This window comes from Rhea pennata, chromosome 25, assembly GCF_028389875.1.
Source record: "Rhea pennata isolate bPtePen1 chromosome 25, bPtePen1.pri, whole genome shotgun sequence".
NCBI lineage: Eukaryota > Metazoa > Chordata > Aves > Rheiformes > Rheidae > Rhea > Rhea pennata.
The window spans coordinates 883,677-1,024,046 of NC_084687.1; the positions used below are offsets into that span (position 1 = coordinate 883,677).

The window sequence follows — 140,370 nt, forward strand, 5'->3', positions numbered from 1 at the left end:
GTGAGGCTGAGACCAGAGGGGAGCATTTGGAGGAAACACTGCTGCTAGAGTTACAGATGGCACTGAAGAGCAAACCTGTGGGGCAGGAGAGATGTCAGGAGGAGCAGAGGCCCGGATCATCTCATCTCTGTTACCTGGTATGAGTTCTCCTGGCTTTCTTCTGTCCATCCAGTTCAACTCCCCTGCCATGGCATGGCACAGATCATGTTATGGACCCCTCTGGCAGAGAGGAAGAAGCTCCACAGGGGAGAGGAACCATGGGAGCTGCTCTGTGAGCAGCACCAGGGATTTGACTAAGGGCCCTAAAGGGGCATAAGGGTATGCCTCTAGCAGAACAGCATGAGGGTGACATTGCCCCAGGACCATGTCCACAGGGACACTGTGATCACTTGGGGCATGTCGGTGGTACCTTAACAGAGCAGTGGTGCTGTGTTGTGGGGTCAGTCCTGGGCTAGACTGAGGCCAAAGGTTGGATAATCATCTTGGGGTCTGCCTTGTCTTGTCTTCTGCCTTGGGGTCCCTGTCCCAACCATGCCCTCTGTTCCCAAGCCCTGAGAGATGTCAGGCATCTTCTCTGAGGTCGTGGAATATCCATTACAGTCTAATGTGGGAGAAGTAGGAGAGGTTTAGTCATTCAGGTTTGTGTGGGTCACTCCTGACAAGTGGCACATCAGAAGGGCCCACTCCCTCTGTGACACAAGGCTGACCTTCTGCAACAACCAGGCTAGTGGTCCCTGCAATGCTGGGGCTGCAGAATCTATGGAGAGAGTAGCTCAATTCTGGACTCAGGAGAGAATCTTCCTCTTCACCAGCTCTGCCCATACCAGCCCTGGGATAATTCTTCTCTGCCTGCCTCCTTCTACACCTCTGGTGAGGGCAGGGACTGTCCTGAGACAGCTCTGAAACGTGGATTGAGACTGGGTTTGTCTGCTGGGAGCAGAATGAGTCACATGCCTTCTTCTCCACAAGTCCCTTCCCTGTGGTCTCCCCTCTGCTCCTCCCTTCTCCAGGCTCCTATTCAGATGGTTTCATGACAAAGCTACAATCTGACATGGGGACAGCACCAGGTAACAGAGGGGCAGGTAGAGTAAGGGGATTGAACTTTCCTCCCATTAGATGTATGACAGACAGTGGTGTCATCATCTGCGCTGTGGAGGAAATCATCTTCTGCCTCCTTTCCTTATTTGGCTGGAGAGGGAAACTCTTTCCTAGCTGTGACCATGACTCTTTAATCATCCTCTTGAGTCAACCTTGACCAGGCAGTCACAATGACCATGTGTCACAGCAGGCAGCAGAAGACATCTGGGGCAGTGCTGTTGCCCGTGGGGCCTGGGAGCAGTGCTGGAAGAGCTGCTTAGGAAATCCTTGGACTCCACTTGCATCGCAGGCCTCCAGCACTCCCTGAGCAATCTGACCTTGCTGCCTCATTTCTGCAGATCCATGCAGCTGTGGGCATGGGAGACAGACACACTGCCAGGCTCCTGCAGGATCCTAGTTGCTCCACATTAAAGTAACTGAACAAGAGCACAAAGTAAGTTTGCTGTCCAGGGGAAACAATGTCTTTCTCCTTGCTGGAGATTACAGACAAATGTCAAGGCAGAGAGTGCTGAAATTTCCCCCTCTCTTGTCAGTGCGTGGAGAGCACTCCTTCCAAGCTGGTAGTTTTGTTGGTGGCAAAATTACTTTCTCCTCCTCCTATTTCTCAACAGAGATAGTACTTCTCCTATCCCTACCTTTTGGCATAATACCCTGAAATGTCTGTACAGGACACTTAGGATAATCTGCCTGTTCCCATCACATGGAAACTGGACATTTATTGTACACACTTCTTTCCTGTTTTCGTATCAAGATATCTTCCTTATGAACCCTGTTTTTTCCCTAGTATTACCTTTTTATAAGCCCACACTGGAGATTTCAGTCCACTACTCACGTGGTTGAACCTGCCCATGATCACTCAGCCTTGTGCTCCTTACTAGATCCATCTCTTGAGGACATTTGGGGACTTGAGAGCTATATGCAGCAGACAAAGGTAAGACATGCCCATCTGAGCTTGTGGATTGGACTCACTTTGTGCTCAGTGGAGCCAAAAGGAACTTCAAGGCAGATGTGTTTTGTTTGAGGACTGAATTGTCTCCGTAGTGCAGATGCAGCCACATACAGAAGAACCTGAAGGAGACACAGGATGTGTTAAAGTCCACCTGCCAATAAAGAAGAGTGAATTAATACCTTGTCAGTTGCATTCTTGTGATATTTAATGACATTATTGGATTAATCACAAACCTTGGGCAATATTACACGCATTAGGCATTAGGCACAGAATAAATACATTGATATTGTTGTAGAATTCATGATCTAAAGACAGGCACGTGCTGACCTGCTTAGCCAAAATACCCTGTGAAAAGCTTTTTTGATGGCATTTTCCAAGAAGATCTCTTGCACTTGAGTGAAAAATTCCAGCAATTATTTATCCAGGGTGAAAACAACAGGCAATGAGAAAATGGCAGTGCAGAGATCAGGAGCGCAAAACGAGTTCAGTTGCTGTGTATTTAATCCAGCTCATCTTTCAATATCTGATGTTTGTCACACACAAAGTGTTCAACTAGAATGAACAATGGCTGCAGTGTGTATTTCAGCCTTGGGACCTACAGGGAAGGTGGAGTCTATCTCCAGTTAGACAAGGAGCTTCTGTGAGGACACCTGTTTTGTGCATACCTAAGCTTAGGCAAGAAAAATCTCACATGCTATGTGTTTGTGGAGTGCATGGAAGGGAGCAGAATCCCTCCAACCCTCAGGCTTTTAATACTCAGGATTAAATACTCAGGAGACCCAGCTGAAACCGTGCTCTAAATAGAGAAAATGAGCCCCCTCCTTGTATTTGCTTAGGCATCCTGTGTAGTTACGAATCAGGAATGGGGATTTTCAGCAGGAAATATCTCTACTTCTCTTAGACACCCATGGTCTCATAGGACAAGTCACAGTGCTGATATTAGTCTTTCTTCACTGTTTTGAAAAGGAAAGTAGACAACTGCTTTAGTTCACTTCAAAGAACATTCTCCAGGGGTGACTGTGTTGTCTTTCAGGAACTGTCAGCTCTGGAGCCCCATGGAAATATTCAGGGTGCTTGGGGAGGTTGGGGTGATATCTGAATACTATGGGAGAAGCCACAGAAATGCTAAGGTCACAGAAATGCTTCTGGGCAGCTTTATCTGGGCAATTGTATGTCTTTAGCTGGAATGAGAGTACTGAGACCTCACTCATGACACAGAGCCAGGAGTGTCAGGAACCATGTCATGCCTTCTCCATCAGGCTTTCCAAGATAGGGTAACTTGTCAAAGTGATCATCCTCTAGCTGACAAAGCTACAAGCACAGGACAGCTGTGAACAAGACTGACATGCAGACCAGTTCTCCTGACTCTATAGTAAGCCACAGCACCGGCTGTCTCTCAGTGCTCATTCACATTCATACTGAAAGGAATGAAAATGCTGCCTTTCCAAGACTACTACTCAGCTGTGACAAGGGAACCAAAAGCTAAATACATACGCGATACCCTTCACTGAAGCTCATTTTTTGGAGAATGGAGTGAAAAGAGGCTGAAGAGCCCATCTACATTACGGGTGCATTTCATCCAAGGAAGGAGTGTATGTCAGAGCTAATCACTCTCGCTCCCAGTACAGTGACTGAAGAAATGCAGAGGGTAAGTTAATATGAAGACAGGAGTATAATGCTTTGGAACAAAGGCCTCTGGAATGGACTAGATGACCTTTGCCTTCAAATGCCTATTTTTATTCCTTGTCCAGCATGGGAAGTGATAACTGATTCAGATACAGACCCTTTTGTGAAAGGGGATACACTGGGGGGATGTAAATCCTTCCCAGGGTTCTTCTCTTCCAGTAGCAGTTGGCCTGGATACTATTTTCATCTCTGTGAAGTAAATGGAGAATATTCCCACTGAGTTACTAGACTAAATCCCCTTCATTCAGCCCACAGTATCTAGTCGCAGTAACCCACACCAAGTATCTGCTGTACAAGAGGATTAATGCTCAGAGGCCTTCTGTCCCTTATGACACACTCAACCAGCATAAACCAGAGTTCAGTCAAAGGAGCTGACCAAAGGTCCTCCCAATAAGGAGAAAAGAAATGTAGAGGGTGTCTATGAGAAATAGAATGGATTTTGCTCAGAGGAGCCTATTATAACTTGTTAATGCCTTTTCCTCCTTGGACAGTCCCCCCATGCCAAGAAAGAGTAAATGTCCAGCAGCAGATCCTTGACTGAGTTCCCCTTCCTGGTATTTCCAGATATATGGGAATACAGTTCTTAGAATCATAGAATCAGTAAGGTTGGAAGGGACCTCTGGAGATCATCTAGTCCAAACTCCCTGCTCAGCAGGGCCACCTACAGCATGTTACATAGGGTTGCACCCAGGCGGGCTTTGAATATCTCCAGAGAAGGAAACTCCACAACCTCTCTGGGCAACCTGTTCCAGTGCTTTGTCAATCTCACAGGGAAGAAATTCCCCCTCACATTCAGGTGGAACTTCCTGTGCTTCAATTTCTGCCCATTGCCTCTTGTCCTGTCACATGGGACAACTGAAAAGAGTTTGTCCCCATCCCCTTGACACCCTCCCTTCAGGTACTTAAACACATTGATAAGATCCCCCCTTCAGTCTTCTCTTCCCCAGGCTAAAGAGGCCCAGCTCTCACAGTCGTTCCTTATAGGGCAGATGCTCCAGCCCTCTGATCATCTTCGTAGCCCTACACTGGACTCTCTCCAGTAGCTCCATGTGTCTCTTGTACTGGGGAGCCCAGAACTGCACGCAGTACTCCAGATGAGGCCTCACCAGGGCTGACTGGAGAGGCAGGATCATCTGCATTGACCTGCTGGCAAAAATCTTTCTAATGCACTCCAGGATACCATTGGCCTTCTTAGCTACAAGGACACATTGCTGGCTCATGGTCAACTTGTCTACCAGCACTCCCAGGTCCTTCTCTGCAGAGCTGCTCTCCAGAAGGTCAGTCCCCAGCCTGTACTGGTGCCTAGGGTTATTCTTCCCTAGGTGCAGGACTCTGCACTTGCCCTTGTTGAACCTCAGGAAGTTCCTCTCTGCCCAGCTCTCCAGCCTGTCCAGGTCTCTCTGAAGGGCAGCACTGCCCTCAGGTGTACCAGCCACTCCTGCCAGCTTGGTATCATCAGCAAACTTGCTGAGGAGGCACTCTGTCCCCTCATCCAGGTCATTGATGAAGAAGTTGAACAAGACTGGACCCAGGACTGAGCTCTGGAAGACACCACTAGCCACAGGCCTCCAATTAGACTCCGCGCCACTGATGACAACCCTCTGAGCTCTGCCATTCAGCCAGTCCTCTAGCCACCTCACTGTGCACTCCTCTAACCCACACTTCCTGAGCTTCTCTAGGAGGATGTTATGGGAGACAGTGTGAAAAGCCTTCCTGAAGTCAAGGTACACAATGTCCACTGCTCTTCCCTCCTCTACCCAGCCACCAATTCCATCATAGAAGGCTATGAGATTGGTTAAGCAGGATTTCCCCTTGGTGAGTCCATGCTGGCCACTCCTGATCACCTTCTTTTCCTCCATATACTTGGAGATGACATCCAGGGTAAGTTATTCCATCACCTTTCCAGGGATGGAGGTAAGCCTGATCAGCTTTTAGTTGCATGGGTCCTCCTTCTTGCCCTTCCTGAAGACTGGAGTGACATTGGCTTTCTTCCAGTCCTCAGGCACCTCTCCAGTTTTCCAGGACCTTTCCAAGATGATGGAGAGCAGCCTAGCCATAGCATCTGCTAGCTCCCTCAGTACTCATGGGTACATCCCATCAGGTCCCATGGATCTGTGGGTGTCAAGTTTGCCTAACTTCCTTTCTCCAGACTTTCTTTCTTGTCTCCAGGCTCTGGGATTCCTGAGGGCTGCCCTTAGCAGTGAAGACTGAAGCAAAGAAACCATTCAGTAATTCTGCCTTCTCTGTATCCCTCGTCACCAGGGCCCCCACCCCATTCAGCAGCAGGCCCACATTTTCCCTAGTCCTCTTCTTGCTGCTGATGTATTTGAAGAAGCCCTTCCTGTTGTCCTTAATATCCCTTGCCAGACTCAATTCCAAATGGGCCTTAGCCTTCCTCGCAGCATCTCTACATCCTCTGACTGCATTCCTATAATTTTCTCAAGTAGCGATTCCCCTCTTCCACATTCTGTGTACTTTCTTCTTCTGTTTGAATTTGGCCAGGAGCTCCTTGCTCACCCATGCAGGTCTCCTGCCCCTTTTGCTGCACTTCTTACTCAGAGGGATGCACCGCTCTTGAGCTTGGATGATAGGGAACAGGGTAGTGCAGGAACAAACTGGGGGACAGGACAGAGCGAAAACAGTCTTGGAGACAATAAGGTTCAGCAGATATGGTCTGGAGGGGATGTATAGGGCCCAGTAGGTATAGTTTTGCAGGGAGAGAGTACCCAGTAGGAAAAGACTGGTGGTACAGGGACAGGCTAGAACAGTCAGGGATAGCTGAAGAAGGCCAAGCCAGCATAATCTTGGAGGAGGTAATAGGATCTCATGAGCATGTTTGACAGGGGAACAATGCTCAGTAAACACAATCTAGAGGGACCATGCACTACAGGCATGGCTGGGAAGAGGCACCCAGGACACATGATCTGAGGTGAGGAAACAGGGCCCACAGAACGATCTGTTGTGGGGGGAAGCAGAGCCCAGCAGGAACAGTCTCTGAGTGGGCCATGACAGGACCAGGAGACATGGTCTTGGGAGAACAGAGCCATGATCTTGGTGGAGAGGTGACCTGATATCTTGGCTCGGTCAAGGGAAGACCCAGCCCCACAGGAACAGTCTTGGGGGACAGGGCCCATCAGGCATGGTCTGGGCCCAGCAGGTATAACTGGGACAGACAAAGCCCATAGGCACAGTCAGGGGGACAGAATCTGCATGATCTGAATCTTGGAGATTCAATGACCCATACGCATGGCCTGGAAGAAGCTGACAGAGCCCCATAAGCATGGTCAGTGGTGGTGGAGGAAGGGGATCCTCCAGGTATCTTACAAGGAGAGCAAGGACCCATCAGGCACAATCAGGGGTGGGGGAGATAGGGAAAAGGGCTGGACAGACACAGTCTGGGGGACTCAGGGCCCAGGTAACATGATCTGAGGGAAGACAGGACCCAGGGCACACAATGTGTGTGGAAACCTTCACATTCATATGAGGACAGGGCCCTACAGGCATAATTTGGAGGGACAGGACTGGGGGAGGGCAGAGCCCACTTGGCATAGTGGGGAGAGGGCACAGCAGGTATGGTTTGGGTACAGTTTGGGGAGAGAGGGCCCCAAAAGTATGATCTGCAATGGGATTGTGTTCAGTAGGCATCATTTGGTCTGGGGACAGGGCCCCTGCAGCACAGTCTTGGGGTGGAGAAAGCCTCACAGGTATGATCTGGCAGGGACAGGGCCCACAGGCATGGGGACAAAGGATAGAGATTCAGTAGGGAAGGTCTCAGGGGTGACAAAGCCCAGTGGGCACAGTCTGGGGGGTGGAAGTGGGAGGCCAGGGTCTTCAAGTCATTGGCTCAGTGGAGAAAGAGCCCCACAGACACAGTTTTGGGGGCCATAAGTCCCACAGGCCTAGCCCACAGGTGGTGACTGCTCAGCAGGAAAAGTCTTTCGGGGTAGCAGAGCCTTCCTAGTAAGGTCTAGAGAGGCAGCTTGGCCAAGATGGCATCATCAAGGGAGATTATGGGATCCAATAGGCAAGGCCCACGGGTGGACAGAGCCCCACAGCCACAATTTTGATGGGGGTGCAGGATCGCAGGCACTTTCTGGTGGAGGGATAAGCTTCAGAAACACAGTTCGGGGCAGAAGTGGTGAGAGCCCCACAGGCTTGATTGGGCAAAGGACTCAGCCCCATGGGCACAGTCTTGGGGAGGCATGGCCCGTCATGCTTGGTCTTGGGGACACAGGGCCAAGCAGACATGATTGGGGGTGGACAGAAGGGGACACAGCTCAGTCAGCATAGTCTTGTGTGGACAGGGCCTCACAGGCTCAATCTGCAGGGGACAGGCCCCATCCCAAGGCCCTCTGTGCAGCCCATGGCTGGGCTGCAGCCAAAGAGGGGCCAGGGCAGGGCTGGGTCAGGAATGAGCGCAGGGCTTGATGCCCTCCAGCACTCTGCAGGCCCTGCGGCAGGTGGCAGCAGTAGCCAGGGGCATGGTGCTGCCAGAAGCCCACAGGGCAAAGGGACGGATGGCTGGGCTGGGCCCACTCCCAGCTCCAGATTGGGAGGGAGCAAGGTGGGGGCCAGGCAGGGGCTGGGGCATCCCAATCCCTGTCCTTGTCCCTCCCTGCAGTGGGCACTCCCTGCCCTCTCTACCAGCAGCACAGCTCCTCTGGGGCCATTGACAGGAGAGTCAGAGCCAGGGGGGAAGCTCTGGGCCCCACCTTCCCCAGGACATGACCCATCAGTTGGGCAGGGCAGTATCACCTCAGCCCTGTCTGCATCAGGTTGTGTGCTGGGGGTCTAGGGCCAGGGCCTGCTACATTGCCTGCTCTGCTGCCTGCCAGCAGTGGCTGGGTGCCAGCGATGGTGTGAGGTGGCCCCCATGCAGGGCTACACCCAGCAGGAAGCTGGTGGTGTGGTTCACGCCCCCTTTTGTAGTGAAATAGCTGGTTTGCTCTAACTGTAGGGAACGTGCCCCAAGAAAGACGTAGTCCCTTGCTAGGTTCCAGTTTAGTGTGCCAGCCCCACTCTTCAGTCTTCAAGGCCCTACAGTACATGGATGGCATTGAAAGACCCACTACAGGGACTCAGGCTACTGCTAAAGGTCCCCATGAGCTGCCATGGCCTTGCCTTTGGGTGTTGTGTGCAGGAAGGAAAAGTCTCAGTTGTCTTGGAGTAGGGCACACTGCACACCGCTTGCTGTGGTCTGGCCTCATGCTCAAACAACCCACAGGTCTAGGTCTCACAGGAGCTAGGTGGCAAAGCAAGGAGGTATCTGTTATTAGGCTGCAAGAAGCGGAAGCCTTTGCGGGGGATGGGGTGAGGGGCGCAGCATGGGGCATGCACATGTGTTTGTGCATGTCAGGAAATGTTTGTTTACATGGTCGTGTGCAAATATAGCTTGAGAATGGCCAGTGCGGGGAACATTTCTACCCCCTGCTCTTCAAGAAGGTGGGGAAACTCTTTCTGATTTGGTAGGCCTGGGCCAATCTGACTGAGCTCTCCCTACAGGAGTCCCTGTGGCTCTGCCCTGTGAAACATAGCCATTGCAAAGTGTTTGGCTTCAGCGGTGGAATGGCTCCACTGCAGTCCTTGCTCCCATGTTAGCCTTTTCTCCTTCCAAGCTGAGTGGGGCTCTGTCATGGACTCGCTGTGTTTGGGATTACAGACACTGACTCTTCCTAATGCCATGTCTTTGGGCAAGTGTGGTGAAGGAGCAGAAGTTGAGCCTGATGTGAAGACAGTGAGGAAGAAGAGCAGAGAGGCGAAGAAAACATACTAGCCTTGGCCCCTGGCCTGCTGATGGAGGCCTAAGTTTCATGAGCAAGCAGCCTTCCCTTGCCAGATAGATAGGAACATGTCTATTGAGTGGAGATCACAGTAAGAGTGATTTGCTACATAACGTGTGAGAGAGGGACTGGAGCAGGAAAGTTCTGCCCTCAGGCTAGCATCTTCCCCTCTGCTTCCCCTGCCTGATCTGTGGAAGAAGGTAAGTGTAGTTCCTGCAGGTGACTATGCAGTGCTCCCTACTCTGTCCCACTCCTCTTTTGTCATGCCTCAAAGTGTGAGCCTTCAGCTTTTCAGTCTAACTCTGAAGTTAGCTAAGGTCACATGGGAGACACAAAAGTGTATAGTCTTAGCACCAGCTGTGCCATGTCTGGATGATGTGGAGGGGAGTGAGCTCTGACGTTTTAAAGTCATGTCAAACTAGTGCTTGCCAGCACAGCCTTGTGCAAAACACAGGGCACAGAAAAGCAGCAAGTAGTTCCCAGCAGCTGCACGCAGGGGTGTATGTGAGAAAATGAATCAGGTGTATTGGAATGAAGTTCCAGAGGTCCCAAGTCCAACCCCTTGCTCAGAACAGGTCTGATTAAGTCAAGTTGCTTGGGATCTTATCCAGTTTAGTTCAGATTATCTCCAAGGATGGAGATACAGGGTTGAGAAGGGAGTAGATGGTGAATGAAGGGGTCCAGAGGGAATCAGAGAGACCTTGAATGTCCTTTCCAGATCCTTGGTTGCAGGAGATCTCCCACCATGCTGTCATCCTCTCAGACAGCTATTGTAGGATGAATCGAAGGGGAGATGTTTCTTCTCATCCCCTGCAGAGGGGAGTGCAACAGCCCTAGACAAGTTGGGGCAGACCTCATGCCAGGGAGCAGTGCCTGCTGCCAGCATGAGCATGCCAAGTGCATGTTGCAGTTCGCCACTAGGTGGACTCCAAATCCTAGTCTTGATAGGGAGGACACAGTTCAAGAACTGGCACTCCTGCACAGGCAGCAGCAGAAATACAGCTCATAGCAGTGCTTGGGGGTAGGGAAGAATGAGGACCAGATAAGAAACAGGGGCATGCTTGGACCTGTGTCAGTGACATGGAGACAAAGCTGGAGCCCTGAGCAGGAATAATTTGACTCTGATTTGCATAAAATGAAGCAGAGTGATATAGCAGGGGGCAGGTTACTGATTTTGCACCTTTGCAGTTTAGGCCTACTCCTCTCTAGGTGTGTAAAAATGGACTGGAGCAGCTGCAGCAGTTGCTCTCTTATGCTATCTTCCTGCCACGAGCCACAGAGGAGAGAAGGATTGACTTCAGCTAGCACCATGGCCCTCATGGTTCTCATCACAGTCTATTCCACAGCTGGCAAAATGACCCTGAAAACAAGAGAGGAAGAAGCTTTGAGCAAGGCAGCATGGTGCAGTGGGTAGAGCTTCACCCAGGATGCAGGGGTTGACTTTGACACGGTTGCCTGGTCACATTAGGCTGTAATATCTCTGTAGGACAGGAACAACATTTACTGAGAGGCATATGTATAAATAAGAAAATTTATGTAACTATTCTGCTGGCTCAGTCTGTGGTTTTCATGAAAATCCAAAGCACTGCTCTTCCTGATGCCTCTGTTTCCCTTGCTGTGAAAAGGTTGTGATAAGCTCCTTCTCTCCCTTTGTACCTTGACACCTCCAGCTTAGGAGTCCACAGCATTGTCCATATATCCAGCTGGGCTTTCCCAAGCCCAGCTGATCTTCCAAGACAGACCCTTGGAGAAGAACACAACCTACCCTAGACTTCTTGTATTCCTGCATGTCTCAGACATGCCCCTTGCCATACAAGCAGAATGTGAGAGGTGAGGTTGACCCAGGGCTGTCTGAGGTGAGCAGTGCCAGCCAAGGCATACTTTGGGCTCAGCCTCACTTCCAGGAGCTCTGAGCTTGCAGTCAAAGTCCCTGTCTGTGAGTCAGATCTAGCCCGAGAGGTACAGGACCCAGGGCTTGAGAGACCAGTTCATCTCTGAGGATCTCCACATGAAGGTAAAATCCTGCAGAGAGACAAGGCTGATCAGTTTGTGGGGTGACGTTCCTTGGGGAAGTGTCCCACTGGCCGGAGTCAGGTTCTCCACCTCACTCTAGAAATGCAATTCAGCAAATGGGGCCCATGTATTCCACCAGCCAGCCAGCCTCCCCACTTGGACATGGAAGGCCAAGGGAGATGGGGAAATAGGCGACCCAAGGTGAGGGCAATTTTGCTTTGGAGAGTGTGCACCTGACTCTGAGTGGCCCATCCCCGCCCCCGGCCTGGCTCAATGGCATGTGAAGCACTCACCCGCCTCAGGATAAGCTGGGTAAAGAAGCAACAGCTGCTGGAGTCTTTTTGCTGCCTCAGGAACTGTGACAGCACCCAGGAGTCAGGCTAGTGTCTAATTTTAAACTCATACTTTGTGCATTTGTGCATGCAAATGCAGTCTCCAGCCCCCACTCTCTCACCACCTCCTCCAGTGCACAGAGAGGACAGGCTTAGCAGGAGGGAAGATCCAGAGAGGCTCTGGCTGGCCAAGATCTGGGGAAAGGGGGCTTGGCTGTGGGGCAGGAAGAGGCAGCTAGGGGAGAAAGACCATGGAGCTTGCTTCTCCCCAAGATGATGTGAAGAAGAGGCAACAGAAGGAGAAGTCCAAGAAGCCAGTGCCACCAGCAGCCCCCCGGCCAGCCAGGGCTCTGTTCTGCTTAACGCTGCAAAATCCACTGCGGAAGGCATGCATCAGCATCGTGGAGTGGAAGTATCCTTTGGGCTGAGTGGGCTTGGAAGCACCTGTGTGTGCATGCCTGTGAGCATGGGTGCTAAGGAAGAGTGCTTGCTGGAGCAGGACCCCTTGGGGCTGCTAAACAGGCAAGTCCTCAGCACACTGGCTTTGTTTATGCTGTGGTGGGGCTGTTTGTGCTGGCTGTCTTATTGGGCCTGTGAAGGAGCAAGGAAAGGTAAGGAAGGGCTCAGGCAGCCCCAGCGGGTTGCACTGGCAAAAGTGATGGCTGTGCAATCTGGAGGCACAAAAAGGCTAGTAGGAAAGACAGGGTGGAGCAGACCAGGTCAGGGGGATCCTCAGCAAAGTATTGTGGGGACAGAAGGGGACAGCCCGGGTGGTGAGGGATGTGGGCATATACATGTTTTCTGTTGACTGTGGCTGGTAGGAGCCATGCTGGGGAGAAATAGGAGACGGTCTGTCAGGAGGGGAGAGTGGTGCCAGAGGAGGGGATGCAGGGCCTATCTCAGGGCAGGGATGGGGCTAGGCAGAAGAAGGCCAGGGTGGAGGAACAGGTGCTTAGGATGCAGCTTGGAGGACAGGCCAGCCTAAGGGAAGAGGGGGTAAGGAGTTAGGCAGGTAGGCAGGGAAAGCACAGAGAACTGCTTGGGATGGGTATGTGTATATGTGTCACTGCTTGCCTGCTCCTGCAGCTGCTGCCTGCTATTGCCATGGGCAGCTAGCCAGCATCCTCCAAATCCCTGCCAACACCATTACCATCTCAATCTCCTTATCTGTTTACTCCTCACCACTTTTGACTCAAGTGAAGGCTTTAATGGGTGAAGCAGTATCTCTGTGTGTCTCTGGTTTAACTTATGAATGGATTTGGGGTGGTTATTCTTTAGGTGGCCTTTCTTTGACTGGGGTGTTTTAGCTTTGAAGTGCCAAAATGTCATGTTTCTGTCACCCATCAAGAATAATTTTAGGCCATTGTTTGTTTAAAATAGCACTTGTATTTTGTGGAAGGGAAGAGGACATTTTTGCCTTAATGGGAAAGGAAACATTTCACTTGGTTTCAACAAAACATTTGGGCTCAACTGAAAGTGAAAGGACTTGGGCATTTCCAGCAAATCCAGTCTTCCCACCCCAATTTTTCTCATTTCAGTTGCTGAATGTATCTAGGTGTTCTCCCAGTCTGGGGTTCTCTCCTCTCCAGGGTAGCTTGGGCAATCCTGCCCCACCAGACCAAGCCTCCATCCTGTATCTGGGGGCTGCAGAGCCAGGTCTTGCTGGTTGGAAACACTGCCTACATTGTGTTATTATATGTGATGCTACAGGGGCACCAAAGCCATGCCCCAGCTCCACCAGCAATGCCATCCTGATCAAAGTCTGTATTGCCCATTTGCAGACACTCACAGCATGCTCACACCACCTGGCAGTGCTTTGGTGAGCATTGAGTCTGAGCCTTCTTCTTCCTACCTGGCACAAACAGGCTCTCTGACCTTTGAGTAGAGGGAGCAGAGCCAAAATTGGGGAAATTGCCATTTCTGCTTCTCTTCAGATGAGGAATGGGATGTTCTGCAAGTGCTTCCTTCCCAGAGCTGTGTCTTCATCTTACATGGGCATAGGAGATGGAGCTACTGGAGAGAGTCCAGCATAGGGCTACAAAGATGATCAGAGGGCTGGAGCACCTGCCCTCAGAGGAACAGCTGCAAGAGCTGGGCCTGTTTAGCCTGGGGAAGAGAAGACTGAGGGGGGATCTTATCAATGTGTTTAAGTACCTGAAGGGAGGGTGTCAAGGGGATGGGGACAAACTCTTTTCAGTTGTCCCATGCAACAGGAGAAGACGCAATGGGCACAAACTGAAACACAGGAAGCTCCACCTGAACGTGACGGGGAATTTCTTCCCTGTGAGAGTGACAGAGCCCTGGAACAGGTTGCCCAGGGAGGTTGTGGAGTCTCCTTCTCTGGAGATATTCAAAGCCCGCCTGGATGCAACCCTGTCTAACGTGCTCTAGGTGACCCTGCTGAGGTGACCCTGGTGACCCTCCTAGGCTGGACTAGATGATCTCCAGAGGTCCCTTCCAACCTTACCCATTCTATGATTCTATGAAAGAACTTGACCATAGACTCTAGTGTCAGGGTAGAGCTGAAAATAATGTATATATCTTCCAGCATGCTCAGACACCCTCTTACTAATGGGCCAACATATGCCAGAGAAACTGCATAGCACACTGACAGGAGCCTTTCCCATACTGGGGACTGTGCAAGGGGCATGGAGGAAAGAGGTAGATGTCTCATCAGGAAGATCAGAGGTGCAGATGGTCCTGACTTGTGGGAGATGAGTGATTCTAGGCATTGGGTTTCACTGGCACCACTCTTGTGCCTGGCTGTATTTATACACTAGTGCACCTGTCTCCCTTCACTCAGCAATCAGGGTTTGCAAGGCATGATGGGGTTGTTCCAGCTCCTGTGGGTTGTTACGGACTTCAAGGCAAGACCGATTGCCAGGTGGAGATTAGTGTGATTATTCTCTATGGGGATACCTGGTGAATGGGTTCAGGATGCTGTTACATATCTCTGTTCCTTGACCCCATCTCTACTGCATAGCATCTACACTGTCAGAGGCACAATGCAGAGGCACAGAGTTGGGACAGTCTTTTCCAGGCAAATGGAGAGTGCTGGTATTCCATGTCATTTTGTAACCAGAAGGACTTTAAGGCAGATGGGTGAGCAGTCTGGGGACCATGAACAAGGTACTGAGTGCCTAATACCTGTTGTGAAGCTACACTTTTTTCCCTTGGATGCCACATCACAGGAGGCTGCCAGGGAGCAGAATTGAGATTTTTCAAGTCAAGGGTGTGAGGAAGGTTTTGAGTCTCTGGAGATATCAATGACAAGAGGTAGAGAGACCTCTTGCTCCAGTGGCAGTACATGACTGTTGGTTAGCTGAATTGTCCCACTGCATATCTATCTGTTGACAGTACCAGACTCATGAACACTGTCAGGCAATGTGGGACTTGCAGGTAACACACTGTTGCCAGGAGAGCACTGAGTCCTGGCTTCACCTCCAATTGCAAGATAATTCTCCCTTCAAGGAGCAGAAGGAAATATGTATGTGGCTGTTTTCACTAGAGCAGAGGAACAAGCAAAGATTCTTTTACTTTTGTAGTTTAGTGGCTATTGGTCCATGATTTCTGCTCCTCTTTCTATTGCTTTCACCACTTCCTTCCTACACACCTGCATCACTGCAACTACATGGAAACTGGAATGAGTGCTTGCAAGGTGGACTGCTCATCTCACCCTGTCAGAGCAGGCAGGGGAGCTTCTAGCCCGTGGTCTGTGCTGTGTTACCTGGAGCACAGAAGGAGGCAGCTTTTCCAGCTGAGTATGGTTTTTAAAATATCAACAATTTGTTGGCCAGAAGAGTCCAGAAAAGGCAGAATAACCTGATTGACCAGCACAGAAGGACTCAACTGGCAGCACTCAGTCAACTTAGCAGGCTGAAATGGAAATGAAGAGAATACTCTTTAATGTCCCTCACCCCATCATGCTGGGTTAGATAGTAGTATAGCCAGGGCAGCCCAAGGCTGGCCTCAGCATGATTAGCTGGAAAACTGAGGTAGTTACTTTATTAACCAAGGTATGGGAAGGTGTCAATATGGCTGTGGGACCCCCTTTGGGGTACTGAATTTTGAGGGCTATGCTGAGGTTGTAGCAGAATCATTCTGGATGGCTGAGTTTTAGATGTTCCCACAGAGGGTGTTCCTGGGAGCTGAGTTCCTTCAGAGGCTTTGCTGAGAGTGAGGTGGAAATGCTGAGAAATCTCATCTTGTGCTACTGGAGCATCTGTACCCAGTGATGAGATTTATCAATTTGCAGGCAATAGAGATGAAACAGGCAGGTTGGTAGTTACAGATAGAGATGAGGATGAGAAAGCTCTCAAAACAGTTTGTTGGGGAAGCACTGGCTGTGGTCTAACTTCTTGCTCTTAATGTTGTCTGATAGGTCACTGGCGAGGAGAAGGGGCTGCAGGGGAGAGATGCTAGTTTACTGGATATGCTAATTGCTATTTGTTGATTTATGCTCTGGGCAGGTCTCGCCCAGTGGACACTTGGACATTTCCTCCACGTGCTTCTGGTTTCAGTGGTTTTCAGTGGTACTGATGGATGCAGACAAGACAAGTGAGTTAAAGAGAACTAAGATTTACTCATTAGGAAACATTATTTGTCAGGAAGCTTTGGGATGATCATTATGGTGGAAAATATTTGGTATACCTTTTTTGCCCCATGCTCTAGTGAGTATGAAGTCTTCTGACAGGACAAGGCCACTAGATGAATGACAAAGACCTCTTTGCTTTCAGGTACAAGCACAGCTGCAAGGTGCATTGAACAGAACACAAGCCTAGGACCCAGAAGCATTTCAGTTCTGAACAAGGCCTGGACGTGACCAGCTCCATGGGTTTATCAGTCACTAAGGATAGAAGAACATTGCATATGTATGCGAGTGTTTCTAGTGGTCAAAGTACTCCAAAATACTTTGGGTCAAGGACTCTGAACAGTCCTGAGCACTGCTTATTCTTTCTAACCAGTTCTTCTCACAGTTGGCAAGTATGCTATGCTTGTCCTGATCTCTTTGGATCTTTGAGCGAGGACTAAATTATGCAGAGTCAGGTAATAAGAGAGAGCAAAAGGTGATAGCTGTTCAATCACATGTCTGCTGCACTCACTGGATTTGAGGAACAGAGACTTGGGATCCCTGAGGTGAGAGCCCTTCCCTGAACAGGTTTCTGGGGCCAAAGTTTGAGCTCTGTCAGTGGTTCAGGAACATGGTAGCTAGAGTTTGACCTTGAAATTTCAGTGGCCCAGCGAAGTAGTGAAAGCGGGAAAAACACAGCTGTGACCAAGTGCCTGTTATAGGGCCTGCAGAGGGAACAGCTGATCAGACCATTTGTTTTGAGATGCCACAGGGCCCAGACAATACATTCCCCCCCCTTCAAAGAGGGGACAAAGCTCAGGATAACTGCCCTATTTATTCTCAGCCCATGGTGCTGCCTACACTGAGCCACTCCAGGCCACAGGATGGCAGCTGGATATTCTGCTAGAGGAGAAGGAGCTGTCTTTCCATTAGGTACTTCCTAGCTGGAGTGACATAGCCCACCTGAAATCTGCCTCTCAGCAGTGTCCCCCCAGTGCTATTGAATGAAGAGAGACCAAGAACTAGCACACTGCAAAGGGTGATGCTTTGGCTAAGTGCTTACATTTTGGAAGAAGATCCTGAACCTTCCAGACAACCTATCAAAGGATGACGAGAGGGAGACTGCCAGCTTTCCTATACCCTGATTATTCCTCAAAGGCAACCTTTTAATTTGTTTCCCCTCCTCATATATCCCATGTCAACGCTGCCTTTCTCCAGCAGCCGTGTCTCAAATATCCAAGCCCTGTATCTCATCCTGGTCCATCATTACCAAATCCCCTCCATCCCAAGGGATCCATGGAAGGGGAACAAGTGTGGATGTGCAGAGCATGAAGCCTGACTCTTTTCTCTGATTTTCTGCCCCAGTGGAAGGTTTCTCTACAGCCTGTGGAGTTTCCCCACATGTTCTTAGACAAGTCAGGACAGGGGCATAGGGTGTATTTGCTTTTCGGTTCCTTGCTGGTGTCTCTGTTCCTTAATACTTGCTGTCAGACCTTTTGAGATCATCATCCTTCTGACCATCTTTGCCAACTGTGTGGCCCTGGCCATCTACCTGCCCATGCCTGAGGATGACACCAATGTTGCAAACTCCAGCCTGGTAAGGCACAGCCCTTTCCTCAATCATAGCAGCTCTGAAAAGTTTTGCCTCATCACTTAAATCTATTGTCTTGACACTGAGAAGTAAAACTGCAGATTAATAGCACAATAATTCCCTATTCCTCATAGGTACATGGTGGTAATACCTGTGATGGTGGAATTTGCTGTACCAAATGCTTATGCTTCCCTGAAGGGTGAAATGGGGCCTTTTAGGTCCAGCAAGAGATGCTGCAAAGTCAGAGAGAGACAGGGTGTCCATAGTAATGGGGAAAACACTGAAAATGAGTTTTTAGAGAGACTAAAACCACCCCCAGGTTGAGACCAAAGCCAGCAGATGTGTGTGAAATACAGAGGGAGGAAGAATTAATACTGAAAGAAAGAACAAATCCACTCAAATTTTTATCATGACACTTCCAAAAGGGAACATCCTGTTCCCAAGAAGCTGAAATGTTTTGTTTCAGCATATCTGGCACAAAACTTTCTGATGTTTCATTTCAAAACTGTCTTTTAATTTTGGGACATTCTTTTAAAGGTGGGGGGATGCTGGAGACCCTGTTAAGCAGAGAGGTCACTCTACTGCAGTCAATTATTCCAGTTTATTCCAGACACTCCATTTGCTTGGAATGTTTTGGTATGATTCAGATCAAGAGTTTGCATCATTTTTGGTTCACTACTGCTTTCTGCTCTTCAGATCTCTTTTGTGGTTCAATCCACATTGACTTCCATTGAGTGTCTAAGGTTGGGTAGTGAATCAAAATATCCAAATGCATCTTTTTTTTAGTAAAATGTTCTTGCTGATCTTAGGACATCTCAGTGTTGTGGAGGGGGATGTATGCAAGTATTACTGGCATGTTGTTACTTAAAAAACACCTCTCATTTTTGCCTGTTCCTTAGAGACTCTGTAGTGAGAATATTAACGCAGTTAAAGCATTTGAAATATAAAATACAAAGTAAGGTTTTCATCTGAGCATTTTTTAAATTCCTTTAGCTACTTTTGGCTCTTTTCCTCTCAACAGACTTTCAGTGGCATTAAAATAGTGCTTACTTCTTATTTCCTTAGAATAAGAGGAAAAAGAGGCCACTGTTACCAATGTATTATTGTTTCTTTTAAGAACAAAATCAAGACAGATCCACAGAGGGGGATAATGAAACATACCTACACAGAGAAAATTCCTGGGGTCTTTGTTCAGCCACACAGCACACAGTTTGAGCAGCTTGTCTGCGACCTGGCAAGATCAGGACAGAGTTAAGCTTAAGACACTGAATTTGTTTTGCTTCCTTGGCCTTAGGGGCATATCAGGATTTGAAAGGTGCAGTTGTCTCAGCCAAAAGATAAGAGAAGCCAAGCAAAACAGGGATACATCAAGCATGGAAAGCTGGGGGGGGGGGGAATAGCAGAGATGGGGGCTCCCTGCTGGGATGTGGTTTGGCTGAAACCAGGAGGCCTGCAAGGACAGAGGCAGAGAAAACCCAGCAGCATGTTGTGGCAGTGTTGCATGACAGAGGAGATGGCCTGCCAGCAACCTGTCTCACAGTGCTCCGAGGTAGGAATGCTAGATTAACAGTGCCCAAGAAGAGCTGACAGCTTTTTCCACTAATGGGAGACAGGCAGGCATGTATTGGGTTATTTCATCTATAAATGAAATTTGAATTATTTATATTTATTGTATATTATGTTATTTATATTACATTCTACTTCAGGATTTTTCAGCCTGTTGCTATGCCAACAGCTCATTGTATCAGGAAACTTGCAGACCCAGTGCTCAGTTCTGTCAGCCTTGCTTAGCATATCCCTTTTTCTTCATATTCTGATGACTTCATATGAACAAGACCATCTAAGAGCTGAGCTGGACTCTCATTATCCTGGGTAAGGGCTATGCTCAACACGTGGAGATAATGGAACAAAGACCCATTGGAGGCTTTTCTTCCTGAAGTGGAGAGACGTGCTGCAATATGTTTAGTCTTTCCCTGTCACTTTTTTAATTACCCCTCTTTGTTACCTGATCCTCCCAGGAGAGGATTGGTTTCTCTGAAGACCAGGATATTCCCTCTTCTCCAAGGAAAAAAGAAAACTTGAAAGGAGCTGGTGAATATTACTCCTCATACTGTAGAATTTGCTAGTGATTCCATAAGAGATGAGATCACTTTACTAAACTCTATGTCCACCTGAAACTGGCCCTGTCCTCCAAACTTGCGCTTGAAATAGGTGATGAGGCTAAAAGTATGAGGGGAAAACTGAGTCAGAGCAGTGAGGATGCTTGTCCTGTATTGCCCATGGAGATTTTTCAAGCTCAAGAGCGGTCATAATCGTGTCTCTGTCTTTTCAGGACCACCTGTGAAGGAGTTGCAGACAGAATTTGCAGTAGGTGCAGAATTAGACTGTCATGCAAGCTTTGTGAACCAAAACTCATTTTAGAGGATGAAAAATGTACATTCGATGACCCATAAATGTTCTCTGAATCCATTTCCCCATATCCTGAAAGAAATACAGTTGTTTAATTTCAATATATTTCATTTTTAATCTTTTCTGGATTTTCTCTAATACAGAGCATTTTTTTGTAATGCTGTTTTTTCAAAGTCTATTTCTTTTATTCTATTAAAATCAAAATCTTTTCCTCAACTCTGATGAAATATTTTTGACTTTTCCACTCAATCAGAATTTTAAAACATTCATTTTCACTTTGACTTGAATTTTCAAAATTGTCAGTGAGCTCCAAATCAAATTATTTATCTTCCATTAGTAACCTTGCTCTAGGAGACCTGTGTGAACCAAGTTCAGAAATATGTGTTTAGCAGGGCAGGTTATTCTGGGGGATTCCTCCAAGAAAATACAGATGTCTGCATGTGAGGAGGTGATTTGACTCTTTACATAGTCATCAGAAAAATAAAGGCAAATTTAGAATGGGGTAAGAGAGGGCAGTTGGTGTCATCATGAGATTATGTTGATTGTTGCTTGACACACTTCAGACACTTAAAGTACCTATTTCTCCCAACTAATGGTACTCAAAGGTGACTGCTCAGATAGAGCCCTCCACAGCAGAGCAGCTAAAAGTAGCTGAGCTGAATCCTGTGTGCTATGTAAGCATATCAAATAGAGCTTAGTGCCTGGTAAACAGGGCAGAACTGGAATTTAAGCTGTGCAGAAGGCACTCTGCTAGTAACACTCATAATGTTTCTTTGTTTAGGTAGAACTAATGTTTAGTATAGACGAATATGTTTCAAAAAATCCCTCCATTTTGGGATTGAGTTGTGTCTCAACCATGGGTACCCCTGTGTTTTAAGTCTGTGAAGCCTGAGTACAGCTCAAGGCACAATTAAGTCATATAAATATGGGCATCTAATCCTGTCCAAGGTGTCCCTGGCCTTCAGTTGCTCCTCTGAAAGGACATGGGTCCTGTGTAACATCTGCCAGCTCCAAGGGTGTTTCAGATACCCCAGGTCACCTCCAGTAGCATGGAAATCAGCAAAGTTTAGGAAGATGACTTGAGCAATGCTTAAGCAGTGATCCTCAATGCGGTGCCTGTTTTTGAGAAGAAGTACCTGCTATCCAAGTGTCTATACCCTGGGACTAGCATAGGTCACTTGCTGCAGGAAGGTCCTGGTTACAAGCATCTTCCCTAGAGTTTGTGCTCACCTTTGAATTCTTGGAGTACTGTAACAGCTGTGAGAATAGACCATGCACTTGCGCATCTCCGTTCATAGCCTCAGTGCATGAAATTTCAGGAACTGCTTTTAGTCTTTAGCCAGAAGCCCAAGGGATGCACATAAAGAGGAAGCTGCATGTGCATCACTTCTCTCCTTCACCGTGGGATGTGGTTGTTAAGGGGCTGGCATCCTGTCCAGCTTGTGATTTGCCAGTCCTAGCAGCCTTGATGGCTGAGCCCAGAGTTTTGGGGAGGAAATGATGCAGACCCCTCTGCTCTTACTGCATGCTTGACCACCCAGGGAGCTTGATCATATACAACCTTACCATCACAAAACTGCTTCTTTTCAAAATCCTTCCCCTGGCAGCTGGCCAGAAGATTTCACTTCCCCTTTGCACCTATCCTGGCTATGATTTCTGCTGCTCACTCAGTGCTGGTGCACAGCCCTTGCCCTCCAGTTTGGCAGACAAGTGATGACCATTCAATCTGAATGCCATTTAAAATACAACAACTTCTAAATCTCATTCTATCAAGCAGGATGCCCATGGTCTCCAGTGCCACAGTAAAGTTATGGTCTGTGGGGATCTTGCTGACGATCTGCTTCCAGCCTTGGTGGGAGAGGGATTAGCTGCAGCTCCTATGGATTTCTGTGGCTATAGCTGGGCTCTTTGCCCAGTGTTCACCATGGTCTCTGCTTTCCCCAGATCTGATGTGTCAGCTGAGCCCTTGTCTGTACTGGCTCCAAATAGTCTTCCTGTTCCTGGTTATACTTGCCCAAGTGGTAGCACCCAGCAGAGTCTATGGAAACCAACTAGGCTTAGGGCATCAAGACCAAGGATGGCCCCACGAATGCCACCAAGGTGTCCCAAAGACATCTGGTCAGATAATGGAGCAACTGGAGTGAAAGGGAAGGGATAATAAGGGAGTAATAAGAAGTTCCATGAGAGTAAATGAGGGAACTGTAATGGAGAATGGCCTGCTGTAGCATCTCCACTCACATAGAGCTGCTGGAGAGATTTGTTACTTTTCTGGATCCTGTCTCTGCAACCCTAGGATTTGTCAAGCCCTGTCACTTTTGGGGAGACAGGGAGAGGAGGATCTGGGGATGGGGGAAGAGGACAGGAAAATCACAGAATCACAGAACAGTTGAAGTTGGAAGAGACTTCTGGAGATCATCTAGTCCAGTCCCCTTGCTCAAAAAAATGCAAATCATTCAGAAAACTCTTCCAAATGCTTTCCTGCACATCTCTCGCTCCCAAGTGCTCCCCATGCTCTGATAAAGACTGTTATGAGAAGCAGCATTTCAGGAGCTATTTGGAAATGTTTCTCCCAAGGTCTCTCCCTGGACATACCTTGTGGCAGCTCCCAAGGCTTGCCTGGCCTTCTGCTATGACCGTCCCTTGCTCGATACTGGGATTTCTCACTGCTTTTGCATGAGGCTTCCTCTGTTCTCAATGTCCTCCATTATTTTTATCTTGGTTTCCAAAGTAAAGGGAGCATATGAGATTGCTGTAACTGTGTGCCCATCTGTTTATTAGCTGTCCTATCCCCTTCTCCATTTCAATTCTACTGGGCTTATCGCAGCTACATTCAGGGGAAGAGGAGGAAGACACAAAGCTACTCTGTATTTTGTAAAGCATGGTTGCTGTGAGCCCCTGGAGAACACCTTTATGGTGGGAAAAGCTACCTGCCTGTATGTCCTGGCACATATAGTCCGCACATGCATAATGCACATAACTGACCCAGCTGTAGTAAGGTTTACCATTCAACCAGCCAGCAAAGGCAGCACAGGATAGTGGAGGTGAGGATGGTTAAGGATGTGAGAGGAAAGGAGAGTGAGGCACAACTGTGGTAAAGAGACTGCAAGAACATGGAGATGTTGATGTTGCAGGTGTAGGAGTGGAAATCAAGGGCTTAAAAGAGGGCAGGAGGCTGGGGATGGTTTGGAGAGATCAGAAGAGCAGCACTCATACTGGTAGGATCCAGCCTTCCAAAGTAGGGGAGGCAAGCTCTGTTGAGTTGCCTCAGCTAAAACATTGATGACCCAGCCCTGGTAGCACCAGTAATCACAGTAATCATAGGTCTCTGATCAGTCTCTTGCCCTCAGATCCAGTAAGGAAATGGCACTGGTGATGACAGTGATACAATGACACTTGGCATATTCACTGCTTTTGGACATGGCAATTGAGCAAGCAATGTTCCTGCCTGTTCCCTTGCCCTAGTTTCTCAAATGGACAGCATTTTAGGTTTGACAAGCCAGGTAGACTCTGGGAGTATACAGTATACAGTATATTGTGTGCTTTCACTAGGCTGAGCACTGCAGGCCTTCCCCAATGGAGAACTACACGTAGATTTGGTCCCAGAGACATTTTTGCCTTTCTATGTATAATTCCCTGCAGAGCCCAAGTAGGGATGCCTCCTGTCCTTCAGCAATTGCTAATCCCTGGGGTGCAGATGGAGGAGACGGGCTATGGAAGGCCAAAAATAAAAATACCCTCATCCATCTGTCTGCTTCAAAGGCATTTTAATCCCAGTCTGGAAATGGCCATCAGCAGCAAGGGCAGTGATCAGAGTGACAGACAGAGCCAAATGGGCACAGATAACTACACCCGCATAAAGGCAAGTTATTTTTGGCCTTGTGGCTGCCAACAGCTGTGCTGAACCCATGCAGTTGGGTGCTGGCCACAGTGTGGGAGCAGTCACAGTGTCTCTGCCCTGCAGAGCCTTGGGTCTCTCTTTTTCTCCCAAGGAGAGATAGGTCATGCCCCATCCTTTGGTGCCTGCAGGGGTGGTGAGGGGCATATTGGGAGTCTGTTTGGGAAGGATTTACCCATCAGGCAAGGAGAAAAAAAATTTTAACACTGTTCAACTGATCTGCCATTCAGACTCTCTGCAGAGTTGATGAGACATTTGCTAGGCCAGTTTCCCTCTAGCAGCTCACTCTGACAAGCATGTCTGCCATGTAGATTTGTGGCATTAGATAGCACGTTTCAAACCCAGGACCTCACTTCCCTGGAAGTGTAGGGCCCAAGGGAAGCCACAATGTGGCCATCTCACCTCTTGGGGACTGCACAGTGTCTCCAGGAAAGACCCAGCAAGCCCTGCCCTCAGAAGAGACGATGAGGAGAGGGTAGCAGTACAAGCAGTGTGAGGAAGGCCATGCAGGAATGGGAGGGTAGGGTAGGGGAAAGGAATTTGGAGATGTGCATTGCCCTGGACAAGGCATCTTTGGACACTGGGTTAGGAAATGGTGGATCTGCTGATGTGTTTTGTAAGAACTTGTATCTTTAGCCCAGGAGCCTATTCCTGGCTGCTTGATGTTGAAGGAATACAAGGAAACATACTGCAGGCCAGAGAGTAGCATATAGCGGCTCAGTGTCCCATCCCACTTTGCTTGGGGCAGCCAAGGCGCTGCTTAGTATGCATGGAAGATCACAGCATTGGTAATGGGGGCAGATCGAGAGACCCACCAAGTGCAGTTGTGCTGAGTGGTGATACAAAGGTGGTTGTAGTCTGCACTAACAGTATGTCCTCTCCTACTTCTCTTTGCAATCCCCAGGAGAAGATTGAAATCGCCTTCCTGATCTTCTTTGCCATTGAGGCGATGCTCAAGATAATTGCCTATGGGTTTCTTTTCCATACAGACGCCTACCTCCGAAATGGCTGGAATGTGCTTGACTTCTCCATCGTGTCCCTGGGGTAATGTGAGCGGGGGAAGCTGCCAATATTCAGCTTGCCCCAGGCCTCATCCATATCCCATCAGTTAGATGATTTTTTCTAGTGACCATAGTGGGGTTTGGGGCAGCTTCTAGAGTCGATTTATGCCCTTTTCCCATGTGGCCCTTTTTTCTTACCCTACCCTCTCTTCCTGGGTTCCTCTGTAACTCCTATTTCTTTTTGTCTGACCCCTTCATGCCTCTCAGATCTCCTTGCCCTGGAGAATGTGGATGGCATGAGGTCCTTTGGGGTTTGGCACACACGGAGTGGGTCCGCATGGCACCAGGGAGATGGGAGGGCTCCTAGTTGTCTGGCAGAGCAGATCAGATCCCAGCAGATGAGTGCCCAGCAGTGGGTGCACTCATGAACTGAGCTTAGCCAAGAGTCATTCTGCGTGTCAGCCTCAACTTGACTGTGGAGCTCTGACTCCATAGCACAGTTTTCTTAGTCTCCATCCTCACGCCCTTCTTTTCTGTTCTTCACCTCCTCCTCTGCCCTCTTTTAGGCTTTTCACTATGACCCTGGAGCAGATCAATGCCAAGCAAGGAGGGACTTCAGGTGGGAAAGGTGGCTTCGACGTGAAGGCCCTGCGAGCATTTCGTGTGCTGAGACCCCTACGCCTGGTGTCTGGAGTGCCAAGTGGGTACTGTTCACCCAGGGTGAAGGGCTGGTGGGTGGATATGAACCCCTGTCCCTGACTGGGATGGTGGGCTGCGGGACAGGTTTCACACTGGTGTTGGGCCATGCCTGACCAGAATTTGGGTGCAGAAGAGCTGCAAATTCTCACTCAAGCCTACAGCTTTCGGTTGTCAATATGAAGGCTTTGCAGGTAACAGCACACATAGCTCCACCCAGGGCTCAGCGTCAGCACCTTTTGGCAGACAGTGGAAAGGGGACCAGAATCTCATTCTAGTTTCCCTGGACATTAATCTCCTTCTCCCACAACTCATGTGAATACAGGGAGGAAGAGAGGAACAGAACAAATGAAGGGGTATGAACCACCCTCCAATAATGTCTGGCAACTGGATCTGCTGGGGTCTCCCAGCTGCTCAAATTTCATGCTCCAGGGCTTTCAGTCCCACCTCACCTGTGCCAGGTTTTGGTGTTACCCCTCTCTCTCCTTTTGACAAGGGGTATTTTGGGAAGGTCTGCAGGTCTGGAAAGGCCAGCAGAAATGTTCAAGGCATTCCCAAGACACACACAAGGTTGTTTGGAAGAGGTTGACCTCCTCTCCCTTCTCTCTGGTGTAGGCCTTCAGGTCGTCCTGAACTCCATCATCAAGGCCATGGTACCCCTGCTGCACATTGCCCTGTTGGTCCTCTTCATGATCATCATCTACGCCATTGTTGGGCAAGAGCTCTTCAAGGGCAAGATGCACAAGACCTGCTACTACACTGGGACAGGTGGGGCTGCAGCAGGCAGCAGCAGGACAGAGGTGTTTGTATGCAGCTGCTCTGGAGACCACAGAGCCTGTGGTCTAGCCCTACCAGCATCAGGCATGGGAGTATGGCAGGGAGGAAGGTTATTTGCTGGAGGGCACAGTTCTGGTGGCAGTACATGATATAAGAAGGTGGTGAATGAGGCCCCTTTTGGAAACCTTAACCTGGAGGTTGTGAGGTGCTAGGACCTGATCTCCTTATCCTAGCCTGCTGCTTACATCACAGCTTTTCCTCCTCAGATGTGATTGCCACAGTGGAGCCAGAGAAGCCAGCCCCATGCACCAGCTCTGGCCATGGGCGTCATTGTACCATCAATGGCACTGAATGTCGAAGTGGCTGGCCAGGGCCCAACAATGGCATTACTCACTTTGATAACTTCGGCTTCGCCATGCTGACTGTCTACCAGTGCATCACCATGGAGGGCTGGACTGAAGTTCTCTACTGGGTAGGCTCCAGCAGCCTGGGCATGGTACCCAGCTCAGTACACTGGTGACTCCTTGTCCTGCCTCACAAGGGGCAATTCCTCCCAGTACTCAGGACCCCTTAGCAGGGCTAAGGTCTCTCCCTCATTGAAAGACATCCTATGCCCACGAAGCCTCATACTGCAATCTCCATTACATCACACCAGGTGCATCTACATCTCTGCTGTGTAGGCATGGCCTGAGCTTCCCTCACTCTCCAGACAGGCAGAAGTATGCTCAAAGGATGCTTCCACCTTTGCCTCTGACCTGTCAGGGTATGCCCTGGTTCAGGGGAACCTTTCATTCATAGGAGCAGGGGCAGCTAGTTTGAACTCCAGGGTGTCTGGTGCTTTTACAGAAGCCTAGTGGTCTACTGATATTGTTGTTAAGTCAGTGAGGCTATAGGGAAGGGGTGTGGATTGGGCCCAGACATGGCTGACTGGTGGATGCTTCTTCAGGGCTGTGTCTTGCTGTGCTTGGGAGAATATCTTGATGAAGTTAGGCCTGAAGTGTGCTCCCCAAGCGCTTGGGTTTATCTCCCCTAATGCTAAGCACAGCATGGTGAAGATCCAGGGCTCAGAGAGGCAGGTTAATATACTAACAGCCCAAACCCTCCTTTCAGAGAGTAAAGCTCCCACAGGCTGTTGAGAGGCAACCAGGTGAGAGACATAGGGTAGACAGTACCTCCCCTTCAGGATGCTTCATCTGCTTTTCTCCTTGTGAGGTAAACGATGCTATTGGAAATGAATGGCCCTGGATCTACTTTGTCAGCCTTATCCTGCTTGGTTCCTTCTTTGTTCTCAACCTGGTGCTGGGGGTGCTCAGTGGGTAAGTGCTGTCCTGTCCTTTCTCTTTGCCAGAAGATGAATGAGCAAAGTATGAGTCTTAGTTGGTTTTAACTATACAAGAAAAAAAGCCTAGAAAAGTTTCTGTTCTATTTCCTTTCCCATTTCCCTTTCTCTTGCATATTTAGAAACATTTTCCCTTGAGTTACCTGTTGTATCAGCTGCCATGGCCTGGAGCTGTCTAAGACTTTAGTTGAACACTCAACAAAGAAATCTCTCTGTAGATGTCAGCAAACACAGACATTATGTGTTTGTACTGCAGTCTGCAAGCACTAGAGGTAAAAGGAGCTGAGCAAAGAGCTCAACCAGCAGTCCTTACCCTATGAGCATGTGCCACAAGACACTCATTCTCTCTTACTGAGTGCCTGTGATATTACCTGTTTTCATGAGCCCACATGTTTTTCAACAACCTAAGAACACACTTTTGACATGTGTGCAAGGGAACTAAAAGAATTTTTACTATTCTAATTAATGTTTCAGCAGTCTGATTGAAATACAACAATCAGTTATCATCAATCTGATTACAATGATCCTAACACTTACATGCTAAATTACCCAATTACTGCTAATTTGCATGATAACACAGTTAAAGTTGTTATGCACATGGTGCGTCACTCAGCTTGGCAGACGTACCTTCTCCCTGTTGCCATGAGAGAGGTGTCCTGATCACTTGCCATGTGGTGAGCTCACCTTTCCCACATTGAGAGCTTGGGCCAGCTTTTTATCCCTCCAGATGGGTGGGACCCTACTTGGTCTGGCATTTAGCAAGACTAGAGATCTCCTGCAGCCTCTGCACCGTCTAGTATTAGTTTGTCTAGCCACAGCCACTTACAGCAAGGAAATCCCAAAGAAGAGCCAATGACGGGGAAGAAACCCTGCCTAGCATCAATGAGATGATGATCTCCCATGTTCTTGCATTATGAGCCAAAAAAAAAGGAGAGTCAGTAGAACAGTCTCATAGGGTAGGATATTTCAAGCTTTCCTCTTTCTACAAGGACTGGCCTGCGCTCATTGGCTCTGGGACAGAGCTGTGACATGTGACCCAGGCTACAGCCTCCATGCTGTCTCCTCCTAAGTCTCATTCTATTACCTGCCTTGTCCCAGTGAGTTCACCAAAGAACGTGAGAAGGCCAAGTCACGGGGCACATTTCAGAAGCTGCGGGAGAAGCAGCAACTGGAGGAGGATCTGAAGGGCTACATGGACTGGATCACCCATGCTGAAGTCATGGACAGCGACCGGGCCAGGGGAGAAGGTACCAGCTCTACCTGGGCAAAGATTCTTGGCATGGAGGTTGGGTTCCTAACACTGGGCATCCTGGAGGAACAGCAAGGTGGGGAGCCATGCAGAAGTTATAGAGACTGGTTTCATTTGAAAACCTATGGAACAAAATGCTTTGACTTCTACAGAACAGTTTTCTTCCTCTTCTTTCCTTTCCTGAATCACTTTATTGAATCTGATCCAAACTAGCAGATAATTTGGCCCTTGTGCAAAACCTCTACCTCTACCCTATTTAATATTTGCAGAAAGTGACAGCACCCTGCTAACATGGCCTAGGTTATCTTTCTTTTGCAAAATATGCTTGAAATGATCATGAGAAACGATGTGTGTGTGCACTTGTGTGTGTAGGGGCAGCGTGTGGGGTTACCAGCTCACATGTTAAAAGATACATGAGTTTTCTGACATTGTCAATTTTGAAAGATTAGATGTGGTTCAGGGCAGGAGATGAAAAAACAGCCATTTAGTCAAGTGCGCATCAAGGCCTAGGGATCTCTGGCACTGAGTGGTCTGTTGGTCACTCATGTCCTCTGCCAGTGCTTTGCAGGCTAGCAAAAAGTGTAGTAATTTTTCATGCCTCAAGCTGAGCTTATATATGTGTGCAAAAGACCTTGGGAAGCAATGCGAAAGATCAAAGTTCACACCTGCAGCCAGTGTTCTTAAACACATCCTGTTATGCAGCACTAGTTTAGATCACTATTGATCCCAGTTTTTCTCTGTTCTGGAAGCATCTCATATGATGGAGGAATCTACCTATACACTACAGGCTGTCCAGCCTGCCCCACTGTGTTGCTGTTGCTCTTACTGCAATGCAGATATTTCCAGTTCCTCCTATTTATTTGGTTTGCATGAGACAGTTAAAATTACCTGTTAAAGCTCTCCCTGCTGTCTCCCTGGAACCATGTTTCTTATATTTACTTCAAGTAAGAAAGCTCTTTTGTGTGTGCTCCTGGGACAGGTCCCTTCCATGATGTTTTTCTCAAGGGCTCCGAGGAAAGCCTGCAATTTTGCTCTCCCTATAGGTATGATGCCGTTGGATGAAGGAGGGTCTGAGACAGAGAGCTTGTATGAAATTGAGGGCATGAACAAATGGATTGTCTACTTGTGAGTATGCACATGTTGAACCATCTGCTACCTTGCATGTGGGCTTGCATGGTTTCTGTCTTGCCATCCTGGCTGTGCCAGGCTGTATTGTCAACCACAATTCCTTGAGGAAAGCTAAGGACTATGTGTTAAGGAGGAGATACAAACATCCAGGTTATCAGACAGCGGGGAATTTTGCTCTGGTATGGGCAAGAAACCATTTCAGCGTAAATTACCCCTTCACTTTGGAACCAGGCTTGAGGCATCTTCTCCTGCCCTATGCAGCATGTCCTACAATTTAGGAGGTGTGCCCATGACAGGAAACTAGAAGTCACTGCAGGCCAAAAAGGACTCAGGAGGTGTTTGTATCAATGAACTGCAAACTTGAGTTAGTGTAGCCAAAGAGTATGTTCCCTGGTTATGTCCCCTTACCCCAGAGCCCGCAGTTGCTAGTGGAGGTTGCACCGTGTATTTCTCCAGCATTCACGTGGCCCACTGATGGCTGACCATCTCAGCCCCTCTCAGGGAAATGCCCTGGATAAGGAAGCAGGAGTAGTTCTACTCCATTGACCACAGGCACTGCCCTGGAGTCAGGGCTGAGCAGGACCTGCTGGCTGGCCTTTCATGATGCTTCTGGCCTGTCTCTCTAGCCGCCAGTGGAGGCGTTGGAACCGAATGTTTCGCAGGAAGTGCAGGGATGTGGTGAAATCCAAGTTCTTCTACTGGCTTGTCATCCTGCTTGTGGCACTGAATACCTTGTCCATCGCCTCTGAACACTACTTACAGCCCGACTGGCTAACCAGGGTACAAGGTGAGCAAAGAGCACCAGAGTGAGGGAGGGCTCTAGACACCCTGCAGTCATGCAAACATATGCACACGCTGATTTTACATGTCACGTTAGTATAGCACAGTCTCTTTTAGACACATTCAAACTTTCTCACACACACAAACACTGCTTGCACACAAGTGTGTGTGCACCATCGGCACAACACTGTCACACAAAGGCACATGGCATATGCACAGTGTATATGCTGATACATACAGAGTGTGCACATGGTCTTGCACAGTGCACACACACAGAGTGCTATACCTACCACTGAACACAGAGTACACACACTAGGACACTTGCACACAAAGTACAGCCACACACATACACACATGCAGTCACACTACATGTGCTCATGCGTGAACACATATATGCACAAACAGAATACAGCTGTGCACACATAAATTCGCAGTTTGGCCATGTGAAAACACACACACAGAGCCCAACACACACACACACTACATGCAGAGATACATAGGTGGACAAACTGCATGCACTGACATACATGGTACAAACACACACCCACAAATGCAAACACGTAGTTGTAGATGTGTCAGCCGTCTCCCCACCCTTCTCTCTTGGATGCTCCCTAAAAGAAGGATTTGTTGCAACTGCTACTCAGGGGTCAGTGGTGGGCAGAGAAGGGAGGTGGGCAGCACTGTCTTCGTGCAGTGCTATGTAGAGATGAAGAGTTCCAAGCTCTGATATGTTGGGTCTCCCATCCTAGACAATGCTAACAGGGTGCTGCTATCACTCTTTGCGGCTGAGATGCTGCTGAAGATGTATGCACTGGGTCTGCGCCAGTACTTCATGTCTCTTTTCAACCGCTTTGATTGCTTTGTGGTGTGTGCGGGAATCTTGGAGACTATCCTGGTGGAACTCAGTACCCTGTCACCTCTGGGCATCTCTGTGTTGCGTTGCATCCGGCTCCTCCGCATCTTCAAGATCACCAGGTTGGTGCAGGAACTCTGTGGGCTCTGTGGGCTTATTGACCACCCAACCTCACTGGCCTTTTCCCTTCGGAGGGCTGCAATGTGAGCAGAGCTAAGAGCTCCTGGAGAGAGAGGCAAGGCCAAAGTGGGGATTTATCCATCTGCAGGACAAGATCTGGGAGCAGGGAAGAGGATAGAGAAGGTGTTTGTGAAGGTCTCCCAGAGGCTTTTTGCTCTTGCTCTGGGTTCTGATGTGTTGTAAATGGGGGTTCTGTGGGCTAGCACTCTTGAGTTCTCCTTCTGACACCAACTCACTACATGTTCATCCCCTGCTCCTGTCTGGTGGAGCCCTGTGTAGGCAGTGAAATGTCTTGCACACTACACTTGGAGTTTAAGTTCCACCTCCTGGGGTCTGGCTGGAGAAATCTTAGTTTCCAGCCCTGTGAGTGGCACAGGGCCAGAACCCCCTTACTGGGCTGCTGGTGCAGCTCTCAGGGCAGAGCGACATGTTCCTGCTGCCCTGGTCCTGCAGCCTCTTCCAGTCATTCCCTTCCCATACACTCCTGTCTCCCCCCTGCCCAGGTACTGGACATCTCTGAGCAATCTGGTGGCCTCCCTACTCAACTCAGTCCGCTCTATTGCCTCTTTGCTCCTCCTCCTCTTCCTCTTCATTATTGTCTTTGCCCTGCTGGGAATGCAGCTCTTTGGAGGCAAGTATGACTTCGAAGACATGGAGGTGTGGCGCAGTACTTTTGACAACTTCCCCCAGGCCCTCATCAGTGTTTTCCAGGTATGGGCTGTGGCAAACAGAGCATAGGGGTGGGAGACAGGATGCCAAGGTTCTTGGCTGGCCTGTATTTCTCGTGGCAAGAGCCAAGGCCTAGGAGAGATGTATGGGTCTGTAGGGAGATGGTGTGGCTTTGAAGTTGGAGCACAGAGATGAGACTGGGGTCATGAGAGGCAATGCTGGTTCAGAGCTGGAGGAGAGATTCTGTCCTGCTTTGGTGCAGGTGCTCTATAATTCCCATTCCTGTCTCACATTATCCTTTCTCTGTTCCCAGATCCTGACAGGAGAGGACTGGAATTCAATCATGTATCATGGGATCATGGCCTATGGGGGCCCAGCCTTCCCTGGCATGCTGGTCTGCATCTACTTCATCATTCTCTTCGTCTGTGGAAACTGTATCCTCCACCTGTGAAGTCAGGTCCAGGCTTCCTGTCCCCTGGTGCAGTGACCTCATAGCATCAATTAAAGGTGCTGTGCAGGGGCAGACAGCAAGGGATGAGTATGTTGGGGGAGGGGGGGCTGCCTTAACCCCTTCAGTGCTGAACCGCAGTGGAACAAAACTCAGGCTTCAGGGCTTGCACTGGTGGTGTTTGGGGTCGAGAGGCTGGAGGAAAGCACACCACAGGGACTGACAAGCAAATCTTCAGGCATCAGTCAATGCAGAAACAAGACTGAGCTGGATGAACTGAGCCAAGAGAGGGATGGATCGGTCAACCAAAGGCTCAGTGCATGCAAGGAAGAGGTATGTGTGCAGGGTCAAGGATCACCAGCCAGGCATGTCTCAAGGGCTCAGCTCCAGGAATGTTTTTCAGGGCAACCTGGATATCAGGGACAGTTTGGCCATATCCTTCAAAGGGGAACTATCTCCTGTATGTCCTTAGCGCTTTACTTCCAGACATCCTCCTCAATGTTTTCCTGGCTATCGCAGTTGATAACCTGGCTGAAGCTGAGAGCCTGACCTCAGCCCAGAAAGCCAAAGCAGAGGAGCGCAAGCGTCGGAAGATGTCCAGGTAAGTGATGACCCTGGCAGTGGGAGCTCCAAAACCAGGAGCTTTGGAGCATGAGGACACATGGCATCAGTGATGCCTCTGCCTTGGGTTAAGTCTCCTCTCCTCTCCTCTTCTCTCCTGTCCTGCAGAGGTTACCCAGAGAAGTCTGAAGATGAGAAGCAGCTGTTGGCAAAGAAGCTTGAGCAGAAAGCAAAGGGAGAAGGGATTCCCACAACAGCCAAGGTTAGTGCTGGTAGGGCCAGGACTTGGGGAGATCCTGATGAAGGACCAGACACCTTCTGCCACCAGTCAGGACTGACAGTGCCTCAAAGGTTTGGAACCAACCTGAGTCTGGACACTGCTGGGGCAGAATGATCCTCATGTTAGCATCCTCCGGTAATGAGGCCTCTCTAGGACCCTGGCAGGACCTGCTGCCTGGTGGAGCCCTAGAGCTGGGTGTTCCCAGCCATAGCTGGGGAACCTCTCCTGTGATTCATTTTCCTGGGCGCAGCCAGTTGGCAGTAGTTGAAGCAGACTGGTGTATACCAGCATGGAGGGGAACAGGTGTATACCAGCATCCCAGACTCACATCCACACATTCTCACTGTTCACACCAGCACTTCTGTTGCACAGAGCCTTCTGCTTAGCTAGAATGATCATGTGCTAAGCTGCCTCTTATGAGTGTTTGGCCTGCAGCTCTTTTCCTCTCCCGAGATACTCCACAGGAATCACTCCATGTTTTGGTCCACCTGTTGCACAGGTACAAGGCCCAGAGCTCTTGACCAGCACCTATTTCCCTGTCCAATATTCTTGGTGTTGTTCTTTGCTCAGATTGTAGCATCCCTGAAATTTTTCCCCCACCCTGCTCCATCCCGGGCCAGGGAACCATGCACTGCATGCTGTATGTGCAGCACACAAAGAAACTGCTTGCACTACATGGCTTCCAGACTTCTGGAGTCTGTCTGACATGCAGTATTTAGCACCAATATTGTCACATTCAGCTGGCTGTCTTCTTCTTTGTCTCTCCCTTGTTTCAGTTAAAAGTGGATGAATTTGAATCCAATGTCAATGAGATCAAAGACCCCTACCCTTCTGCGGACTTCCCAGGTAAGATTTGTCCCTGGAAGGAGAACAGGAAGGCTGGGAGACACGGCAGGGGATGGTACTACCTCCCTGACTGTGTGAGGGGTGAAGGATGCTGTCACCTCCCATCAGCCTCAGGGCAGTGAGATCTTTCTAGCACAGGATCCAGATCAGTATCACAGGATCCACCGCAGGATCCCACTCCCTCTCCTTCTCTGGGTGACCTTTTCTGTTTCCCTCTCTGTCGCCACCCTGCAGGTGATGATGAAGAAGATGAGCCTGAAATCCCTCTGAGCCCTCGGCCACGTCCTCTGGCAGAGTTACAGCTGAAAGAGAAGGCTGTGCCTATGCCTGAAGCCAGCTCCTTCTTCATTTTCAGCCCCACTAACAAGTAGGCATCCTCTCTTCTCTTGGCGTGATGAAACCAGAGCTAACCTGGGTACCTCTGGCACCAACCCTTCCGCACAAAGACCTGTGCATAACAGCCATCCCTAGAGGTAGCCAGCTCACTGGGACAACGCAATCTTTTCTATGGAAGAGCTAGCACAGACATCCCTTCAAGTCCAGGGCCCTCCTGTTCTCAAGGTTTAGCCATAACCCTCCTTCAGGCTATTGCGGCCCCACCTAATACCCTTCTGGCCCCATGGCAATGTCTCGTACCATCTCTGTCCTCTGCAGATTTCGGATGCTGTGCCACAGAATTGTCAATGCCACCTGGTTCACCAACTTCATCCTGCTCTTCATCTTGCTCAGCAGCATCTCGCTGGCAGCTGAGGATCCCATCCGGGCTGAGTCCTTCCGCAACCAGGTGTCACATGGCTCCAGAGGGATGAAATGGGTGGGAAGACTGCATGGAGACACTCATTTCCCCAGTAAGCAGAGACCTGCTTGCCAGGCATTGTGTCCAGGCAGGTTTCGGTACCTGTGATTTTTTCTCCCTGTGAGACACTTCAATGCACAGAATAGGAGTCTCACTAAGAGCTCCGTTTGTCTTCTGGTCTTCAGGAAGAAAGTCTTCTAGTGTACCTTCTAACCCTATTCTTGTTTTATGTCCATGGAAGAAATAATCTGAGGGACTAAGACTCCTGGCTTCAGCCCTGAGTATGGGAGGGCAATGCCTTCTTCTCAGGGTGGGCCAAAATCTCACCAATTTCTGGTATTTCTGTCTCCAGATTCTTGGATATTTTGACATTGGCTTCACCTCTGTCTTCACAGTAGAAATTGTCTTGAAGGTGAGTCCCTCTGCCCCCATGGCCCTGGCCATGCACAGTCCCTCCAGCTGCTGACAAGGAAGGGATGACTATGCATAGGCAGATCCATACAGGCAGACCACAAAGAGTGAGTATGTCAAGACGTGGAGTGTGGGTCTAAACAGGGTTCTGGCTGTGGGAAGTCAATCTTTTTGGTGACAAGCTCCAGGCTTGGAGCTTTCCAGTTCCACAAGCTCCAGGACCCAGTGGGGAAAAGCTTCTGTCTGAGCCTCAAGTCTCTGCTGTTCCCACAGTCTAGGGTGTGTGTGACCAGCCCCAGGGCCATGGGTCCCCTTCAGTGAGTTCAGGCAGTAGAAACATTGCAAAAGAGAAAGCAGTGGAAAGTTGAGGAGGGAAACAATAATTCCAATAGCTATTGAGTCCTGCTCCCACTGCAGTCTCTTTGCTTTTCTCTTCTTTAATTTGCTGAATAATTAGAAAATGGTATATCTCCAGCCAGTGCAACACGGAGAATTTCTAACTCACCTGAAGTCAGCTCGCTGCCTGGCTCCAGAGCAACAAGTCTGAGCAAGATAGGGTCCCCAGCCCACAGGTCTGTGAGAAGCCCCTCTTGAGACATCTGTCCCAGGGCTGTAGAGTGACCATGTCCCTCAGCCTTGCCTGACCTTTCTACTAACTCCCTCTGCTCCCCAGATGACAGCATACGGTGCTTTCCTGCACAAAGGCTCCTTCTGTAGGAACTCATTCAACATCCTCGACCTTCTCGTTGTTGCTGTCTCTCTCATCTCCATGGGAATTGAGTAAGCACCTCCATACTACACAGGGGTCAGCACTGGTCTCTTTAGCCAAGCAGGCCAGCTGTAGCTTGAGTGCTACAGTTCTCCAGGTCAGATGGAGAAGGAATAGCCATCCCCTGGGGTATTAACTATGTGTTAGTGCCCATAGTTGCCACTACACTGAGAAGAATATGGATGGGAGGCAAGGAGAAAAAACTCTTTTAATGTCAAAGTCAAACATCCAGGCAGAAATTCATTTTGGAATCGCTTTCTCTAGCCACTGATGTGCTTTGGCCACATGTAACCTGATGGTTTAGTGATATCTGCATGTCTCAGCCATCCCTTGCTGCTCATCCATTATCTTGGCCTGGCCTACCTGGCAGATTTGCAGGTTCATACCAGCTGGCCTGGGCAGAAGAATTGCCCTTCTCAGCTCTTCTTTCCTCTCCAGGTCCAGCACCATCTCAGTGGTAAAGATCCTCCGGGTGCTGAGGGTACTGAGGCCTCTGCGAGCTATTAACAGGGCAAAGGGGCTGAAGGTAAGAGGGAGGACAGGAAAAGATGTCCTCAACCCATGGGAATCCCTATGTGAGGTTATGTGGCAGGCTCCACACTCTTTGGGGTTTGCCAGGCTGGGAACTGAATTTCACCTTCTTATGAGATGCAATACGTGGAAGGAGCTTACCTGATTCCACTGTCCTTGGTAGGATTCTGCTTTCATCTACCTTCTCTTCCTGGGTCCAGTCCCTACAGTGAGTGAGAAACAGGATGGAGAAACCTCCCCTAGACATGCTCATGTGTGCTCTGTCCTCACCTTCCACAGCATGTGGTCCAGTGTGTGTTTGTGGCCATCAAGACTATTGGCAACATTGTGATCGTCACAACATTGCTGCAGTTCATGTTTGCCTGCATTGGGGTCCAGCTCTTCAAGGTGAGAGATGTCTCCCACAGGCAGGGAGACCTCCCTGCTCTCTCTCCCCTGCTCAGAGATGCTCTGGACAGACTCTTTTAGCCGTAATCCTCAAAAGAAGCCATCTCCCAGTGTTGGGGTTAGCACAGGTCGTATTCTGAAAGGAGACCTGCTTGCCCCAGACAGCCAGGGAAAAGAGGCAGCTAGTGGGAGGGATGGCAGGAAACATCTAGGTAATTGTGGCATCCAGACTACACACATAAAGGGACTAGTTCCCTGTCCTCACATACTGCTTCAATTTCTCCTCTGTAAGATGACAAGTGCTTATGATTTCCATTACCACTTTGGACTTTTCTACAGGAGCACCCTTGCAGTCTGGTCCCTGGCTGCTCCCTGGGACTATTCTTAGAAAAAGCAGAGCCAGCCCTGGCTGAGCAAGCTTTGTTCTGATAACTGGGTTTAAATTCCCAGCCAATGTGAAGAGAGCTCTCAGAATTCCCTGCAAACTCAGCAGAGCTGTCAGCATACATTAGATTTTGGTTACTTCTATAGTTATTTCTTCATTCCCTGTTTTCCAAATAATTAGCTACCAGATGGCATGAGTCAGCTCTGGGCCTTGGAGAATTTGTTTTCACTACAGTACTAGGCATCTTCCGTGTGTCTCAACCTAGAATTGGCTACAAGGTCTACCATGGCCCCTGAGTTATCCCTTGAGCTCCAGACTGGGTTGTGTTGACAAGTGGAGTGGGAAGGCCTGCAGCACTCTGTGGCACATATCAGAACTAGCAGAGATGCAGAATGGGGATTAACTGTGGTCTATGAAAAAGTCAAACTTCCTCAGGGCTTCTGAAATCCCAACAAAATCATAGTCTTTCCTGATCTCTGTTCAATGCAGGGGAAGTTCTACAGCTGTACAGATCCGTCAAAGTTAACAGAGAAGGAATGCAGGTAAGAGCTCTGGGCAACACAGTCCAGCTGAGTACTCTGGTGCAGAGGCCAGGAAGGTGAAGGCTGAGGAGCAGTTTGCTCTGTGTTGCTGCAAGGGAATCTTGCAGTCAAAAGTGGGGTTTGGTGTCTCATGCTGCTTTCCCTTGCCCTGGTGTAAATTGGGAATAAGCACAGGGCCATCCTCCCCTATCAGGCTCCAAGCAGCCCTTGGCCTGTGCCGCACTGGCAGGTAGAAGGAGGCATGGCACTGTAAACATTGCATCCCTCCCATTGCAGGGGTCATTTCATCACCTATGTGGACGGAGACCCAACGCAGATTGTAATGCTTGAGCGCAACTGGTTGCACAATGACTTCCACTTTGACAACGTCCTGTCAGCCATGATGTCGCTTTTCACTGTCTCCACCTTCGAGGGCTGGCCACAGTGAGTCTGCAGGCAGGGATATAGGCCTAGTCAAGGGGCCAGACCTGTGCTGGAGGCAGGTCATTGCCACCTGGCTCAGACTAAATGCCATTTTCTGAGAGGGATTTTCCAAGGAAAGAAACATTGTTCAGGCCAAGGAGCAGGTCTAATCCTCCTGGTGGGGGCTGTGGGGCAGACAGGGCAGCCCTGGCAGCCCTATTCCACCTCTGCTGGATTTGGGATGTCCTGAGAGCTCTCTGACATCTTCAAGGAAACATGCTTTTTTGTTTTTTTTGTTTTTTTTTTCCTACTCCCAGTCAGGATCTCTCTTCCTTCCCTGTCCCTCCTCTAGGCTTCTATACAAGGCCATTGACACTAATGCTGAGGATACAGGCCCTATCTACAACTACCGGGTGGAGATTGCAATGTTCTTCATCATCTACATCATCCTTATTGCCTTCTTTATGATGAACATCTTTGTGGGCTTTGTCATTGTCACCTTCCAGGAGCAGGGGGAGAGCGAGTACAAGAACTGTGAGCTGGACAAGAACCAGGTACTGAGATTACTGGGGCAGGAGGAGGTGAACAAGCCCTGGGTCCTGCTGCTTCTGGATTAGGGTGAACTGGACCTGTTCTGAGTTCTGACACTTCGGAAGCAGCCTGAATCTGATCAGTCCTTATTGTTGGCACTGCTGGAGTAGGGTGAATTGAAGCTGTACCAATGCCCAGCATTCTGGGCCAGGTGAGCTGGCCTAGTGCCCAATACAAGGACTCCTAGCACAAGACAAGCCTGACAAGAACCAGGTAGTAGCTTTCCAAGGGCAGGGCAAAGTGGACCAGAATGAGGGACTGGGCTTTCTGGTTCAAGTGGGGTGCCCTGACTGACCTGGAACAGAGGGCTGAGGATAGGGGAAATAGAAGCAGCAGTGAGACCAGCATCAGCAGGGGACACAGCACATGCAGGTAAGGAGAAGTAGATACAGATGCCTCCAGGCTAAAAGGAGGTGCTGGGATACCCAGGTGCTGAGCAAGCCTACAGATGCAGCATGGACACTGAGCTAGGGGTGCCAGCACACTAACCCTGCAAGGATGACCTTAGCCAGCCAGGGAAGGAAGTGCCTGCTGAGCAACTCTGCAGTGTGGAGAGAAAATCTAATACTCCTTGCACTCATGGTATCCATGATGCCCTGAGGCTGCCCTCTGCCAATCCTGATGGACTCTGCAAAAGTGCCATGAAAACTAGACAGTTTGAGGGATCAAGGAAGGCAGTACGGTGGAACAGCATGACAAACTTTAGAGGGCAAGCAGTGGCTTTGGAAACTTAGTCATGTGTGGGTGCTTGTTAGGGGTCTCTGCAGAAAGCACAGCAGATACTTGAAACATCATTCACCCTAGCCCATGTCACTGAGCTAAAAAAAAAAAGTGAGAGACACAGCTTATGCCTATGGGGATGTGCAGCATTGTCACTGGTTCTGGCTGTGTGCCTGTGCCACTGGTGCTGCCCCATGCTCCTCTGTGTGCATCACATCTGTCTCCCTCTTCCCCAGCGCCAGTGTGTGCAGTATGCACTGAAAGCTCGCCCACTGAGACGCTACATCCCCAAGAACCCCTACCAGTATCAGATCTGGTATGTGGTCACCTCCTCTTATTTTGAGTACCTCATGTTCTTCCTGATTCTGCTGAACACCATCTGCCTGGGCATGCAGGTAAGGGGGCAGAGTGCTGACCACAAATGATGAATGGTGTCAACAGTGTGTGACCCACTGGCTCAACTCTATTACTTTCAGAGAGCCTCTGAAGAGAGCGTACAATATGGCAAAACTGGTGCTCTGTGCTCAGCATGCCTGGGACTAGAAGCTAGGTAGGACTGGCTGGATGTGGGAAGCTCAGAGGAGGGGCTGCACAAGAATGTGAGAAGCACTGAGGAGGGGCTGCAGGAAAAAAAATCCTTTTTTTTTTTTTTTTTTGCTAACCCTTTCTGAGCCATAGGTGTGTAAGAGAGGGTCTTAATCCAGCCCACACCTCTGGGCTCACAATGGAGGCTGTGCTTGACCTTTGGCTCACATGATTCTTCCTTCCATCTCCTCAGCATTACAATCAGTCTGCAGAGATGAACCACATCTCAGACATCCTCAATGTGGCCTTCACCATCCTCTTCACCTTGGAGATGATCCTCAAGCTCATGGCTTTTAAAGCCAAGGTGAGGGCAGGACAGGGTCCATAGGCTGGGGCATGGTCTCAGGCTAGGCCAAGGGCATGCATGCTGATGCACCTGAGGGCTGTGCTGCCCTTCAGAGAGACCTGGACTGGCTGGAGAGCTGGGTAGAGAGGAACCTTCTGAGGTTCAACAAGGGCAAGTGCAGAGTCCTGCACCTAGGGAAAAGTAACCCTAGGCACCAGTACAAGCTGGGGGCTGACCTTCTGGAGAGCAGCTCTGCAGAGAAGAACCTGGGAGTGCTCGTGGATGACAGATTGGCCGTGATCCAGCAATGTGCCCTTGTGGCCAAGAAGGCCAGTGGTATCCTGGGGTGCATTGGAAAGACTTGCCAGCGAGTTGAGGGAGGTGATCCTGCCCCTCTACTCAGCCCTGGGGAGGCCTCATCTGGAGTACTGCATCCAGTTCTGGGCTCCCCAGTACAAGAGACACATGGAGCTACTGGAGAGAGTCCAGCATAGGGCTACGAAGATGATCGTAGCCCTAGAAGGCTGGAGCATCTGCCCTATGAGGAACGGCTGCAAGAGCTGGGCCTTTTTAGCCTGGGGAAGAGAAAACTGAGGGGGGATCTTATCAATGTGTTTAAGTACCTGAAGGGAGGGTGTCAAGGGGATGGGGACAAACTCTTTTCAGTTGTCCCATGTGGCAGGAGAAGAGGCAATGGGCAGAAATTGAAGCACAGGAAGTTCCACCTGAATGTGAGGAGGAATTTCGTCCCTGTGAGAGTGACAGAGCACTGGAACAGGTTGCCCAGAGAGGTTGTGGAGTCTCCTTCTCTGGAGATATTCAAGGCCCACCTGGATGCAACCCTGTCTAACATGCTGTAGGTGACCCTGCTGAGCAGGGTGGTTGGACTAGATGATCTCCAAAGGTCCCTTCCAACCTTACTGATTCTATGATTCTACGATTTCCCTTGTATTTGGCATCTCTCCTCCACAAGCCCCAAGACCTGAGAGTCCAAAGAAATTCTCCTCATGTGACCCTTGGGAGCCCCAGTGAGCAGGACCTATGAGACTCTGGAAGGGCTATCAGTTGTTAGGGCTATCCTTGCTAGCCCCATCTAACCCAGTGCAACTAGCCATTGCTTCCATCTTTGAGGTCATCTTTATCTCTGGTGGGATTGGGGTCCAGAGACCTGCTATACCTCCAGCTACCTCTCTGTACCCTCCTCATTTGACACCATTGAAAGACAAAACCAAACACTTGATGATAGGGTCCCGAATCTGACTACAATCCCTACCTTTGGCTCTGCCTGAGACGTCAGAGGTTGCAGACAATCCTCCTCATCCTAATGTGCAACATTGTTGCTTGGGGTGGTGCTAGAGCACAGCTCTCCTCCTGCTCTCCCTTGCTGCCAGCGGAGCAGTGGCTTCTGCTCATCCTGTATCCAGTAGTGTGGGCACCACTGCCCTAGCTCCGAAAAAGGGGGCGTCCCTTCTGTAGAGAGTTTTGTCTGCTTGTCAGCCTCATCTTCTTTGGGGCACCAGCATCTGTCTCCTCTTCAACTTGACGCTTTGATATTCATTTCTGCTCTCTGGTTCACCCTGGCAGGGCTACTTCGGGGACCCCTGGAACGTCTTTGACTTCCTCATTGTGATTGGCAGCATCATCGATGTCATCCTCAGCGAGATTGATGTAAGTGTCATACTGCTCCAGCACTACAGTGTCCCCAGGGAGTATTGCTGCTCATACATGCTTTGGGCCGTTCTGTAGTGCTGTGCCAGGGAAGGACAGAGACACCAGTGCCGTGCCCAGCTCCACAGCCTGTTGGTGTCCCTCTCTTCTGTCCCTGCCCCGGGACATATAGTCCTTGTTCCTCGCATTTCTGAGAACAGACAGCCAGGATCAACTTGTGACATGGATGCATGGATACAGAGCCATGACACTGCAAACTTTAAAGCACTATATAAATGTAGGGGATTTCCCCCAGTCTGCCAACATGTCACACTGCCCTGTCCCCTTTGTCTCCAAAATCTATAGACAGTGACATCCTTTGGGAAACAGTCTACTTAGTCAGGACTGGACTATGAGAAGCATGATGGGTGCCATCCCCTGCCCACTCAGCCTGCCTTTCTTCCCCATGCACAAACCTGGACAGAGTTACTCATGTTCATTCTCAGATTGCTGCAGATAGGAATAAAAAGGGTTGCCCTCAACTCCCTGTCCCCTGCAGGGAGACACTTCTGTCACATGCCATGGGAGGATCAGACAGATCAAATCTCAAAGCATTTGCTTTACATGTGTCCCTATATACAGTGATCAGTGACCATACATATACATACGCAAGATCGTGTATGTGTGCATGTGTATATCCTGTACACTGCTTTCTGGAAGCTCTGTACCATATGCACTATGACACTGCTGGGTGGCTGCAGGCAGTGGCTATATGTGTAAATACTCTGCTGGAAGCATTTTCAAAGAGGTGTTCTAAGAAATCCATGTGCTGCCACCTTTTGCAGCACTGGGACTTTCACACCTGATGCCCAGTACTGAAAATGCCCCTGTGCACCTGGAGACTGTGTGCTGCATTTAGCAGATCTGTAGAAATAGCTGTGGGATCATGTAGATCGTACTAACCCTGCCTAGAGATTTAGCTTGCCATTTGCTCTCTAGAGCAGCGGCTTGCCAGCTCCAATGTCCTTCAGGGCTCTGTCAAGCAGAGCTACTGCCCTGGCCCAGCCTTGCATGGGGTGGCCTTCAGCCATTCTCCTCTGTGCTGGGGAGGAGAGAGTGTATGAAGGCCCTTTGCAGCAATAACATTCCTCTCTGGAGAATGAGGCCTTTCCAGGCTCCACAGAACTGAGATGAGAGGAACCATCCATTCCCTTTCTGGAACAGCAACACATTCCTCCCTACACAGACCCACACTTCAGTACTGCTGTCATTTGAACCTCTTGGCTTTTAAGCCTTGCTGAGCTCCCAGGTTTCTTGCCAGTCCTGGCAGCTTTCAGCTGTCCCTGGGTCCTCCAACTCTGAGCACACTCAGTGCTATTGGTCTGATTTTCCTTTGCTTGTGGGGCATCATCTCCTAGGATGTCACCTCTTTCCCCATCCTGAAGGTCCTATTTTCACTAAGAAATGAGATTCAAAGGGGCACTCAGGGCCCCGAGTTGGACAGTTTTCTGTCCATGTGGAGCAAGAAACTGGGTCAATTGGCATGAATGTCAAGGATGTGCTGTCTGTGGGACTGGTGCAAGTCAATACACTCAGGACACGTCACATGCCTCCAGAGGAGTCCAGTGCCCTGGCTAGGCTGACTTTGCTGACAGGGACTAACCCCAGCCAGAGTAGTGGCAGTGTCAGCTGTCACCTTGCTGTGCCAAGGCAGAGCCAGGTAATGCCAGTTCCCAGTTACAGTTCCGCCATGGAAAGTCTTGCTCTGCCCTGTGCCTTGGGGCACCTCCACAGCCCTTGACAGTAGGACAGTTCTCAGATACCTTAAAGCCTGTGTGCATGCTCTGCTGAGAGCAGAGCTTGGGCCCTTCTCTGTGCCCCTCACAGTGTCCCAGCCTCCCTCCATGGCCCTTTCTTCTCCATCCAGCCCTCATCCTTCCCTGCATTGTTGAGCTCTTGCCAGCCATCTGGTGACATGGAGGGGGATATTAGGATTAACAAAGATACACATCACTGGACAGCCTTACTTCTCCCTTCATAAATCTCCCCCTTACTTAGAGGTCAGTGCAAGGTGAGTCCTTCTCTGATCCTCAGGATCTGTTTGTAATTGCTGCACTTGCCACAGGTCACCTTGCCTGAGCAGGCAGACCTTAGGGCTGCAGCTTTTTCTGGAATGTGGCCCTCACAAAACAAGTCTGCACCCAGCACTACAGGGATGGAAGATTAAACCTTCTCAGGAACCAAAACCTTCTTGGGAGCACCCAAACATGTGACTCTAGTTTGCAAAATCTATCCTGTCTTTCTTTCTTCCTTCCATTATGCATCTCTCTCCTCTCTTATGTCTCAGTATGTGGCTGTTCGGGATGAAGAGGTGGGAACAACTGTGCTATTAGGAGCCTTCTACTAGCCACCAGAGACATATTCTCATGGCTGTTTAGTCATCTGGTTCCCACTGATTTCAGGGGTGTACTGAGGGGCCCTGGGCAGTTCTTATTTTAGTAACAGGAGAATATGGATTGGAGTCGCTGTGGTGGTGCCACCCCAAGCGATATGCACCCTAGACCGTATGGGGTTGGCAGTGTCCATGCTGCTGTCTTATTCAATCCTGCCACAACCTGCCCTGGAAGCTAAGGATCTTTGCAAAATCTGACCCTACCAACCTACCCAGTGTCCCCTGAAATCACTGCAAGAACACTCAGGCTCCAGATATGAGCCTTGTCTGTGTGCAGAGAGGAGCTGAGGCTGGCCCTATCCATTGAAGGTGGTGCGTTTGTACCCATCCTGGCTCTTGGGGTAAAGAGTGTCTGTGCCCCAGCATGGCACAAGTTCTCCTGAAGAATGGAGTGTGTCTCTGAGTACCTTTCAGGAGCTTCAAGTGTGTGTGTGTGAGTGAGTTCCCTTCTGCCTGTGAGTGTGTGTGCCTTGTTTGTGTATGAGTATGTCCATTTAGACCAGCATTTTCTGTTTTTCACCCTCTTGATTAGTGTGTGGACAGTGCTGGAAAATGAATTGTCCTGCTAGCAGTGTGTGGGACAGCCACTTTCAGAGTTCACTTCCCAATGAACTTGCACCAGTCACATGTAGTCAAGCTTCCAAGCAGACTTAATGAGAGCAGCACAGCTTGTTGGGGAGAGAAGCTGTGGTTTAGCTTGAGCATGTCAGCTTGGGTTCAAATCACACCTACTACAGCCCTGTGTCTGGCCTGGAAGGGAATCTGTGGAAGGCAGTTACACATTCCTGCATCTTTGGACCAGACATACTGGTCTATATTCTTGCCATGCCTTTGTCTCTGGTGTAAATATTACAGCAAATGAAATGCAGTAGGACACATAGTTGGGTAAGTCCATCATGACCAACTCTTTCCCCATCATCCCTCTGCTGCCTCTACCCCATAGGAGTCACATTTCCTTGTCCAAACAGGCCAAATGATGGTAGGTCTCTGTCTCTCCTTCCCCTTGTCTCCTCTCTTAGTCTCATTCTTTTGTCCCAGTTTTCATCTTACTCTGTCTCTGTCTTTCTCTTTTTCCTATCCATCCATCTGTCAATCTCTCTCTCTCTCTCTCTCTCACACACACACACACACACATTCACACACTTCTCTTGCTGACTGTCTTATTCTTTTGACAGACTGTTCTTGCTTCCAGTGGTGGATTATACTGCCTCGGCGGAGGCTGTGATAGCATTGTAAATATCAGCTGCATGTGCTTGCAGTGGGCCCTTTTTCCTTTTGATGCCCACAGTTTTGCTAGTGTGCCTATGGCTTGCATTTGCATGTGTTCTGCATGTTGTTAAGACACACACCAAACCCATGTGTTCTCTCCCACACATAGATCTCCCCTTGCTAAGAGGCGCCTGGAGCGAGATACTCCTCCACATAGACACAGCCCTTTTCTAGAGGAAATCCCTTCCCACCCTTGGATGACCCAAGCTTTTCTCCATCCATCAGTACATTCCGCTACTGATTCAGGCTTTCCCTACTTCCTTCCCACCCCCAGGCAATGAAATCAAGTATAACTGAGCTAACTAAAACAGAGTGTCTTGCAAAGGTGTCCTCTGGCTGCTGAAGGCTATAAGATCCTCTTTCCTCTAACCATCTTCTAGTTTGTGCAAGGCCTAACAGGATTTTTCTGTACAGTTTTTTACACTGTTAACCAGAGAAATTGCAGGGATTTGACCCTTTTGCCTTACTTTCCCCTTGGAAGATGGACTATATCCTATGGCTGGTGTTGCACAGGCCCCCAAATCTCACCCACCCAGACTCATGGCCTAATCTGTTTGTGATGGGGTAACTGGGTATAGAGAGGCCCAATACTGATGTCCAAGACCATCATGGGGGTTACTGAGTACTCTGGGGTGCAGTAGGCCAGGGGTGTCACTGCTACTCTGGGTTGGCTCAGAGGAAAGTCCAAGTACTGGGATGCAAAGATGGGAAAAGCTGGCTGACAGCACATCTCATGATAGGCAGTGATCGCCTTGTACTGTGCCTGATGCTAACTATGCTGGGGCGGGTAGAAATTCTTCTGATCAGCTCCAGTCTTTAGATCTTACTGGATTTCTTTACCTGAGGGCCTACTATCCTCTGCTCCTGCTGAGTAGGGGCAAGGAGCCTCCAGATGCCCCGGAAGGTAGGCTGCATCCTTTGAGCATGTCCCTGCTAAGCTGGGTTGTTGTGACTGTTTCCCATTCCCAGATGCTAGTCTCCAGGTTTTTGGTCCCCCTGAGAGGATTCTCACAGGTCTCTTGCTGTGGTTTTGTGACAGTACTGATCACTGTCTGATTAGGCTGCATGGGGAGAGAGGAAGCTCAAGGTCAAACACCAGTCTGGTGTATCTCCAGGCCCTGCTGGAGGCTGATTTCAGCATGTGACTCACATTCAGGGTTCACACACGTAGGGAGGCACAAGGCCATGGAAGGACCCAGCTCTGGCAAATATTTAGAACCTGTGCACTGCTGAGAATTGGTGAAGCAAATCCCACAGGCCAGCAATCCAAAATGCCTTTTCTCAGGGTTCCCTGAGCCCTGGTGCTGTTGACTCTATGGAGGGCACACTGGACCTCCCCTGAGCACCCTGAGGAACCTGAGGGGGTGCAGATGTTCCTGATCACCATTTTTGCTGGGAAGCTCTTGTATACTGGAAAAGAGAAAGTCAAAATAAGGAGATGTGTTGAGGGGAGACAGTGTTTTCCAGTGGGGCCCTGGGAACTCAGAAATGTTAAGCTGAGGAAGTTTGAGTTGCTAGTGGGAATGTTTAAGGTTGTGGTTTTGTTGCCCTGAAATAACCAGGAACCAGTGTGTTGGGGGTTAGGAATAATGTAGTTCAGACAGGCAGCACTGAAGTCTTGGAAGACTAGGGAGAGCAGTGGGAGAGGCAGCAACCATCCTGGGCACAGGGTACTTTTTGAGGGAGAGCTGGGAGGGGAGGGGGGACAGGGACATACTGGACCCATGCAGCACCAGGCAGGCATGGAGATCCTGAAACAGACAGCTGGGGTGGGAAGGTCCAAAATGGTACCTAGCTCACAAGAGCCAGGAGGGACCATGATCTATCTTTGGGTGGCCCTGTTTGGCATGTGGTGAACTGCACAGCTCTCCCTAACCTGCATTGCATCATGTCTTTCTACCTGAAGTGTCCCATCCCCCTAGCTAACAGGATTTCTCTAATATATGTAAATAGCTGGCCCCTGGGAAGTCCAGGGTGGGTTGAAATGTGAGATAGCAGAGCTGGCAAGGTGAACTTACGTGGAGGCTGGGGGGAAAATGTCAGCTCATCACCATCACTGTTTGGTCCTCCATACAGGCAAGGGTCTCGGGGAGCATGACTTGTACCTGGAGGAGGGTTCTTGCTGCCCCTTTGCCCCCAGGGCCTGCTCCCACCCTTATCTGCCTGAAGGCATCAGCACCCACTGCCCTCCAAGTGTTGTGGTCTGCCTGCAGGACTCTGATGACAACTCCCGCGTCTCCATCACTTTTTTTCGGCTTTTCCGGGTGATGCGGTTGGTGAAGCTGCTGAGCCGGGGAGAAGGTGTCAGGACTCTCCTGTGGACCTTCATCAAGTCATTCCAGGTGTGTAAAGGACAGCTCTCCCCTCCTAGACATGCATGTGCCATGGTCTGGCAGCAGGCTTTGATTCTGAGGTGAACTGGGCTAACAATCTCTCTAGACAGGCAGAGGAGCAAAGCTTGTTTAGTCACAGGCTGCTGGCTTCAAATTGGAGCAGGGGGTCTGCACCATGTACAACACCATTGTCTGCATGGCTGAGAGTATCTGAGTGGGTTTTCCCAGGCTGACATCAGCATGTTTCGGAGGATGAGACATCTCTGGGTGTCCCCTAATGGCTGACAAAACAGGCAGGGAAATACCATTGGGCATCAGCCCTGGGCCCAGCAAGGCTGGGACACTACATCAAATGGGCAGCTCAGGGACACACTGCACCAGTCCCTGAGTCTGGGCAGCTTCCTCAGCTCTGATCATCTCCCAGGCCTATTCAGCCTTCATCCCAGCTGCGGTGACCCAGTACTCCCTTGGAGCTTGACACAAGCCTTCCATGCATGAGAACCAGCGAATGGGACTGGCAGGGGGATGGTTAGAGGAATAGGCAGAAAGTAAACTGTAAACTCCCTCCCCACATGGAGGCCTGACTGCCAGCCCCAAGCAGTACCTCCAGACCCAATCAGACCAAATCTATTGTCTTCAGACTGCCTTGATATGGGACTGTTGTCTCACATGACCTGTGATCTTTTTATTACAGGCTCTGCCCTATGTTGCCCTGTTGATTGTGATGCTTTTCTTCATCTATGCTGTGATTGGGATGCAGGTAAGGAGAGGGGCAGAGTTGGGATTTGGTTTTGAACAGCCACTCTGAGCCTGGTAGCATCTGAAGAGGTGTGGGGAGGGGTGAGGAGGGCAGACACATAGAAACCAGGTACTCTGCCAGGCACTCCAGGGAATTTGCATGGGAAGGGTGCGGGGGACCTGACAGTGTGATTTTCAGATGTTTGGGAAGATTGCTATGGTGGATGGTACCCAGATCAACCGGAACAACAACTTCCAAACCTTCCCACAAGCTGTGTTGCTGCTCTTCAGGTTGGTCTTTTCTTGTCAAGCAGGCAACTTTGGATAAGAGCTGGTCTCAAACTCTCCCACAGCTGCACACCAGTTTGGAGTGAGGAGATCAGTATTTTTGTATTGGATTTGCTTTTTCCCCTGCAGAAAAATGTCATGTAGCAATGGAAGCACTTCAGGAATGGCTGTTGGTTTGTCTAGTGTGGCTGAGCTGGAGGAGAAAGGGGGCACTTTCAGTTTTCTGTTCTGAATGTTTCTTTCCCAAATTGGATTTTAATTTCAAGAAACTCAAGAAGAAGCAAGAGCTCAGCTCAAGGTTTCCCTTAGTCCCAAACAGATCACTTGAAAGCTTTCAACAGATGCTACTCAAACCCCCAAGCTAGAAAGTAAACCCTGGAATCCTGACTACTCCTTTCCCAGAAGCTCCCTGTGCACTGGCTAGCTGCAGACCTCCCGACAAGGCCAGTGCACATCCTGCACAGGGCAGAAACCAGCTAGCATCGCCTCTCCTCAGGTGCGCGACAGGGGAGGCCTGGCAGGAGATCCTACTGGCCTGCAGCTATGGGAAGCTGTGTGATCCTGAGTCAGACTTTGCTGAGGGAGAGGAGTATACCTGCGGCACGAGCTTCGCCTACTTCTATTTCATCAGCTTCTACATGCTCTGCGCCTTCCTGGTACACCTTTCTCCCTCTGGGCCCTGCATTATGACGGGGAACAGTCTCACACTCAACCTGGGGCATCCCTTGGCACCCCACTCTTAGTCCCAGGTAGCTCCTGGGTGCTCAGATGGCCAAGCATCTCACAGAGTTGACCCCATAGCACCTGCTTCCCAGAGACATCATCCCCCAGCCTACGGTGTAAACCTAGCACCCACACTCCCATGGGGCCCAAGACCTCCAGGTAGATCCTTGCCACAGCCCTCCAGTGTGCTGCTGTCCAGATGAATAGATCATTTGTTTAGTGCCTGATGTGAGGGTGTCTCCTGTAAGGGTGGGGAGGGAAGAGCTGCCCTGTGCTCACTGTAGCCAGGGCTAGGGCAGAAGGCCTTTCCATGCATGGGACATTCTACAGCATCCACAGACTCCAGGAGGCTCTCAAACCCCTTCTCACCCTTGAACTGACCCTTGTCTGCCTTCAGTTTCCCATTGCCCTGGTCAGCGCCACATGGGCAGTGCCGCCCTGCTCTGTGCTCTGAGTCACAAGGAGTATTGCTGCCCTTCTACGTGGAGACTCACTGCATGCATGATCTTGTCCTGATCTGATGTCCTTCACACCTGCTCATCTGCCCTCAGATCATTAATCTCTTTGTGGCTGTCATCATGGACAACTTTGACTACCTCACACGTGACTGGTCCATCCTTGGGCCTCATCACCTGGATGAGTTCAAACGGATCTGGGCTGAGTACGACCCTGAGGCCAAGTGAGTGATCCTGCATGGCATGGAGTGAGTGATGATCAAGGGACAGTCTGTGTGGGGTTAGTGTCAGAGAGGCCAGGGATGAGCTGTTCCCTCTGCTGCAATCCCTGAGACAGGTACCGCGGTGCTAGCTGTGGCAGTGTCTAAGAGTTAGGTCCCAGCCTCTGAGAAATGAATGCAGTTTGCCAGCTTGTCCAGCATGTCCCAGGGAAGATGCTAACCATCATCACGTTTGGAGCCATGAGATTTCCAACACTCTCCTCATCCAGCCTCAATGATGCTACCAACTCCTCCCACTCTACAGCACAATCTGCTGTCTAGTGCCATGGGAAACAGTTGCTCTCCCCAAGAAGTGCAGGAAAGCGAAGGGATTTCCCACTGAAGGAGCATGGGGCAGGCCAAAGAGACAAACTAACCCATCCCCTCCCACACAGCTGTGTCCCACTGTGTCTCCCATCCACACTACTGATGCAGTTTGTTGCCTCCCACAGAGGCAGGATCAAACACCTTGATGTGGTGACTCTGCTGAGACGTATCCAGCCTCCCTTGGGCTTTGGGAAGTTCTGCCCACATCGTGTAGCTTGTAAGGTAACAGCCAAGGGGATGGCTTGGTTAGTGGGCATAGGGGCACCTTTCCTAGGCTGTTTCTGCATCCTTTCTAGCCTCACCAGAGGGGCTGAAATCAAGAATCCAATCACATTTCCAGTTTCATAAATTATGCTCATGATCTGATCTCTAGTGTTTTATAGGGAGAAATCTTTGGGGAGCAAATAGAGATGCTTTAATTTGGCTGGAATTGATGCATTTCAGGGTCCTGAAGAGAAGCACCTGCCAGTTCTTACCTTAGCACCACAGGAGATAGCTATAGTGGCCTCGTCTCTGGCCCTCAGTGCAGAGGAATTTCTGAGCCACAATGCTCCAGATCTCTGCAGTGCTTTCAGCTTTCAGAGCAATGGTGCTCCAGATCCTGCCTGGGGCAGGAGGGCAATGCTGGGCCTGATTAACCTGGTACATTGCCTCGGCCATAGAGGATTGTCTCCAAAAGACAATAGCACCAAAGAAGCTGGAGACTCCTACTCCACAGGCTTGAGAATCTTTTTCCCAACTTAGCTCATACAGCACAAAGCCAGGGCCTGTCTGAAGCTCATATGAAAACCATATGAGCAGGACATAACTCAGGGTAACTTCACTGGTATGAACCCTTGTGGGTCTTGGGCAAACTTGTTAGGGGGCTTGATCCCCAAATCACAGCAGCCTGATGAAATTCTTGGAGGATGGAGTGTTACCTAGAACAACTCCCTTCTTGCTCTGAAAGCAATGCCAGGTACTCTCCTTCCAACTCATCCTGTAGCACTGAGGACCCATAGGTTGAGTTATTTCCATAGGTCTAATCTAAGCCTCCTCCATCTTGATCTGGTTTAGCTGATTAGGAGGAGTGATGTCTCTCTCTGGCCTGTGTGGTGCCAAGGAATGGTGCACAGTCCAGCTGGCCTGACTTTAGTGGCCAGAGCTGGGAGGGCTCTTTGGCTCACAGCTCAGTGAGACGCGTCACTCCATGCAGAGTCTCTCACACCCATGTGAGGGGCTGTAGCTGCACTCCTGCCAAGACAGGCTGCATGTTTGCATGGAGGTACCAGCCTGCTCCAGTCAACTGGGGACATGGTTGTCGATCTGTTGCACAGCGTCTGGTGTGTATGAACATGCCCCTGAACAGCGATGGCACTGTCACCTTCAACGCAACCCTCTTTGCACTGGTGAGGACGGCCCTCAAGATCAAGACAGAAGGTAAAGGATGCTTCTGTCTGCCTCTATTACCTGACCAGGAGAACCTTCTCCCTGTGACAGAGGGTGCTATTTATACCTTTTCTGCCAAGAACCACAGGGATCCTTCCCTGTTGGGTTAGAACCTTTACTGCAAACTTCCAGCACCCCCCTCAGCTTTGTACCATTATTTCCCTGGATCAGGAACTATGGTCACATGCATGACTTGCACTGCTCAAGTCAAGGCTGGAAGACATTTTTAAGTTGTGTGTGTATATATATATGTATGTCACATCCCCAAAAAGCAAACCAGCACCACCCCAGCTAGATAACTTCACCCTGAACAGCTCAGGAGATGTTCTGACCCAATTCCCATCCCTGCTGCAGTAACAGATGGCAGGCTCCCTTCCCACACTGATCTGATCCTCTTCCACACCCATCACAGTACTGCCTGCTCCAGATTTGCATCTCCATATGTATTTATTATCTCATACTGAAATGGAAGGGCTAGAGGGAGGATCCTCTTTGAATTTGCTTAGGAAAAGTTCACTCACTCCCTTCCTTGCCAGCAGTGGAGCTTGCAAAGCCCTTCTTTGGGAATGCACCATGCTAGCTTGTTTCCATGGTTCTGGGTTTGACAGCAATCACACAAGCAGCTCTGCAGCAGGGCTGGGGCAGCCATCTCTGGCAGGAGATGAGGCTGAGTAGTGGGGGTCCATCTGGATCTGACATCTTCCAGTGGCAGCGCATGTGTATCTTCCTTTTGGCTCAGGTGAGAAAGGACATTGGGAAACAGAGCCCTCAACAAAATGCAGACAGCATTGTGAGGAGCACAGGAAATTTCAGAGTATACCTGAGGATAGCCCAGGATTGCAAGCTGACAGAAATAATGAAGTCAAGGAGAGCACTGAAGGGAAAGTAGAGATTTGTTGTTGACCACCAGACCAGATAGAGAACTGAGAAGCTTGCACTAACATTCCACCCATTTGCTGTTCACTGGGACTCACCCTGTAGTTAATGTCATTTTGCTAAATTCAAAGTCACATTCTTAAAAAAACTAATTTTTGCCTGGGAGGGAGGTCGGGGAGGAGTGCACACCCTGCATGAGTCTGGACAGGTTCTCACATACTTTAGCTTTGTTCATGTCCACGGTCCACTGGGGAAAAGCTACTCCATCCCTGCTCCCTTTCCTCACAGGTAACTTTGAGCAGGCCAATGAGGAGCTCAGAGCCATTATCAAGAAAATCTGGAAGCGAACAAGTATGAAGCTTTTGGATCAGGTCATCCCTCCTATTGGAGGTATGTTCCCTGGTGGCATTTCCCTCCTCCCCCTCCTCCGCCCCTTACTGGGGGTCTCAGCTCTTCTGGGCTCTGCAGAGCTTTTTGTTAGGCCATGTTATCAGGTTGGCTTTCTCCCCTCCAGATGACGAGGTGACAGTGGGTAAATTCTATGCTACATTCCTCATCCAAGAGCATTTCAGGAAGTTCATGAAGCGTCAGGAGGAGTATTATGGTTACCGGCCCAAAAAGAACGCTGTGGAGATCCAGGTTGAGAGTTATGGAGTGGTGGTGGAGGGGTGACTCATCCTGGGGGCAGATGGTGCCTAGGGCTGTAGAGGGCATGGTGGAGTTCGTAAATATGAGAAGGGGCTTTCTTCAGCTCAGGAGAGTCCAGGGTGACATGGAGAGACAGGGCTGGGATGACACATGGCACCTTTGTCCCTTAGGCAAGCAGAAAAGTTTTCTGTCTCCCCCTCTGCTGACTCTTGTCATAGAGAAGACTCTATGAAGCAGTTGTAAGACCTGCAAACACTTAGCTCAGATCAAAGTTGAACTCTCTTCATCCATCTGCTTACCCACTAACTCTTCTCCAATGCCAAGTCCTTCTCCATTTCCTGATCTTGACCATGATACTGACAGTCTTGGGTGCCTAGTTCTCTACACATCTTAGTTGGTACATTAGTTGGAGAGGGGTTGGTGTGCATCATCTTGGACAGGAACTGCTGTAGAGTCAGAGAAGTCTGCACAGGCAACCGTGAAGGGTGCCATTAGGGTGGGATGGGAAAAGAGAACTGTATGTGTTCAGCCAAAGCTACAGAGATGTTCCCGGCCTCTTCTTACCTTCTTTTGGTGAGGAAATTACTTGTAGTAATAAAAGATGAGGCCCAAAGAGTGCAGAGTGGGGAAATGAACCACGGGCCCAGCTCAGATGCTGTCAAAGTAAGGACAAAGACATGACTAGTCTTGGGCAACATCAACCTGACCTTTCTTCAGACTGTCCTTAGCAAAACCCTTTGTGGGGCTGCATTTGCCCAGAAGCTGCTTCACCAAATACAGTGTCAGCTAGCTGCAGAGCAATACGTGGCCTGGCCCTGGTAAGGGATTTGTCATGGCAGCATGATCTGGGAACCAAGAGAGTGGGGTTCATTGTGTTTCCTTCTCCAAAGTCCAAAGAGAGAAGGGTGGTGGGGCCAAACCATACCCAACCATGCCTCCTTTTCCCTACCAGGCTGGGCTCAGGAGCATCGAAGAAGAAGCTGCCCCTGAAATCCGTCGGGCCATCTCTGGGGACCTGACAGCTGAGGAGGAGCTAGAGAGAGCAATGGTGGAGGCTGCCATGGAAGAAGGGATATATAGAGTGAGCACAGCCTTCAGGACACCTCAGATGCCCAGCAGGGCTGAGGGGTACTTGGTGTTAGTCATCCCTCATTTCCATGTGTTGGTGGTCCACCAGTGGGTCAGTTTGGCCACCAGCAGGTATAGCATAGTCCCCGTAGGCAAGCCTGGTCATGAAAAACCGCATGAGCCACCAAGGCTGGATCAACGCTTCCTTCCCCTACCTAGACGTCAGGACACTCTGGTTTAGTCATTGTATTACTACACTGGGCAACATGCTTCTTGCCTCTGTAAAATGGTTCTGCTTATGTAGGGCATGCATATGCTGGATATTGACCTGCAACTTTGTGTCACACCCATCCACACTTCCTTCCAGGCTGAGATAGGGTAGCTCAGGTGTCACCATTACCACAATGGAGACAGATTCTATCTGCACTCCTGAAAAGTGTGCGAGACAGCTTCAGCCACAGTGGTATCACAGAGGCTGCTACTGTGTACAAAGGTCTCACAAGTTCAGTGTCCCATAGAGATGGCAGAATTTGTCATCACATGGAGCTGGAGGCTCTCATCCCAACACTGCTGTGTGACATCATAGGGCTTATCATGTCACTTCTTAGTGCCTCAGTATCCCCACCCAGACAGAGAAGTTCTTGACACCATGCAATACAGAAGGCTCTGGCAGAGAGGTTATCAGAGAGAATGGTGTTCTTCTGAGCATCCAGATGTGTCTTTTCCCATGGCCTTATTCCTCATCGTAGAGCAGTCCAGAGCTTCATGCTTGATCTTATATGTTCTTTGTTGGTTGCAGAGGACAGGCGGCCTATTTGGCCAAGTTGACACCTTCCTGGAGCGGAGCAGTCCCCTGCAGCCCCATGTGGCCAGCCAGAGACCCCTGCAGTTCACCGAGGTGGGCAGCGAAGATCTCGACTCCCCTGTCTTTCTTGACGACTTTCCCCAGGAAGGCAACACGAATGTCAACAATGCCAACAACAACAATTCATTGGAAGGGTAAGGCTTGGTGAGCCTCAATGTGAGCATGGTGAGGCTGGAGGAAGGGCAAGATGCTGCACCCTGCCCTGCTCACAGCCCTGCTGTGCCAGTGATGGATTGTGTGTTGATCTTGCCCAGGTAAGATCTAGAGAAGTGGCTGATTCCACCAGTGAGGCAAATTGGGCCCTGAAGAGAGTAACTGAATGCTAGACACTAGCCTGAAAGTGGCTCCATGGACATGAGTCCTTTGTGAAGAAATTCAGCCCTCAAAGCATGAAGTAGGGTCCCAAGCAAGAAGGCAGTGAGGGCAGACACCTCTCTCCAATCCCAGCTCCAGCCTGGGACTCACAGAGACATCCTCAGGACACAGATGTCTCCATACATCTGTGTTTGTGGCTCCCCTAAGTGCCCTTCCCTTCCTTTGTCTTTTCCTTTGTCTTGGTGGCACTAGTATCTAGCTAGGCAAAGGAGCCCCAGAAAATGCAGGAAAGACTCTTTTCCCCTTCTTCCTGCAATCTCTGTGTGCCAAAACCCAGGCTGAGGTGGCAGAAGAGGTGATGTTCAGGAAGCTCTGTGCCCCCCAGCCACCAGTCCCTACCTGAGCATGGGGTACAGAAAGGCTGGAGCAGTCTGGGGTACAGACAAGGGTTACAAATGTAAAAGGACGTAATTCTTCCTACTTCTGTGGTCTCCACCCTGTTCGTCCAACTGAGACACTCCTCCTGGTCTGCCCCCCCCCCCAAGCTGTGTCCCCTCTGGGTGGAGAAGACAGGGAGGGCTGCATCCCTCAGACTAACCTGCTTCCCTGCCCCTGCCAGGGTGAAGTACGAGGATGAGTTGCTCAGGCAAAAGGTACTAACAGCACCCAGGCATCCATGCCTGTCTCCAGTGTCAGGTGAGTCTCAGCATTGTTTCTATTCTGGGGAAGATTTGTATTAGTCCCTGGGGGACAAGGCACCAGGAAGGGGCTGGCTCCTCAGCAGACAGCAGGAGGACACACAGCCCCCAGTAATATGCAGATAAATTCCCCATCTCTTCCATGCATTTCTACCCTCAAGAATGATAGAGTGTGGAGCCAGATGCCTCAGGTTGTGGGAGGGCTGGTGACCCCCAAGCCGGTAGAGCCACAAGGCTATGCTCATTTCCACAGACAGATATGACTTCTTCTTTGGCCGGTGTGAGGAGCAAGCATGGGGGAGTAGACAGGCAGGGGTCTTGCTCTGTCCCACTGCCCCTAAGCCCTTTCTTTCCTCCAGTCTAGTTAACCCTTTCCCAGCTGATACCCTCTGAAATGGCAGTGGTATCTTTGCTCTTGTGCCCACCTAATATCCTCCCTTTCCCTCCATTAGAGCATAACAACACCTTCTGCATGGAGAGGCTGCAGCAGAGACTGAGCAGGAGGCAAGTGGCCGCTTTTGGGGGCTGCCCATCATCAGGGCTGCATGTTCTACCCCAGGAGGTAACGGAGACAATGTGTTTCCAGAGACAGCAATGTAGGGGATGTGGGCTGAACCTGCCTCCCTCCCTAGGAAAGGCCAACACTGCCAAGCTGCAGAGGCACCCAGTCCCTGGTGCTCCCCAGCCAAGATCCCAGCTTAGCTGGGACTGCCATTTGTGATCAGCATGGGGAATGAGCCAGCCTCCTGACTCAGTTACTGCAGTGGGCTCAGGACATTCTTCCAAGCTGGGAAAACTTAAAGCTCTCTTTTCCCAGCAGTAACTTTCTGGCTTCCCCACTGCCTTCAGAGCCAGGACAGTAAGAAGTAGGGGTCAGGGTTACTCCTTCACTGCTCTAACTGACAGGCTGTAGATAGCCAGTCCCTTTTGTAGGGACAGCATGCCAGAGGAAACAGGTGCTTACATGCCCTCACTGTGCACTGAGATATCCCAGTAGGCAGATTCATTGAAGGAGCCCCAAGACTCTGCCAGTAGATGTGAGAAGGCTGAGCAGTGCCATATTCCTGTCCCTGGCTACACGCTGAGGACAGCCAGGCCCTTGCTCAGGGCAGGGTGCCCATCTCTAGCTCTCATCCCTCTTGGCTGGAGTGGGGAGCCCTAGAGTTCCCTCCACATTACCACTCTTCATCCTGGGGCTTCGAGCAGATTTCCTGCCTCAGTGCCTAAGCAAACTGGTGGATTGGGATTGGTTCTCCGCTCTCTCTGCCCCCATGACCCTGGTGGTTCCTTTGCTGGGCAGAGCACCAGGAGGATGGGAGTATTTGTCCAGGCTGGGGGATAGTACCTGCTGTCCCCATATTAACAAAGTAGGGCTTTCCCTTTAACATTGCTCAAGCTCTGGGTGCATCTTTTCACTCCTTTCACCCAGTTGCCTGGAGAGTTTGATTCTGTGGAGAGAACAGTGTCCAGCTCAGTGTGCCAGCAAGGTCAAAGCAGTGACCCAAATGCAATTTCCACCTCAGCCATCACCCTTCTCATCCAGGAGGTAAGGCAGGGGCAGGAGCCTGGCAGAGGGCAAGGAAGGGCTGCCAGAAAATGAAAGGGATTGGTGGTGGTGGTGGGGGGGGGGGGGGCTGCCATGCTCCTGTCAAGGAGGGGGCTGGAGGCCAAAGCTTAGCCACGAGCATGAACAGCATTTATGTGCCAGCACAGAGGGGAGAAAAGTAAAGGCAGAGGGGATGGGCAGCCTGCAGGCAGGGGCTCTTTGCTACAGACTGAGCACAATCTGAGCTGTGACCCCATCCTCCACTGCTGTCTCCAGGCTCTTATCTCTGGGGGCCTTGCAGCTCTGGCCCGTGACCCATCCTTTGTAGCACTGACCAGGGACGAGATGGTGGCTAGCAGCCAACTGGAGGTGAGCGAAGTGGAGAAGGCAGCTGTGGAGCTACTGAAGCAAAAAGAAAACCTTCAGGGCATGGAAATCTGCTCTGACCACCAGGACACCTTGGATGCATTACCACCTATCTCCCAGGGGCTCAGCGCAGCCACCTCCCAGGAGACCATCTCCATCACTTGCCTGTGAGCTGTCAGTGCTGCCCAATGGGCACAGCCTCTTTCAGATGCTTGTGAGGGGGTTTGCTGGGTAAATGTCATGCTTCTCCCTCTCTCTTGGGGCTGACTGTGTTCTGTCCCAGGGCAGGGGAGGGGCAGCTCTCTGCCCAGCAGCAGGAGGATATTTGGGCCAGGTCTCTGGGATATTGGTGACAACTCAGGACAACACCGTGCCAGCAAGGTCTTACAAGAGCTGAATGGGTCATTAAAATCCTCCTGTTATGTTACTGCATGGATGACCCTGTCATCTCTTTCCTTTGCCAACCTGGCCAGTGCCAAAGGCTGCTTGCCAGCTTACCCCAACCTGGGGAGGGAACTGCAAATGACAGACCATATTTAATCAGATCTGGCAATAATTCACATGACAGCCTCCACCCCCAGGTTGCTGACAGAGATCTGCCCCTGATTTGGGGAGCTCACACCCTAACCAACCATTTTGGGAGTGCCAAACTCTGGGTGGCTCATGGCATTCCAGGAGCCAGCACCCAGCAGATGGACCTAGAGCTCTACTTCTCTTGCTTACAGCTGACCGTTTCCTGTGGGGAGCTGGATGAGTGCTGTCAGAGGAACATGGCTTCGGGATATATCTGCCTTGGGCTGGTGCAGAGCAATTGGATATGAGCATTGCACTAGTTCTCCAAGTAGAGCTAGTTCTCCTGTGGGTTTCCTAGCTCATTCTCCCAGCTGGGTAACAAAGTGGGACAGGAACAGAGATCTGACAACATATCCAGGTCAATGTAACAACCTATGGCTTAACTGGGAGGGGAGAACCATAGGGAGCTAACCACAGGGAGAAGTTTCCAAAGGACCCAGTACAATTTCTGTCACTTCTATCTCTCGTCACCTGCTCTACAGCTTGGACACTGCATGCCCATCCTACTACTTAGCCCAGCCTACAGGAAGGTCTCATCCAGCCCACAGACACCACCACTTCTCAGTGGGTGACAGGTCTTCTATGTCACAGCCAGGTGACATTACCAGGTGGCTGCAGCTCTACCGTTTATGTCCTGCACTGCTTTGTGTGGTTCCGAATACCAAATAGCTGTGATTATTTCTCTCCAGGAAGAGGTCTGCCCAGGTTAGTGTTACAGACTTTGGTGCCCCAGGAGGGGTCTAGATGAAGTGAGGCTGTCTCTTTCTAATAATCTTGCTCCAAAGAGCCTGATCTTGGAGCTCTAGCTGGGTAATACAGGGCTCTTTTGTGCTAATACGTATTAAAATGCAGAGAACTGATTGGTCCCAGGGGAGGTTTTGAATCAATAGAGCTTGTCTGCTCTCCAGCAGGGTGTTTATTTGTTAACTTAATAAAAGGGAAATGGTTGTTGCTGAATTCCAGTTGCAGCCCAAGCCCTGCAAAATTAGTCTTGTATATGCGGCAATGCAGTGCAGAGTGCAGTGTAGTGAGGGGATGCAGATCATCAACAAGGATAGTGGCCCTTACATCCCTTGCTCCTTCTTCACTGCCATGGGGCAGGGCATATTCTACCTTACTCTCCAAACCACACACATACAAACATCTTGACCCATTCATGGAGAGGGGGATGTGGGGTGGTTGCTAATGAGTCTCTGGCATCTGTTGTCCTTGAGAGAGCCTCAAGGATATGTTTTATTAGACGAGAATGACGAGGAGGAAGGTGATGGTTTCCCAATCCCATTAGTGAAGAAACAGTAAAGGACTGTGTGTGCCCCTTTCCCAGACCAGAGGTGCAGGTAGGTGCTCCAAACAAGCAGGGTAACACAGTGGTGCCAAGCCATTTTGTAGTGACAGGGCAATCACTGCGAAAAGTCACTACCCCCTCTCCCTGGTGTCTGTGGCTGCATGGGGAGTCGATCTGCTCAGGACTATTATTTGGGAGGATTCTTCACTGAGTTAGTTCCCAGCTGAATCAGGGGACAGATCTGGCTTGTGACATGGCTGATACAAGGGCAGGGGGCAGAAATATGTGGCTAGCATCACCAGCAAGGTCACTGCCCCTCTCTGCCCCTGGCTTCGACGGCGAAGTGTCCAAAACCTTCTGTCTACCACTGATCCCAGAGGGACACTGCCATCCAGCACTGCCACATGAGATGGATCCAGCCTTAGAAGGCAGCCCCTGGCAGCTCAGAGGTGGAAGGTTCCCCCTACCCCAGGTGCTGCTTTCAAACAGAGCTCAAAGACTAAGAAAGAGAGATGCCAGCTCCCCAGATACCTCCAGGGCATCACAAAGGCTATATCCTGCTCATTCTCATCACAGTAGGCTAGAGTGAACTCCCCCGGAAATCACTCATCCCAGCAGGTGCTGAGTCCCTTCCTCAAGCGTGCAGAACCTCATATGCACATAACACATGGCCCTATTTGCTGGGCACCTCAGAAAGGGAGGGAGCACTGGGAGGTGAGGGGGAAGAGGCACTGCTGTTGAGGTGAACATGGTCCACATGCCAGACCAAATGACAGGAGGGTGCAGTGCTAGGCATGGCACTAGGCATGACACTGCCTTCATTAGATTTTGGGCATCAGAGCTGGGATATCTTGGCTATCCCAGAGCAGATGAGCAACCTCAACTAGGACACAGCCTAGGATCCTCGAAGTAAGCCTCTTTGAACCTCAGTTTCTCCTCACACTCTCTTGGCTGTTAATCCTGACATCAGCACCAACCTGCAGGGCAAGGGGTCTCCCCTGCGGGTCCCACATTAAGCTCAGGGCTGGAAGATACTTCCGGCCTGACCTTTCTTCTGCAGGGTCAGAGGCTCGCTTTGTCCTTTGCAACTGCTGGGCCACCATGGACTCTACCCCTGCTCCCGGCACAGGGACCTCCCTGGACGCCCTACAGCACAGCCACCTGGAAGCATCAGCCCTAATGACATCAAGGCAACTGATGAAAAGGCCAGTGCAGGATTTCCTTGGCTCCTTGTGGCCCAGAGGTTCCCATTTCCTGATCCACAATGGGCCTTAGCAAGGGCCCCTGTCTGCCTCACTACATTGCCAAGAGCAGCTCATGAATCAGAGCTCTGATCAAACTGTGAGTTCTGATTAATGGTAACTTCAAAGAACCCCTTCCTCTGAGTGTGGGGTGTCCAACACAGGAGATGTGCTCACTGCTTTGTCCCCTGCATAGCTGCTATTTATGGTGTGGGTACACTGGAGAGTGAGGAAGAGGAGAGAACTACTGAGAAGGTAGACGTAACCTGAGCAATAGGAATTTGCCCAGAGCGAAAGCTGTCCAGACTGACCAGATTTTTTCAGACCTGCCCCAGGACTCCCTGGGGCATCATCCCAGGCATCATCCAACCCCTTTACTCCATCTTCCTGGTTCTCTCTCCTCTGTGTCTAGGGCTACTCTCGCTTTGGCCCTGGGCAGCTCCCAGTATTACCAATCGTCCAGTGCCCAGTGTCTCTGTCTGGAGTATCCAGATCACTGTTACCCTAGGCCAGCTCCTTCTGCTTAACAGCATCATGGCCCCCACACCAGAGAGCACCAGGCAGGGACAAGAGTCAAGCAATGGAAGTGTCTGAGTGATGCCAAGTTTGTGGGGTGTATGAGCCCTAGAGATGGTTGTTTCAGAGAGTACCTGTCTTGCCTCCATCATCCTCCAATAGCTGCTGACCTCCCAGCAGGGCGGGGACCTGTACCATCCTGATCCCTCTCCCATCCTCTGGGCCGTTCAGCAGGTCAGCAGCTTCCTAGAGCAGGCTACATCAGGGTGGAAACGTTCTTCATTGGGACCAAGGGAGTGGCAGGTTTGGTCCTAGGATTATACTGCAATTAACCCTTTTGCAGGGATAGATGTTTCCCTTAATGGTGCCAGTTAACACTGGTGTGATGGCTGTCACTGCTGGAATAGCCCTAAAAAAGCAACACTGGGTGAAGCAGCTGCAGGACCAAACACAGTGCTCTTCTCCCTGAAACAGTTCAACCCTGGAGGAAGATGGCAACAGGGTGCAAAAGGTACTGGTGTGATCCATTTCCAAAAGCAAATCAAAACCCCTTCCCTGTCTTGCAGCTGAACAACCAGCCACTGCCACCAGATGTATGTACAGCCCAGATGCAGCTGCAGTCTTGTTTACACAAAGCTCTGAAGCAGTCCCTTTGTCCCTTCCTACCCCAGCTTGTATTTAGCTGTAAGAAACACAGTTAATTCTTGGGGCAAGGGAGAAGAGGGTGCCCATGGGAACCCTAGAGGTGGCATCCATTAGTATTGCCCTTTCTGTCCTCCCTCTGGGGTAAGAGGAGGAAGGCGGGTCAGGAGTAGGGTAGCAGCTCAGAACTGGGGTGGTCAATGTGGTAAGAGAGGTACTTTGATCCCTCCAGCTGCTGCTCATTCCCAGGATTGCAGGTATCCAGTGATGTTTTACTGGCATTGTTGGCACTGACAGCACAGAGCATGGGTTATTTTTCCATCTCAGCTGCAGCCTAGGATTCAGCAGCAGTAGATGGGTGGCCTGGCTTCAGATCAGGTGACTCTGTCCAGGGAGGGTGAGAAGGCAACTACTCTCCTCTGGGACACAGTAGCTCTGACAGGATCTGACCCCACTAGCCCAAGCATGGTCAGGAGAAAGACACCGAGGCCTAAGAGGAGGCAGGCAGGAGGGAGGGATATGGCTGGAATTTACCCCTCTCTGTTGCCCAGGGAAGCATGTACATGCCTCTGCCTGAAGGCAGCTGATTCCCCTTGGCACAGGGAGCTGGGGTTAAAAAAGACAGTATGGCCTGGCCCAGATGGGTCTGCAGACCCACATGCTGGCTGTATGGTGAGCAGCTAGGCCCTCTTGGGCTGGCTCCAGGACACTTTGGACTGGGAAACTGTAGCAGCAGATGCTACACAGCTCCTTCCACCTGAGTCTGGTACTGGATACCATCACACACTTTGGGGCTGGAGTAGGAAGGCAGAAATGGGAATATCGGATGATCAGTGGCTGGCAGAGCATCCATGAGAGAAGCAGCTGCCAGTAATCTCTGCCCAGACATCAGCTCTGATGAAGAGGGGCTTTTAGGGCTTTTACAGCTGCCATGAAGGAAAGGGGTCTTTGGTGGGTTGGTGGCCATACGGAGTGAGCCCAGGCCCCTATGCAGCCTCAGTAAGTCCATCACATTCACAGTTTCTCCAGGCTTTCTCTGGAGTATGAACCCATGAAGTCCCCTGCTCCTGGTAGGAGGGCAGCACTGCTGCAGGCTGGCAGGTCTTCCATGCTGGATAAGCAGAGCCTTGTGTGACCTCATGCACGACTCTGAAGACCTCTCCACTCTGCCTCTTAGGACAGCCCAGCTCTGAGTTTCTGTGGGAAAAGCAGCTTTGGCTGTGCACCGGTGGTCCTGCACTCTAGTAGAAGGCAGATAGGCTCAATCTCAGAAGCTGCACATCAACAACAGGTGGAATGGGTTTTTAGGAGGAGACCATGAGCTTTTCAAGATACAATTCTTGCTAAATGAAAGCCAGAAACTTCACTGCCACTGCACCAGTCTGGCCCAGCTGCACAGGTCACTACTGTGAAGTGGGGCTGGAACAGGGCTCCTGTCAGACCAACTGGTACTACTGAGCACCAGTGGTGGGGCTGAGTGTGTGTGTGAGAGAGAGTGCATATCTGTGTGAGTGCATGTGTGTGAGTGTGTCGTGTCTGTGTGTGTTTGAGTTTTATGCACAGGTTTAGTGCCCTCCAGGCTGAGGAAGAACTGGGCTGACAGACCCTGTGCCTTGCAGGAACACCTGGAAGAAGCAGCGAGTGACTGTTGTGGGTGACTCCCAGCTGCTGCCAACTTGAGCTCTTGCCTGGAGAGGTTTGCTGCCAGCCAGGGGCTTGAATATGACATGTCATGGAAAGGCTGTCAAGGCTTGTCCATGAGTTGGACTAGTACTCTACTGCTCTTCTATGTGGGTACTAATGATACCATGGGGAAACTGGAAACCATCAAATAGGATTTCAGAGCTCTGGAGATGCCAGCCAAGGATCTGGGAGCCCAGGTGATCTTCTCCACAATCCTGCCAGTGAGGGGGAAGGATGGGAGGAGGAGCAGATGGATCTTCCAAGTTAACAACTGACTGCATCTCTGGTGTTGGCAAGAGGTTTTTGGATTCTATGACCATTAGATCCTGTTTGAAGATGGATACCTAACGGGGAGACATGAGATACACATCACTAAGCGAGACAGGCTTGTCTTTGCCAACAGATTGGTCAGCCTGGTAGCAGGGCTTTAAACTAGGAAAGGTGGGAGAAGAGAAGAGGTATAGGGACAAGATAGTTAGCAAAACACAGCTCATGTTGGCATACCTCCAGCAGGTGCATGCAGCCAGGGAAGTGAGTGCAGGACATTACTGTGGAGGATCCTCTTGCACCCCTCCTGGAAAACCTACATGCTCCATTACCGCACTGAAACACCTGTACATCAATGCATGCAGCATGTGGAATAAACAGGAGGAACTGGAGATCTATATGTGTTTGCAAGGGCATAATCTTCTTGCAGTCACAGAGACATGGAACGTTGTCATGGATGGCTATGTGCTTTTTAGGAAAGAGAGGCCAGGAAGGTGAGGTAATGGAGTTGCTCTTTCTGTAACAGAGCAACTGGAACATATTGAGTGCCGCCTAGGGGTGGAAGAAGAGCCAGTCAAGAGCTTATGAGTAAGGATTAAAGGGCAGGCTAGCATGGGGGACACTGTTGTGGGTGTTTACTGCAGGCCACTTGATTAGGAAGAGGAGGTTGATGAGGCCTTGTACAGACAGCTGGAAGTAGCTTCACACTCACAGGCCCTGGTTCTCGTGGGGGACTTCAACCAGCCTGATATCTGCTGGAAGAACAACACAGCAAGGCACAAACAGTCCAGGAGGTTCCTACAGAGCGTTGAAGATAGATAACTTTTTGACACAGGTGATGGAGGAGCCAATGAGGAGAGGTGTGTTGCTGGACTTTGCACTAACCAACAAAGAAAGGCTCACTGGAGATGTGAAGGCTGGGTGTAGCCTTGGCTGCAGTGACCATGAGATGGTGGGGTTGAGGATCCTGTGTGGAAGAAGCAGGGCAAGAAGTATGATCGCAACCCTGGACTTCAGGAGAGGAAACTTTGGCCTCTTCAGGGACCCACTTGGATGAATCTCATGGGTTAGGACCCCAGAAGGAAGGGGATCCAGGATAGCTAGTTAATAGTCAAGCATCACTTCCTCCAGTCTCAAGATCAGTGTATCCCTATGAGTAAGAATTCTAGCAAAGGGGCAGGAGACCTGCATGGATGAGCAAGGAGCTCCTGGCAAAAATCAAACAGGAGAAGAAAGTAAACAGAATGTGGAAAAATGGACAGTCCATTTAGGGGGAGTATGGGAATGTAGTCAGAATATGTAGGGATGTGACAAGAAAGGCTAAGGCCCATTTAGAATTAAATCTGGCAAGGGATGTCAAGGACAACAAGAAGGGCTTCTTCAAATGCATCAGTAACAAGAGGAAGACTAGGGAAAATGTGGGCCCACTGCTGAATGGGGTGGGGACCCTGCTGATGAATGATATAGAGAAGGCAGAATTACTGAATGCCTTCTTTGCTTCAGTCTCACTGCTAAGGGCAGCCCTCAGGAATCCCAGAGCCTGGAGACAAGAAAGAAAGTCTGGAGAAAGGAAGACATTTCATCAAGGAGGATCAGGTTAGAGATCATTTAGGCAAATTTGACACCCACAGATCCATGGGACCTGATGGGATGCATCCACAGGTACTGAGGGAGCTGGTGGATGTTATTGCTAGGCTGCTCTCCATCATCTTGGAAAGGTCTTGGAGAACTGGAGAGGTGCCTGAGGACTGGAAGAAAGCCAGTGTCACTCCAGTCTTCCAAAAGGACAAGAAGGGGGACCCAGGCAACTATAGGCCGGCCAGCCTCACTTCTATCCCTGGAAAGGTGATAGAACAGTTCATTCTGTATGTCATCTCTACGCATGTGGGGGAAAAAAAGAGGATCAGGAGTAGTCGGCATGGATTCACCAAGAGGAAATCTTGCTTAAGCAATCTAATAGCCTTCTAGGATGGAATTGGTGGCTGGGTAGATGAGGGGAAAACAACGGATGTTGTGTACCTTGACTTCAGCAAGGCTTTTGACACTGTCTCCCCTAACATCCTCATACGCAAGCTCAGGAAGTGCAAGTTAGATAAGTGGACTGTGAGACCTGTGAGGATTGAGAACTATCTGAATGGTAGACCTCAGAGGGTTGTCATCAAAGGGGTAGAGTCTAGTTGGAGGCCTGTAACTAGCAGTGCGCCCCAGGATTCGATACTGGGTCCCATCCTGTTCGACTGATTCATCAGTGATCTGGATGAAGGGACAGAGTGCCTCCTCAGCAAATTTGCTGATGATACCAAACTGGGTGGAGCAGTTGATACACCAGAAGGCTGTGCTGCCACTCAGATAAACATGGACAGGCAGGTGAGTTGGGTGGAGAAGAACGTCATGAAGTTCAACAAGGGCAAGTGTTGGATCTTGCACCTAGGGAGGAATAACCCCATGAACCCTACAGGTTAGCAGCTGACCTGCTGGAGGAAAGCAGCTCTGCAGAGAAGGACCTGAGAGTGCTAGTGGACAAGCTGACCATGAGCCGGCAATGTGTCCTTGTAGCTAAGAAGGCCAACAGTATCCTGGAGTGCATTAGGAAGAGTGTTGCCAGCAAGTCGAGGGAGGTGATCCCGCCTCTCTGTTCAACCCTGGTGAGGCCACATCTCGAGTACTACACAGTCCAGGCTCCTCAGCACAAGAGAGACATGGAGCTACTAGAGAGAGTCCAGTGTAGGGCTACAAAAATGAAAAGAGGATTGGAGCATCTCTGTTCCGAGGAAAGGCTGTAAGAGCTAGGCCTATTTAGCCTGGAGAAGAGAAGACTGAGAAGGGATCTTATCAATGTTACAAATACCTTAATGGAGGATGTCAAGATGATGGGGCCAGACTCTTTTCAGTGGTGCCTAGTAACAGGACAAAAGGCAACGGGCACACACGGAAACACAGGAAGTTCCACCTGAATATGGAGGAAAATTTCTTTACTGTGAGAGTGACAGAGTACAAGTTGCCCAGAGAGATTGTGGAGTCTCCTTCTCTAAAGATATTCGAAAGCTGTCTGGACAGGGTTCTGGGCAATATGCTCTAGGTGACTCTGCTTGAGCAGGGAGGTCAGACAAGATGATCTCTAGAGTTCCCTTGCCACCTCAACCATTCTGTAATTCTATGATTCTGTATGTGAGTGAGAGTACATGAATGTGTGTATGAGTGTGTGTGTTTTTGAAAATGTGTGTGTGAACACATGTTTGTGAAAGCGTGAATGTGAGTGTGAGTGTGTGAGTGCATAAGAAAGTTTGTGTGTGAAAGTATATGTGTGTGTGTGTGAAAGTATGCATATGTGCACACATGTGTGTGTGAGTGGGAGTGAGTCTGCAATTGTGTGTGCATGTGTGTCTGTGTGTGAAAGTTTATGTGTGTGAGACAGTGACTGTGAGATTGTGTGTGCATGACTGTGAGTGTGTGTGTGTAAGTGTGTGGGAAAGTGTATGAGTATGTGTGAGAGTGCATATGTGATTGTATGTCCATGAGTGTTTGAGTATGAGTGTGTGTGAGCATGCGAGTGCATATCTGTGAGTGTGTGTGATGTGTCTACATGAATGTGAGGGCGTTTATGTGTGAGTTGGGAGGGTGATTTGACAGCGAGTGTTTTGTGGGGAAGTAGCAGTGTGTGTGTGGTGGAGGTATGGGAGCATGGTGAGTGGTAGGGAGAGTTGAGTCACTATGTGGGGTTATGTGTGGGAAGGGAATGCGTAAAAGTGTGTGGGGGGAGAGTGTATGTAAGGTGAGGCTGGGGGAGTTTTGTGTATATGCATAAGTGTGCTCTTGGGAGAGAAGGTGTGTGACGTGTAAGCATGCAGAGGAGGACATGCATTGCAGCTCTGCGTGTGTGTGTAGAGGAGAGGATGCACACGACAACAGTGTGTGTGAGAGTGTGTGTGTGAGTGTATGAGTGAGAGTGTGTGTGAGTGAGAATGTGTGTGCTTGAGAGTGTGTGTTTGTGTCTGCACAAGTAGGAGAGAGTTTGTGGGAGAGCAGGGGTGAGTGTGAGGGTATGAGTGTTTTGTGGGTAAGTGTATATGTGGTTATGTGCTGTTGGGGGGAAGGTATGTGGTGTGTGAGTGTGTATGCAGGGCATCAAGCACGTGACAGCTCGACAGTTCTGCATATGTGCGTGTGTACACACATGCCTGTGTGTGCATGTGTGTATGCATAGAGAGGATGCACACAACAGGGAAGGGTGTATGTGTGTGTGGAAGAGAGGATACACTTGACAGGGGTGTCTGTGTGTGCATATTTGTGTGTGTGTGTGTGTGCGTGTGCATCTGTATGTGTAGACAAGAGAATGCACACGATGGGTCGTGTGCATGTCTCTGTGCACATGTGCATGTATGTGTATGCGCAGAGGAGAGGATGCACATGACAGCAGTGTGTGTTTGTGTGTGTGTGCATCTGCATGTATGTGTAGAGGAGAGGACATATGACAGGGAGGGGGCTGTGTGTGTGTGTATATGTGTAGAGGAGAAGATGCACTTGACAGAGGGTGTGTGTGTATGTGTGCATATTTGTGCGTGTGCGTATGTGTGTGTGTATGTGTAGAGGAGATGACATGACAGGGTGTTTGTGTGTATATGTCTGTGCAGGTATGTGTGTGTATGCATGTGTAGAAGAGAGGATGCATGTAACAGAGGAGTGCCTGTGTGTGTGCGTGCATGCATGTCTGTGTGTGCATGTATGGGTAGAGAAGAGGGTGCATATGACAGAGGGGTGTACGTGTGTGTGCGTGCATGCGTGTGTGTGCGTGTATGTATAGAGGAGGAGATGCACATGACAGGGGTGTGTGTGTGCATGTGTGTGTGTGTGTATGTGTAGAGGAGAGGATGCACACAACAGTGGGGGGGGTGTACAGGAGAGGATGCAGATGACGGGGGGGCGCGTGTGCGCGTGCGCGTGTATATGTGTGTGTGTGTGTGCGCGCGCGCGCGCCCCACTCTGTGCGTGGGCGTGTCCCCCGCGGCCCCGCCCCGGCCCGGCCCCCGGTGCGGCGGCGGCGGCGGCGCGGCCGTGCCCGCTCGGCATGCGCGGCTTCGGGGCTGCGGCAGCGCGCCCCCGCTCCGCGCCAGCCTCCTCCTGCTCCTCCACCTCTTCCCCCCCCCCCTCCTCCTCCTCCTCCTCCTTCTCCTCCTTCTCCTCCTTCTCCTCCTTCTCCTCCTTCTCCTCCACCTCTTCCCCCCCCCCTCCTCCTCCTCCCCCTCCCCCTCCTCCTCCCTCCCCCTCCTCCTCCCTCCCCCGTCGCGGGCACCTGGAGCCTTCCTCCCCTGCCTCCTGCTTGCGGATGCGCTCAGGCCGGGGCGGCGGTGCGGTGCCCGAGCAGGGTGGGCATGGCGGCTCCGGACAGCTGTGTCAAGGTAGCGGTGAGGTGAGTCCCGGCCACGGCGTCCCGGCGGGGAAGATCATTGTACCCCCCCCCACCCAGTGCATCCCGGAGGGAGCACGGTGCACACGCCCAGGGCGGGGGGGGCGGGCTGGTGCCCAGCCGCGGGCTGGAGGTCGCAGTGTGTTTACCCGGCGGGGGGGGGGGGCGCTTGCCAGCAGCCGGGGAGCTGGACTCCGCCCCCTCCCCCCCCCTCCCCCGGCGTGAGTCCTGGCGTTTAGCGAACTCACGGAGAAACCGACGAGGGAGGCAAGCCCCTGGCTCAGTCTTGCCCTAGGCCTCCTCCTCGGTGTCGCCTTCTCCTCTGCCTTGGTTTGGGGCTGCCTCAGCCAAGCTCCCGCCTCCTCCATCACCTCAGACACTGCCCTGCTTTCCTCCCCTCCTAGTCCATCCAGGGCATGATTTCCTCCATTGTAGCCAGAGCCCTACAGTGATGGGCAAGGGGGGGGGGGCAACTAGGCTGGGGACCTCCTGTGTCCCTGCAGAGTTGTGGAGCCCATTCACCTTGAGATATTGCTGCTTTCCAGCCTTTGCATCTCAGCAGCTGCTGGCCATATTGTGCATGGGTTTGAACACCCAAGGGTGTCAAATACAGGCTGATGGAGGGGCAGAGGGATAGCTGCTTGCCTTCCCTGGCCCCCACCTCCAGGTATGTGGTAGTGGAGAACACGGCATCTTGATGTTGTTTGTGCTGTCTCTGGATTCAGAACAATAAGCCTGATCGGTCTTGCACTTAAATGAAGGAGGTGCCAGTGGCATCAAGTATGTGTGCTGTTCAGGGGGCTGCAAGGCGCATGGAGGGGGCTGGGAGGGGGTGCACTGGGCTGGGGCCCTGACATGGGTGTTGGCCAGCAGGACAGATCCTGCATTGCCTTCAAATCTTCACAGGGATGGATGAAACTCGGGGCCAGATTCGGAGGCCCTTTGTTCATGTAGCAGGCTGGATGTATTCTGAGTGCAGCCACTGGGGTCTTGAAGCCCAGAATTGTTTTCTTTGCTTCTCTCTGCTAAGAAGGGAGGAAGGTGGGCAAGGAGACTGCTGAGTCCCCAGCTGGAGGGGGTGTAGAAGGTGCTAGGGAGAAAGTGCCCTAGAGATGCTATGGAGCCAAAGCCCTGCAGGAAAGCAGGCCATCATGGCCAGACTCATTCTGTGTGGCAGGCAGCATGGAACAGGGGCTGGGGAAGCATGGCTTCCTCCAGCTCACGCCATGTGTGTACTGAGTCAGTCCAGCTTCTTCTGGAGAGACGTGAGCCTGGTGTGGCCCCCTGGTGCTCAAGGCTCCCTTGCAGGGTGTTAGAGGTGTGTGATAGAAGGATTAGCCCTCCATGAGCAGCCCAGGGAGGCACTACTTAGCAGCTTACGGGCAGGCTCAGCTGCTCCTTCCTTCTCCTCCTGCTGTGGGGTTTCAATGGGCCCCAGGCAGTGGTGGCCTTTCTGCAAGATCTGTGGGGTTACTCTGGGGAGCACAAGGGGTGTAGTGTCCTGCTGTCCACAGCCCGGAAAGGCTTTGACATAAGACAGGTGGGGAGGGCATTGGGGGTGCTTATAGCAATCTGTGGGGGGTCCACATTAGTCTTTGGAAGAAGATTTGCTGATGGCACTGTCTCTGCCTGTTTGAGTAGAGCAAGAGCACAAAAGATGCTCAGTACAGCGTCTGTGATAGAGGGGGAGTGGGTGGGTGGGGGCTGCGAGCACTGTTGCATGCATGTGTGTGTGCACTGAGACACCTCCCAGCATTGCCTGCCCTTTGAGCCTTCTCATCCTGGAAATGGGAGGTGATTTTCTGCCCTGCTCTCTTCAAGAGGCTGAAAAACAGGACCAGGTTCAGATTTTGCAAATTGGTGGATCTGCACAGACGACAAAGTTCCTCCTGTGCTGTGGACCCAGCAGGGTGACTGCGCAGGGGCAGAGCTGGGGCTGTGCCAGGGACAGGAGTATCCGTACCAGGACACTGACCTGGGAGCCTAGTGATGCCGGCGGGCTGGAGGTGGAGATTTCCTGCTGGCTAGACTCTTCCCGTCCTTCATCCTGCATTTCTTTCAGGATGAAGCCTTTTAACAAAAGACCCTATTCAGGTCTGTGGGTCCCTTTTCCCAGGGACCAGTGGGTGCTGTTGGGGAAGGCAGCAATGGAGCCCCTTTGCCCTAGGTCATTCCCACCTAATCCTTATGTCTGCAGTGGGGTCACTGATCATGAGTGGGAGGTGATTCAAACATGTAGGCTCCCCTCCATGGGACCATGTTTGCTGGTGTTGCCGTGGGGCTGGAGTATCCTGGTGAGGATCTGGGGTGCTCCATCTCTTTCCCACCTCCTCCTTGAAGGAGCAAGCTGTTGTCTGGCCTGGTATTTTTTTGCAGCTAGATAGGCAGGAGGGATGCTGTAGCAGAAGGTAAGCTTGCAGCACAAAGGAGGGGGATTTTGAGCAGTGCAATCCAGCGCGAGACAATGCAGGCAGGTTTGCAGCGTTGTGCTGGCAGCACAGAGCAGCTCCTGAGCACTGAGATGGGTGTGGAAGGGCTGAGCTGTTGTCCTTCAAGGACAATACAGCTAGAGGGCCCAGAGCCCAGCCAGTGTGTGCAGCTTTTCTGCCAAAGCAACCTCAGGGACAGGGTGATCTATGTCTTCCATGGGGCAGGAAGAGGAGTGAGCTTTCTCTTTGTGTGCACTGTGGGATCTCATAAAGCCTTGTTAGTGGAGCAGCCAGGCTGCAGGAGTCTCCCAGACCCCTGCACCCTCTCTGCAAGCAATGTGTTGAAACCTACCTTCAGATCCCACTTTCCACAGCTATCATGGTCTGCACAGAGCCTTTTAATACCTGAATCTGCCATCTGTGATGTTTCTTTGGGCTCTCTGTGTCCCAGCCCCTTACAGCTCTGCTGCTGAAAAAGAGCAAGATGTGACTACCAGCCAGGAACCTGAGGAGATGCAGAAATGCTGCAGGGTGATGGAGGCTTTGGAGGAAGTCACTGTCACTGTGATTAAATTGCTGGTGCTGGGAGTGATCCCCTTGATGCCAGAGGTGCAGCAGCCATCAGAGCTTGCCTTGGGGCTTTGCCTGAGTCCTCAGAGGCAGGAGGAAGAGGCATGGCAGGGCTGTGCCAGTCATGCTCCTTCCCATGTTTGAAAAGCCCAGCCTCAGGGATTTGGTCCAAAAAAAAAAAAAAAAAAAAAAAAAGACTCAAACAGTCCAGATCCTGGACACACCTGCATAAATGAAGCAAAATTTGCAGAAATGCCCACCTGGCACCAGCAGGAGCAGAACTGGGGCTATTAAATCAATCTTTCCTCATCAAAGCCAGTTCCAGCACAGCCTTCTTGACGGCTACCAGGTAAAGGCACAGATCTGTCTTGAAGGTACGTGAAAAGGACGACAGTCCATCCCTGTCCCCTGAGATGGTAGTGTAGCTGTCATTGCAAGGGGGTTGCACCTTGCTCCCTCCCCAGCTCCCTGCTTCTCCCATACGATAACAGGAGGGAGGAACCATGCTTTCCTAGTGCTGTGGCTTGACTCTGTCATGCAAGTGCAAACTGGGGAGTAGGTCTGTCCTGGAAATGCCAGGGCAAAAGCTGATCCTTGAAGACGACTCTTGATTCGCAGGTGGTTGTTCTGACCTCCTGGCAGAAGGAGTCTGGAAAGATGCTGTAATGTTTCACTTCTGACTTTATAATAAAGCTTCCCATCTTCTGCTTTCCTCTTTGGAGGCCCTCTGGGTGCCCAGGGAAGCATCCCTGGATTTTTGGCACTGGGAGTCCAAAGGGCCTGAAAGCCAAGCCACTGATCAAGGGCACATGGGTTGATTTAGGCTTTGCACACAGAGTGAAATGGCCAGTACTTGCTCTTTGTGAGCAGATAGAAATGCAGGCACATCAACTGGTTCTAGTTTAGGGATATATTTGAACCAGTTTTTGAAATCTGCAACTTGACTCAATGTTAAATGCTCGGCAGATACAGAAGAAAGTCTGTCCTTGTTCCACAAGGAACGCTACTATCTCAAGGAACAGTGCTGGATCCTCCCCTCCTGCACTCCCTGAAGGTCTCTTGCAGATGGCAGAGATCCAGTCTGCCTTCGCTTTTCAATTGATTTTAAACCTATCTTGTTGCACAAGTGATCCCTGTTGGTTCTTCTAGATTTGCCACCTTGAAGTGTTTGATACCGTAAGGAGGAAGTGAGGGGGACAGACCTGACCTGAGCAATGCTGCAGCGGAATTGTGTTCATGTTTTTTGCGCTGGTTTAATGGACCAGCCACCAACTTTGATGATGCCGTGCTGAGGTCAGCAGAAACAGGAGTCTTTGCACTCCACAGCCTTGCAATTTGGGGAGTAAGAGGGGAGAAACTGCTCCAGGGAAGAGGAAAGGCTTCAACTGCTTCTTCCTTCTGTAGGTAACCTTCAAACTCCAGCTGCTGCAATGCAACCAGCTCTGCAGGTTTCTTGTTCATATCCTTCATCTGTGGGGATAGTTGTTGTTTTGAGGCTTGTTTCCCTTTGAGCCTCATCTGTACGCCCTGCACACCATCTGAACTCACAGCTAGGTGCTGTCAGCCTCTTGCAGCCACAGCACACTCTGGGATGCTGCAGCAAGAGCATGACTCGCTAGGCTGGTGATAGGAAGTTGAGTCCTGCCCCCTCTCTGGCTGCAGGAGGTTTTACTGTGTCAAGAAGGGCCGATGGCACCTCTTGAACCAGGGACGCAGAGGCCATTAAACTCCTCCTTTAGCCTTGGCTAGGGGAGGTTTGAGAGACCAGGCTGGCTGCAGACATGTTCCCCCAAAGGATTTTCAGAGTGCTCAAATGCAATCAGAAAGAACAGCACACCCCACCCTAAGCTATCTGCAGCACCCAAGCACGTCTGGCGGGCTGTGAAGACTCAGGAAGTGGAGCTTGTGAAATTGGGGAAGGAAGCTGAGTCGGATTTCAAGTTTATTTAAACCATGCAATCTCCAGTCCTCTGCCGCTCTCATAAACACTCTTGCTGAGATACCCTCTGCCCCCGTTGCAGGCAGCCCGGATGCCGATTGTCTCCTGCTGTGAGGAGCTGCTCTCATCTCCATCCCTTCCTTCATTAGGAAGGAGGGAACGGACATACAGCTCAGCTTTGGGCAGAGATCTATACAGCCAGAATCGGTGTGAGCATGTGGTGATTGCAGCCTCCCCTGGCAGGTCTCTGCTTACTGGGACTGTAGTGGTCCCAGTAGGGCTGGTGTCTCATCGCGGGGAGCCAGGAACCGGGGAGCAGCAGGGTTAACTGGGCTCCAGGTTCTGCCTGTGCTCTGACATTTTTGCTACCACGTGGCTGGAGCTCTTGTATCTAGCAAGATGTTTTTTTATGGGAACCAGGAGCCTCTGGGATTAGCTGGAGTCATTCTCTGAAGAGACGAGTGGGTCAAGGTGCTTCCAGCTTTCCCGAAGCAAGCAGAGAGGTGCTGTGCTGACAGTTGCCTCCACCTCTGGCAATTTTGGGACCAGATGTGGAAGTGGCGTGAGCCCAGCGTCTGTCACACTGGGTGTAGTTGCTGACTGAGAGCATTGCCCCAGACAGGGATTGTGCAGCCTGCTACTGGAGGCTGTCATTATGGTGATGCCCAAGCTCCCTTCTAATGTGGAGGGATGGGATAGCTCATGGGACGCTGTCTCCTTCTGGGTCTGGCTCATGTTAAACTGACAAGGCTGTGCATGTTAGCTTTAGAGGGTAGGAGTCTGGGCATACAGGGAGATGAGAGAAACTTACTCCCACCTCTGCAGCCCTTCTACCCTCAGTGTGCCCTCTTCCTTCTGCCTAATGCAGGGACATGCCCTAGCTCCAATGAAAGGCAGATGTGGGACACCCCATCCTGGTATCATTGTAGACCTGCAACCTAGGGAAGAGGAGTGGAGAGTATTGGCGTTGTGCCACATTTCTCGCAAGGAGCAAGGGCTGACTTAAATTTAACATGGCCTGGACACATTACCTCAGTACTGAAGAGGTAGAGGGATAGTGTAGTGGTTATCATATCTGCTGTATGTGCTGCAGGTCCTAGGATCAAGCCTCAGTTAAGCCAACACCAGGAAATCTTTGGGAGGTTGGACTAGATGATCTCCCGAGGTCCCTTCCAACCTTACTTATTCTGTGAAATTCAGTCCAAAGGGAGCATTACCCCAGCTTCTGGGGAGGAGGCTATGGCTGGCCCCCAAAGAGCTCTGCATTGTAAGGAAGGACACATTCCAGGAGGCTGCTAAAGCCTGTAATCATCTGGGCATGCAGCGCACAGATTTGGGAAGCCTTGGGACATTTCCTACGTCCTTCATCTCCATTAGGGTGACTCAGGTCTCATAGCAGAGCCCTCCCCACCCAGGTCCTGCACTATGTGTGTTTCACAGCTGTGCTAAACCCATCAGGGTGACTGCTGCTGCTCTTTGGTTTCACTTTTGGGTTTGCATGCCCTAGCGCAATGAGTGAATGTGCATGTTTTTGGCCTCCCTGTCTTCAGAGAGCCTATTAAGTCAACCTCTGCTCTGTCAAGGGGAAGTCACTGGCCTGGGCAGACCACCCTCTCACCTCACCATACTGGTGGTGGGGAGCTGCGTTCGTGACCAAGTAGGACACAGAAGAGCAGTGGCTTTGGTCTCAGAGGGTTATTCAGTCCAGGTGTGTGGGCGAGAGAGTTTTTTTTTTTTTTTTTTTTTTGTTTTTTTTTTTTTCTGTGCCTAGCTTCAATCAGACACATGCTTGCTGGGTTTTACAGCGGAAATGTTAAAAAGGAGATGGAAACATTGATGGTGTGTGAGGGGGGGGGCAGCCACAGGAGCACAGTTTCAGTGTGTGCAGTGCAGTGCTACATTGCTTAAACACAGAGGCGTCCTGGTCTGGAGCATCACCCAGGGCAAGACAGCTTTAAGTGACTTTTGGTGCCTGCACCCCATTTTCCATCAACAGGGATTCAAGTACTTACCATGAAGTGCTAAGGACTTTGAGGCACGGGCTCTTTTTAAGCTGCTGGAGCAGAGCTGAGCCTACCTACAGCTTTTCTGTGCTAGGAGTATTAGTTACAGCAAAGTAATAAAATTGGGGGCAAGAGAAAATTGCAGGGGATGAAACGCTAAACAAACCTGTTAGGAATAAAACTCCTGGGCCCACAGAGAGAAAAGGAGATACCCCCACTGAGCCCAGCACTAATTGAAAAGCCAGTTCTGGTCATGCAGTTGTTATGCTGTTCCCATTGTGGGGCTGGCCCTGGTGGTCCCACAGGGGGTATCTCCTGTCAGAAGCTGTCAAAATAGTCCATATGCTACGTTAAACAGCGAGTAGGTCTGGGACATGCTAGATTGCAAGGAGAGTTACCACCAGCCTCTGCCAACCATCTTCTTGTCCCCCTGGAGTGGCAGTGGGGAACAAGCATGCAGCTGGGTGATTTCTGTCTTAGTTAGATGCTAAAGAGTTTCTGCTTTGGCTTCAACTGGAGGGAAAGCAAGCAGCCCAGCAGTCCTCTCTATGGACCTGTCTTGTTTGCTGTGGGAGAACCAGGTGTATTTCTGTTGAGCACTGGTATTTACAGGGCTCAAACTGCTTTGCTGTATGACCCAGCCAGCTGCCCCTGGTTCAGGGTGAGGGACAAATTTGATTTTGAAAGCAGCAAGTTTTACAACTCCACCATCACTGCCTTCCCCTTTACATTAGTCAGGGGTCTGCTCTGCGCAGACTGCAAGCCATTCCAGTACCACCATGCCAGGCCCTGCCCTGGCACATCCCTACCTGACCCTGAGTGCCAAGTGCTTCTCACTGGCTATACCCTGCTGTACTGGGGACATTGTGTAGTGTGGCTGTAGGGTTGCTGGCAGGACCCACAGGAACTCTAGTGAGAGCTCCTAGTGCGGCAGCCTCATCCAGCTCAACATCTGCCTCTCTCTTTTGCTTGGTGTGGACAAAACACAGTGTCTCTGATTTCCAAGTGACTATTTGTAGCTATGCCTGAAGTTCCAGACAGAAGTGGGGCTGTGAGTGTCTGAAATCCAAGCAAATTCCCTTCCTCTCCCCTTGGTTCAGGCCAATTCACCAGGGCTGGTGGGAGGGTGTTTTCATGTCATGGCTAATTGTAACTAAGCTGGCCAAGCTAAGCTGACCTCAAGCTCCCCTGTCCTCAACCCTCCTGAGAGCCAAGCAGCTCCCTGGAGTGGGATAGTATGTAAAGACTCCTGTATGGCCTTAACCAACATACTCTGCATAACCTTGAGTGGCGGGATGTTAACACCTCTCTGCCTCCTAGTGCTGGCCAGACTGTTTTTTGCATCTCTGCTCCTGCCTGTGTCCTGTTGAAGCTCAGAGTTTGGTGGATGCCTTTCTGCTGTGTCCCTGGGGGTATGTGTAGGGTGCTTTAGCATCTCCCCCTCCCTCAGTTCTGGATTTGGCCTCCCAGCATAGCCAGTCCCAAATCTAGGACAACTCCAAGGGGAGAGCTCTGCATGTTGGCACTGAGGTGGCCTGATGAGGGTAACTGGCACCAGCCTGGCCCTCTCCAGGGGTAAAAGATTTAATAAAGATCCATCTTCCCCTACTGACTGACAGAGCTGAGACCCTTCGGGATCCCAGCTCCTTCCCTCAGGAGCTGTACAGCCTGACCTTTAACATCAGGGACAAAATTGCCTCTGACTGCTCCCACTGGGCTCTTTTTTCTTTTTCAGCTACAGCATGGGCACAGTTGAGTGCCAGGACCAAATGTCCCATGTGTATGAGAACAGAGCAGCTGTTGGGGGTGGGGGATAAGGTGATGGGGGATGCTCTAGGGGCTCAAGGGCTCTGTGGGGTAGTGTGTGACATGCTACATCTGTTCAGGCTGTTCTTCCCCAGAAGTCATAAGGTTTCCACTCTTTCGTGAGAGCTTCTATGGTGCTTGATGTAATAACCAAGATAATCCATCACCAGAGCGCTTCTCATCTGTGGCCATACTGCAGGATATGTTGCTTGGACAGAGGCAGCAAGGCCATGATTGGTCTCTCTATACCTGCACTTGCCTGGAGAGGAGGTGAGAGATATTGGGAAAGGAGGAAATACTTTGTGTTAGGGCAGTGGGGAAGGCTGGAGTCTGAAGACAAACCCTAGAACTGGGGTCCTGACCCTTGCAAAAGCTGTTAGATTTGTGCAGAAATGGCCTGATTGTGTTCAGGAGTCTAAGCTGACTTAGGCTGCTTTGTGTCACCCAGGGGAACTGTGAGTGCCAGGAAAATGTGTCTACATGGTAGAGAGGAAGAGCCCACCTGCTCCTGGCATGCCAGGGCAGCGCAGGCAGTGTTTCTGGGAATCACCCAATGTTTATGGTTGCTCAGAGCATTCTGTGAATGCTCTTTTCTCCTTCCCTCTTGGGGGGGTGAGAGGAGGAGGGGCAGAAAGGAACCCATTGCCTCTGCAAAGGTCAGCTGAAGATGTCAAGGCAGCTTCCCAACCCAGACAGGCCACACTGATACCATCTCTTGGATCAAGAATTGAGATAGGTGGCCAGACACTGCTTGTCAGAGGAGACCTTTACTGTGTGTTTGTACAGCACCTCACACAGCAGAACTCTGCTCTTAGGCCAGGAACATGCACCCTGCATGACTCAAATACATGATACCTTTCTGGGCCCAGCTGATTTTTCACTTGTTTTTGAGGGGAATGAGGCAGAGAAAGACTCTTGCAGTGTGAAGGCAACTGGCTACTCTTGCCTCTCTTTGCCTTTCCAGCACTGAGTGAGAGCACTTCCTTGGTGTGGTGTTATGGGGCCAGAAGTCACAGGCTGAAAGGTATTTGTTTGTCCTCTGCAGCCTGTGGCTCAGCCTGGCCCTCTGCCTGTGGTGGCCGCAAGCCTTATTAGGAGGAGCAGGTCCCTCAAATTTAGATGGGCTAGAGGAGCAGACAGTGAAGTGTGCTGAAAACTAACTGAATGACGGAGCTCAGAGGGTTGCAATCTGCAGTGCAGCATCTAGTTGTAGGCCTGTAGCTAGCGGTGTGCTCCAGAGGTCGATATTGGGTCGAGTCCTGTTCAACTTCTTCATCAGTGATCTGGATGAAGGGACAGAGTGCCTCCTCATCAAGTTTACTGATGATACCAAACTGGGAGGAGCAGTTGATACACCAAAGGGATGTGCTGCCATTCAGAGGGACCTGGTCAGGCTGGAGACATGGGCAGAGGGGAACTTCATGAAGTTCAACAAAGGCAAGTGCAGAGTCCTGCACCTAGGGAGAAATAACCTCATGTACCAGTACAGGCTGGGAGCGGAACTGCTGTAAAGCTGCTCTGCAGAGAAGGACCTGGGAGTGCTGGTGAATAACAAGCTGACCATTAGCTGGCAACGTGCCCTTGTGGCAAAGAAGGCCGGTGGTATCCTGGGCTTCATTAGGAAGAGCATTACCGGCAGATTGAGGGAAATGATCCTTCCCCACTAGTCAGCCCTGATGAGGCCACATCTGGAGTACTATGTCTAGTTCTGGGCTCCCCAATAGAAGAGAGACGTGGAGCTACTGGAGCAAGTCCAGCAAAGGGCTATTAAGATTGTTAAGGGACCAGAGCACCTCCCTTCTGAGGAAAGGCTGCTAGAACTGGGCCTATTTAGCCTGGAGAAGACTGAGAGGGGATTTTATCGATATACATAAATATCTGAAGGGAGGGTGTCAAGGGGATGGGGCCAGATTCTTTTCAGTAGTGCTCAATGACAGGACAGGAGGTGACGGACACAAACTGAAACACGAGAAGTTCTATCTGAACATGAGGAAGAGCTTTACTCTGAAAGTGACAGAGCACTGGAACAAGTTGCCTGGAGAGGTTGTAGAGTGTCCATCCTTGGAGATGGACAAAAGCCATCTGGACAGGGTTCTGGGCAGCGTGCTCTAGGTGACCCTACTAGAACAGGAGGGTTGGACTAGATGGTCTCTAAAGGTCTCTTTCAGCCTCAACCATACTGTGATTCACTTCTGTGATTCTGAGTCCTGTGGCTACAGGACTGCTTGTTTATTTTTCATGCTGGACCTGCCCAAGGGAAATATTAGGGCTTAACAAGCCTGTTTCCCTTCCCTGCTGTAAGCCTTGCCCTGTTTTATTCCCAGGTGGTTTGTAGCACTCCTCTTACTACTGGCCAAATGCTCATGGATTTTTGTAGGGGAGAAACACCTCTTTCATTCCACTTGTTCTCTTCTCTTGCAGGCAAGTTGCTCCTGATGTACTCTGTGGGCTTTGATGTTGCAGGAAATAGGTTGTTTTCTTGCCAGTGATCCATGCTCTTGAGTGGGGATGTGACATGAAAAGGGATTGGGAGCTGCAGTGACTCAGAGGCTTGTGGGCGCTCCTGGTCTTGAGGAAGATGGGAGACCCTTACTGGAAGTAAGTACTGTAAGTACTTCACCAGTACTGAGATGGGACTGGGACTCAGGACCCCCCAGGAGCACCCTGGAAAGGGAGAGATCCTGTAGATGTAATCCACTGGCTTAAAAGGAAACAGGAGCCATGTCTGGTTACCATAATGCAGATTTGGGACCTAGGGGACTATGGGAAGGCAGGGAGTCCATTTGCTCCCTTTAGTCATGTGACATCTCTGTGCCTACTTGGGGTCAGAATCTCCTGGCTAACAATGATTTCCTGTTACTAATTACTGACACTGTGCTCCCAAACTGGTGATTTCATAGCCCTGTGCCCCTGCATGGTTGTAGCTAAATGGAGACCCTGCCAGAGTATGTGTTGAGTTTGGTTGTTTTGTCACCTTTGCTACCTTGTGTTGCCATTCCTGTCCTGCTGCTTAGCTCTTGGGCCCTGTACCCCTTTGCAGATGACTGTCCTGCATTGCTGTCCATTATCTGCAAACATCTTTGTGGAATTTTCCACCCCCTTCTTCTAGGCAGTGCTTGGGGAAGATGTCAGTTCCCATCTGCCCCCACCACTTGCATTTAGACTCCCTTTATGTGGTCTGCTAATCCTGTATGGAGCTGATGGGATTGGCAGTTGCTTTTCTTTGGCTTGCTGAGGTGGTGGAAGAATCTGGGGAGATCCCCAACTTCATCCACACCTTTCCCCTCTGTTGAGATGCTGGGTAAAAAAAACTGTCCCTCTGCTTCCTCTGGGGTCTTGCTGGCCCCATGTATTATGCCCTCTGCATTGGGCTGGATTTCTTCCCAGGTCTCTCCTCGCACCTGGATGCTGAACCCTTTTTGAAGACAGTCTCCTGGCATGGGAGGTGGGTCTCACTGCCCTCACTGTCCCTTCCCTGGCCTTAGCTCCCATTGTGCATCTCATTGCAGACCAGATGGTGTGGCTCATCACTGGCGTGTTCCTGCCAGAACTAATGAGCAGCACATGGTGGTTGCCATCGCCTGATTTAAAGGTTTCACTAAGCCTGGGAAAGCCTGGAGAGGAGGATTAACAGGGGCCTTGGTGGCTCTGTAGAACTGGCATGTTCTGTGGAGCCCTGTTGAGGGCAATGGCATTTGCACTGCATAGGAATAGGTCTGCAGAGCAGCCGGGCAGGGTCTGTATTGGTGTCAGCTTTCTTCGAAGTCTGGGCATGGGGCATCAGTGGGCCTCTCTGCTAGATCTGTGTCTGGCACTCCTCCATGCACACCCTAGATCTGCTTGTGCTTTCCTGTCTCCATACCATGTAGCACTGCAGAGATTTGGGAACCCAACAACCAGACAATTCATGACTACTCTTAGTCCCAGCCTGCCCCCTAACTACTACTCCATGCTGTCTGTGACATCTTCTGCCTTGGTGGTGGTAATGATCTCTTTTCTCTGGAAGCAGGTTGAGGCCAGCATTTTCTCATGTTGTGCTCACTCCATCTAGGAAATGACATACTGTATCTCTTAATCTGAGCATTTGCTACCAGACCTGACAGTCCAGGGGAGCCTTATTTGATTTTCTCCAATTGCTGAGCTGCTTCCCTGCTGTGGTAATTAAATGCTTAACTTTGTCTTGATTTGGGTCCAAATCAACCTGTGTGCAAATAGCCATCTCTTGGCAATAAGTCCCCTCCTGGGTCCCTATATCTCAGTGGAGAACAAGGCTGGAGATTTCTCATCCTGGGAAAGAAGCCTCCCAGACTGCCCATCCTGCTGTGGGAGAGAAGGGCAGACTGTTCAAATGAATAGACCCATGCTGAGCTGAGCTGAGGCTCTGGCTTGCCACACTCTGCTGGCGGATGAGGATGGCTCAATGGTTAATATGCTGGCCTGGAGATATGGGAAAACCCTTTTGCTCTAATCTTCTTCCGGTGATGCTAAGAGCACCCAGCTGCCCTGGGGAGCTGTTCACTGTCAAGTCAGGCAGACTGCAGCCCGTAAGCCACCATGCTGCTAGCCTTCTCTGCCTGCTGTCTTACCTGTTGGGCTTGCAACATTCGGTGCAGGGCTCCCTGGCCTGTAGGGTGTCCTGCAGAGACACTGAGAATGTTAGAGATGCCTTCTGTTTATTGGCTGTGTCCATCATCTCCTTTTCTTGGGGAGAGAGTTTTCTCTAATCTGGCCTCCCTTCTTAAATTAAAAGCTACTGGCTGGTGTCCCTGGTCTTCCTACCAGCCAAAGCCCCTCTCCTCTCAGGCTATCCCATCATGCTTTCACCTGTACTGGAAGGGATCATAGGGCTCAGTGGGCAAGTTTGGAGCAGAGGTGAACAAAGCATGTGGGTAGCACCGGCAGGTGGACTGTGCACAAGTTTGAGTCATTTAGTAGATAGTCCTGCAGCTCCATTGTCAAGGAGGCTGGAGAGAGCATGAACAGGGATGGGAGCCAGAGTGAATGCAAGAGATGTGGGAAGCAGACTCAGACACTGCCTGGAAATGCTCAGCCCTCTTGCCTTGGCAAGCACATCCAAGGCAGTGGGGCTGTGTGGCTGGTTTGGGGGCTGCCAAGTCTGCCGTCTACTAGCCCACATCTGCACAGATGCTTGCAGCAAGGTGGGGGGCTGTGCCCCAGCCCTTCTGCCTGGCACTAGGGCAGTGGCAACACAATCTGGGGCCACCAGTGTTCCAGCAGCCAGCTTTGCTGTTCTGGAGATGGAAAGGGCAAGAGCAAGTGGCATTGAGCCTCTAGGATCTGGCATGGAGAAGGAAAATCCTGCAGAGCTCTTCCACCCTGCTTCTCTCAAGTCCTTTGCCCAGTGGTGCTGGCTTAGCTCCCTGTGAAATCCAACCCAAACAGCCTCCTTGGCCTCAGGAGAGGTGCAGGGAAGGGAGCAGTTCTTTGCAGCATCTTGTCTCTTTGGCAGTCCTGTTTGGCAAGGACAATGGTCTGCTATCCCAGAGCCATCCTTGCTCTCAGACTGTTTTTTGAGGGATGAGAGCTCCGTGCTGTAGACAGGACAGGCTCTGCCAGTCCACAGGGTAGTTCACAGCTGCATGATTATAAAAGGCAGTGATAAGCAGCTGCAGATGAAATGCCAGGTACTGTGTGCCAGGTGGGGCTGGGAGTAAAGTTGCACCCCTAATCTGAAGTGGCTGCCATACAAACCCATGTCAGTGGTGAGAACATGTGCTCTGCCTCCGTGAGGAGCACTGAGGGCTGGTAAAGCACCTATTTGAAGTGGAGCACTGGATGATGACTGTAAGTGAGTTTAGCTCCCTTCTTCCTCTGTGCCCTTTCTCTCCTGTTGCTCTGTACTCAGTGGGACAGCCACTCTGCCTTAGAAGTGGCTATACTGAAGTAGGGTGGTGCAGTTCTGGGAGAGCATCATGTGTGCCTAGATACGGGAGTAGCTGTGTGCTCAGATGTGTATAGGGGCTACCATGGCTCTTCTGTTGGCAAATAGGGTGCGACGTGCTACAACAGCTTTCGTAAAGTGCTGGAGGCAGAAGGATGCTCTGGACCCCCCTGATATTGCCATAGCAATGGGCTAAGAGGAAGGAAACTGAGGCTGTCAGAGTGGGGAGACAGAGGGACACTGGAAGTGAACTCAGCCATTCATATGCATGTATTGTGCCTTCTCATGCTAGGTGGTGGCCTCCCTGTATGCATCTTTGGGGGCTGAGGGGTGCTAGGTGGTGTCCAGTCTGCACCCAGTGGGTGCAGCCCCCCAGCCTGCAAAAGATAAAGTGCTGACAGCAGGACACCTCGTGTTCTCCTGCCCCCTCTGCAGAAAGCAGGACGTGGAGTGCGAGGATGTACGAGCCCCTTCCCAAGGGGGCTGCTCCTGCTCAGGTCGAAGGGAGCACAGGGCCAGCCCCTTGAGGGCTCTTGTGAGAGCTAGCTGACCCACTGGTGCCTGTCAAAGGTTTTGCTCTCAGCCTGCATTGGTTGCCTCCCTCCTGGCTAAACGCTGGCTTACGGCAGGGAAACTGAACAACCCAGCCTTTGTGCACTTCGGGCTTGCTGGAGAGCATGCTTGTGCATGCGTGTCAAAGCTCCTGCCCTTTGGGGTACAGGACCCACTGCCCTCTTCCACCCTTCCTCCCTGATGCTTCATCACCATGGCAGCCAAGTCGTGCAGACTAGTGCTTTCACAGTCTGCCAGCAAGACAAGGAAGAAAAGGGCGAGAGACAGAGAGGCTCCTTGCTGAGGTTCCCTGCATGCTGCCTCTGTGCCTTTATAAACTGCTCTGTGTCTCTTTTTCTCTTGAATATGGCTGTAGTGGAGACCGGATATGGACTCTCCCTGGCACTCACTGCCTTTCTTCCTGTGGGATTTGGATGCTGATGCTGGAACAGGCAGGCTCTTGCAGCATCATCTGTCATTGCCCCAGCTAGAGCTGCCAGTTTGGGAAGGAGCAGTCTCCACCCCTGCCTGCGCTGCTGTCTTTGTGTGTCCATCCACTTCCAGCTCTGTGTGCTGGGTGTCCAAGGCTGGGGAGCAGCCAACCTTGCTTGGCAGGGATGCTCTGAGGTACTGTGCAACTCTGTCCAGGGTAATCTGCTCTGTTTGGTCCCTTGTCATCACCATCCCTTTGCAGGGAGCAGGCTGAAGGTGTTGGTGGATGTGTGTGCTGGCTGGGTGGATAGAAGGTGGCTGGTGATCTTGTTCTCCCTGCTTGCTATCCACCTCCTCCCGTGACTAGGCTCTTTGTGCCTCTGCAGACCTACTGAATGTCCTTTGCATTCTTTTTGAGTGTGCCTTGCCTTGTCCAGGGCAGATTTATCAATTTGAGGATGAGTGAGATAGGGCTGACATTGCTTTTCCTGGCTGGGCCCTGGAATCTCCCCTACGCCAATGACTTCAAGCAGAAGAAACCTGTCTGTGCCAGTGTTGGGACTGCTGGGCACAATCTGCCCTGTGGGGCTGGGACTTTAATCCCTCCTGAGCTGGGGGGACAGCAAGTAGCTCCTCACTGGTTAAGTTGTTTTATTTTGGGTGCTGCTTAGAGGATAAGCCTGTAATTAATTGCCAAATAAGTGTAGGAGTCTGTGCTGTGGGCTCTTGGTGGATGAGCAGACCCTGGCACATTTGGCTCTGTGATGAGCCTTGCCAGTGGGCACAAGTTGTCCTTCCACCTGGCACCCATGATCATAGGCAAAGTAGGTCGGCCAGTCAGGGGCAGCTGATGAGATTGTGGGTGAAAGGAGCACATGGATGGCCTATATTAGGGAGCACCTGGCAGCTGGAGGACCCTAGTAAGCAAGAGCAGCTCTGGATGCACTCATGCCAGGCTTGAAAGCAACAGATATCCAGAGGTGCTGACTCAATCACCCTTCAGGTTGAGCCCCTGACAGCATTACCCTCACTTCTCCCAGGTCTCATGGACAGACAGGACTTGACCAGCTTCCTTTTTGGTAGAGGTTGTGACAAGAAGTGCCAGGACCAATCCAGATAGTGCCTTTATGACTTTCTCACCCTACTCGGCAAAAAGTTGTTCATCTCAGCTGCAGAGCAGGGAAATTGAGGCGAAGCAGGACAAAAGTTGTCAGCTCACCCAGCATTGCCTGATGGGGTACAAAATTGAAGGGAGAATCTGTGCTGGGTTTCCAGGTCCTTAGGGGATATTTGGAGGAGGTCTCATGCTGCTTGATCATGACTTTAACTATCCACAAATACACCCTGCTTCTACCATGAGAAGTTGCAGAAGAGGGCAGAAGAAGACCTAAGTAGAAGTTCTGGAAGGGGTTTGGTGTGCTGGGAAGGACCAGGAATGATGCAAGTGTTTCAGGATGGAATTGCTTGAGCTCTCTTCAGTCTTTAATTGATTTTGGTAGGATCTTCCTGTGCCCCTTAGGCCTGGCCCAGACAGGTTTTGTGTTGCCCACTGCCTGGAATGGAGATGCTGCTCCTAGAAGAGCATGGAGTGCACCACCCAGTGGTGGTGAGCAGAGCCTGTCTAACACCCAGGAGCAGCAGAATTAGTTACACCAGCAAAGAGAAACTCTTATGTCGTATATCTTGATGGCTGTGTAAATCTTCTGTAATGCTGGATGGCAAAGCTACTGGTAACAGCCAGTTCCCCAGGACATCTCTGCACCATGCAATGGAGGGCCATGCCTTGTCATCACTGCCCAAACTTGGCTGTTTGCCTGGAAAATGGGACCCATGCCACAGTCTGGGCTTTTGCATGCTCCATGGAGAGCACCTCTGGCAGAGGCGTGAGCACTGGGGTCTTCAGTTGCTCTGGGGAGATGGGACAGCACAAGGGCGATTGCACTGAGGGCTGGGCTGATGGCTGAGTCCCCGCCAGCCCTTTGAGTCCCACATGTGCAAGAAGCTGGGGTGACAGATAGGGTTCCCTTGGGTGCTCAGAGCTGGCTGATGCATTTTTGCAGCAGATTTCAAGAGTCAATGCAGGGGAGACGTCTGGTGATGGCATTGGCATGTGGACAGCTGGAAGAGCTCAGCATTGGGTGGCCAGGCCCAAGGTGGGTCCTGAAGATGCTATGGAAAATACTCATGCATGCACACACACGTACGCACACATTAACTGTCCTGCATGTCCTCTCTTCCAAGCTCACATGCACATATTTAATCACTTGTGGATGGGAGAGAAATCTTTTGCTGAAAACCTTGTTCTCATTTTTCTTAAGAGAGAAACTTTCCAAAAAATACCCTGCTTTCAGATTGTTCTTCTCCCCGTTCCCTGGGGACATTGTCACCATGCATGTGTGAAGGTAGGGGAGGGATGCATCATATTGGTCAAAAATTAATTAAAATCTGTTGGGTTAATTTTCCTGGAGGAGGGTGGGACCCTAGGAAGGCGACTGGAGCAAGTCTAGCTCTCAGCACATCAAAAGCTGCTTTCTATTGTGGCTGCTAAGCTAAATATATCCATATACGTATATAGCAAAGAGCTGTTCCCACATGTCTGCTAGCAAAGCCTCCTGGCTGTGGGTTGCATGATACTCACACTTCCTCCTGTCATCCTTGTCCTCCAATATGATAAGCAAGCTGCTCACAGCCTCTGCAGGAACGGACTCTCCCCTGGCCAAAGTGCAGCTAGTTTTGATCCTTTAGTGTTTTGCTTTTGCTGTCAATCAACTTGGCAAAGCCCAGTATGTCATACAAATGAATGCAGAGTCCTGATGTGCAAAGTGTCTGTTGTGGTCTGTATCTCATCCTGCTAGTTATGTGGCTTAGGAGGAATTAATAGATGTATTTATGAAGCATCTAGGGAAGGGAGATGTGAAGTCATTAGCTCTAATGAGAGTTAAGGCATTTGCCAGGACGTTTGGCTATGTTCTTTCTTTCTCCCCAAGTCCCCTGGGACCAGCCAGCTTCCCACAGCCAACATTATTGCCTGAAACCCTAAGCTGTTACAACTTCAACAAAAGCTAGTGCCCATTACCAGCAGAACTGCGTCTCTGTAGTCAGCTTCACAGCTCTTTCAGTCCACTGTGGTGTATCTGAAGGATTTGAGGTGTGGAAGGCAAGAATGCAGCAGGTAGGTCTTGCACACAGCCAGAACCTGGAGCCAAGTGCAGCTTTGTCTGTCCCAGTATCATCTGCTAATTCCTTGGTCTTGGTAAGCCACCAGGCTGGATAGCGGTTTATTTTAGATGGTTGTTTTGATGCTAGAACCGTCTCATTGTAATTTTGCATTTGAGGCCTTTGTAACTATAGCCTGAACTTGCTGACACTCGAGCGAGTGTTCTCACATTGCAGGCACTGTGAATGGGTGTGTGGCTTCCAGCTGAAACACAGCTATCTATCTTCCTGTGCTGTACCAGTCCCTGTTAGGGCTGCTTTGATAAATTGATTAGTGTCTACATGCAGTCTGGAGCTCACTGCCTAGCCACAGACATTGCAGTGAATGAGCCAATATGGGGATGGGGAGGCTGGCTGGCTTGATATGGGCTGCTGAGCCATGTTTAGCTCTTGGTGTAAGGGGAGAATTTTGGATGTAGGATACCTTATTTTAGTCTGATTTGCAAGTGCTTGTGGTGCCCTGCAAATGCCCAGCCTTGCCTCTCTCCTTGTTTGTGGAGGTGGCTAGTGGCATTACTGCCATCCACCAACCTTGTTTCTCATCCGCAAGCAGATGAGGATCTTTGTTGGGGCATGCAGACACAGGCAGGGGACCAGAAGTCAAAATATCACGTGCATCATGTGATGTTTGCTCCAAACTGCACACAGCAGTGCTATCATCCCCCTTCCTGTAGCAGCCATGTTTCAAGCAAGAACCATGCCCAGTGTTTCTGGGTCAAGACAATGGGATGAGTCCTGAGGCTTTTCTCACCCTGTTTCTTCTCTTACAGGATCCGTCCCCAACTGTCCAAAGAGAAAATCGAGGGATGCCACATCTGCACCTCTGTGACACCTGGAGAGCCTCAAGTGCTTCTGGGGAAGGACAAGGCCTTTACCTACGACTTTGTCTTTGACCTGGACACATGGCAGGAGCAGATCTACGCAACGTGTGTGGGCAAGCTCATCGAAGGCTGCTTCGAGGGCTACAATGCCACAGTGCTGGCATATGGCCAGGTACCTGCTTTGCCCCCTCCTGGAACTCTGGAATGGGCCCTGGACTCTCTTGAGTCGTGAATGCCAGCTCTCTGCTGAGTGTAGCACCTGCAAAGGTTAGGGGAAAGCAGGAGTGTTAAAGCCTTCAGCTGTAGAGGGGGCAGAGGATTGTTCTTGGACCATGTGGAAGCCAGGGTGGAGGGTGTCCGTGGGTGAGAGAAAGGGAGGCACAGCTGGTTTAGGGGGTTGGGGAGCTAGTAGAGTAGGGGGAAAGGGGGAATCAAAGGGCCTAGCAGAGTTTGGGGAGCCAAGGGGTGGCTTGGGGAGCTGTGGGGCACTGTGGGCTGAGCTGAACCTCAGATGGCACAGCTGGCTCGCTCCTCATTCCCTCTTTGTAGACTGGTGCAGGGAAGACATACACCATGGGCACTGGCTTCGATATGAATATCTCCGAGGATGAACAGGGCATCATCCCACGGGCCATCAGCCATCTCTTCAGCGGCATCGAGGAGCGCAAGCGAGCAGCACAGAGTCATGGCATGGCAACCCCGGAGTTCAAAGTCAGCGCCCAGTTCCTGGAGGTGGGCACCAGCGGGTCAGGATGTTGTGAGGGACATGGTGAGGGGGACTGCCCTTTCCACAGCAACTATGTCCTGGGCTCCTTGAGTCCTGCATGTCCCAGGTTGCAGGGTCACGCAGCTGGGTCTCAAGCTGCTCCCCAGCTGTGCTGGGTGGGCACTGGGGTAGGAAAGCAGACAGCACATGCTGCTGCAGCTGAGGCTGCATACTAGGGCAGAGGAGACTCTAAGCACGAGAATATTGGTGACCTTGTGATGACCATGCACAAGGGGCCTTATGTGGGAATAAGAGTTCCCACTGAAACAGCGAGGTGAAAGACCTCCATTCTTTTGAGGGGGTTGAGGAGTGGTTATTATTTCACAAGTCCTCCGGTGCATCTTTGACTTTGAGAATGCTTCATTACATCCTCTCCCACCTCCCCTATGGCTTCTCAATTTTAAAGGCCTCTTCCATTAATTGCTCCTTTCACCTGATGAAATTTGTCTCAGAGAGCCTGCAAACCTTGTGGGTTGTGTAAGTGCTGTTGCTCTTTCTCTGGCAAGTATCGTGTGGCTGTTTCTAGGGTAGAACATGCCAAGAAGTTCAAGATGGAAACTGATTTAAAGCAATGGGGTGGTAGTGTTGAGCAAAGCTGAGTTCCTGAACAGACTTGATCTGGCTGATGTCCTGATGTAAAACCAGAGGAGGGAGGTAGGAGAAAGGCCCTGTGCTGTGATCTTACCTCCACATGGATTTAGTGGCCTAGAGGAAATCTCCGGATGTCAGTGCCCTGGAGAGGCAAAGCAGGTTCCCATGGTCACCTCCTAGACTGGAGTGCCAGTTTACTGCTGGAAAAAAACCTTCCCATTCAGTTCTCCATCTGCAGAGCCTTCCCCAAGGGCCTCATTCAGTGGGACTTCACAATTATGTCCTCTCACAGTGCCTCAGGGACTGGCCCCATCCTTACTATTGACTGAACCCTGGCAAGATGGGACTGGAGTAAAGACAAGCCTTTTCTGGGTTCTAGGTTCAGATATTGGCTTTTTTTTCCCCCTACTCTATAGGACATCCTTTCCCCTCCTTCACCAGCCTCCCTAGATCTGCCCTTTAGGAGATCTTCTCTAGTGTCCAGCCATAATTTCCCTTGCCTTAGTTTTTCTTGCTTGCTCATCAGGATGACCCCACACTGTCCCAAGGTGCTGGGCGACCTGTTAGCTAGTGTTGGGGCTGTGCTACTTGGAAGCATGAAGGAAGAGTATTGGAGAGGGGAGCTGCTGGGAACTCCTTCACTGCTTCTGTCCTCACTATCCTTGCAGGCAACCCTGTAGAGCACAACAAGGTCCAGCACGATCCCAAATAGACTAAAGGGGGTGATGAAGCAGTGGCTTTGCTTTGGTTAACTCTGGCTGCCATAGGGCTTTCTTGCATACTTTATCTTTGCTGCCTCCCAGCCCCTGGAATTTTTGGCTCTTGAGATAGCCTTGGAGATCTTGGGGGTGGGGGGAGGTCCGGCAGTGCTGCTGGTCTCAAGGGTGTGCAGTGGCAGATGGGGACAAGGTTTCCTCCAGACAAATTCCTGAAGCATATTTCAAAGCCACTTGTGTTCATGCTTAGCTGAGCCTGGGCAGCCCTAAGGGTCATCTCTAAGGTAGATGGAAACATGCAGAGCCATACGGTCTGCCAGCTGAGAGTCTTGAAGGCTTTCCAAGGGCCTCTGTTACATCTGAGGAGAGTAAAAACGTGTTACCTGAAAACCCAATGACAAAGGCAGTTCTAGCCTGCTGAGGATTCCAATCACTAGACCACCCTGCCTGCTGGGAAGGACATTAAACCAGGACAGATCTTATGCCTTTGCTTGAATACCTACCCCTAAATCCACCCTTGGCCAGGCATCCTGGGAGGATTTTGTGGCTGAAACAGCCTTCTTGTGCCAGTATGGGCATGTGGTTGTGTAAGAGGCTGGTTAACAACTCTGCCGTTCCAGCAACGGAACAGGATTTGGCTCTACTGATCCCTGACCTGTAACTGCCCCTGGGAGCAAGCTTATTAGAGGGATGTTTAAATGCACTGAGAACCCATTTGAACCTGGGGCAGCAGGGTATAGATTAGCTCTGATCTGCTGTGCTGGCCGAGAGTATGCAGTCCTCAAGTGACCTCAATCTCTAAGTCGGGACATGGGTGACCATGCATGTTGTGCAGCACTGGGTGGCCATGGAGAGAAGGGGAACAGAGGTGTGTTTCCACCCTGGGGTGAGAGAGGATACCATGAAGACAAGACTCAGATAAGGGATTCTTCTAACAGCTCTGCGTCCTCAAGGTTGTCCCTGCTTGTTTGGCATTCCATGGTCCCTGTGTCCCATCTCCCTTCTGCCCTGCAATGCAGAGGTGACCTGTGGAAGCCACGGAGGAAGGCGAATCTGCTGGCTCAGTGACTAGTGACACCCCTGGGTATGTGGGATCACTTGGGGGAATCCTGCCCTGAGCAATGCAGAAACAGGATGTTCAGGGCCACAGGCATGACCATACAGGATGAGATCTCACAGTATCTCTGGACTGATTGGTGCCAGCCTGCTCTAGGAGCCCAGATGCCTGAGTTCTCTGCATGGGTCTGCTGCATGGCTGAAATGGCTGTTCCAGGCTGTGGTATTTCAGTAGGTAGCTTTTTGCACTCTGTGGAAGAAAAAGAGGAGCTGAAGAGGTGAGATGCAAGTTCTAGGGACAGAAGGAGGTGTGAGAACAGCCTGTGAGGATGGCCAGGGCCATGAAGCCAGGAGAAGGGAGCAGCAAGGTCAAGGCATAGGTTGTACTGAATCCTTCTCACCCAGAGCCAGAGGGCGCTGGAGCCCTCCATCTCTCCTGGGTGATCAGGAAAGGCCAAAGTGTGTGTAACTTGTGGGTGTCCTTTCAGACTCCCATGAAAGGGCTCTGCAAGTCTTTTGGTTCCCATATGGCTGCTTGTGTGGGCTGGGGACAAGATAGAGTTGGCAGCTAGGACCAGCTGGCAAAATGCAACTGAGAGCTTTGTAGGGACATGGACACTTGCGCATGTGCGCACACAGCAGCTCTCCTGCACAGCCTCTCCTCCAAAGTAGCATACACACCGGCTTGTCTCTGTATCCTCTGCTACATATACACACACATGCACACACAAACTTGCCCATGTATTATCTGCTGTACACATGTACACAAACAAACACATTGCAAGCACAAACAAGCCTGTGCATCTTTTCCTACACTTGCACATATATCCACGCTAGCACTGCTGATTATCCTTGCCTACACACACAAGCACATATAGGCACATACACACATGCATGCACATATGTAAGAACACAGCATATTTACAGAGATGCACACAGCAGCTGTCCTCCTAGCTCTCAGGATTCCAGCAGCTGGATGGCAGAGGGCAGCTCCTGCCACTCCTGCTATGCCAGGCTCTGCCAGGCTCCTCTTCACTGTTACTCATCCTACAAATGTTTTCATCCCTCTCAGCTGTACAATGAGGAGATTCTGGACCTATTTGACAGCACCCGTGACCCTGACACACGACACCGCAAATCTAACATCAAAATCCATGAGGATGCCAGTGGGAGCATCTACACCACGGGAGTCACGTCACGCCTCATCAGCTCACAGGATGAGGTAGGTGTGGGATGAGATGTGTGCAGAAGAGGGAATGCAGACAGGTCCCACAGGCTGGGGACACACCACCCAGAGGCAACACAGTGAGAAGGGGGGGAACTAATCCTGGATGGTTACAGAGTAGCCCAGGTGTGATGCAGGGGACTGGTCTGCAGCTGCCCTGTGCCACAAAGTTGCAAAGAGCCTCCTGGGCATCTCTAGAGGGGAGCTTCAAGGTTTCATTTCTTCCTCCTCTGTATTGTTGCAGCTGATCCAGTGCCTGAAGCAGGGGGCTCTTTCCCGCACCACTGCCAGTACCCAAATGAACGTGCAGAGCTCCCGATCCCATGCCATCTTCACAATTCACCTGTGCCAGATGCGAGTGTGTGCCCGCCCGGAGATGGTGAGATGCAGGGAGGCCTAGAAGCACTCATCTCTTGGTCAGCTACTCCCAACTCTGATACTTAGGCAATGTGCAGGGGCTCCCCTGGAAAGGAAGAGAGTTTGAAGCCCAGAGAGCCTGGGCTCTATCTTGTTTCGTTCCAGTTAAAGCAAATATTACCTTTTCATGAGATCAAAGGTGTGCCCAAAGCAGCCCTGTCCCAAGGGCACCGTCTCCCAATCAGGGATGGCCTGGTCCAGGGGATGTCCCAGAGTAAGTTGCTGTTGGGATCCTTTTCCCTGATCTTCAAAAGGGCGGATGCTAAGGGGAAACATGTCAGCTTTTGCTGAATGCGGCTGAGGAAGTTTCCTGGCAGCTCCAGATCTGTGGTAGGTGATCCTTGAGTGTGCTTGTTTGCAGGTGAACGGGGAGGTGACTGGCCTCCCAGACGGAGCCCAGCCCACCACTGAGTATGAGACCCTCACAGCCAAGTTTCACTTCGTTGACCTGGCCGGCTCGGAAAGGCTGAAGCGAACGGGTGCTACAGGAGAGAGAGCAAAGGAAGGCATCTCCATCAATTGTGGGCTGGTATGGCCCTGGGGAGGCTGGTGTGTGGAGGGCAGAGGAGAGTCAGGGCTTGGCCAGAAGAGCCTGGGACACCTTGGGGTCCCACTCAAAGCTGCTCTTTGTTGTAGGTATTGCTGTTATCTATGTCATGGGTTATGCTGTCTAGGTCTGTAGGTAGGATTATCCATGATCCAAAATACCTGTGCGAAGGGCACAGCTCTCCTCCCAAAGGCAGAATGTGTCATTAGCTGAAATGTGGGGAAAGAGTATAAGTGGGCACAAGGGTACAAGTCCTCAACATGTGGAGGTCTACTAACTTCAGCTTAAAAACAACTTCGGGGTTCAGTGCTGCTCTTCAATGTCCTGGTGCACGTGAGAATGTGAGGCACAGCCCAAGGAAAGAGAGTGAATGCTGGGAAGGGCAAAGGAAGCCACATGTTTCCATCTGTTGCACCCCAGATCTGTGACACAGCATGTATGCCAAGCCTGAAATGCTGGGAATGTGACAGCTATGTTTTCAGCAGAGACTGAATTTGGGGGTGTACTTTCCTTTGCATTGGCAGCTGGCCTTGGGAAATGTCATTAGTGCCCTTGGAGACCAGAGCAAGAAAGTTGTGCACATTCCCTACCGTGACTCCAAGCTCACTCGCCTGCTGCAGGATTCCCTCGGGGGCAACAGGTAAGGGTGTCCCATGCTGGGGCTGGCATGGACCATGATTTGAGGGGGCTGACCCCAGTGGGAGAACTGTGGGAAGCTATCCCCATGTTTAAAGGGATGAGGGTCTATGTTTCTGTGGGGGAGCTGTGTCAGGACTCAGACACTTTATGGGTTGTCCAGTGGGGAGGGAGTGCCTGACTTTGCAGATTTAAATACATTAGCTGCTCCCAAATCCCAGATACAATTAGCCAGCTTCAGCAAAATTGCAAAGGGCTCCTGAGCCTTTGCTGATGTGAGAGTTGGCAGGTAGCATTTCCCAACACGAGTCAGCTTTAATTTCCTGCCTAGTTTGGGTGTACTTGTTTGAAGAGCCCCTTCTTTTTTATAAAGCTTTGCATGTGCTGGGCCAGATTTTGGATGGTGGATTTTGCTCAATGATGCTTGATGCTGTGCTGGTGGGGTGGTACATGTGGGTTTTGCCAGTACCCCTAGCTCAAGGAGGGATCAAATCTGGATTATACCTTGGTTATGAAGTAAAGAAGGGCCTAGGGTGGCTGTCTAAATGCAAGTGGCCTTTGTTGGGTCTTGGGGGAAGCCCATCATTGAATATAGTTGAACCTCATGGTTCTTCCACCAAGTTGGCACAGAGCAGTGGGAACTGTCATCTCATCCTGACCTTCATCTCTCCAAGCCAAACCATCATGATTGCCTGTGTGAGCCCATCTGACCGGGACTTCATGGAGACCCTGAACACACTCAAGTATGCAAACCGGGCTCGCAACATCAAGAACAAAGTGGTGGTGAACCAAGACAAGACAAGCCAGCAGATCAGTGCCCTGCGGGCTGAGATTGCCCGTCTCCAGATGGAGTTGATGGAGTACAAAGCAGTGAGTGGCCAAATGAGCAGAACCCTGTGGGAAGGCAGCCATAAAGATGAGATTGAACCAGAAGCAGGAAGAATCCTCCTCATGTTTAAACTGGGGCCATTTTAGTGGGCAGGACCCTCCTGTCCACCACATTCTCACGCTATGGATAAGCAGCTCATATGTGGCCCTATTGCATAGCCCCTGTTCTCTATGAGTGAGTTCTGTGGCCCTGGACAGTTGGTCACTGCTCCAGAAATGGCCATATTTCAGTGGCACCATAATGTGGAGAAAATCAGCTATGGCAAAACACTGAGAGACTGTGAAAAATGTCAGTTTGCTGTTAAGAATGATGGATGATTTTCTGGGCAGAGAGAACATTTCAGGGTTTCTTTTGCCCTTGTACATCTGTCCAGCTCTTACTGCTTTGCTCTCCATAAAAGCTAGTCCTCAGTTGGTGAATGGCCAGGTCATTTATCTCCCCACCGCAGGCCTTTGAAGGCTGGCCTAGTGGTTAGTGTGTGTGCTTCAGACACTGGAGATGTGAATTTAATTCCTGCCCTGCCACAGGTAGAACTTTGGACAAATCTCAGAATGTTGAGGTAGGGAGAAGCCTTTAAACATCCCCCATGCTCTATCTATGCCATTTCCTTCTGGGTGTTTCAGCTCGGGCTTTCCTAGGATCCCTGTATTCTCCCTGCCCCTACTTTGGGGATCGGGGCCTGCCTGGCCCCACAGATACTATTGGTGGGCCTCCACCTCCTAGCACATCCTGTGCTCATGGGCTCCTCTCCTCTCCCTAAAGGGCAAGCGGGTCATCGGGGAGGATGGCTCTGAAGGCTACAGTGACCTTTTCCATGAGAATGCCATGCTCCAGAAGGAGAACAACACACTGCGCATGCGAGTGAAAGCCATGCAGGAGGCCATTGATGCCATCAACAGCAGAGTCATGCATCTTATGAGCCAGGAGGCTAACCTGATGCTGGCCAAGGCAGGTGAGACTGGACACATGCAATACAGGGGGTCAACCCACCCAGCACAGCCAGGATGTAGGCCAGTGGTGCCCATGACAGGGCCTGCATTGTGCCTTGACCAACCTGAGCTTCTACTCCTCTAGGCGATGGTAACGAAGCCATTGGTGCCCTCATCCAGAACTACATTCGGGAGATTGAAGAGCTGAGGTGAGCCAGGCTCTGCTGTTCTCCCCTTCTGCTCACTGCTGGCAGGCAATGAGGTCTAATGTGTTGAGTACTTGTTACCTGGATCCCATGGTGTGCTGGACCATGCACTGGTGCATGCAAGGACTGTATTTGAGCCTAGGTGCTGCCCTCCTCCTTGCCAAGGCCTTTGGTTGGTCAGAGCTCCATACCTCTAAAGGATCACTGGGAATGTGGTTTGTTAGGAGAGGTTATTTGTAAGCCTTAATGGAGCAGCTGTTGAGGCCACTGGCATCTCTTGAGCTGTGTGAATCCCAGTCTCAGGCCACTGGCATCTCTCAAGCTGGGTGAATCCCAGTCTCAGGGTTGGGCAGTGCATTGGCTAGAGTTATGCATTGTGTGCCCATCAGTGGAGGAGGAGAAGGGCTGACAGGACTTCCTGATGTTTCCCAGGGACTGCTGAGTCCATCTGCTTGTTTCGCATATCACTTAGATGCTCCCTGTTCAGTGTCCTGGTCTTTTGGCTCAAGACGAGTAAGGAAGATTTGATACTGACTCTGTGCCTGACTCTTACCTCCTTAAAGGCCAGCCAGCTTCCCCTTGAGATGGCAGGATATCCCCTCTTTGATTACATCCTGTCTGTGCTCCTTAGGACCAAGCTCCTGGAGAGTGAATCCATGAATGAATCACTGCGTCGCAGCCTCTCGCGTGTCTCTGCCAGGCCCCCCTACTCCATGGGCTCATCTCCAGCACCTGGCTTAGCTGGCCTGAGCAGTCCTGCTGCTTCGGTGGAGACAGAGGCCTCTGACGTCCTCCGACGGGCCAAGCAGGACCTGGAGCGTTTGAAAAAGAAAGAGAGGAGGCAGCGGAGGAAGAGGTCGGCTCCTGTGTGACACTGGGGGAGGGGGAGGCTCCATGTCAATCCTGTCTGTCCTTGCAGGCCAGGTATCTTGCCTTTTTCTCGCCATCTTTGCTAATCACCACAGATGGGGAACTCAGTGGCCTGGGTTCCTTTCCACAGCACTGCCTCCTCCTCGATGTCTTTTTCAGGCATCACACATATCCAGAGGTTGCTTTCCCAGAGGGGTCAAAAGAAGGAGGTTGTGGGAGGGGAGTGGGACAGCTCTGTGGGACCCATCCCCAGGCTCCCCCTCGATGAAACTCACACCAGCCCTCCTGCTCCTCTCCCTCAGCCCTGAGAAGGAAGCATTTAAGAAGCGGCCAAAGCTGCAGCAGGACAATGGGGAGGAGACGGATGAGAACGAGGCTGAAGAGGTGATGGGGCACAGGGGGTGAACATTTGGGTGTTGAAGCATCATTGCTACCCTTAGTGGGAGAAGGATGTGATGAGCCTGGGGTGGGTCATGGAGCCAGGGATCCCATAATGGCAGGAGCAGGAGTAAAGAGGCTTTGGATGCTCCCCAGCCTGTTCTGATATGGAGCAAGGAGGCAGTGTTCTTTTAGGCTCAATTTCACCCAGTGTTGGTGGAAGGGGGTGGGATGATGCAGTATTGTTCAGCTGGGGAAGTCTTTGAGTGGGGGGGTGGGGGGAGGGGACAGACCCAGAGTACAGAGTTGCCATCTCCGCTGTGTACACTGGGGGCTCCAGAAAGGGTGCTGCAGCCTCCATACATCCTGCCTGGGAGGCTGAGGCCCATTGCTGTGGGGATGAGCTCCAGTTTGGAGGTGGGGAGATACCATAGAAAGAAAGACAAAGCCATGCTGTAAGCTGATGCCTGGCATTTACCTTTCAGGAGGAGGAAGAACAAGATGAGAGTGGCTGTGAGGAAGAGGATGGACGTGAGGATGAAGATGAGGACTCAGGGAGTGAAGAGAGCCTGGTAGACTCGGACTCAGATGCGGAAGAGAAGGGTAAAGTTCAGGGCCATATGAGCATCCTGGTATCGGGGGCTGTGTTAGCCATGGTGTCCTGGTGTTGAGGAAGGGAGAGTCTGGTGGGACCCTGGACCACATCTCTTCTAGGAGATGTTGTCTGCTGCAGAGTATGTCCAGGGCTCTTTGGAGTACTGGTACTCCCCAGCAGTATGCCCTGTGCCCCTTCATCTTCAGCTCCTTCTGTCCTCTCCTTGCACTATGATTCAGTGGGGCCGTGAGACTGATGCCAGTCCCTCCCTGTCTGACTATCCCTCTTCACCTCCAGCCGTGAATTTCCAAGCTGACCTGGCAGATCTGACATGTGAGATAGAGATCAAGCAGAAGCTGATTGATGAGCTGGAGAACAGCCAGCGGCGTTTGCAGACCCTCAAGCACCAATACGAGGAAAAGCTGATACTACTGCAGAACAAGATCCGAGACACACAGCTGGAGCGGGATCGTGTCCTGCAGAACCTCAGTGAGAATCACTTCTTGTGCGATCTTATTCCTATGGCAGCCAGCCCTAAATCCCCCCTTTCTGGCCTGCCAACTCCAACTATCCACACGGTCATTTGGGAGCAAGACTAGTCACCTGGAAAGCTCATGACCCCAGTGGTGCTAGAGAGGTGGCTCGAGAGGAAAGAAAGGCAGTGCCTTTTCTATCCTTGACACTGCTTCCTGGGATATGGGGTCCTGTTAGACACTTGGAGAAACTGAGGTACTGAGGGACACATGAGACCCAAAAGACCCAACAGTGTAGCTGATCTTGAGGCTCAGCAAATAATGGGTCACATAGGCAGGGCTTCACATGGCTGTAGATCCACTTCCATAGCTTCTCTAAGCCCCTGGCAATTGTGGCATGAACTGCTATCCTGAAGGGTGCCCTCAGACAGACCCCAGCCCATGCTGGCATCAGAGCAGAACGGATAAAAAAAGGTCTGGCAAGACAACAAGGGCACCGAGCCCTGCATCCCTGGCAGGGTGTGTTGATGCAGAAAGAGCCCAGGGTACGTGGCCATCTCAGCCCCTCACCACATTTCCCCAGGCACCATGGAGTGCTACACAGAGGAGAAAGCCAACAAGATCAAAGCAGACTATGAGAAACGACTGAAGGAGATGAACCGAGACCTGCAGAAGCTCCAGGCAGCCCAGAAGGAGCACGCGCGACTGCTGAAGAACCAGTCCCGCTATGAACGAGAACTGAGGAAGCTGCAGGCAGAGGTGGCCGAGATGAAGAAGGCAAAGGTACCCGGGAGGGTGGCTGCTGTGTGCCAGGATGGGGAGGGAATCCCTAGTGCCCAGTCCTGGGAGGAGTCTTCTAGTGTAGCACTGAGGTTGATACTGGGACAGCCAAGTGGGTAGGTGCAGCTCCCTGCTCTGCTTGAGGGAGAAATTATATTTTTTACTCCTGGTGGCAAGCACAGAATGGCTGTCTGTGTGTGATGTGTGGGTCCCTGCCTGTGGCACCACTGAGTGCTTGTGCCTTGACAAATGACACTTTTTGTTCCAGGTTGCACTGATGAAGCAGATGCGGGAAGAACAGCAGCGGAGGCGGCTGGCAGAGACTAAGAGGAATCGAGAGATTGCTCAACTCAAGAAGGAGCAACGCCGGCAGGAGGTTAGAGCTCCGTCCAGCTAGCCCATGTCGTACTGGGTGTACCAGTGCAGGAAACGGTAGGCTTAGTGGAAGGATCAACACCTGTCCTGCTCTGGCACCCTGAGGTGCTCAAAAATACCAGAAACTTGGGGCACTGCTGCACCAATTGCCATGCAAAGAGCAGCACAGTCCCTGGCACAGGACACCTAATTGAACAGCTGCATCCTCAAAGCCTTCCTGCGGCTTGCAGTTTGATTATCAGAGGTGCTGTGGGCTCCCTGCCCAGCTCAGAAGGGAGTGTGTTGTAAAGGCTAGCCAGGGGGCTGTAAACCTGCTCTGTTGAAATCAGGAGTGACTCTGTTCATGTCCAAAAACTGTATAAGAGTCTGGTCCCATATGGAACTGTGCCATGTCCTACCTGCAGTGATGGGAGCCCTGAGACTGCGATCGTTGCTAAGGTGTTTGGGCAGCCTTCCTTTCTCCAGCAGGACTCTAATCATCTGTTTCTCTCTTGCACAGTTTCAGATCCGGGCTCTGGAGTCTCAGAAGCGGCAGCAGGAAATAGTATTGCGAAGGAAAACCCAGGAGGTGAGAGAGTGGCAGCCACCTCTATTGGGGCAGGGGCCTCTGGGAGTTGTCTGGGGCAGACAGGGATCATCTCTACCTCCATTGGGTTCGCAGCCCAAGTACTCGACTAGGAGACAACCAGGCACTTGGAAAATAGTAGTTCTGGGGTAAGATTTCCCAAAGGACTAGGAGGATGTTTATGGCTGTTAGTAACCAGGTGAAAGATGACAATGGCCAGCAGAGGAATTTCCCATCTCCTGGGGCAGCTGATCTTTGGCTGAAGAGGAATGGATGTGAGTCAGGAGGGAGAAATCTTCTGCATGCTGTCTGCAGAGTTACACAAATGCCTCAGGGCAGGATTCAAACTTCCATTAGAGCTGCTTAGCCTGGGCTTATTTCCCACCCTGAATTTGCTGCCTGAAGCACCTCTCTGTATCTCAGGGCTTTGAGTCTCTTTAGAGCTGCTGTTGCTCTTTGTCCTATAGAGAGTTGAAGTTGCTGAGGCAGGATTGGGCTGGAGATATCTGTTTGATGCAGGCACTCCTCTGTCCTTTTTTGGGCAGGTCTCAGCTCTGCGTCGTCTCGCCAAGCCCATGTCGGACCGAGTCGCAGGCAGGATGAGCCAGAAGCCAGCCATGCTGGACTCTGGTGCAGAGGTATCAGCCAGCACCACCTCTTCAGAGCCTGAGTCTGGGGCTCGCTCAGTCTCCAGCATCGTGCGCCAATGGAACCGGAAAATCAATAACTTCTTGGGAGACCCCTCACCCACTATGAATGGGGCTCGGCCTGCCAGGTGAGGACAGAGACAGACTGTATCTGCTGAACTGGGGCTGCACAGGGTGGATGATAAGCCTTCCCAGAATCCCCATAGTAGCACAGCTGGCTTTTAGCTGGGAGCACAGATTGAAGGCTAGCTCTATATTGCACATTTTGCCTGTGTTGAGTTGCTCAATTGGTAACAGACTGGACTGGCAGTGTGTAACTACCCATCACCTGAGCTTGACTCCAACACTGAACTTGTGCAAGTGTTACTAGTAAAGGACAAACCCTGCCAGGTTCAACCCTGCTGTAATGATCTGGTAGTCTGTTGCTGTTGCCCCTGCCCTTGCTAAGGAGGGAGTAGAGTTAGTGAGAGCAGGCAGCGGTAATGACAGATCTGAGTATCCAAAAATGATGCAGATGCCTCCTCCACCCCTGGGTAGCCAAAGCCAGGGCATTCTTTAGGGGAAAGCGCAGCTTTCTAGGAAGATGTGGCTGGGTTCTCTGACCCCTTTTCTCCCCTCTGGCTGTAGGAAGAAGTTCCCTAAGAAGGGGACGAGCCAGACCTTCAGCAAGGCTGCCCGCCTCAAATGGCAATCTCTAGAACGACGCATTTTCGACATTGTCATGCAGAGAATGACCATCGTCAACCTAGAGGCTGACATGGAGCGACTCATCAAGGTGAGGGCAGAACTGTGGATGAAGGGGGCTGGGTAATAGCTACAGGGATGGGGGACAACCATGCTGACAGTGCCAACCCATCTACTTTTCTCCCTCTAGAAACGGGAGGAGCTGGCACTGCTACAGGAGGCACTGCTAGGCAAGAGGACAAAACTGCAGGCAGAGAACCCCAAGGAGCAGAAAGGCCTGCAGGAGCTGAATGAGGAGATTGAGGTGCTGGGGGCCAACATAGACTACATCAATGACAGCATTTCTGACTGCCAAGCTACTATAATGCAGATTGAGGAGACCAAGGTGGGCAACTGGACCGGGCTCCGCCTGCAGAAATGAGAGGAAGGGATGCAGAGTGGGGAACATCCCCAGGAGGCCAGGGCATCTCTGGGGCCTGCCCAGGTTGGATGCCTGAGCTCTTCCTCTGGGCAAGTGATGTAGACACTGACACTGAGAGGTTGCACCAGCACAATGACTTCTTGTTATGTGGTTAATTGTGAATGGGAGCTCTGCCATGTGCTTGCAGCTTCCTAACACTTCTATGGGTGAGTTCCCACCACCAGTGCAGAGTGGGCAGCCAGGCTCTTCCTTCACTCCTCCTCCAGGCTCTGTCAGTGGGGACTCTGTAGCAGGACTAAGAAATGAACATCCTAATGCCTCATACCTCACAGCCTTGAGAAACATGGAAAAGCCGCAGCACCTGGCAAAGGCTGGTGACTGCTCATCTTCATGGGAGTTTGCAAGGATTTGTAGGTCCTACATAAGAAACTTGCTTGGGGAGGATCAGTGCTTTTCACAGCAAAAAAACAACAAATTTTCTGTTTAGTTTTGACACCAGATGCATTGCAAAGACGCTGTACAGCTTCCCGACTCTCCACTCCCCTCTAGTGGCTGCAGCCTTGGACAAGAGGCTCTTGTGCTGCCCCCAGCTTGTCCCTAGTTTGCCTCACATAGGTGAGCAGAGGAAAAGAGGCTTTTGATAATTCAGGCTAGACTTTGAGCTGGTGATTTGAGATGCTGTGAATCTGCGCAAGGCTGGTGCCTGCAAATTAGTGTCAAATTACGTGTCTGCACCAAGATGCGCACGGCAGTGCCAAAGCCGTTCAGGTTTTCATGGAGTGTCATTGTCTAAATCTTCTCAAGAGTCATTTGAGAAGACTGGAGCAAATGAGAGTCAAGAGTGAATGATTCCAGACAGAGATGTGGCGAAAGTGCCACCAACATCCTTGTGAAGCAGTGCTCACTAGTGTGCCTGCTATCTGCCCTTCCCATGCCCAGCAGCAGGCCTCTTGTGCTGCATCTAATTCCCTTCCTAATTCTGATTTTCAGGAAGAGCTGGATTCCACTGACACCTCAGTGGTGATCAGCTCATGCTCCCTGGCTGAAGCTCGGCTCCTACTGGATAATTTCCTGAAGGCTTCCATTGATAAGGTATTGCAGAACTGCACTTGGTTGAGGCAGGGGGCTGGGGAAGGTCTGACAGGGCCCTCCCAGGTACCCTGCTCCCATCTTGTCCTTGTGACAATGTGTTTCTTGATGCTGCAGTGGTGACTGGCATGCTGAGACATTGCATAAAGGGTAGGCTCAGGCTTTATGGAACCCAGAGAAGGGGGGCTGTAATGTGTCTGTCTCAGGCTAACCATGGCCTACTTTCCTGACAGGGGCTGCAAGTGGCACAGAAGGAAGCCCAGATTCGCTTACTGGAGGGCCGACTGAAGCAGACAGATGTGACTGGCTCTTCGCAGAACCACGTGATCCTGGATGCCCTGCGTGAGAAGGCAGAGTTGCATCCCGAGCTACAAGCTCTGATCCACAACGTTCAGCAAGGTGGGCCAGCAGTTCACAGAGAAGCCTTTGGTGAGGCAGACTGCAGGGCAAGGGCTGGGCACCCTTCCTTGGGCAAGGCATCCTTGCCTATGAACTTCCATCTCCTCCCTGTGGGGTGAGTCTAACCTATTATGCCAGAGCCCTAGTGAGCACTTGGAAATGCTGCGGCTGGGGTCAGCCTGTCCATGCTTTAGCCCCTCAGGCTGCACAGGTGGTGCTTCTGGGCAGGAACTTGAGCTATGGCAGCAAGGCCACAAGGATGGAACATGCCATTTTGCAACAGTCCAGGCTTTGCCCTGAGCCTTGCTGCCATCCAGTCCAGATGGGACTTGGTGTGATGTGTCGCTTCATATTGCTCACATGGCTTCTCCCATGTGCACAGAGAATGGCTACACCAGTACGGATGAGGAGGTCTCCGAATTCAGCCTGGCTTCAGATGGGAGGTGAGCACTCAGCTTAGCCCTGCCTGCAGCAAGCTATGCCTGACCTGATAGCATCTGTGGTGTGGCAGGGACTCTGATGCCACCCATAGAAGCTCAAGGATGAATATAAATGAAGAAAGCCCCATCTAAGCTCTCCTGTGGTGTCTAGGTCTTGGGAGGGAGCACAAACGTCTCTTAGACTCCAACAGGAAAAGAAGACTAGGTCATCCCTTGGGGAAAGGGTGCAGAGGAGCAAGGAATCTGTTGAATGGGGGTGGCCAGGTCTCTGAAAAGAGTTCAGCATTGAAAATCCAGCTCTGCCTTCTTGCATTCCTTGCAGCTTCTCCCAGTCTTTCACCATGAAGGGCTCAGCCAGCCAGGATGACTTCAAGTGCAAGGTGAGTTGACTTTGTATGGCCCTGCCACAGGGTATGGGATAATGGACAGATGGACACACTGTCTGGCAGTGCTCCAGGGCTTGAGTTTGGGGTCTGCTTCATAGTCTTACCGTTGGAGAGACAGGCTTGGGATATGTTAGAATGGTGGGGTGAGCTCTAGGCAAAGAGGGTCCCATACCTCCTGGTCTTGTGGTCTTCTGGAGGACTGGAGATTTGGGAAACATCCACAAGGACACCCAATACCTTCCAAGTTTGTGTAGCCATCAAGCAGGTCCCCATGCAGTACCACATTCATTCACTTGTGGTTAGAGGTGTAGGAAATCCCACTGCTCTCCCGAGGTTGTTGCCCTTTCTTAGAGTATGGAGAACCAGGGCTGTGATGGGCATCCCAGTGTGATGCAGGGAATCTCAGCCTCCCATGACTAGGGAGCATGAGCAACTCCACCCTGCAGCTCCCTTGCTGTATCCCATGTCCTCCCCATGCTGCCTGTGTCTGAGCCCTGTTCCTTGCTCTAGGGAGAGCCCAAGCTCTCAGGGCAGATGAAGGCAGTGTCAGCTGAGTGTCTAGGACCCACACTGGATATCTCCACCAAGAACATCACCAAGTCTTTGGCATCCCTCGTGGAGATCAAAGAGGACGGGATCAGCTTCTCCATCCGAGATCCCTACTACAAGGAGAAAGTGTCCCGCACCATCAGCCTGCCCACGCGAGGAAGCACCTTGTGAGCACAGGGTGATGGGTCTCTGTGCACCGAGAATTTCACGGAGACATGGGTTGGTGGGTGGGAAGCCATGTCCTGGCCCTCCAAAGCAGTGAGTGTGAGCCAAATTCTACATCTGTCCAGGCCTGTTTGCAGTAAGCAATGATGGGCTTCTCCAGATGGAGAGTATCTAAGAATATATTGGTATCCTCTGCAACTGAATAGAAGGGTACTCAAGGAGGAGAGAAAGAAGGAGGGAACATGAGGGGCACTAGTTCATTGCCCTGAGTTCTGTTATCAGCCTTCATAGACAGAAGAACTCTGGCAGCTTCCCAGGGTGCCAAAAGGATCTGCACTCATGGGATGACTTGAGAAATCTTCTGACCTTGTGATAATGCCTCCAGAGCACCCCAGCCTCTCCATTTACTCTGCTGAGGGAGAGCATGTGGGTTCAACAGAAAGGAACTCAACCCTGGGAAAGAGCAGGCACTCACCAAGCTCTGCTCTGCTCCAGTCCCAGGCAGTCTCGTGGTTCAGATACCTCGCCTCTGACAAGAAGGAAATCCTATGATCGTGGGCAACCTGCCAGGTGAGCTGGAGACTTTGCTATAGGGAGGCTGAGCCCAGACAAATCGTGAGATGCCCGTCATGCTGGCTGTTGCTGCTTTGTCAGGGCTCTAGTGTACCAGCATGAGCAAGAAAGGTTTTGGCAGCTGACAGCTGAGTAACCCCATGTCATGTTTCTGTTTAATCCTACCTGGCTCAGGCCTCCAGATGTTGGCTTCACACCTCCCTCATCGCCACCTACTCGCCCACGCAACGATCGCAATGTCTTCTCTCGTCTCACAAGCAACCAGAGCCAGGGGTCTGCCTTGGACAAGTAAGTCCTGTGGGACAGGTAGGTCTGAGTGAGGGGGATCAGTGCAGTAGCAGCAAATAGCAAATACCAGGTTCCACTGCAGGGTGTAGAAGCACAGGACCTGGGATGGCTCCAGCCAGGCTCCTGCCACCCTCCTCCCTCACTGCTCCTCTCTGCAAGGGAGTAGATGTTCTGCAAGGGCCAGGCTGGACTCTTGCCCCTGTCCTGTGATGACGTGGTGTATGTTCCCTCAAAACTGGCTGCTCACAGGAGCTCATAGGCTCTTGCTCATGCTAAGTCATACTTGGAGACGTAGTGGGGCAGTCTTGGAATGCTGAGAAGGACTGTGGAGCAGGATGGGCTGGGGTGAGGCAGGATGGAGGGGCTCACAGGAAGCTAATGTACTTGCACCAATTCACAAATGCTGCTCCAACCACCCCCTGTGGCAGGTTGGACATAAGATCAGCCCCCAACTTGGAGCAAACCTAGCAGCATTAATGTGCCTGGACAGAGATCTGCTGCTTGATCGTCATGTCCCCTCCTGCTCCTTTGCCCTCTCCCCTGATTCTCCAGATGTGATTCTCTCTGTTTCTCTTTCTCTCTTTCTCCGTCTCTTTGTCCCACACTGGCTTGGATGCAATAACAACCCTCCATCTCTGACTCCTCTGCTGTTCTGGGTTTTCTCTCCCATAATCCTGCTAATTTTCTGCCCCTAGGTCTGATGACAGCGATTCCTCTGTCTCGGAGGTGCTGAGGTATAGACAACTTTCTATTTATTATCACTTCTTCCTCTCCTCCTCCTCCTCTCTTTCTCATGATTCTACTCTCCCTTGTTCCTGCATGCTCCACCTGCACCTTGCTACTCTGCCCTATCTCCCAGGACTCTTTCCCAGGCTGCTAGTGCATGCTATCTCTCTCCTTTTGGCATGCCAGCTGCAACATCTGATGCTGTCGTTTCTATTGTTAGCTTTGAGCTGTTCTTGATCAGCCTTTGGTAATGTGGCACTGGGAACATGTATAGCCTTTGGCTGGATGGAGGTGATTGCATGTTCTGCTCCACTTCTGGGCTGTCATCAGCACAATGCCATAGCTTCCCCCAGCTCTCCAGCAGTATGATGTGATGCTGGGACACTGGTGTAGCTTAGATAACACTGAACACTGTCAATGTGTCCTTCTTGCAAGCTTCTTCCAGGCAAATATCTCCAAGTGCTCCCCACTTGGGTGTGCTTTCTCAGTGCTGGAAAGAGGAGGAGTAAACCTCTTTCCTTATCTTGCAGAAAGAAAAAACAAGTCAGTCTGCAGTGCAGAGCTTAGCCTTGGGAATGAAGATGGCCCTGGGCTTGTCCTTCTGTACTATCCTACCTGCTGAAGTTATTTACCAGCAGGGCCATCTTTTCCCCATCCTCTAGCTCCTGAATGTCCCCTTGCATTGCCTGTACCCTGAGCTTTCATAGGTGTCTAGTCACTCTATGGGGATGGTATCAGATATGTGGCTGTGTTGGAGTATGCTGGGTCACCTAAGATGGTTTGCAGTTGGGCAGCAAAACCACATTCATCAATAGTATTTCACTTTGCAGCAGCCCTGAGGACCTGGGATTTCCATTTGGTTTCAGTATTACCTCATAATTGAGATAAATGCTAGGAGTCAGGGTAGGGCTATTTAATTTGGGTTTGCAAGTGCAAATGGTAATCAAGAAAGGAAGATCATATGCATGTGACTTCCAAGCCCTACATTTGGCTCTGTCCTCCCAATTAACGCAGACCTTGCATGACCATGTGGCCTGCCCTTCTCCAGTCTTGTATCTCAGTTTCAGTTTCCCTAGCTGTAAGAAAAGAATAGCACAGCTCAGGGCTCTGCTTCCAGGCAGAGGCTGTGCTTTAGAATCCCAGCTAGGAAGAACAGTTGGTGGCCATGCACGTGTCCCTTGGGGACTTGGAGGGGGGGATTGTCAGAGCCCAGTTCCCAGAGCACTGCTGATGTGGAGTGGATTTCCAGGTCCTTTGTATCTTGAGGCTGTATTATGCTGGTATGTCTTTTGAAAAAAGATTTGGCAGCGACTGATCCTCTTCTGCTTAGAGCCAGCAATAGGTGACAGGGCGCCTATGGCCATTTCAGCATAGACACTGTGTACAAGAAGCTACTACTGTTCTTTTCACACTTGTGGTCTTTGAGCGGAGCCCTGTCTGCTGATGTCACCAGTGATGAACTGTGGGCTGGGGACTCCAGCCTCTGAGGAACTGGAATGCTGGACATTAGTACACTGAAACGTTCATTTTGAGCAAAGCCTCAGGCTGGAGTAGTTGCTGGGTCCAGTTTGTCCCAGACTGATCTGATGAGCTGAGTCTCCTTGTTCCTTGGGTCTTTGTGGTGGGCGTGAGAGGCTAAGCAGCAGAACAGAGAACAGTGGCTAACCCTCTTTTCAGAATTCCTTTTCTGTATTGCTGGGGCAGAGATACCAGGCAGAAACTGATGGGGGTGATCATGGAGAGGCATGAAAGGTCTCCATGAAGAAGCTTGCATGGGCATGTCTAGTTCAGACAGAGGGGCCCATATTTCAGCCAGCCACTGGGAAATGCTTGGGATGAGGCAGTTCTCACTCTCCAACGCCTCTGGGACCATGTCGCACAGTGTGTTTCTGTACACAGACCCCAACATTCTTGTTCTCTCTTTCCCATGCAAGGGGCATCATTAATCCAGTGGGTGGCAGCAAGAATGCCCGGACGGCCCCCCTGCAGTGTGTCTCCGTGGCAGAAGGACACACCAAGCCTGTGCTCTGTCTGGATGCCACCGATGAGTTGCTTTTCACTGGGTCTAAAGGTGTGTGGCAGGCCCTACTGAACAGGCAGAGGATGGGGGGTTGCTGGCAAGGGCAACAAATCAGCATGGGGGAATGTGCATGAAGTGCCCGGCATCAGGGGGATGGTTCTTTCTGGGCCTCTGTCCTATCCTCAGTATTGAGCCTTCCCTTGCACTTTGCTGGGGCTGGCTGCCTTTTTTCCCCTTGAGGCAGGGGAAAACCCTAAGCCTCCAGGCCCATGGAGGCATTCCCCCCTTCCCCCCCCCCCCCCCCGTCTGATGCTCTTGGGCACATTCCTCCTCCCGCAGACCGGAGCTGCAAGATGTGGAACCTGGTGACGGGCCAGGAAATTGCTTCCCTCAAGGGTCATCCGAACAACGTGGTTTCCATCAAGTACTGCAGCCACACAGGGCTGGTGTTCTCCGTGTCTACCTCATACATCAAAGTGTGGGACATCCGGGACTCAGCCCGGTGCATCCGCACCCTCACGTATGTAGCAGGCGGGAGTGACCTTGAGGGACCGTGGAACTGTGAGCATCTCTGAGTTTGCAGAAGCCAATCCCAGGACCTGTTGGGGCTCCAAGTCTAGAGACAAAGCCTCAAACCAGCTGCTTTAATGACAGTTTGCAGCAAATGCAGTGCTGCAGCATGAGGGAGCAGGGAGGTTGAGGGAGACCTGTGGCTACCCTGCAGTGAGGGCCCAGGGGAAAGAACGTTGAAGGGATTTGGCAGGTAGCAGAGAGCTGCCTCTGGGAACATGTCTGGCAGTGCAGAGTGGGAGCTCAGATCTTTAAAGAGCAGTTTGAGAACTGGAAAGGAGCATTGGACAGGCTGTACCCACTGTCTGCCAACCCAAAGCAGGGCTCAGAGGTCTGCAGAGAGTGCTCAGCAGGCCAGGTTTACCATCTCACTCTGGCAGAGAACTCCTTACATCATCCAACCTCATCTCATCTGCTATGATCTGAAGGTGCTTCCTCTTCCCAGCTCACCCATGATGATGAGGCCAAATACCTCTGCCTCTCTATGCTGCCTGCCAGGACTAGCCAGGTACTGGCCAAACCAGCTCTTCCTCTTCCTACAGGGAGCAAAGGGAAATGGGAGGAGGAAAGAGCAGCCCAAAATGGAGACTGGGAGCAGAGCAGGATGCTCCATATCATACACATACCCAAGGTGCTTTGCTCTACTTCTCAGGCAGTAGTGCCCTGAGAGAAAAAGATCTGCTGATCCGAGGAGGGCCACACAGTAGGTGATATCGCAAGGGCCTTTCCAGATGTGGATTTCAGCTAACCTGTGGGATCAGCTCAGTCGTGCTAACCTGGAGCCCAGCAGTTCCATCCAGTTACTCAGTGAGGCCCCAGTGGTTCTGATCTCTGCAGCTCTCTGCTTACCCTCCCTCCTCAATCTCTCCCTCCCATAGATCTTCTGGCCAGGTGATCTCTGGGGATGCCTGTGCTGGGACCACTACACGCACTGTCACCAGTGTACAGGGCGAGCACCAGATCAACCAGATCGCTCTCAACCCCACCGGCACCATGCTCTACGCAGCCACTGGCAACTCTGTCCGCATCTGGGAGCTGAGCAGGTGAGGGCTAGTGCCAAGAGTGGACAAGGCAGCTTACTGATACTCAGCAGACTCTGCCTGTTCAGGAGGGTCTGAAATGACTCCCCCTAGGGAAAGTGAGAGCCCTTTAGCAGTGAGGATTTCCTGGAACCTCTGGGAATCCTATGGGACCCAAGAGGTGAGGAGCAGCAGTGGGGCTACCTGGTGTGGGGGTTTATCTATGAATTGGGCATACCTTAGGAGAAGGTGAAAAACATGGAGGGTGAGCAGCAGTCTGCTAATTGTGCTGTTGTTCCCCTCTCTGTCAAGTAGGCACTAGGTTGCTGAGCTTTTGTTTCTGCTCTGCAAATGGTTGCTGCTGTGCCTCAAGGTTGTTCTTCTACCCCTAGCATCACTAGGAAATGGGATGTCCCTGCTCATGATCCCCTATGGAGATGGTTCCCTGTCTGAGGGGTGCCAGGCATGTAGGAGTCTGTGCCTGGGAGAGCCCCTCGGAGGAGCTTTGGTGCTCAGGAAAGAGTGAGCTGACCCTGTGCCATTGCTCTAAGGTTACAGCCAATCGGGAAGCTGGGTGGCCACATCGGGCCTGTGATGTGTCTCACAGTAAACCAGACTGCAAGCAACCATGACCTGGTGGTCACAGGCTCCAAAGATCACTACGTCAAGGTACTCTTCCCTGACTCCTAGGCAGAGCCCAATGTCCCACAGGGGAGCTCAGCTGCTGACAACACTTAAAGCCTCTTCTCTCGTCACCTAGATTTTTGTTTTCCCCTCTGCCTATGGCTTTTTGCCCGTCTACTCACCCCTAATCTTGCTTTTTACTTTGCTCCTTATACAAATGAAGCTTTGGAGGCAGGAGTTTGCATCTCTCTCATTCCTCAGGCTCTGTGGATGACATCTGCTTGCTATGGCTGATACAGATAAGCAGCTTGCCCTGTTCTGCATAATTTTCCTCCCAGATACAGATACTTTGTACCTGCTTATTCACAGCACCAACACAATAAAAGCTTCCCCCCTCCTTTTTCATTTTCTGCTGTTTTTAGCAGGTTGAACTGGAACTGGCACCAGGGAAGTGGAAAGAAGTGATGAGCTGTGATGGGAACCAGGATCCCACTCTTCTGACAGCTGCAAGCTGTTAGCTTGGCCCATGGTGGTGTGTAAAAACTCCCCATGAGTAAATTGCAATAGAATAAGAGCTGCCATTGGTGGCAGACTTCCCCTGATTGTGACAGAATGCTTGGTTAGACCTTAGCCCCTAAAAAGCCTCAATTACCACTCCCCTTTCCAGCAACAGTCTGGGTACTCTGAGCCTAGAAACAGAGACTGATGGCCAGTTTTCTGAGAACAGGTGACCTCCATTCCCATCTGAAGTCTCTCACCCACTACTTTCCCCCAGGTGTTTGAGATCACTGAGGGTATGATGGGCAATATCGGCCCCACTCACAACTTTGAGCCCCCTCATTATGACGGCATCGAGTGCCTGGCCATCCAGGGAGACATCCTCTTCAGTGGCTCCAGGGACAACGGCATAAAGAAGTGGGATCTGGAGCAGCAGGAACTTACCCAGGTCTGGAGAGAAGTGGATGGAACAGGTCCTTGGGGTAATGTGAGGCGGAGGAGCATTGCTGCCAGAGAGTCTAAGGGGAGATTCAGAGACCTGGTATCAGCGTCCTGTCTGTGCTAAGCTAACAAGGAAGAGCACCTCTATTCCTTGAACTACAGCAGGCCCCACTGTTGTGGGAAAGTGTGCCAGATGGCTCACTACCCCCAAAAAAGTGGGTGCTATAGGGCACTCAGGGTTGCCAATTCTGCCCAGTGTGTAGGCTGAGGCAGTAACTGCTGTTCTGGGTCCCTGGGTGCCACGTTCCTCTGTGAAGACAAGATTGTTGTCTCCCACCCAAGGGACAAAACAACCTCTGAGTCTTGGATCCAGCCACTTGGCGGCTTGACTCCCTGATTTTGCAATACCATCCCTAGTGTCCAAATCAGCAGTTATTGGAGCACATCTGCTTGGGTTTATGAAGCTTTTGTGGGTGCTGCAGATTAAATTGTTGCTGTAAGAATGGTCATGGTCTGTCTTGTCCCCCTACTTACAGCAAATCCCCAATGCACACAAAGACTGGGTCTGTGCCCTAGCCTTCATCCCTGGCCGCCCCATGGTGCTGAGTGCCTGCCGTGGAGGCATGGTAAAAGTCTGGAATGTGGACACCTTCACCCCAGTTGGGGAGATCAAAGGGCATGACAGCCCCATCAATGCCATCTGCACCAACTCAAAGCACATCTTCACTGCCTCCAGGTGAGCCTCAGGTTTTCTGGTCCCCAGAGCCCGCTGGGAGTGGGAGACCCCTGGGTGGAGATGTCATCTCTGGGCTTGGGTGGGTTTACACTGAGAGTAAAGGAAAAGTGGGACAGGGAGGGAAGGAAGAGAGGGTTGCAGCTTTCTAGTCCCCTCACGCCTGCATCTCATCTTGCCAATGTTAGCAGGCCCCATGGCAAGTCCTGCTGAGCGTGGCTCCCTGCTGGCATACCAAGCACTCTGACCTCAGCCTTCTCCTGTCCATGTTCTGATGATGCCATGATTGTCCCTAACACAGTAACTCATCTTCCCTGGGGGCTGGTCATCCCCTGCTGCTCTTGGGGAGCTCTCCAGCAGCAAGACTCTGATATCTTCTTTTCGACCATGTCCCTTTTCTCCCTTCCTTTTTCTCTCTCTGACTCCCTACCCCCCACCTCCCATCTGTGCCACAGTGACTGCCGGGTAAAGTTATGGAATTACGTGCCTGGGCTCACCCCTTGCCTTCCACGACGCGTCCTTGCCATAAAGGGCCGTGCTACTAGTCTGCCTTGACCCTCCTGCTCTTTCTGTCTCTCTCTTGCTCATGCACTCTTTTTCTGTCTTACTTCTCTCTCTCTCTCTCTCTCCATCTCTTTCTTCCTTTATCTTTCTCTCTGTTGCTTGCTTTATCTTCTCTTTCTCTCTCTCTTTTTCTCTCTGATCTGAGCTGCTTCTTAACGGTATGAAACTATTTTGCGTTTTTCTCCACTTGATAAATTTTTGCTAGAAGTGACTTGCCCCTCTGCCCCAGTCATATCCCTGGAGGTTTGGGGGTTATTTGGGGACTTCTTTTTTTGGGGGGGGGAGGGGAGGTTCGTTTTTTTTTGGTTTTTTTTCCCCTTCCATGCCCATATCTACCATGGCAGCTCTGTGGGAGTCAGCCTGCCCACACCCTTGCATGTATGATGGGGCAGGAGTTGGCAGCTGGCCTCCAAAGCATCCTATGTCCCAGGATACTCAGTAGTTCCCTGCAGTGCCACAACTCTAATCCAGTCAGAGCTCACTCCAGGGAGTCCTGCTATCAGAGTCAGCTTGGGAGTCCACAGAGATCATAGTTTCTTTGTTCCCTGTCACCAATTGCTGCCAGTAGTGTGATCTGGAGACTGAGCCCCATTGGGCCTGCCTGTTCCCTGACATGAATTGGGCAACCTCCTGCCAAGAGAAAGTAGCCTAGAAGTCTTGTGGGCTGCATGCTACCATGGGCTGGGGGGGGAGTGTATGTTTACCCAGCACTGCCTCTCTGCAGTGTGTCTGTGGCTTTTGTGTATGGAGCCCCTCATTCACACCATCCCTCTCACCTTTGTTTCTCAGTGACTTGACAGTGAAGCTCTGGAGTGGAAGGAGATTACCTACTGGATCAAACTAGGAGCTGCAAAAAGATTGGAAAAAGTGACAGGAGGGGGAAGGTCCTAGTCCCTCGCTTCACTACTAAGATCTTATTGTCTACCAGAGTTCAGCCCAGTGATGGGAATTTATTCATACCTGATCCCATAGGATGGATGATGTTCCATCTTGTACTTTGTGCACTACCAGCTTCCATGAAGAAGCAGCTTTGTGAGGCATTGTCAGCTCCCCTTTTCTTTCTGCTGCAGTGTCTTGATGGTTTTCCAGTGACCAGGAAATGTTTCAACTCCCTTCTCACTCTCCCTGCTATAACACTTGCTGAGATTCCTGGGGATCAGATTCCAGGCTGAGCTTTTTGACTCCTCCTCAGAGACATTGGTTTCTCTTCTGCCTGCCATGGTTTCATGTTGCCTTTGTCATAATCTGTACTCCTTCAGTTCTTGCACGCTCCAGAGCTCATTCCTGCAGCAGTTTGTCTCCACTCCACAGTCTTGAGGCCAGATGGATTTTGCTGACCAGGACTATAGCATAGAGAAGGATCAAGTGTGGTGCCCATAGACACCTAACCCATCCTTGCACTGAGGGCTGTTTCTCTGGAGATGCTGGTCATAGTGTGGTGGTGGGTCTGCTGAGGGGTGTCCAGGTAGATCCATTGCCTGGAAACAGTCTACTTGGCCTCAATGTTTGAAGATGTACATTTGACTCAGCTCACTGAGCTTCTTTACTGTTCCCTAACTACGGACACAAGGAGTACAGTAAACCTGGGGAAATCTCCCCTGGACAATTTCAAGACAAATTTACTGCAAGTTCCCTTCATTCTCTCCAAGCCCTAATCGTAAAATTAGCTGATCCACTGATCTTGAGCTCTTCCCCATATGTTCCCTCCACTCTGCAGTAAGAAAGGCAATTGCTGCTCAGTCCCACTCCTAGCATCTTGAGTCTTAGCAAGTGTTTTTTGGTGGGTCCTTTAAACATTTGAATCACCTTGGAGGCTGGAATACAAGCAAAAAAGAAAGTTACTGGATAAGGAACCAAAGGCTGGATTTAACATTCTCCTCTGCCTCCCAGCTGCCTGTCTCATTTTGCCACTACTAGGAGGTAAACTTTCCCCAGGCTCTTCTCTGAACCTCTTTTCAGGGAGGGTGCTAGCTCAGAGCTGACCCATCAGCTCCTCAAGAGCAGAGGCCAGGAGGCAGGATGAGTGCTGTGCATGGCCATGTGGGTCTGGGTTCCAGCATGGTCTAAAGCCAGAGGATGCCCAGCAAGGCATGGGTGCAGCTGAGGGACAGGTTAGGGTGTGAGTCATCTGTGCTTGGAGCAGGGGAGGAAAGGATTGCACACACTGGTGTTGCACAAGTCCTCTGATTAACCCCATGCTTGAAGGACAAACCTGCGGGGTCTTCATCCCCTGTGAATGATCTCTCACAGTCCAGCTTCCACAAAAGGCTGGAGGCTCCTTTCAGAAGTATGTTTCCCAGAGGACATTGCCACTATTCTCCTTTCCTCCTATTCTAGGGGTCAGCAAGGCCCTTCTCTCACACTGGCACTTTCTTCTCTCTCTTCTCCATGACCCACTGGATCATCCCCTCCATCCTGCCCTGTGTCAGCCAGGGTTTGTCATGGGACAGCAGAGGAGATCCTGGGAAAGGCGTTCTCTCATGTTCTCACTTCTTTTCTATCACAGAAGAAGCAGTAGTTGAACTGATTTAAGGATTTCTCCGTGTAATCTCACCAGTGCCAAACTGAGATCTCCATGACCTGCTTAATTGTTTTTTTCAAAGACAGACCATTTTCTCCCTGCTTTCTCCAAGCATGATGACTTGAAGACCAGGCCAGTCTTTTTTGCCACCAGGCCTCCTTAAAACCTTTCCGGATGTAAAGTGAGAATTCTTCTGCATCCCAAAACACAGGAACATCTCTATTTATTTGATGGAGTTTTCTGCCTTTTTAGGGAGAGAGGAAAAAAAAAAGCCTGCTGCTGTATCCAGATGGAAGGCACAATGGCTTGTTTGTAGTAGTGATCCTGACAAGGACACTGAACAGCCTTCTCTTGATAGTTATCAAGTCCTGCTCAGCATGGGACTGAAGGCTGCGTTGGAGGTGAGGAAATCCCCTGGAGCCTCCAGCACTTGGAGCTGGCTCTGGTGCTGCGCAGGAGTTGATACCAGAAAGATCCTAGTGTGGTAGAGCCTGAAGTTCTTGGATGCAAGCACCAGGGCCTCTCCTGCCACCAGCTGATGAAGAAGTGATGCTGGTGCCTGGGGAGGTGGCAGAAAGGACAACTACTTTGGACTTTGTGTACGCTGCTGGGACTGGGAGGGAGGCAAATAAAAAGGTACGGGATACTCTGACCACCAGAATAACGCACAGATGTGAGATGGCTGAGCAGGACTAAGGTGCTGTTATCCTCTAAGGGCACAGAGCATTCTGGAGAGGGTTTCTCTGCTCATTGCTCAGCTTGTTCAACCTTCACTTGGCCGTGTGTGTGAGTGATTATCTGTAGCCAGGGCTCGTGTAGGTGGACCGTAATGTGTTAGTGTCTAATCTCTGATCTGCCAGTGTCTCATTTAAAACCTCTTGACACTGCTACCTGCTGAAGTTGGTGAAGGGATCTGCTGCTGGGGAATTTTGGTTTACACCTTCCATGGCTTCCACTGCAAGTTTATTCCTGTGTGCAGCCTGTAGATGCTTACTTCATCTCCCAGGGGAGTGAAGGGCCAGTCCTGGGTGATGCATCTGTCACACTGTTATGTCCAGCACTGTGTCAATTGGGCTTCCAAATTTGGAGAAAATTCACGGAGGCTGTGCCTCTCCCTCTGCTGTAGCCACCATGCTGGGCACCTGCCTGTAAAGCTGTTCTCAGCTTGCAGATGGAGGAAGCAAGATACCATAGCACAGCTGCTGGCAGGTCAGAAGGGGAGGTCTTTGAAGCAGGACTTGACTGTGGTCCCATAGCCCTGTGTGTGTGCGTGTGCATGTGCAGGTACATGTTTTTGTGTCTAACTACCTGCATGGGTTGATATTTCCCATGCAGGAGTCATTCTTGGGTGTTGATCTGGTTTAGCTACCTCATGGTGCGAGCTGGGTGCTGTCATTGTTGGGTTTGGTTTCGGGGATGGGGTGAGGGAGGTTGTGTTTTGTGGTTTTTATTATTGTTGTTATTGTTATGGTTTTGATACTTGAATTTGTCCTGGGGACACATGGCCTCACCTACACCTTGCTGCATCTCTGAGCCACCACTTGCATCTCTCTTCCTGCCTCCCAACAGACAGTATGATAGGCAATGCAGTCTGCTCTCTTGAGTGTCCCTATCTCTCACCTTTACAGTGGGAGCCCCAGTTGAGTTGCAATACAGTGATTTTGATCCCATCTCCGGTGGGATGTTCAGGCCAGGGTTCTGCATTGTTGCTATTGGTTATTGTGCTGATTTGCAGCTGGAAGAGATTCTTCTTGTCCCTTTGAAGGATGGAAAGGGACCTCAGTGAGGCTCATCTCATTCTGTAGTCCTGCCTCTGCAGATTGCTGGTGACTGCAGTGAAGCACTTCTTGTATGTGTAATGTCAGGCAAAGCACACAGTTTGAATGGGCCTGTCCAAACCCAAATTTTCCAGAGCCTGTTGTGATTTGGTAGTAGTCTGGAGCAGCAGGGAACGGGTGCTGTCAAAACCTCTGTCTGAGTTGAGTTGGCTTATAAGATAAGTTGATACTTGCATCCTCTCCCAGCAATTGACAATCAGTCAGGAAAAACCTGGAGACCTACTGGTCACCCCACTCTCCTCTTGTGACTCAAGAGCAAACATAGGGCCAGTCCCTCACTCTTGCAACACAGTGGAGCTTTGGAAGGGGGGTCATAGCTCTGAACCACTCTCTGGGGGTATCAGGTTCCTCCAACCACTGAAGCACAAGGTCTTACCATGCACAAGGTCTAACAAATGTGGCCCCTTGGATTGTGGTCCTTCATCCCCTGTCTTCCCCACTTGCCCCATAACAGGCCCCAGAGCTGCACTTTTCTTATTCTCTAGTCTGAGAGGACATTGCCTGCAGGTTCAGGCTGGGGACATGGGCTCAGATATACAAAGGTGGAAGTCGAGGAGTATGGGAGAAGGCAAGGAGTGTTTGCCTGCTGAAGGAAGCAGGTGAGATGCTTTCACTCTCAGCTGAGTTGTTCCCTCAGGGCTCAGAAGTTGTGCTGCTGAGTAACTTAAGCCCTTCCTTGTGATCTCTGAGCCTCTCTGCCAATCCCTTCATTGCAAGGAAGGTTTGGAGCCACTTTCACTCATTTTGCTTCTCCCTGAGTGCCTTGGTTTGTGCCAAGGATGCAATGATTCCTGCTGTCACAGGATGTCCTTCCCTTGGTGGGAAGGACTCATTTGCTATGTGACACGTTTGTCTTTGGGCATGGGCTCTCTCACTCTGAGTCTCATCTCTTTGGGACACAGTGGCCTACTGCATCCCCTGCCTGCAGTTTTGTACTGGTCCAGGGCTGAGCTTTACACAAAAGGGTTAGAAATGACTCAGGAGCCCAAAAGCCTTGGGCCCCCAAACCACTGTGAGCCTACCCAGGGAGACTAGGCATTGCCCTCCTTCCCTGCATGCACAGCTTTTTTGGCACAAAAGGGGAGGCCAGATAGCATCTCCAAGTTTAGCCAACTGCAAGGAGCTGGAACATGAGTCTTGCCTCCCTATGGGTATATTGTCTCCCCCAGCACTCCTAAGCACAGCTACTTCTTTGGCATCTTAGCTGCTACCCTCTGGCCTTGGTATTGCAGAGCTAGTGCTGCTCCCAGGGTTTCCTCCCTGTGCACCTGTCCTGGTCCTTCCCTCATCTTATGCTAGATAAGAGTCCAAGTACGAGCCCTGCTGAGCACAGGGCTCAGATCTGCTTTTCAGCACACTCATTGCTTTGCACTGTCCTGCAGGTTACATTCCCTCTGCACGCCCCTTTCACCATCCAGAGGAGGAGGAGGACCCTGGCCCCTTTGCGCCTTGGTACAGCTGCTCCAGCTGTAGCTGACAGGGAGCGCAGTCTCGGCCCACAAGGCCCAGTCCTGATTTTCCCAGGGTTTCATCCACCAAGAAGCATAACTTTATGACTTCATCCTTCCCTGAAGGCTCATCCCCACCTGTAACAGCTCTGGTCCCGAAGCACATCCCTTGTGGTACCTGCCCAGCTGCTCAGCATCTCCCACTTCCTAGGACCAACCTTAAGTCCAGCCCAGCAACAGGGCTTGGGCAGCTGTAGCATTGCATTGCCAGCTCCAGGACCCCTTCTCACTGCACAAGTATTGCAAATAGCAGGTGCCTTTTCTTACTTGCAGCTTATTTATATAGAGGCCAACTGTTATGAAGGCTTTTTTCTCTACTGGGTTTTGCAGCCCAGCCCGGGGTCTGGGTTGTTCATAGGACAAGGCATGTACATATATTTTATACCTTGATGTGTTCCTGTAAATAGTGTAAGTTAATTCAGTTTCATGATGTATGTTTTTTTTCCAATGGATGTATTTGTTCCTTGCCTTTTTGTCTTCACAAATAAAATATGTTGAAATGAAACGATGGAGAAGAGCTGGGAACTACTTGTTCTGATGCATATGGTGAAAACATGGGGAAATGGTGAGAGGAGTTGTGCAGTTACAGCCTTTCTGGCCCTGCCTTGGGTGCTGTGAGATGATGACTTTCACCTGCATCCTTATGGTATCAGTGTCCTGAGGCAGATAGGATAGATGTGGTTGGGCTGCCTGGTTTCTCCCCAAGGGCATGATTGCTGTAGGTGAATCGTTAGGGACTGAACTGGAAAGATAACAGTCCTAGCGAGGCTGGCTCCGCACCTCTCTCCTGATGAGGAAGGGGATGAAGGGAGGAAGGAGTAAAGCCAGGCAGCCTCAAGCCAAAATGGCAGCTGTCCTCCCCTTCCTCCCCAGAGGGCAGAGCATCCCCTAACCTTGCAGCACCTCATCACCCTCTTCATGCATCCAGATGAGATAGGGCCTTGTCACTGGTACTTGCACCCAGGGACTGCAGGGACATATGCACAATACCAGCTCCACAGTGGAGCAGGATACTCTGTGTCTTCTGCTCCTCCTGGGCAGAGTGGTGGTGCCCACACCCCTGCCCTGTTCTTCCTGGGGCTGTGCAATCCCGGGGGCTCTGCGTCCTCCTGGGAATGAAGCTTTTAAGCCACTGGCCATCTGCAGCACCTTATATGTGACGTCCTGGGGAGCAGCCTGGCTGAGTGAGGATCACCTCCCCACAGCTGGTGGCTCAAGAGAGCAAGGGAAGCCCGCAGTCCAGTGGCTCTGGGCCTTAGGGACAGCCAGCAGGTGGCAGTCCTGGCTGTGGGAACACAATGCCTGGGTCCCTGCAGCAAGATGTAGCTGCTGGGGCTGGGGACAGCAGTATCTCATCAGAGATGCCTCACTTCAGGCCACCAAGCTCAAGGATTGGGGAGGAGATGGAGATGCAGGGGTGGTTGGAATGTGGAGCCTGCTCCCAGGGTCACAGACTGCTGCAGGAGTTACAGGAAGGTTGAGTGGGAAGAGTGAGTGGAGCAAGGAGCTCCTGCTAGCCCAGGAGCTGTGGCTGAGTCCCTTAAGTATGGATATGAAGGACAGAACATCTGGGTTCTATCTTCGGTGCCTCAGAGTGTGTGGTGATCCTAATGCCAGTGTGCAGTTCCTGCTGAACACACAAAAGCAATGGATTTTGGCACCATGCTGTACCCTCTCCTCTTCCCCCCGAAATGTCAGGGAGGGCTGGCAATGAGCTGCACCCCTAGTAGTCAGCTGGGCCATGCCTTGACTCCAGAAGCCTCCACTTTCCCTTTCCCAGTTGGCTGTGTCTCTAGTTAGACCAGATGGAAAAGGTGAGCACAGGGAATTGCCAGGCCCACATTATCTCTGTGCCAGCCATTCTGCAAAGAGGTGGGGGATGTGGTAAATGCTAGCACACATTCTGCAGCAGTGGCAGAGTGACTGCTCCTCATGTGGGACACCTCAGACCTTGCCGCCATCTCAGGACTGTCCTGGCATGGAGCTGGGGGGCCCTCTCAGCTGTGGGCTCAAAACAGATCTCACTGCTCGGGCAGGCTCCAGAGAGCACTGCCATATCTCAGAGGAAGCTGGACTTGCGGATAACCTTAGAGCCACCCTGGAAGAGGAGATGAGACAGCACTGAGTACTTACCACAGAGACAAGTGGTGTGGGCACAGTGGGGATAGCAGTGTGCCAGTACAGCCCTAACTATGTTTCGGGGGTGGGGGGAGAGGTGAAGGGGAGGGCAGATCTGATAATGCTGACAACAGTACCCAGAGTCATGCTAACCCCCAACACTGTGTCTCATCCTGTTTTGGGCTTATCTCAATGTGAGCCTCCATACCTACAGCCACCTCAGGGTGCTTCCAGGGTAGATGAGACCTGAGGGGCCACATCTGTGGGGCTGTCATGGGTGCAGTTTCTTCTCCTAGCAAGACAGGTGACTTTGATGGTACTCCTTTCCTTCTCGGTGCCCCACATGCTCATAGTATCCCAGAGATGCCTTTTCTTTCTGACCCTCCTGTCACCAACTCACTCTGAAGAGCCCTGGTTCCCAAACATGGCCATCTCTTTCTCAGTGCAGCAGGACACTGAGCCTGTCAGTGCCTGACTAAACTGGCACCACCCTGTGTTGCACTTCCCTCATGCCTACAGGTACCCTGAGATCTTGGACCAGAAGCAAAGGGACAGCATAGAGACAGCCACCACCTCTGTCCATGAGATTGATATGCTGCAAGCTCCATGGATGGATCAGGCCTTTCCTGTGAGATGTCACCCTCCTGGGCCCATAATGTTGCAGGCAGCTCCTGGGACAGCCAGAGGCTTTGGATAAGACTGATGCCTCCTGGTTTATCCCAGCATGATCCACCCCTGGAAGAAGGGAGAGTAACACACATTTTTAGTGTTCCAGACTGCCTGGCCAGAGATTAAGTGGAGGGGAGGGTGGCGGGGGCAGGGGGGATGACCAGAGCCAGAGATGTGACAGCAAGAGAAGTTCAGTCCTACCTGGCTCTCTGGGGGGTTCCTGTCACCCTGAGCACCCTAGGCTCCCAGCTGTGCAGATCCATGCCATGGCAAGGTGGCAAGTCCCCACAGAGGGGTGCCCATGATTGCAGTGTGCAGATTCCATGTAGCACTTGGCCACAGCTTTGGTGTAGAGGAAAGTCCAGGAGAGAAAGAGGAAAGAACTGGACTGAGCAATTTTTGTGACCCAGAGCTCTGTGGGCATAGGTGAATAACAGAGGATTCTTGAAAAAAGAATTGCCCAGCCCTTTGCCACCTGTCCCTAAAGCCTAGCTCTAAGGAGGAGTTGTTCCACACCCATCAGCACTATACTAACTCTGCTACCCTGTGCTCTGGGTATGGGAATGTCCTGAGTGAGTCTCATGCCCTCTGGCTCTCCTGTCATTGTGTCTCCAGGGGTCAGGGCCACTCCATGATCTGCTCTCCACGGCCCACCTACAGGGCCAAGGTTGAGGCACATAAGTTGGGTGGGCAGGCAGAAAGGCCATTTCCACAGGCAAGTAGAGCCAGAGAGTGCCTGCTGGTGTGAGTGGGGATTTCTCAGGGACTGATGACCTCCTGGCTCCCAAACACACTGAGGAAGGAGGATATGAAGGGAGTGGGCTAGGCTCTGGAAAGGCAGATTGAAAGGCAGACCTCCAGAAGAACCCAGAGGTTTCCCGGCACGTTTGACCCCTTTCTCTGCTAGTAGGTGTGGAGCACACTGTGAGCCACCCACTAAGGGCACCTCTCCAGCAGTAGCAGCTCTTGAGTGTGTGGACTGACCACAGCACTTCCCTGGGGCCTTTTGTGGGTCTTCTGAGAGGGACCCCTGGGAAGAGGGGTGCTGAGCCTGATAAGGGAGCTCCTCCACCATCTTAAAGGAGAGCCAAATCTGGCCTCTGATCAGATCTCATGGGATGGGGGGAGAGCAGTGGGCAGGGCTTGGGCAGGAGGATCCTAAACACTAAACATCTTCCCCACTTTTCTCTTGGCTCATGGCACAGGTATGGTGCTGTCTTATGGTGCTCCCACTCCACTCCAGAGGCAGCCGCATTTCAGCAGTGGATGGAAAAAGCTTCCCTGGGATCAAGTTTCTAACCACAAATTCTGGAAGCCCAGCCTGGCAGCTGAGTCCCTGGGCACAGTAAAAGCCTTGGGCTTAGCTCCAGTTGAATACAGATTTATGGCTCTCTGTGAGCCCAACACCAGTGTATCCCCCAGCAGTCACAGCTTGCCCCATGACAGTGATGGCAAGGGCTGCTCCCTGGCATGGGGACAACCCTCTGCACCCTTCACACTGCAGGATGCTGTGCACAGGAAACAAAAGGGCATGGTAACACCCAGCACTCATGACAGTGAGGGGGAGGAATGAAGCTGGGTCAGGTGATTAGCTGGCATGACCTAGTGCCTCCTGGATGGCAGGCTGTCCCTGCCTGCCCTGGTGCTGCAGCAAGGGCCCTGGCAGGATGGCAGGCCAGATGATATGACAAGAGGAATGGGACATGCAGCCATGGTGCTGTTGCTGATCACTAGGCCAAGGTGGAGAACCAGTGCTGCTTGTTCCACTCCTACTCATCACCCCCAAGGCCACACAGGAGGTTTGCTCCCAGGTATCTTTTCAAAATAAACAAGATGGGACTGCCTAAAGATTCCTATGTAATGGCAGGGTCTGCTCCACTCACACAGTGTTATGGATTTGCTTCAGCCAAGCTGTTGCATGGATGAAGCTAGCTCTGCAGAGTACCAGGTCCAGGCAAGTGGGTGCCAGACCATTGGCTTTGATGAGCCTGGGGCTCCCTCTACCAGCACAGAGCCAAGAAGAGCATGAACACATCCAGAGAGAGTCCCAAATACCCCTGCACAACAGTCACAGCCAGAGCCACCAGAAAGGCAATTCCTCAAATGCATCCTATAGCCCTGCCTGCCCCTTGCATGTGTCCATAGCAGGTGTACGTGTGTGCCCATGCACAGGCACTTGTGAAATGGCAGGGAATGGGCTGGCACAGCTCTGCAGTCTATGACAGCCACCCACAGGCAAAAATTGACCTACCCCACTATGGAGAACAGAAATATTCAGCCACCTGTGTTGTCCCCACTTCATCTCCACATAGTCTGCCCCTATCTGGGTCATGCTCTCAGCCTCTGCCACACTTTGTCACCTCGTACTTCATCCCCCTTTGGGGCAAGCTGTGCCTATGCTGGACCTGCAAGTGACCAAGCTGGTGTTCAAAATGTGACAAAGGCACCTGTGCAAGCACACATTTTGTACAAGGGCTGGCCTTCCCTCCTGGGCTTCCCTCCTGGGCAGGGCTTCTTGATAATGTTGCTGCATGGCCAGGTGGGCACCTGGGGCAGCTTTATCAGCCCCTTTGCCCTAGTCAGAGCCCCAGGGAAGGGATGCACTGACCCCCAGGACCTGCCAGGAGGCATCTGGCCCTTCCAGGTGTGTTTTCTTGGCAGCGGGAGCTGAACAAACCTGCTGCTGTGAGCAAACAAACACAAGTCAATGAAATGGCAGTGAAGAAAACACCCCGAGAAGCCAATGTGGGTGAAACTCTAGGCACCGGCAGGGCAACAGCTCTGACAATGATTAAACTGGCCAACCCAGATTTCCCGGCAAGGCAGAGCTGGGCTGGGACCCAGTGGTTCATATTATGCAAATCACCTGGATCTGGGAGCATGAACGTTTCAGCCTGGAATTCCCCTCAGGCTGCCAGATCGCATTACCGCCGCGCGCACTATAAAAGACGAGACAAGGGCAGGGCCTGCCCAAAGGCATCAGACTCCAGGCCAGGGCCCCCATGAGTGGTGGTTAGTGGCAGCGCACAGTGCTTTTGGTTCTCCCTTTGCTGTTCTGTGGATTAGCTGCTGCTTCCAGGATTGCCATCACAGAAGGTACCAAAGCTTTTCCGTTCGGTGCCCATTCCCTGACAGGGAGGTTCCCCCCAGCCTGGGATGGCTGCTTTGCTCTCCTTCCTGTGCATCTTTGCTCTTGGCAGGGGATGTAGTTGTTGTTTCTTTCTCACTGCACACCTGTTTGTCATCATAGTCATTAGCCCTTTTGGAGGGCTAGTGAGATAGTGATCCTGAGGGCCCCCTCTCTGCCCCCAAGTTTTGTCAAGTGAACAGCAAGATCTGGCTCCTCAAAGTCGGCCAAACATGGGCTAGATGCCCTCCTGGCCAGAAAGATGCTGGGATGTGTTTTTTGTGGTGAGTTCAAAGGCTTGGACTCCTGATGCGAGAGACCCTCCCAGTGGTGGAGCATGGGCACCACTGGGCTGTGAGGCTGGGGGAGTGCCTGATTACTGAATTTCCCATGATGTATGGCCCCACAGAGGGGCTGTGCAACACCAGTCTTCACAATTAGCAGCAGGGCTGCTTGCTTATTACCTGTTTACATTGGCTCTGAAAGGGGTTGGAGAGGCTAGACCATTAGGGAAGGGACTTTCTTCCAAGTGTGATGATGCTGTGTCCTTTGGCCTGCTCTATCTGAGTCTCCCTGCTCCGGGGAGGAACAGGGAGCTGGCCCACACCAGGCTCTGCGGTGGCAGTGAGTCAGGCTCCAGCCCAGACTGGCTGGGTGCCAGGCATTGGTATTTCTGCAGAGGTGACCTGAAAGGTGACATTAGCTGGAGGGAGGGAAAGCCCAGTCTTGCCCAGGCCTGGTCCCAGGGCTGCTGTGGGTGCTGCGAGGCCAAGCTCTCCTGCTTTGATAGTGCCAAGACTCACTGTGGTCTCTCAGCACAGAGCTGGATGGCGGGATCTTGTGAGATCAGCAACATCTTCTCTAACTACATCAGTGCCATGTACCAGCCAGATGAGGGGCAGACGACTCTGGATATGTTAGGACACCTTGGGGATGATGGCACCCTGGGGCTGAGCCTCCCCACCAGCCAGCCCCTGGCAGAGAGCACAGGTAAGGCAGGATAACGGGGAAGTGTGGTGGGTTGTGCAAGGGACCCAACATGCAGGACAGAAATGAGACAATACCATTGTTTTGGAAGAGCATTTCAAGGTTCTGGTCTCCCTGGGGCAAGTCAATGGCTTGTGTCATGTCTCAGCTTCCCTAGTGGTGTGTTGACTAGATGTTTGCTGGAGGAGATAAAAGATGGCACGTCTGATGTTTCGTGTGCACTGACTGTATGGGGGCAGGGCTGGGGATAGCAAATCATTGTTATCCTCCCACTAACAAATCCCCGGGATGCAGGCTGAATGGGAGCCAGGGAGCAGTTTGGAAGGATGGTCCTAGCACTTGGGATCCCACTCTGCAGGTGTGACCATTGCAGGATGGCCCCAGGGGAGGCATAGGGAACCTAATGAGGAGGACACAGCCAGCAGACCAGGGCAGATCCTAGCATTGGTGGGGCAAACAGCATCTAAACCTGATGGTGAGAAGGGGGTCAGGTCATCCCTGACCTCAGAACCTCTGTGGAGCAGGGCAGTGTGTGGCTGGCAGTCCAGCAGCAGATGTCAGGCATGTGTTAGCCCCACAAACTGTGAAATGCAGAGCCTGCTGTACCCTGCATGATCAGCATGGAGACTGACCCCCATCCAAGCAGCCTATGGCACCCTGCCCTGGTAGCGCTTCCCTGCCCCTGAACCCCACTCTCCATCCTTCGCAGACAAGCCAGAGTGGTTCAGTGAGCTCCCATACTTCTGGACCAAGGTGCAGGTGCTAGAGTGGATCAGCTACCATGTGGAGAAGAACAAGTATGATGCCAGCTCCATCGACTTCTCCTGCTGCAACATGGATGGGCACACGCTCTGCCACTACACAAGGGACCAGATGCGCCTCATCTTCGGGCCTCTCGGGGATGAGCTCTATGACCGCCTGCATGAGATCAGTGAGTGGTCCCAGAGCTCCATCTGTCTTTGGGCTAGTAGGCTCTGAGCATGAGGCTGAGAGCCCCCTGCTAGTCCATGGATCCGCTGCTCTCCTCTGCACTGCATAGGGCTATCTAGTTGGGGAGGCTGCCTTAGGGGAAGCTGGACAGGATGGCATGAGGAAGTGGGAACAGTCTGGAGACCAAACAGGGCTGGGCTCAACTCCCTCTGTATGCCATTCCCCACTGCATCGCTAATCCCAAGCATCCCTTTCTGCAGCCTCCGACGAGCTGAACTGGATCGTTGACTTGCTGGAAAAAGAGGATATGACTTCCCAAGAGACATTCCTGGATACTAGCCATCTGGGTAAGAGAGGTGCCTCGGCCAGGCTTTGTCCCCAGAGACCAGATGTTTCAGGGAGGACTAATCCCTTCTTCTTTACTGTCTCTTCTAGAGCTGGGAAATCCCTGTGCCAAGGACTCCCTGGAGGATATGAAGTTCACAAACCCTTTTCTCTCCACAGACTTCACCTGCTTGCCTGGTGCCATGTCCCCAGGCAGCTCAGATATCTCAGGTCAGTGTTTTGCCTATTGTCTGCGCAGCTGCAAAGTCCCGTTGTTTGCACTGAGCTGGGAGAGTGATGGGATCCTGCCCCAGGGCAGGTTTGGGCCTTGCATCAAGAAGCTGAGCTGCAGAGGCCGGATGAAAATGAGGAGGAAAAGCCAGAGGAAAGCATCTTCAGATGCAAACTGCTGGTGGTATGAGCCCTGTCTTTTTATCTCCCAGGGCCTGTGATGTCCCACAGCCCCAACTCCCAGGACTCCGGTGGAAGTGACCTTGACCTTGACCTTGACCTCGACCCTGCAGAAGCAAAGCTCTTCCCTGATGGTGAGTTGTTCACTTCTTGCCTGAAAACTTATAGAAGAGAGATCTTTCCTGCCATTTCCAGCTTTCTGACTGGCACAGTAACAGTGTAAGGGCCAGGTGGAAAGTATGAGGGCCAGTGCAAGGGCCAGAGTGCAATTCCTCTGACACAGTGATTTAGAGAACAGATTTGAACAGCCATCTCCATACAGGGAAGGAGAGAGAACATCTATTTTCTATGTGCCCTGGACCCCTTTCTCCGCAGCTGGGCATGGCGATGGTGCAAGCTTTGCCTTGCTTTTTTCCAGAGCTAGTGCAGCCAGGGCAGTAGAGAGGTTAGTGGAGCAGTGGAGCTAGTGGAGCAGTAAGGCAGCTGGATTTAGCCAGATTTTCCAGGTCCTGTGAACCATGGGGTCAATCTTGTTCAGGACTGACCTTAGCTGCTTATGAGACAGGGATGCAAGGGAGCTGCAAGGTTTCTGAAGGAACAACATGCTGCCCTATGGATGGAGAGACATGCCACATCTTTCCTCATGGGGAAGGGGATGATGGCTGGAGGGAATGGGGAGACCCTTCTCTCAGGGAGCTTGTTCTCTGGTACCTGTGCCTGCAAAATGAATTCAGCCCGTGATTCCTCACATCACAAGCTCTTCCCTGTGCTCCTGCTCCTGAAGAAAGAGGCTAGAGATATCTCTGCAACTCGGAAGACCCTGAAGAAAGAGTAACATTTACTCTTGTCTATGTGCACAGATGGCTTTGCAGGGGGCAAGAAAGGGGACACCAAACATGGCAAGAGGAAGCGGGGACGGCCTCGAAAACACAGCAAGGAGAGCAGAGACTGCCTGGAGAGCCGGAAAAGCAAGCACTGTATGTGGACTCCAGCCAGGCCCCTCTAGCCAGGAGCTGGGAACCACCTGTCCCCAGTTTGACTCCGTGGGTGGGGAGGTGGGAGGAAGGATGGTGTCCATTAGCCATCCTCCTTGGCAGGGGACTCAGGGGAACCCAATCTACAGGGAAACCCAAGAGCTTCCCCCTACTCAAACAGCCTGTTCTCCTCCAGCCCCAAGAGGTACCCACCTGTGGGAGTTTATCCGAGACATCCTGATCCACCCTGAGCTGAATGAGGGGCTGATGAAGTGGGAAGACCGGCGGGAAGGTGTCTTCAAATTCCTGCGCTCAGAGGCAGTGGCTCAGCTTTGGGGCCAGAAGAAGAAGAATAGCAGCATGACCTACGAGAAGCTTAGCCGAGCCATGCGGTGAGTGCCCTCCCCTATTCCCCTGAGGGTACCTTGTCCATGGGGCTGGATCATACCCACTATAGCTCAGCTCTGCTCTCCTACAGCAGCTCCCAACACATGGTGCTGCATCCAGGGCCCTGATTCCACCTCTGTCCCCTCCAGGTATTACTACAAACGGGAGATCCTGGAACGAGTTGATGGACGACGACTGGTGTACAAATTTGGGAAGAACTCCAGTGGCTGGAAAGAGGAGGAGGTGTTGAACAGGAACAAAGAACTGTAAAGACCTTGGATGAACTGGGGCCCAGCAAGCCCCCCTGGGCTAGCTTTGAATCTGGTTCTTTGGCAGGAAGCTTTGCCCACTGTTGGATCTGGAAGCTGCTGCCTCATGCAGCGTGTGAGACTTTGGCCCCTTGTGTGGGCATACATGTGAGCGCTGGTGACCACCAGCACTGAGATATTTAAAGCTAATATTTTGGCTCCAGTAGGTTATTGTAAACCATTATTTCCCTCAATGGATTTGTACCTCCAACTGGAGTTTCAGTGACTTTGGCTGTTTCAAAGCTTGGACAAAGACAAAGGGAAAGAGAAATCTGGGTGACAGATGGCACTGAAGAGAGAATCCAGCAGGTATCCTGCTGGCACCCACCTCCTGCCTGGGCAGAGAGACAGCACCATGGTCTCGTCTGTGACCAGATAGGACTTGTCCCAGCTATAAAACCTTTCTGAAGTGTCCTCCTTCATTACTGCTCAAGACCTGCTGAAGGTGCCCACTGTTCTATTTTCTCCACGTGGGATGAGTGAGGCCCCTCTGTGCAGCAGGTCCTCAATGAGACTTCAGTCAAGAGCAGACAGAGACAACACAGTTTCATCTGGCTCTGGAAAACCCACAGAAGGAGAGAGGACTCCAGACAGCAGGGCCTGTTCTAGTTTCCAGCCTGGGCACCTGTATCTGGAAACAGGCCTTTTCCCCACAAGCAGCTTCTAATTTATGTAAGACAAAAAATGGCACAGAATGAATGTACAGATCTATTTTTTCATGAATAAGATGTTCCCATGTGACAATATGCATTGTAGGGCACGCACGTGTCTTGTGGCAGGTGGTGATGCTCAGCTGGACTGAAGCAATGTCACAGGGGCACAGACCGGCTCTGTGCCAGCCACGGGGGGGGGGGGGGGGGGGGCTGACAGCCCAGGTAGGCACCCAGCAGGTGCATGTGGTTTCCTCCTTTTGAGTTAGGAACATAAAGGAATAAATTCTTATTTGTTTGGTTTTTGTAACTTATTGTATGTCATTTTGCTTACTTTGTTTTTTTTTGAAGACATGGGATTGACCAGAGGTATGTTACCTGGGATGTCCCATTGCATGAACCCTGTCTGCCACCATCTCTCCTGCCTGGCATTGCCTGATTCTACCCAGTCCTCCTGGCACAAGGTTGCAGGGGGTCCTCCTCAGTGTGAGATTGACAGTTTGCCCCTAGCCTGGTGGGAGTGAGGGGTAGAGATCTTGTCTCAAAGCCAGAATATAAAAGTCACATCATCACTGCAGGGGAATCTTGCATCATCTCCCAGCTCCTGGCCCTCGTGAGGACTTTCCAGAGACTTCTGCCCTACAATTTACCTTTATATGAAAACTTTCTGAGAGAGCCATCTCCAAGCCAGTATTTGGTAAGTCACAAAAGCCTCTAGGTGGGAGGTAAGTTTTCAGATCCCAAAGACCCACATTCTGGGCAGGAAAGACAGAGACTCAGCTCCCTCAACATTTAGATTGCCAGCCTGGCTTCTGGAGTCATGGTCTGAGGGGAAGGCCTCTAGCCCCTCTCTGACCAGTCTCTTCTGAGATATGAAGGGACATAAAGAAGAGACACAGATATTGCAATGATTTTAAGGTGTGTTCACCTTCTAGTATGGTATTTGGAAGCCTCTTTTGGGCCTTAGGTGCCTCTCAAAGGGATGTCAAATGTTTAGGTGGGGGGCACTGCTGAGGCCTGGCAGTTCAGAGAACCCAAACAGTCTTTTCTGAGGGATTGTCTGTTCTTGCTCAGTGTCAATACGAGCTTTCTCCTGCTAGCACAGCCATGGGGAGGCAAGGAAGGAGCCTCAGGGGTGCCATGGACTAGCTGAGAGGGTTTCTATGACCCCACAGGATATGTCTGCGGATAGCAAGAAGGAATATACAGGGTTGGAAACAAAGCAATATATTTGTCTCATGAGCTTGGCCAACAGTGGTCAGTGTATTACTCTTAGTTGGTATGAGTTACCCACTTTTCATTGTGAGTCTTCCCAAAGCCTGGATGAGCATCACAGGGTCTGGTACCCAGCAGAGCTGTCTTCCCCAACGTCTTCCTGGTGTCCAGGGCCTCCTGAATGTTAGCACAGAGGCAATAGCACTGCTCAGCTCCTGTTCACCCTCAAGAATAAAGGCTCTGGGATCCTCCCCCCCCCCCCCCCCCGCTTGGAGCTTGACTGGATCTGAGATGCTCAAATAAAAGCAATGCCACATCCAATGCCACATCCTTTATCAAGGTTACTGTTAGTGCTTGGAGTGACTAAGGAACAGAGTCAGACCGCTACAAAGGAGGTAAAGGTATTTGGGCGGGATTTCCCTGAGCAGAAAGGATACTTTGCAAAGACTCAGAGGTGCCTGTTTGGCAGGACGACACAGATATTGTACTCTGACTGCCCTCTGTTGCTGGAGGAGATGTGGCACTGTTAAAAATTACCCATACCACATCTGGAAGAGTCTGATTGTCTGGAAAAGACGTAAAAATGAGAACTTCAAAGCAAGGTCTCATGTGGACCATCTGTACTGGCTACCCTGGACTGTCCTGGTTGCAGGACCTGATACTGCCCCCACTTTTCCTTGACAAACCTTGAGGGAGAGGCTGATGGGCTTAGAGCAGCCCCATTGCTTAGCTACTGTGCTGTCTGGAAAAGTCCAGGCCTCCTTTTCAAAGTGTATGAGCAGCAAGAGGTGGATATGAGGGCGGGGGAGGGGGGGGGCACAGATCCTGCTCCAAGTCTCCCTTTTTGCTTCTGAATTCCTGGTGGCCATGGTCAGAATTTTGCAGGCCACAGACTAGGATCCACCATAATAATCAGACTGTTAGTCTGATTCTGCAGTGGCCTCAAGCATCCACAGGGCACCAAGTACAGGGCACAGTATAGCAAGGGCCTACCTGACTTGCTGGTGGAAGGAGGTGACCATGGGCCAGCCCCAACCTCTTTGGGGCAGATTCACCTGTTGTTTATATGAGCCTTCTTGGCTCAGCTGGGTAGCCTGGTCTCCTTCTGCCTTGCTACGCTATGTCCACCTTTGCTGTTCAGCAAGATAGTTCAGGAGAGGGGAATCTGTGGTCATACAAATCCCTAGTGATGATGAAATTACTTTCTAGTGTGCTAAATTGGAGATGTGTGGATCCCGCATACACAGGGCTGAGATGAGGCCATCAGGGTTGCCTTGTGGTGCAAGAAGAGGTCCAGGTCCCTGGGTTTGAACTGGGAATGAGTCTGTGGTCTGGGCTGCAGCCAGTCCATTGTCTGGTTACTTGCATAACCTTCCCCAGGGAACAGGTTTTCCCAGGTGCAGTCTATTTGCTCCAGCAAACAGATAGTGCTCCAGGCCCATCCCTGACCTCCACGACCTGCTGGAAGCAGCAGGCTGGACAGGGTGGCAGTAGGGACTATGCTTGGATGCTCGGGCTGTCCACACATGCTGCATGTGTGGGAGGGGGCCACACTGGTATTTGGAAGCAGTCAGTGTGTCTGGGGAATGGACAGCATGAGCAAAGCAAGCCCAGCCCCAGGCTAGGTCTATAAGGAGCCGTCTGTGTCATCTGCGCTCCTGGCTGCTGTTCCTCAGGGTTTGGGGTTGTGGGTGAGGTGTTTGTTCTCAGTCAATAGATAACCCTGGCAAATTGGCAGGGAGAGAAGAGTACTTTGTCACGCAGCCTACTGCCCTGCCAAGCGCACCTTGTTTGCTCAAGCAGTTTCATTTCTTTCCCACTGTGGTTTGTGTTACCTAACAGGCCTGGGACAATGTTTAACCAGCTCTGGAAGCAACAGGAAACCTATCCGCCTTGCCTTGCCCTGTCCCCAGCATTCCCACCACCCATCCAGCCACCCATGACCCCCTACCACAAACATTGCACAGGAAGGGCAACCAGCCTGGAAGCTTATGGCAGAGAAGGGGCATCTGTTCATCCTACTCTCCCAGCTGGTGTAATCTCTGCCCCAGAGAGGGAAGTGAGGGGACAGAGGTGGAGAGCACACAAGTCCGGACTGGGGGACCGGATTCTGCAGCCTCCCATGAGGACTGCATGGGTCCACAGGAGGGAAAACTGGGAAGGAATGAGGGAGGGTATGCAAGGCTAGACACACACTCACACACACACACATGAATATACACTTATGATAACCTCTACAATGACCTCCATGCCCACACTGAGCCTGCCTTCTGGTGTCCTAGAAGGAAAGAGAGATGGTTTACTTCTTTTTATTGCCAGCTTAGAAGTGCCCAGATCTTATGTTGCGGTAAGCCAAGGCAGAAAACAGAATTTTCCCCAAAGCAGACACATCACACACTCAGAGTGCGCCATGGATCTTTCCCATTACATGGAAATATCTTAATAGCCCTTCAAGTCTTTATATTACAGAGGGGTTTTCTGTCCCCCTGCAGACCCAGCTGCAGGACAGGGACCATTGCTGATCCCAGCTGGGGAAGATGGCTGGTTTGTCCTTGTCACTTGTTGTCTGGGACCCATGGACCCAAAGCAGGCTGCTGTGGCTGAAAGACTGTAAACATGGGAGCAGAGAAATGGATGAGGGGAGCACATTCAATCAGCATCTATGACTGGACCAATAGAAGGCATCCAACATGCAACACAGTAGACTATTAACTGCCCTGAGCACAATCACGTGACCACAGCTGGACTGTGGCTGTCCTTGCTGGGTGACAGGGCTGACAGGAACCCAGTGTGGAGTGGGAAGAGCCTGCAGGAGGCAGACAGCATCTCCCTGGGACCCCCTAGCTTTCCTTCCTTCTCATGCAATCTCTTCTTCAAGTTCCTTACAGTCTTTGGTTTTCACTCTCTCTTACCCTCCTTCCCCTGGCCCAGCATCCCATGGGCAATATGGCTGAACCCCACACAGGGAGGAATTGAGTGGTGTGGGTGGCCGCTGCTTTCCCATTGCTATGTGCAGGAGCTCCCAAGCAGCACAAGAATGGAGGTTGACTTCAGATCTACAAAAGGGGAATGTGGAGGGAGCCCAAGTCAGGGGCTAAGGTGGCATCTGATCCAAAAGCAGAGTGGACTCAAAATATCCATCATCTTCTTTCCCAAGAGGAAATGTTTCTTTGATGAGACATTTCTTTAGTTTCTTCCTGCCTAGAGTACCTGCAGCAAACGGGAATCATAGGCATTCAGACTCCAGGAACAAACTTGCAGAAAAAAAGAAGGTGTGTAAAGTATTGGGTTCAGTACTGTTCAAAACATTGGTGGGTAGGGGAGTGGGACTTGGAACACTGTGAGAGGCATTTGTTGCAGCTGGATTTCTCCAGCCAGGTGGAAAACCCTCTCCCCTCTGGGCTTTGCCTGGTGCTGCTCTCCCCAGTCCCAGATCAGGCCTGGGCTTGCTGCCTATCACCCTGGCTAATAACTCTGAAGTTTTAGGACCATGTGTACATGGAGGAGGTGTGCATGATTCAGCATGGACAGCACCAAGATCCAGAGCACCAAGACTCCACCAGGGAAAGTGACAGAGGACAAACATATCAGTCAGTTAGGGCTACCCAACTATTTTGGGTGCTTTCCTAGCGATGGATCAGATTAACAGATCTGCTGGCATAAAGATGCCTAGGGGAATGTTGTTCTGAGTCTCTCCCCCTACCTAGGGAGGATGTGTCTGTGTTGACTTGGAAACTGCTGGGGGGGGGTAGTGCACAGGGATGGCAGAGAAGAGGAACCATTGTAGCAGGAGCTCTGGGGCAGACATTCATGGAGCTGAGAACTAGGTACACATGGAGGGAGTAGAGGTACAGGAGGAAATGAAGGGGTGTGGGGCAAGCTGCATTGCTGCAGGATGCATTGCAGTCCTGGGAAGGGTCTCATGGAGCTTTAGGGACTGTACTGGAGGGAGGAAGGCACATGCCTCTGGGGCATGTGCTGTGAGGGATGGAGGTGTTACATGGCATGGGATACCTGCACTTCTGGACACTGAATTATGTGGGAGGGGGGTTGTTGTTCAGGGTGTTACATGGAGAGCAGAATTACTGCCCAGGGGTGTTGTATGGGAGGTAGTGTTGCCAGGATTCCTAGCTGGGTACTGTCATGACAGGTGCAAACTTAGCCAAATTTCCAGGGCTGGCCTGGCTTGTTTGGGGGCTGCACAGATGCCTCAGGGCTGCATCAATCTTTCCCAGGGTAACAGCAGTTACCTGGGATCCCAGACAATGCTCTTCTTTGCCCAATAGCCCAACAGTTTCTTTGCTAGTTGCTGCTGCCAGTAGTTGCTGCTCCGAGGATGTCTGACTTGCTCAGGAGAGCTGCTCACTGCTGGTAATTCATTTGTTAAAACCCTAGGCTGTTTGGTTGTTAAACAAGAGAGCGGCTGCTCACGCCATTGGAACGGGGAAGCCGCTGTAGCAGCTGCCTGAAACCACAGACAGCAGGATGCCAACGTGCCAGACATGTCAAGCAAAAGCCCCAGGGCGTGAGGGGGTGCCATCTCTGGGCATGTAGCAGGTCTCTGCCTGCCTGTGCCCATGTGGTCAACACTGCTGCCAGCCCCCTGCATCCTATCTCTATCCTTTGCCTCTAGCCTGAGTTTTCCAGAGGTTTTCACTGGGAGTCCTCTACTTGCCTCACCAGCATGCCAGTGTGTCTGCGATGGGATCAGAGCTGTCTGTGTCCCCAGACAGGTGGATCCTGGCCTCCTCCATGGTGATTCTGTTCTACTCAGCCCTCTTGAGCCTGTCTACTTCTCCTTCAGTGGCCTCCCTTCTCCCGGGATGCTGGACAGGTCTAGGGATTTACCCCATGGCCTGTCTATCCCCTACCACACTTGCTGCTTCTGTGGAGCCAAGGCTTTGCATGCAGCTTGGTGGTGCTGCCTATTTGGCCACATGGTTGCCCTTCACGGGGCTGTCCCTTGTTTAGTCAAAGCAGACTTTGAGACCTACTCCCAGACTTAAGTTTTATCCCCACCTAGGTCTGACAACACTGAATCTCTTCATCCTCCCTAGCTTTTGTTCCCTGCACAAATACTTCACCTCCAGCAGAAAAAGTCAGATTCCAGACTGCCCAGTTCAGGACTGATGTTCAACCCTTGGTCTCTGGCCTCCCCAAAGGAGTGGCCCTGCTGGGTCTTACAGAGTGGATGTCTTCTAGCTTCTTCTCTCCCCCTTCCTCCACCACTGCAAGCAAAAATCTCAGTTCTGTCTCACTGTGAAACAAAAACAAATGCTCATTGCATTCTTGTTTCCTGGCCAACTCTGTCCGTTGTTATCCACCAAACACAGTGTGGAGCCTGGCACCATACCAGTGTGCAAGCAAAAGAACTGGAAAGATAGTGTGAGCTGGGAAGTCCAGGAATTAGAAAGTGGGGACTTAAGGAGCTCACATGAGCATCAGGTTGAGTAGAAGCAGAAGAGGCTGATGAGGGTTACTCAGGCTCAACTCCTATTGCACATGTTTCACCTAGACATGGCCAAGCTCTGCTGTAGTGATGTCTCCTATGTTCTCATGGGTGATCCCACATGTCTAGCCATTCTCCCTGCTTCCTACTGAGCAGACCATGAAGAAAAAATTCAGAAGCCCTCTGTCAAACTATCAAGGTGTGTGGTCCTGAAAGCCCCATGTCCTGGGAAGGTTTCCTCCATGCTTGGCGATAAGAGTACATTGGTCACCTGCCCAAGACACAGGGATGGGGACCTTTGCACATACTGCAGATGCAGGACTTGGCCAAGACAGCTGTGTTAGCTCATGAGCTGCAGCTTCCAGTCAATGTTTTCATTCTTTCACCATGTAAAGATTCACTTCACAATGAGATGTTTAGTAGTCCTAATCTTCTCCACATACTTCTCACCTTCCTACCCAGCTGTGGCCATGTGTCCACCCTGAAGTCTGCCACTGACAGTCCAGAGAGTAAGAGAAGGTATTTGAGCCCACTAGACCATTTTGTGTATGTCGTGGGTCCCAGCTGAGCAAGGCACTGAGCACAGAGTGAGTCTGCAGTTTTGAAGGCCGTTGTGGCTAGGGCACCACTTCAGGGCTGGCCTACTTTGCTGCTGTATGGAAGTATGTATGAATAAGGCAACAGGGCTCATCCCAGATCAGTGCTTTCTCCCTGCTGAAGCACCCCAGTGCACCACAGCAGAGGGCATGAATGCATGTAGTCAAAGAGGAAGGAAAAGAAGAACAAGATATTGGAAGGAGAGGGAATATGTAGAAGCACAGATGTCTGAAATGCCTGAGAAAAGATGTGAGGGAGTAATGGGAGCTGTGAGACAGAAGCTGACTGCCCTTGTGTGATACCACTTTTTTGGGGTGTCTAAGGAAGTCAAACATACAAAGAACCATTTGCTGATTATTTTATATTATCATTAGCGTCAGATATGCTGT

At 51.1% G+C, this 140,370-nt stretch overlaps 3 protein-coding genes across 3 annotated transcripts; all 3 read left to right on the top strand.

Moving 5' to 3' along the window:
- Positions 1–12,109: 12,109 nt before the first annotated feature.
- On the top strand, positions 12,110–60,008 carry CACNA1S (calcium voltage-gated channel subunit alpha1 S). The gene is made up of 44 exons (XM_062595073.1): positions 12,110–12,270; positions 17,920–18,025; positions 25,228–25,367; positions 25,891–26,024; positions 26,636–26,788; positions 27,064–27,269; positions 28,010–28,113; positions 29,235–29,383; positions 30,429–30,510; positions 31,140–31,300; positions 32,043–32,268; positions 32,830–33,037; positions 33,309–33,429; positions 33,930–34,044; positions 34,173–34,266; positions 35,061–35,130; positions 35,365–35,497; positions 35,785–35,914; positions 36,279–36,338; positions 37,011–37,117; positions 37,545–37,632; positions 37,917–38,024; positions 38,899–38,951; positions 39,228–39,374; positions 39,706–39,907; positions 40,901–41,059; positions 41,443–41,553; positions 43,120–43,203; positions 46,810–46,866; positions 49,117–49,245; positions 49,931–49,996; positions 50,174–50,265; positions 50,759–50,918; positions 51,537–51,664; positions 52,153–52,249; positions 53,344–53,446; positions 54,620–54,721; positions 54,846–54,970; positions 55,932–56,060; positions 56,847–57,046; positions 57,847–57,923; positions 58,378–58,487; positions 59,355–59,471; positions 59,748–60,008. Exons 1-44 carry the CDS (start codon positions 12,110–12,112, stop codon positions 60,006–60,008), a joined length of 5,565 nt encoding a protein of 1,854 aa, XP_062451057.1.
- Positions 60,009–71,388: 11,380 nt separating this feature from the next.
- Positions 71,389–116,812, top strand: KIF21B (kinesin family member 21B). Its single transcript, XM_062594895.1, has 35 exons — positions 71,389–71,451; positions 91,068–91,290; positions 91,668–91,850; positions 95,320–95,469; positions 95,717–95,851; positions 96,251–96,418; positions 96,961–97,076; positions 97,747–97,942; positions 98,724–98,913; positions 99,036–99,099; positions 99,728–99,952; positions 100,269–100,350; positions 100,830–100,947; positions 101,237–101,428; positions 101,996–102,195; positions 102,461–102,568; positions 103,067–103,135; positions 103,678–103,907; positions 104,407–104,554; positions 104,654–104,848; positions 105,875–105,976; positions 106,207–106,372; positions 106,755–106,815; positions 107,135–107,192; positions 107,709–107,914; positions 108,408–108,482; positions 108,660–108,773; positions 109,469–109,507; positions 111,434–111,570; positions 111,859–112,039; positions 112,968–113,132; positions 113,660–113,777; positions 114,508–114,678; positions 115,208–115,407; positions 116,758–116,812. Exons 1-35 carry the CDS (start codon positions 71,414–71,416, stop codon positions 116,810–116,812), a joined length of 4,878 nt encoding a protein of 1,625 aa, XP_062450879.1. The 5' UTR covers positions 71,389–71,413.
- An 11,764-nt stretch (positions 116,813–128,576) lies between these two features.
- Positions 128,577–132,032, top strand: ELF3 (E74 like ETS transcription factor 3). Its single transcript, XM_062595095.1, has 8 exons — positions 128,577–128,739; positions 129,446–129,667; positions 129,927–130,013; positions 130,102–130,221; positions 130,434–130,535; positions 131,262–131,378; positions 131,572–131,767; positions 131,912–132,032. The coding sequence occupies exons 1-8, from the start codon at positions 128,577–128,579 to the stop codon at positions 132,030–132,032; spliced, it is 1,128 nt and encodes a 375-aa protein (XP_062451079.1).
- Positions 132,033–140,370: the final 8,338 nt, after the last annotated feature.

Excerpts from the sequence above, each read along its gene's own strand:
- CACNA1S (XM_062595073.1), top strand. The coding sequence starts at position 12,110 with ATGGAGCTTGCTTCTCCCCAAGATGATGTGAAGAAGAGGCAACAGAAG. Across the intron at positions 34,045-34,172 it reads AAGCGTCGGAAGATGTCCAG|AGGTTACCCAGAGAAGTCTG; the intron begins GTAAGTGATGAC and ends CCTGTCCTGCAG. Across the intron at positions 49,246-49,930 it reads CCTTCATCAAGTCATTCCAG|GCTCTGCCCTATGTTGCCCT; the intron begins GTGTGTAAAGGA and ends TTTTTATTACAG.
- KIF21B (XM_062594895.1), top strand. The coding sequence starts at position 71,414 with ATGGCGGCTCCGGACAGCTGTGTCAAGGTAGCGGTGAG. Across the intron at positions 91,291-91,667 it reads CAGTGCTGGCATATGGCCAG|ACTGGTGCAGGGAAGACATA; the intron begins GTACCTGCTTTG and ends CCCTCTTTGTAG. Across the intron at positions 112,040-112,967 it reads CGGTGCATCCGCACCCTCAC|ATCTTCTGGCCAGGTGATCT; the intron begins GTATGTAGCAGG and ends TCCCTCCCATAG.
- ELF3 (XM_062595095.1), top strand. The coding sequence starts at position 128,577 with ATGGCGGGATCTTGTGAGATCAGCAACATCTTCTCTAACTACATCAGT. Across the intron at positions 128,740-129,445 it reads GCCCCTGGCAGAGAGCACAG|ACAAGCCAGAGTGGTTCAGT; the intron begins GTAAGGCAGGAT and ends CATCCTTCGCAG. Across the intron at positions 130,536-131,261 it reads AGCAAAGCTCTTCCCTGATG|ATGGCTTTGCAGGGGGCAAG; the intron begins GTGAGTTGTTCA and ends CTATGTGCACAG.